The sequence below is a fragment of the Pelophylax lessonae genome (genome assembly GCF_965119305.1).
Source record: "Pelophylax lessonae genome assembly, chromosome: 7".
NCBI classification, from domain to species: domain Eukaryota; kingdom Metazoa; phylum Chordata; class Amphibia; order Anura; family Ranidae; genus Pelophylax; species Pelophylax lessonae.
In genome coordinates this window covers 98,368,922-98,501,953 of record NC_138774.1, presented here as the reverse complement: position 1 = coordinate 98,501,953, position 133,032 = coordinate 98,368,922, and the positions used below count along the sequence as shown (strand labels likewise).

The 133,032-nt window shown below is 44.8% G+C and overlaps 1 protein-coding gene across 2 annotated transcripts; it reads left to right on the top strand.

Moving 5' to 3' along the window:
• The first annotated feature begins 19,599 nt into the window (after window positions 1–19,599).
• On the top strand, window positions 19,600–127,047 carry ZC3H4 (zinc finger CCCH-type containing 4). 2 transcript variants are annotated; one of them, XM_082264361.1, is made up of 14 exons: window positions 19,600–20,041; window positions 42,526–42,736; window positions 54,262–54,372; window positions 59,266–59,479; window positions 67,183–67,325; window positions 67,499–67,592; window positions 67,678–67,787; window positions 72,356–72,457; window positions 76,077–76,188; window positions 87,009–87,118; window positions 92,452–93,248; window positions 93,329–93,567; window positions 111,144–111,374; window positions 125,477–127,047. In XM_082264361.1, exons 1-14 carry the CDS (start codon window positions 19,941–19,943, stop codon window positions 126,859–126,861), a joined length of 3,960 nt encoding a protein of 1,319 aa, XP_082120487.1. In that variant the 5' UTR covers window positions 19,600–19,940; the 3' UTR covers window positions 126,862–127,047. The 2 variants fall into 2 exon arrangements, with proteins under 2 accessions (XP_082120487.1, XP_082120488.1); XM_082264362.1 differs by lacking the exon at window positions 19,600–20,041 and adding an exon at window positions 27,988–28,496.
• The last annotated feature ends 5,985 nt before the right edge of the window (window positions 127,048–133,032 follow it).

Here is a 133,032-nt window from a genome sequence, read left to right as displayed (position 1 = left end):
CACAGGTGTCTGCCTTCCCAGGCCCATATATGCAAAAATGTGGGCACTTGCAGCGTCAGAACCCGGGACATCCATTCAGCATCATGTGCCCTGGGTGCAGCGCCGACACTAGCACACAGAAGTTGGTGGAGGAAGCGAGTTCTCTGACAGCTTCTGTGTTATGTGACAAGTGAGAGAGTACAGGGCTGCTAGAGGTTCCGGAACTCCGTTCCAGGGCTTTCTGGCAGAAAAAAAAACCCTGTGTAAAAGTACAGTATAAATATGTGTGCTATGGTACATTGTTTGCTTACTCTCCTATTATGTTATTGGCTTTACTATAGTCATTGTTAGTAATATAGTGGACTTGCTGTCAGTAACTTTACAAGTCTGTGTGAATAGGTTCCTGATGTGTCAACAGCATCCTTTTTTTTAAAAAAAAAGCTCCACCTTTTATCATTAAAAAGCCTTCAAGGGAGAAGTGCAGGAATCCTAAATAAAAACAAAAAAACATCTACACTAACCTACCAGTCTAACGCTGCAGCTGTCCCTGGCACACTCTAAGCCCGAAAACATAGCCATCACGTGACCACTGATCACTCAGTTCTTGGGTCAGCTTTGAGCACAGAATGGTGGCTGTCAGTCGGTACTCTCTGCTCTGCCCCTCCAGCACTCACTGAAGCGCCGGGCTGTGGAGGGGGTGGGAATGGCTTTCTCAGGCTCTCAGCAGTAGTCTGAAATCTGGGTGGATCTCAACATCAATGTGCAAGAAAATTCACATATGCCAGTGCGGTAGAGGAATTATCCAATGCATGCCAGAGGTCTCTCCTCCCTCCTTCTCTTGTAGAAGAGGGAAGAGAGAGAACTAGAAGGTGGGGTGGAGGGGGGGGGTTAGATATGTGCTAGGGGGATCTGGGAGGGGAGAGGACTTGTGCTAGAAGATGGGGTGTTGGAGGTTAGATATGTCCTGGGGGGGGGGTGTTTTGGGAGGTGAGAACTTGTGCTTGAAAGAGGGTGGTCAGATATATGGTGGGGGTGCTCTGAGAGGGGAGTGGTCTTGTGCCAGAAGGTGGTGGGGGGGCGGATATGTGATGAGGGGGCACTTTGGGAGGGAAGTAAACTTGTGCTAGGAGGTGGGATGGGGAAATTTCAAATTCAATCCCCCCTCCCTTCTAGCACAAGTCCTCTCCCCTCCAAAAGCACCCCCCAGCACATATCTGCTTACCACCGGCCCTGCCAAATCATTCCTCCAAGTGCACACTGTTGATATCTGCCCCCCTGCACCCCCTTTCCCGGTCACTGTGCCCCCCCCTCCTCTCATCTAAACTCATCAGCGCAGTTCATGCAGAGCGGTGTCCCTCCTCCTCCTCTCCTTGTACATGAGAATGTCAGCTCCGAGGAGGAGGCGGCGGCTTCAGTTTGCTCTGCAATGTGTTGTACAGGGAGGTGCAAATAGTGGATTGTGGTACCCCAGACACCCCGAAAGAGGTGCAGGGTAGGTTTTCCGGGTGTCCGTGCTTGCGTGCTCCGTCATGTCAGTTACTGGTCAGGCCAGTCACTGCAGCTTAGTGCCGGTACTCGTTCCGACATTGGGCTCAAGGATTCAGCACAGATTCACCCGGATTTAATTAAATCTCAGGGTGGTCCCAGTAAATCCAGGACAGTTGAGAGATATAATCTCCTGCAAGTTACAGACACTGCAAAAATTGTCTCGTTCATCCTGTACAGGTATTATTGCCCTTGTGAACTAGGCCATACAAAAAGACAATATAACAAAAAAGGGGAAACTATCCTGCGCTAAAGTGTCAATAACAGAAATCACTAAAAATGATCTCAACAAATGACAGCAGCACTCACTTTATCTACATACAATATTACAAAGAATACTACCAAAACAAATGTGCTGTGCTGCCAAATAATAAATAATGCGAACCCTCCATAAATTCAATAAAATACATAAATACATAATATACAGTAACTACCACCATAAACAAAATATAAATATAAAGTACAAATTCAAATAAAATAAAGTGTAGTAAATAAATCCATAAATGATTTGGAAATTTCATCAAAATAAATAAATATATAAATAGGTGATTGAAGAATTTCATGAAAATTCATAGATGAAAGAACAACCTAGTGCAGTACTGGATGAAACAAACGTGCTCTATTTTTTTTAATTAACTTTCTAAATCACTTTTATATTGATTGATTTATGACAATTCACTTTATATGAATTTTGTGCTTTATATTTATTTATTTTTAATAGTGGTAGTTATATTTTGTATTTATGTATTTTATTGAATTTATAGTGGGTTCACATTAGTTATTATTTGACACACACACACACAAACACACACACACACACTCTCTCCTCTTCCATTCAGTTCCCTGAATGGAAGAGGAGAGAGGTGGGCGGGGCCAGAGTAATGTTTTGCTGCCTGAGTTGAATGGCCAGTCCCCACTTCCAATCAGCAGCAGGTGGGCAAGGCTCGAAGTTTCTCCATCTGCTCTGATGTTTGCCATCCCGCATTGGTGATATCTTCTCTAGGGGCGGGCATGCCCAGGCTCCCTGTAGGAGGGGGAGGTGCAGGGGAGGTTCCCTAATGATAGGCTAGAGTGCGAGAGGTGTAGGGGAGCTTCCCTGGTGATAGGCTAGAGTGCAGGAGGCGCAGAGGAGGTTCCCTGGTTATCGGCTACAGTAAGATGCATGTATTAAAAGAGCCCAGTGTCGGACCTCATTCTGACACTTGGCTTCGGGACTCCAGCCGGATTCGCAGGACACCGGGATATACTTTGAATCCCGGGATGGCCTGGCGAATCCGGGACAGTTGGGAGGTATGCTGTTGCATTTCCTCTAGCCCCATAACATCAGGGCTGTAGCTAGACATGTGCAAAAGGAAAAAAATTGTTTTGTTTCGATTTGTTATTCAACTAATTTTGTTTAGTTAAATTAGTTATATTAGCTTTAGGAATTATTTAATTTTGCTTCATTTATTTGTATTTGAATTTGATTTGAATTTCTGAATTCGACTGAATTTCTGAACTCTGAATTCAACTGAATTCATCAGGGCTGTGCTAGACATGTGCAAAAGGAAAAAAATTGTTTTGTTTCGATTTGTTATTTAACTAATTTTGTTTAGTTAGATTAGCTTTCGGAAGTCTTTAATTTTGCTTCATTTATTTGTATTTGAATTTGATTTGAATTTCTGAATTCAACGGAATTCAAAAACATTTCAAACACTTTCGAAAACACTTCAACCGAATCTGTGTGTGACAGATGTTTTGGTGTGCGCTGGTACACACTGAGACAGATGTTGATGGGAAACTAGTCATACAGATGTTTTTGTACAGTATTAATAGTACTAGTATTTATTGTTTTTTTCTATTCTATTATTTTCTTTTCCAATCTATGCTTTTATTTTCTATATTATTCATTACTATTCCATTTCAATTTGAATTTATTCTATTTGTAATTTGAAATTCAGAAGAGGGTTATATTCTATCCTATTCTTTTCTATTCCTTTTTATTTTTCATTCTATTTTATTTTATTCTGTTCTTTTATTTTCTATTCCATTTTTTTCTGTTTTACCCTATTCTTTTTTATTTCTTTATTTTTTATTATATTCTTTTCTATTCTATTATAATTTTTTTGTATTCTATTATAATTTTTTTGCATTATATTCCTTTATTCAAAAAGTTGGGACACTGTATAAATTGTGAATAAAAACAGAATGCAATGATGTGGAAGTTTCAAATTTCAATATTTTATTCAGAATACAACATAGATGACACATCAAATGTTTAAACTGAGAAAACTTATAATTTTAAGGGAAAAATACGTTGATTTTAAATTTCATGGCATCAACACATCTCAAAAAAGTTGGGACAAGGCCATGTTTACCACTGTGTGGCCTCCTCTCTTGTTTTTATAACAGTCTGCAAACGTCTGGGGACTGAGGAGACAAGTTGCTCAAGTTTAGGAATCGGAATGTTTTCTTATTCTTGTCTAATACAGGCTTCTAGTTGCTCAACTGCCTTAGGTCTTCTTTGTCGCATCTTCCTCTTTATGATGTGCCAAATGTTTTCTATGGGTGAAAGATCTGGACTGCAGGCTGGCCATTTCAGTCCCCGGATCCTTCTTCTACGCAGCCATGATGTTGTAATGGATGTAGCCTGGCATTGTCATGTTGGAAAATGCAAGGTCTTCCCTGAAAGAAACGACGTCTGGATGGAAGCAAATGTCGTCCTAGAACTTGTATATACCTTTCTGCATTGATGGTGCCTTTCCAGATGTGTAAGCTGCCCATGCCACACGCACTCATGCAACCCCATACCATCAGAGATGCAGGCTTCTGAACTGAGCGCTGATGAGAACTTGAGTTGTCCTTGTCCTCTTTAGTCCGGATGACATGGCGTCCGGCGTTTTTTACTCACAATTTGTACAGTGTCCCAACTTTTTTAGAATTGGGCTTTTATTTATTCCAGCTATTTACTTATATGGTTCTGACATTTTTGTGCACTTAACATACTAAGACAAGTTAGGGTTTTGTAGCTCATTTGTAGTACCAAAACAGTGAGTTTACTCCATGCCAGAAGTAGTTTTCAGGGCTTTTCTTTCCCACTTTTATTTGAAAGAAAGTAAAAGTTTGCAAAATTAAGAGCCTCCCACACAGGGAATTTCCATCATCAATATAACAGAACATAACACTTTTCTGAAATGGGAATGAGGGACACCTATTAACAAGATGTAGGCATAGGACACACCCCTTGTCACGCTCCCCTTAAAGAGGAAGTAAACCCTCCTCAGGAAGTTGTACCTATAGGTAAGCCTATGATAAGGCTTACCTATAGGTACTGTAAATATCTCCTAAACATGTACGGTTTAGGAGATATTTACCTTTAATGCAGCCAGTGACGTCACTGGCGCATGCGCTCTGAAGGAACGGCTGATCGTGCCGTTTCTTCAGAGCCCCGTGCCGTGACCGTCGGCTCCTGCGCGCGTGCGCAGGAGTGACGTCACCGCGGCTCCGGCCAATCCGATGGCCGGATGCCGCGATCCCGGAAGACGGGCGACTGAACATGTCGCTCGTCATACAGGTAAGAGAGCGGCACGGCGGGGGCTCGTTCTAAGGTAAGTATTTCATAATGAGCTAGTATGCGATGCATACTAGCTCATTATGTCTTTCTCTTGAAGGTTGTAAAAGAAAAAAAAAATTTTTTAACGAGTTTACAACCTCTTTAATGGAGAGTTGTACAAAAAATATTATTGCTTAAACCAACAAGTGCTTTTTACCACTACTTTTCCTTTATATTGGCTTTTGGAACTTACGAATGCAGCAATTTAGAAATTAGATGAATGGTTCAGGACTGGGAAACACTTTTTAATGGATAAATAGTGCATTTTATATACAACTATATAGATCAGACCAAAAGGAGGGACAAATGAGGAGGAAAAAGGGACAGAGGTACTTTGTTCGAAATGAGGGACAGTCCCTCGAAATCAGGGACAGTTGGTTTTAAGTTTCACTGTGATGTGCCATAATGCATTTGTAACTCGTGTTGCAATATGTTTACTATGATCTTTTTATGTTTTTTTTTTTCCAAGGCTACATGCATAGATGTATAGAGGCCCCACATATAATCACTGTCCAAAGCTTGCCACCTCAACCTATACAACAGCTCCAAAATACAAGAGTAAGCAAAGCAATGGTCGGCACTTATGCCGACCATCCCTTTCCTTACTCTGGTATATTGGAGGTGTCAGCAGCTTCAAGTTCCGAGCACTGGGCGGAGCTTTTATGTAGGAAGGTTGTAGCGCATATACACCTGTTTGTCTCCAAAATATGCCCCTTCCTACCCAAATACACCACAAAGCTTCCAATTCACTGCTTGGTTTTCTCTCACCTCGACTACTGCAACTTCCTCCCCATTGGCTTATCTCTAAATAGTCTATCCCTCCTTCAGTTTATCATGAATGCTGCTTCCAGACTCATTCACCTTACCAACTGCTCAGTGTCCTCCACCCCTCTCTGCCAATCCCTCCACTGGCTGCAACTCACCCAACAAATTTAATTTTTAAAATACTAACAACTTACAAAGCCATCCACAGCTCTGCCCCAACAACATCACTAACCTAGTCTCAAAATACCAACTAAATTGTTCTCTTTGTTCCTCCCAAGATCTCCTGATCTCGAGTTCCCTTGTCACATGCCCGTCTCCAGGACTTCCCTGAGCCTCTCCCATTCTCTGGAACTCCCTACCCCAATCTGTCCAACTATCTCCTATATGGTTAACTTTTAGGCAATCCTTGAAAACCTGTCTCTTCAGAGAGGCCTATTCTGCCCCCACCTAAAATGTACTGTTATTTTCTCCATCAGCTCACCCACCACAGCTATTACTTTTTGCATCATTTGACCCTCCCTTCTAGATTGTAAGCTCTAAGCAGGACCCTCTGATTCCTCCTGTATTAAATTGTATTGTAACTGTACTGTCTACCCTCATGTTGTAAAGCTCTGCGCAAAATGTTGGTGCTATATAAATCCTGTATAATACTAATAATAATAATAACAATATGCCTAGCACAACATCCTGGTGTGCTTTCCTCACCCAGGGAGGTGCAAGTGGCACATACAGCTGGAACAGAGACATAAATTACTGTATGTGCTTGTACTCCGATGTACAGTACACAAAAATGAGTGCACCCCTTACATTTTTGTAAATATTTTTTCTTATATCTTTTCATGTGACAACACTGAAGAAATGACTCTTTGCTACAATGTAAAGTAGTGAGTGTACAACTTGTATAACAGTGTAAATTTGCTGAACACTCAAAATAACAACACACAGCCATTAATGTCTAAACCGCTGGCAACATAAGTTAGTACACCCCTATGTGGAAATTTCCAAATTGGCCCGGAAGTGTCAATATTTTGTAAAACCAAAGAAATGCCGCTCTAGGTGAGTGACCGACTCTCACACGTTGTGAACAGGAACCCAGGGTGCTGTACAGCTCATCTGTGAAATTCAAAGACATTCAAAAATCCAGAATATTGCTGCACTCCTTGGTAACTTTATTGAAGTATTAAAATCACATCACCTAAAGTCAGTGCTTACCGATTTGAGTCAGCGCATGTCTCTGTCAATATTTTGTGTGGTCACCATTATTTCCCAGCACTGCCTTAACCCTCATGGGCATGGAGTTGACCAGAGCTTCATAGGTTGCCACTTCAGTCCTCTTCCACTCCTCCATGACGACATCACAGAGCTGGTGGATGTTAGAGACCTTGCGCTCCTCCACCTTCCGTTTGAGGATGCCCCACAGATGCTCAATAGGGTTTTCGATCTGGAGACATGCTTGGCCAGGCCAGTTCATCACCTTTACCCTCAGCTTTTTTAGCAAGGCAGTGGTCGTCTTGGAGGTGTATTTGGGGTCGTTATCATGTTGGAATACTGCCCTGCGGCCCAGTCTCCAAAGGGAGGGGATCATGCTCTGCTTCAGTATGTCGCAGTACATGTTAGCATTCACGGTTCCCTCAATGAACTGTAGCTCCCTAGTGCTGGCAGGACTCATGCAGGCCCAGACCATGACACTTCCACCACCATGCTTGACTGTAGGCAAGACACTTGTCTTTGTACTCCTCACCTGGTTGCCACCACACACGCTTGACACCATCTGAACCAAATAAGTTTATCTTGGTCTCATCAGACCACAGGACATGGTTCCAGTAATCCATGTTCTTAGTCTTCTTGTCTTCAGCAAGCTGTTTGCAGGCTTTTGTTGTGCATCATCTTTAGAAGAGGCTTCTTTCTGGGACGACAGCCATGCAGACCAATTTGATGCAGTGTGTGGCGTATGGTCTGAGCACTGACAGGCTGATCCCCCACCCCTTCAACCTCTGCAGCAATGCTGGCAGCACTCATACGTCTATTTCCCAAAGACAACATCTGGACACGACGCTGAGCACGTGCACTCAACTCCTTTGGTCGACCATAGCGAGGCCTGTACTGAGTGGAACCTGTCCTGTTATGGTCTTGGTCACCATTCTGCAGCTCAGTTTCAGGGTCTTGGCAATCTTCTTATAGCCTAGGCCAGTGATGGCGAACCTTGGCACCCCAGATGTTTTGGAACTACATTTCCCATGATGCTCATGCACTCTGCAGTGTAGTTGAGCATTATAGGAAATGTTGTTCCAAAACATCTGGGGTGCCAAGGTTTGCCATCACTGGCCTAGGCCATCTTTATGTGGAGCAAAAATTCTTTATTTCAGATCCACAGAAAGTTCTTTGCCATGAGGTGCTATGTTGAACTTCAAGTGACCAGTATGAGAGAGTGAGAGCACACACCTGCTCCCATTCACACCTGAGATCTTGTAACACTAACGAGTTGAATGACAACGTGGAGGAGGGGATGGCTAATTGGGCCCAATTTGGACATTTTAATTTAGGGGTGTACTCACTTTTGTAACTAACGGTTTAGACATTAATGGCTGTGTGTTGAGTTATTTTGAGGGGACAGCACTGTTAATCATTTATGATTAATCGTAATGATTAAGCACACTTGCTAGTGTATGAAACGTGTATACCTGTTGTTTGCCACATTGGGATGTTCAGTTAATAATAAACCAGAATTTTGATGATACCTGGAGTAAAGCCATTTCTTCTATATTGATCCTCAATTGCTAAAGTAAACAAAGCCTTACATGGGCTGCCTGCACACTGCGCCTGGAGGCTCAAGTCGCATAAACACAAGACCCATTCCTGGACTTCTGGCCTCAGCGCCCTTGTAAATTTCACCTAACGTACCAAAAAGTGCACTTTACTATATTTTAACAAGAACAAGATACTGTAGACTCACGTGTCGGGATTTCTTGTTAAATGGCACACATTCCTGAAATGCTCAGAAACGCACTACCGTTTAGCTGATGCATGGTGATACCATTAATTCCTAAATGTCCCCCCCACCCCAAAACAGTTTGGTATGGTGCAAGTTCTCTGCACATTTCTCACACGTACCCTAGTGCATTGAAAAAAAATGGCTTGCCCTAAATTTGACTAGCAGGAACACATGTGCATGCTGTTGCACCTGCATACATTCCTCCCTACTTTCTGAGATGGGAATAAGGGACACCTATTAGCAAAAGTATGTAGGCATAGAACACTCCCCCTGAAACACACCTCTTAAAGGAGAACTGTACAAAAAAGTGAACAGTTAAACCGATAAGTGCTTTTTTTAACACTACTATTCCTTTATATTGGCTTTTGGAATCTGCAAATGCAGCAATTTAAAAATATCGATGAAAGGTTCAGCAGTGGGAAACACGTTTTAATAGATGAGTGCATTGCCCACGAGATTATTAATCACTTGAAAAACAAGATTTGTGGGGGCCCCTCCAATGCCCAGACATCTATCCCACTTAACATACCCTGTGCAAAACCACCCTCAACATTTGCTACTACCGAAGAGGTTGCTAAAATTTTCTCAGAAGCTCGCCATACCACGTTGGAAAATGTTCCCTCACAACTACTACAGTCACCCTCTTATTCTATCCTATGCTCCCTCACTCACATCTTCAATCTCTCCCTCTCTACTGGCACCTTTCCCTCCCCTCTAAAACATGTGCTGATCACCCCCCATATTTAAAAAGCCCTCACTGGACCCCACCAGCCTGAACAACTCAAGACCCATCTCTTTGCTTCGGTTTGTATCAAAACATTTAGTGTTTAGTCTACAAATGTCTGAGCTCCTACCTCACTGACAACAACCTTCTTGACCCCTTTCAGTCCGGTTTTTGCCTAATACACTCCACTGAAACTGCCCCACTAAAACTCACTAAAGATTTACTAACTGCTAAAACCAATGCCCATTACTCCATACTCCATACTCATACTACGTGACCTCTCTGCGGCCTTTGATACTGTTGACCACCCGCTCCTTCTCAAAAAACTCCACTCTCTTGGCCTTCAAGACTCTGCTCTTTCCTGGTTCTCCTTCCTATAACAGTGCTCTTTCTGTGTTACCTATAACTCTGTCTCCTCCTCTCTACTTCCTCTTTCTGTAGGGGTCCCCCAAGGTTCTGTCCTCGGACCCCACCTCTTCTCCATTTACACTTCCTCCCTTGGGCACTTGATAAACTTCCATGACTTTACAATCTCTACACTGACGACACACAAATTTCTCTCTCTACTCCTCACCTCACTACTTCAGTCTCCTCCTCATTACTAACTTACTAACTGACACATCAGCATGGATGTTACACCACTTCCTCAAACTCAATCTTTCTAAAACTGAGCTCATAATATTTCCTTTGACACATGCCCTGACTTCTCCTTTAAGATCAATAATACAAACACCAGTCTCTTGATTCATGTTAGGTGTAATCCTGGACTCTGACCTGTCCTTTCAGCCCCAACCAAATTCAATCTATGTCCAAATATAGCAGACTTCACCTCCTTAACATCTCCAAAATACGTCCCCTTTTAGCCGTTAAAACCACTAAGCAACTTCACTCCATTGTTATCTCTCGCCTTGACTATTGTAACTCTCTCCTCATTGGCCTACTTCACTACAGGCCATCCTCTCTTCAGTCTAATATGAAAGCCGCTGCCAGACTCATCCATCTTACAAACCATTCAGTGTCTGCAATCCCTCTCTGCCAATCCCTCCACTGTTTTCTTATTGCCCAACAAATAAAATTCAAAACACTAACAATACCATACAAAGCCATCTACAACTCTGCTACATCACCAATCTTATCTTCAAATATCATCCAAACCGTCCTCTCCACTCCTCTCAAGACCTCCTGCTCTCTAGCTCCCTTGTCCCTGCCTCCCATGCTAGTCTCCAGGACTTCTCAAGAGCTTCTCCCATCCTCTGGAACTCACTACCCCAATCTGTCAGACTATCTCCTACTCTGTCCACTTTTAGGCGATCCCTGAAAATCATCTCTTAAGGGGGGGCCTATTCTGCCTTCAGCTAACAAGCAAATCTTCCACTTTTCCCATCAGTTCATCGCTCCCAGTTACCACCTTTTGTTTCACCAGCCCCTCCCTAATAGATTGTAAGCTCACAGGAGCAGGGCCCTAATAACCCTCTTTTTTAAATTGTATTGTTTTGTTGAATTGTGTCCCTTTACTGTATACGTAATGTAACGCACTGAGCAAATTGTTGGCACTATAAAAATCCTGTGAAGCACACCCCTGTAGGAACTGCTGATGAACTTGGATCCCCCACTCCTGCACAGCCAGGCACTCCGAATTTTTCACAAGCACCCAGAGTCTGAGAACAGTCTGTGACTTTGTTTTTGTTATTTATTAGAGGGTTAATAATTTGGATAGGGATGAGAGATTATGGGATGCCCATTTGACTTCAGCCAAACTTCACAGATATCTTCCTATATACAGTCTATTTACAGACTCCTTTACTGGCCTCTTACACATGCTTGCTTGCTCTAGCTGAATCGCTGCAGGATAATCGGACAGGCTCCCAGTCAGATTTTAGCAAAAGCCCTTTTCAGGCAGGGACTCGAAGCCCCTTGCTGTGTAGCAAAAATGTAGTGAAACAGCTTGTCATTTCTCCTCTGTGGCCACTGCTCCAAACACCACCTCTTCACTGCCAATCCAGCTGCCCCTTTCACTAGCCCTGCAGGCTAACTTTCCACATAAGTCCTCCTGACTCACTCGTCTCCATCCCATCCAGCAGACTCTCAGGAGATCTCTCAGGGAAGGACGAAGACCTAAATGGTAACTTCACTTTCTTGGGGGGAAAAATAGCAAATAAAGAAAAAACAATATAGTGTATACATATGCAACACAAATCATATTGTGATTGAATGTTATTAAAATGACCTTTCCTTTTCAATCTGCAGCTGTTGTAATTTTCGGAAAATGCAATGCAATATGGCTACCTGGAGGTGTTCTGTACACAGAATGTATACTGACCACACCCCAGAAACATCATTTCCTGCTTGTGTGATTGGCTCACCAATTTTCCCAGAAGTCTGCCTAAGATACAAGTCAGATTTCTGGCATCCCCTGCAACAGAAATGTCATTTTTGTTCAGATACTCCCTATAGGAACATGTCTGAAGGGATGCAGACCCAGCAGCTTCCCTCATTAGAGCCCCACAGCTGCCACAGCTGATAGATAATTATGAAGCCCCTTCCATTTGACCCACTCAGCACAGAGAAACAAACAAGGATTTCTTCAGAATAACAAAAGGTAGGAATCTGCAACAAAGTTTGGTAAAATCCTTGTAATGTACAGAGATCACCCAGGGGGGGGGGGGGGGGAATGTTTTTTTCTCAACAAAATTGAAGTTACACTTTAAGCACACAGCTGTCTTCAGGGAGATTGGTTACATGTCTCCCACCTTGTCCATCACTACAAAATAAGTCGTGCTGATCTACTTATTTTGTCCTCTCTTGCTCCTGTGCCTCCAGGAAGGGCTTCCTCTTGTGTGTTATGGCAGGATCCTTCCAGCACCTAAGCCCTGGCCCAAGGCAGAACACTCTCCCCAGACTAGGGGGTTTGCCTCAAGGGCCACCGACAGCCTCCTCAGCACTGTATCTCTATCTTCCACCTGACTCTCGGCTGGCATGGCTCATGCCTGTTTAAGGAGTGGTCTCAGCCCCCTGCCAGCCTACCTCTGAGGATTGGCTGAGACTCCATACAGTTCCTCCTAACCTCACCCACTAATTCTAGAAGATTTTCCAACCTTCTAGACCAGGGGGAGCACAAGATAGCTGCCAGAATGAGTCACCAGCCCTGAACTCTAGTAAACCCTATCCCAGATTCCAAGGCTCAGGCTTCGCCCTGAGCTAAACTATAGAAACCACACACAGGTGGAAATGTCTTCAAAAATCCTCACAGTAACAGCACAGGTGCAGGGTGCAGACTCAATATGCAAGCCATATAGAACAAAAAGTGTGTCTGGACAGCCGCACTCCAATGCAAATATTTATTTGAAAAGAGGATAAAATACCACAGCATACAGAGGTACGGATCAAAGACAGCTGACACGTTTCACACTACTAACAGTGCTTAATCATAGCTATAGTGTGCATGTCTAAAAACAAGTTATATATAGATAACAAAAAGCTCCATAATGTGCATAATTGTCAATGACCAAACAATGACCAAACAATTTAACCCCTAACGGGTTCGTCATTAGGTCACATATGACTTTGCTCATTTACAAACCCGGGATTGTATAAAAACAAAAACGAAAATAAATTTGAGTGTGAAAACATGACAATAATAAAAAATGTAAACATACATACATATATAGAGATACATAATAATCAATATCATAAAACTCTGTATATATGATCATATTACAACAAAGTATCTTCCATAAACAATATCCTCATGCAACACACATATATATTAAATTAAAAAGCTTTATATTAAAAATACACAAAAAAACCTAGAGTATGTGTGGCTCCTCAAATTGACCAAATATGTAGCATAGCTACATCAAACTGGACTAAACCTCACAATAATAATGCTACTTATATGCCATGCACACACACAAGAGGGAGGGTGAGATAAAGAAAAGAAGGAATCAAACATAGCAAAAAAAAAAGGAAAAAATAAGAAAAACTGAAAAAAAGGACAAAACAACACCAGGTAACATACATGAACAGATTATACAACAGATCGAATTGGCAAATCAAGAGATATCATAGGTAAAGAAGTAACAGCGTCAGTCCAGCAGGGGGAGAAAACATAGCGTGCCTTATATCCTGCAATCAAATAGACAAGGAACTGAAGTCGTCATTAACATGAAAATAAATACAGATGTGTGCTTTGCGACCTGGTCTAAATAATTTGGTGTAGAGGGAATTATAGTGTGGGATTGTTTTTCAAGGGTTGGGCTTGGCCCCTTAGTTCCAGTGAAGGGAACTCCTAAAGTGTTAGCATACCAAGACATTTTGGACAATTTCATGCTCACAACTTTGTGGGAAAAGTTGGGGATGGCCCTTTCCTATTCCAACAAGATTTCACATCAGTGCACAAAGCAAGGTCCATAAAGACATGGATGAGCGAGTTTGGGATGGAGGAACTTGATTGGCCTGCACAGAGTGCTGACCTCAACCAGATAGAACACCTTTGGGATGAATTTGAGCAGAGACTGGGAGCCAGACCTTCTCATACAGAGCTTACAAATGTGCTTCTGGAAGAATGGTCAAGCATTGCCATAGACACACTCCTAAACCTTGTGGGTAGCCTTCCCAGAAGGGTTGAAGCTGTTATAGCTGCAAAGGTTGGGCCAACTCAATATTGAACCCTATGGACTAAAGCCCCATACACAGGCAACGATTATCGGCCGACCGATCGTCCGTCTTTTGTCCAGAGTTGTGTTTTGTTGGTTGGAATGTGCCTAGACTGCACACAAGTTTTCTCGCCCAACAAAATTCTACTTCAGAAGTGATGTCATGTGTTGGTTTGCTTTCTTTGTGCTCTTTCTTCTGCCCAGACTTGCTCATCAGATTTTTCCCTGTCGAAATCTCTACTGACTGCACGAAAATCGGTCGTTATGTTGACGGCCAACAAAAATTTTATAGTCTGCACACCAGATTTTTTTCGGCCGAAAAGTCGAAGTTGGTTGTTGGAAGCATCATACTAACAAGCCGAAAATCGGCAGATCGGTCGTCGGACGAAAATTCCCTGCCAATTTTCGACGCGTGTGTACGGGGCTTAAGACTGGGATGCCATTAAAGTTCATGTGTGTGTAAAGGCAGGCGCCAATACTTTTGACAATATAGTGTATTTTAGGATGCCACAGAGAATGGATATCAACCATAGTGTAAAGGCTCGTACACATTATAAGAAAATCTGATGAACATTTTTGTCCGAGGAACATTACATAACTTTCTACAGCTGATTCCGACCTTCTGAAAGAAAATTTCCAAAGGGACAAGCTCCAAAATTTTTCTCGTACAGGAGCAGAACTAATGATTTTCGTTGAATGTGTACCATTTGCATACAAAAAAAATCAGAAATGAAAGACTGCGCATGATCAGAAACAAATAACAACAAAAAAGGCCTTTGTCATACGAGAATTTTCATATGAATTTTCCTTCATCGGTTCTGATTTGCTTTGAAATAATGAGGAAAATCGGACAATTGTTCACCCGATTTTCTTATAGTGTGTACTCCACTTACCTGTGTGAACCCAATGTGCCTCAGAAATATTGCACGTCCTTTTTTATTTTTGCAGCGCGCAGGTGTGACGTGACACAGTGGGGTTGATTTACTAAAACCAGAGCACTCAAAATCTGGTGCAGCTGTGCACGGTAACCAATGAGCTTCAAACTTCAGCTTGTTCAAATAAGCTTTGGCAGTAAAACCTGGAAGCTGATTGGTCTGATTGGTATGCAAAGCTGCACCAGATTTTGCACTCCCCAGTTTTAGTTAATAGCCCCCCTCCAAAGGACACGTTTATTGGGTGGAATATTTTGTGTATTTCACTGCGCTCAGCATTCCAAAAATCACCTATAGTGTTCTATATTTCAGTGCTGCTACTTTGATTCCTCTCCCATCCAGTGCCACATTTGGCACCTTTCGGGGAAGGGGGGGTGGGTACCTGTTTTTGACAGGTACCCTGTCCCTACTTCCGTCAGACCTCGCTGCGGAGAGGTACATCACCAGATCGGCCCCCTCCTTAGTCTGCTGTCAGGGCAATAAGCTTTGTGCATGCACAGTAGGGAACTGGCTGTAAAGCCACAAGGTTCGATTATAAGCAATGGCGGTGGCAGCACCTGACAGCCAATGGAAACATCGGCTGGGGTGCTGACATCGCTGGATTCCAGGACAGGTAAGTGTCCTAATATTAAAAGTCAGTAATTCTTGGAGGAAGGAGGAGCGGAACTCTGCTTTAATATTAGTGTACCAACTAATAATCAATTCCCCAGTAGTACAACTACTGCTACTGAACAAGTGTCATAATAATTGAAGTCCAAAATAACAGTCATTAATAAGATTGATGATGTTGCTACTATTACAGTAGCACATGAGCCTTAAACGTAATATGCCAGGATCAACTCTGGATGCCAATGGAGGAAGTGAACTACAGGTGAACCACCACAACAGTATCCAGCTGGAAGTAAAATAGCTCAAACAGAGCCCAGAGGTGGGAATCATGGTGTAGTATGTTTATTGAGGCACATAATATAAATCGAATTAGAAAACAAACATTGTGAAGAACTTAGGCTCTGTTCACATCTAAGCGTTTTGGGGCGTTTTTGGGGAGTTTTTCTGCTCTAGGATCAGCTCTCAAAACGCCCAACAAGACAAATCCTATTCATTTCAATGGCCCCTGTTCACATCTGAGCGTTTTGACGCTGTAAGCAAAACGCCCAACGCTCAAAAAAGTACATGAGCTTCTTTTTGGGCAGATTACAGGCGTTTTCCATTGGTTTCTATTCAATCTAAAAACGCCTGCACAAAAAACGCCTGTAAAAACGCATGTAAATCACGGTAAAAATTGCGGTAAAAAGCGCGAAAACGCTACGCTCAGGTGTGAATGTAGCCTTACATAGAACGCTGCTGGCGACCCGGAATAACATAGCAGCAGGGATGTCAAATGCCAAAAGAGGGCTCTGGCGCGTTTCGTCCTAATAGACGCGGTCACAGGGTCATTTCAATTAGGATGAAACTTCATGTAATGGTAGCAACATCATCTGGTGAGTTTTCAATCTCTCTGGTGGTGACGGTGTTTCACAAGTGATCTATTGTTGCACCTTCATGGACAGATATGAAATTTATGATCGTCATTTTGGAGTTCAGTTTTTATGAGACTTGTTCATAGACATTTATTGCTGCTAGTGCGCTACACTTTTTGTTTTATATATGTTTTATGCTGGTTTGGTATACATTTGTGTTCAGCTGCATATTTTTAACACACAGCGCAGTTTATTTTATTATTATTTAAACTACTGCATAGTAGCAGTGGTTGCACTACTGTGGAACTGATTATTGGTTGGTAGACTAATACTAACTACTTAATGACCAGGCCATTTTGTGTGATTCGGCACTGCGTTACTTTAACGAAAAATTGCGCGGTAGTGCAAGCTGTACCCAAATACAATTGATGTCCTTTTTTCCCACAAATAGAGCTTTCTTTTGGTGGTATTTGATCACCTCTGCGGTTTTTTAGATTTTGCGCTATAAACAAAAAAAGAGCGACAATTTTTAAAAAAAAACACCATATTTTTTACTTTCTGCTATAAAACGTTCCCAATATAAAATTTAGAAAATCTAATTTTTTGTTATCAGTTTAGGCCAATTTGTATTCTGCTACATATTATTGGTAAAAAAATTCCCAAAAAGCGTATTTGAATTGGTTTGCGCAAAAGTTATAGCATTTACAAACTGCGAGATCGATTTTTGGACTTTTTATTTATTTATTTATTTTTATTAGTAATGGTGGTGATCAGTGATTTTTAGAGCCCATTCACACTAGCACGACTTGTGAGGCGACTTGTGTAGCCCCAGGTCGCTTGACATAACAAAAGCAATGTTAATCAATCAGTGCCGTCTTAATTGGCACTACTGAAGTTGCTCCGACTTCAGAAAAGGGTCCTGTACTACTTTGTGGCGACCTGTGATCCGACTGTCCCATATACTTCAATGGGAGTCGCCTCCTTATCTTAATTGACACGACTTGTTATCAGATTTTCCAGGAAGAAGAAAGCGATTAGCCAGGCATTCCCCACAGACAAAGTCGCCTGTCTCTTCAAAGTAGTGCACAAGTCTCTTGCAAGTCTCTAAACAAGTCTCTTCAAGTCACGGGGCGACTTTCTGGTCGTGGTAGTGTGAACCGGCTCTCAGCGGGACTGAGACATTGCAGCGGACAGATCGGACACCTAACTGAAATTTTTGACACTTTTTGGGGACCAGTGTCATTACTACAGTAATCAGTGCTAAATAATATGCACTGTTACTGTATGAATGACACTGGCAGGGAAGGGGTTAACACTGGGGGTGATCAAAGGGGTAATACATGCCTGTTGGTGCTTACTGACGGTGGGGGGGGGGGGGGGGGAAGGGTTCTGTGACAGGCACAGAGAGATCGGGGTTTCAGCTTAGCTGAGACTCCTGATTCTCTCTCTGCCTGTGTGACAGAAGAGCCGCCTGCTTTGTTTACATAAGCAGGAGGGTCTTCTGTCAGTTTCTCTGACGATTGCGGGAGACTGCATGCACAAAATCACGTAGATCTACGTGATTTTGCGCAGCCGAGCCACCCTGCCACAGTATATCACACCCCAGAAACATAATTTCCTGCTTGTGTGATTGGCTCACCAATTTTCCTGGAAGTCTGCCTAAGATACAAGTCAGATTTCTGGCATCCCCTGCAACCTAAATGTCATTGTTGGTGAGATACTCCCAATTGGAACACGTCTAAGGCCCCTTTCACACTTGTGCGACTTGTCCTATGATTTGGGACTGCAAAATCGCATGACAAGTCATTCTCCATTATTTCCAATGAGTACCATTCATATCTGTGCGACTTGAAGTCGCACTGACTTCAAAATAGTCCCTGCACTACTTTGACCTAATTTTAATGCGTTTTGAGGTCCAAAAACATGTATTCAAGCCCAGTCAAAATTGCGGCAACAAAATGGCAGTAAAATTGTGCAACTTTTAAGTCGCCGAAGTGTGAAAGGGGCCTTAAGGGGATGCAGGCCCAGCAGATTTCCTCATTAGAGCCCTGCAGCTGCACAGCTGATAGATAATTATGAAACCCCTCCCATTAGACCCACTCAGTACAGAGGAACAAACATGGATTTCTTCAGAATACCAAAAGTTAGGAATCTGCAACAAAGTTTGTTATAATCCTTGTAATGTACAGAGATCACCCAGAGGGGAATGTTTTTTTTTTTATAACAAAAGTGGAGTTACGCTTTAATGTCACAAAATGTACAGTAAACCCCCGCTCCATCGCGGTTCAGTTTTTGCGGTTGCGGTATATTGTTGTTTTTTTTTGTAATGTTATTTTACTATATTAATCATTAAAAATGAAATATTTTTGTGTTTTCCATAGCTCTTGCTGTGTCTCTTAGTATCTTTTATGTGTTTAAATGAGTTTCTATTGTTTTAAAAGTGTGTTTAAAGACCTTAAAATGCTTTTACACGTACAGTGACAGTAAAAAAAAACATGCCTACAATGCATTTTAATAGGGTTTTTCTATTTCGCGGAATTTCACTTTTCGCGGCTGGGTCCGGAACATAACCCCCGCAATAGAGAGGTGTTTACTGTATTGGATTGAATAGGTTCAGGAGCCCACCTCGTGTGTTACACCTGCCTCTCTACATGACGACACACACTTCCCAGACTACAACTACCACATTGCATTGCGACACCGCATCACTAAAACAAATCACGCCCACCGCATCCAATCCACTTTCCGCCTCTCTTGTCCCCGCCTATCTCCCGCTGTCTCATTGGCGAATCTGCCCTCTCACCTCTGGGAGCGGCTCCCCCGACCAATCACGTCCTCCCAAACCCTCGCCACCGCCCACTCTCCGGAATCTTCCTAAGGCTTCCTCCTCCCCCCCTTTCGAAAAAGCGGCGGCCTCGGTTAACCATTGTGACGTAACGAGCAGAGCCGCCTCCTCTTAGTCCTGTGCGGACGCCATTTTGAGTCTGTGTCTTCTCACTGCGCCACGATACACGGAATATCCCCGCTTCCCAGGAACTGATACCCCAAAAACCCCCCCGTCCTGCCTCCCCACCTGTGTTCCCTTCCCGCCTTATACCCACTCCACTGAGCTCCCTGCCCACCGCCACCATCTCACCACCTGAGGCGAAAGCCAGTAGAGGGGCCGCTGTGGACCCCTCCAAACCGCCCTAAAGTTCTAGCTGGGCCCCGCCGTTGTTACAGTGCAAACCACACGTTGGACTCTCATGTGATGTAGCCGCTCACACAAGTGACACTAAGTCCAGTACAGAAAGTTAATGCTTGTTATGGCCGTGGAGGGCACCAGTGTCCATGAATCCTCCTCCCCAACATCAAACCATGAAAATGAACCAAATCTCCTCTTCCTCCCCGCCGAAAGGTCGAGTAATATCCACAGTCTGTGTGTCTAGAGTCACCCTTGTGTCCACAGGTCTGGAGGGGGCTGGGCTGGGGGGCTTCCACCATCTGGGGGGTCCACTGCAAGGTAAAGCTGTGCCATCATCATGTCCTCTGTGTCTGCCAGCACACTCTATGGCCACTCTATGGATCTTATAGGATCTCTCTTGTCTTCTGTGCTAATCCTGGGTTCTATCCTGGAGACCCCCCAGCCCCTCCGCGTCTACCAGACAGAGCCATGAGAGAGAGCGAAAAAATGGCTTTGTGCGAATGTCGCTGTGTGCATGACCAATGTGTGACCAATGTGCCAATGTTCTATTCCTGCAATGCTGTTCTAACATCGCAAGTCTGTGTTTTCAGAGTCATTCTTCTGTCCGCAGGTCTTGGGGGGGCCCCTGGCGGGCGTTCTGAGGGGCCACGGCAATATGGATGGCGGTCCGGTGATAGATTGGGGCGTTGTGTGTACTTGTGGGGTGTCCGCTGTGCGCCCCTTTGATGATAGGTGATCGAATGTGATTTTCTATCCTAATGGTGGCCGGGTACCCCTAGAAGACCCCCCCAGTCGGTCAGATCATTGATGTCTATAAAGCACTGGGAGCGTAAAAATGGCCTTTTACGATTGTTGCTGTGTGTGTGATGATGTGACGAATGTGTGACTAATGTGTGACCAAAATGTCAATGTTCTATTCCTGCCATGCTGTACTAACATCGCAAGTCTGTGTTTTCAGAGTTATTTTTGTGTCTGCAGGTGTTGGGGGGCCCCCTGGTGGGTGTGCTGAGGGGCCACGGTGACATCTATGCAGATAGTAGGGGACTTTGTAGTAGCGCCCCTCTGTGATGATGATAGGTGTCCAGTTTGTGATTTTATTCGGGGCTGAAATGTAATGAAAATGGCAACTGTGAGATTTGGTATTTTGTATATCCTCATACGGGACGTTTGTGGTGTCAGAAAGTGTCTACTACAGCCAGAATTGTTTGTTTGTTTGCAGATGTAAGCAAAGGTTACAACGACAACCCCTGTCAGGTTCTACTGCTATCCAGGACTCCGTTAGAGAGATTTTGCTTCACTTCCTGTCCTGGTGACACCATTTTTGACCAGACGGGAAGCCTCCAGCAACAACACAGACAGGTGTAACAAACCCCTGTTTTTAGGGCGACGCTAGGACGCCTGTCAGATTCTTATTGTTTGTTTACCTGTTGCAGATTTTGCCCTCACATGCATCTGGTAGAACAGGAAGTGAGGGCAAGTCTCTGAATTGGAGCCACTGTTAACAGTAAAACCTGACAGAGATTCTAACTTCCCATAAGCTAGAAAACAATTTGGTTATGGATACGACTTTGACCAATCTTTACACTGCTGCGCTGCACGGGTGTATCCGTGATTTTCGCCATAGACCTTCTATTTGTGCGTTTTTGTCGCAGGTTTCTGCATGCTGCATCTTTGGTGCTCTTTCAGAAAACACGGCACAAACTCACAATCTAATAAAAAGTCTTTGCTGAAAACCGCCACGACAATCGCAAATACACCCGTGCCGCGGCCTAAGCACAGCAATGTGTCACCGGCTTTAAAAGTAATCGCGATCAGGCAAAACTTTTTTTTTTTTACATTTTGGATAGAAGGGGAAGGGTTGGACCCTCTGTCAAGTTTTTATTGCTGTCTAGGAAGAGTTACCCCTCTATTTGTATTGCTGAGCATTGCCCGTGAGGGGAGATCCAGCTATTTAGAGCCATCACGAGGTGAGGGGAATCATCCAATGGGGACACTTGTTTCAGGGATAACTGTCTACAAGGGGAATTTCCCCTAACTTCCTGTTGTATCTGTGATAAAGGAAGTGAAGGGAAATTGCCGCAATGGTGGACAGACAGCAAAAGAATAACCTGACAGGGTTTTACATTTTCCCTACTCTATCAAAAAAAAAAAAAAAAAAATTGCTGTGCAAACACTTTAATTATATATTAGCGATCTGCTATGAGATTGTGACTGGAAAGTTGGTGTGGTTTTGGCAGATCGCTGAGCTTGCTGAAAGTTTTGTGATTTTATATGTTGATGGAACTCTAGTAGTGTTGGAAATACAAATAACTTTTCATCCCTGAGACTGTTGTGGGAGCTGGAGCAAAGTTTTGAAATTTTCCTCTTGAATGTTTGTAAATATTCTAATCATTCAATGCTGCAGATAAGCACGGTGTCATTTCTATTGTGGAATAAGTGGAGGAAGTAGCACTGCATTTGTTATTGTTAATATTGTACACAGGATTCATTTAGCACTTTATAGGAAAAGGGAGACAGTACAGTTACAGGAGGGCCCTGATCCTGAGAGCTTGCTGTCTAAAAGGGAGATAATACGGTTACAGGAGGGCCCTGATCCTGAGAGCTTACAGTCTAAAAGGGAGACAATACGGTTACAGGAGGGCCCTGATCCTGAGAGCTTACAGTCTAAAAGGGAGACAATACAGTACAGGAGGGCCCTGATCCTGAGAGCTTACAGTCTAAAAGGGAGACAATACAGGAGGGCCCTGATCCTGAGAGCTTACAGTCTAAAAGGGAGACAATACGGTTACAGGAGGGCCCTGATCCTGAGAGCTTACAGTCTAAAAGGGAGACAATACAGTACAGGAGGGCCCTGATCCTGAGAGCTTACAGTCTAAAAGGGAGACAATACAGTACAGGAGGGCCCTGATCCTGAGAGCTTGCTGTCTAAAAGGGAGACAATACAGGAGGGCCCTGATCCTGAGAGCTTACAGTCTAAAAGGGAGATAATACAGTACAGGAGGGCCCTGATTCTGAGAGCTTGCTGTCTAAAAGGGAGATAATACAGGAGGGCCCTTATCCTGAGAGCTTACAGTCTAAAAGGGAGACAATACAGGAGGGCCCTGATCCTGAGAGCTTACAGTCTAAAAGGGAGACAATACAGGAGGGCCCTGATCCTGAGAGCTTACAGTCTAAAAGGGAGACAATACGGTTACAGGAGGGCCCTGATCCCGAGAGCTTACAGTCTAAAAGGGAGACAATACAGGAGGGCCCTGATCCTGAGAGCTTACAGTCTGAGGCCCTGTTCACACCTGAGTGTTTTTCAGCCCGTAAAATACTCATCTCTGAAGTCTCAAAACGCCCAACAAGCAAAATCCCATTTATTTCAATGGCTTCTGTTCACATATGAGCGTTTTTTCCCCTGAAGCTCAAAAAAAGTACATGAGCTTCTTTTATGGCAGATTTACAAAGTTGTAAATGATAAGCTGATGGAGAAAGTTAAAGAGAAGCACCAGCCCCCCCACCAAAAAAAAATAAATAAAAGTTAGCAGCTACAAATTCTGTAGCTGCTGACTTTTAATATCGGGGCACTTACCTGTCCAAGAATCCAGCGGTGTCCTCACCTGAGTTGATTATTCAATCAGCTATCGGGTGCTTGCGCTGCCATCTTGACTAAGGTAAACTAACAGTGAAGCCTTGCAGCTTCACAGCCAGTTTCCCACTGAATGGGCCCGCGGGGGAAGGTCGAACATTTGCTGTGGCAAACTGAGCTGGAAGTGGGAGCGGGTACCTGTCAAAGCCAAGCACCCGCTCCCCCCCCCCCCCCCCAAAAAGGTGCCAAATGTGGCAGGGGAGGTGAGGAGGCAGACAAGTGGAGCTTCTCATTTGGGTTGAGTTCTGCTTTAAAGAGGAGCTTTATGCTCCCCACAAAAAAATTAAAAGTTAGCAGTTACAAATACTGCAGCTGCTGACAGTTAATATTGGGGCACTTACCTGTCCAGGCGTCCAGCGATGTCCTCACCCAAGCCAATTCTTCAATCGGGTGTTGGCGCCGCCATCTTAACTTATTGAAACCATCAGTGAAGCCTTGTGGTTTCACAGCTGGTTTTCTACTGCACATGTGCGAAGCGTGCTGCACTTTATGAATGGGCCGCAGTCTACTGGCACCTGTGAAGTGTCCCAGAGGGCTGCGAGGGAAGGAGGGGGCAAACTTCTGGGTCAGTTTGCCGTGTTGATCTGAGCCGAAAAGTGGGGGCTGGTACCTGTCAAAACCAGGCACCCGCTACCCCCCCCCCCCCAAAAGGTGCGAGGAAGCAGACAAGCAAGGTTTCCGCTTTAAGTTTAGATTTTAGGTGGAGCTTCCCTGAATCCTCTCTAGTATTATAAAGTTTGGTTTGGGGATGACAGCCTGAATATGTAATACAATGAACTTGTCTGCAAATAGCACAGCCCTAGTTCAGAGTGGCCGAGATAGCAGAGCTGCTTGTGTTGGGGACTTGCTTGTTGTTACAAAGAATATAAAGGCAGAGGCCTGTGGTCTGAGGCTCATAAGCACTCCAAAATATGTTCTGGTCTATTCTTAGCATGGAAGAGGCCCTATATGGACACGTGTACGAGTCCCTTATATACAACTGGACTGGGGGACGTTCCAGAAGATTAGTCATACGGGTTTCTGCTAATTATAGCCAAAACGCAACACTGTGCAACTGACAAAGATCTGTGCTCATAGGATCAGAACCTTGACAGAAATTCCCTGTCAGTATGTTTGATAGGTTTTAGCCGTGGTCACCCTTGAGGGTTTAGCAGTTTGTGATGTAATAATTTTGCAATACTGGCAGACGCAGGCTTATAGGTTGGGTGCCTGGGATTTGCAACTAGTAATTTCTCTCAGCCACATGACTTGGAGTCACTGAAGAGGAAACCAGTTAATTCTCTTTATTTTTAACCTTTTCTCCACATTTCCACTACAGGATTAAAACCAGCTTGTTGATGTGGACTAGGCATCATTTTACAGCTTTCATTTTCCGCTCTTTGGTTAGCTTGAGAAAGAGGAATGGCTTGGGAATGGCTCTGATTTTAATCATTTGTTTTAATTGGCTTTGGAGAATAGACATTTTCCTGCTTTGGAGATCCTCCCTGGGATATGTTGCACAGTTTGAAATTGTTAGTTTATGGTCAGGTCACCGGGGTTCATAAATATTACATTGGATGTCTTGTGGAGTCGCCAGTACAGACCTGTAATTGAGCTTATTTAGGAAAAATGGAGAATAAAGCAGCAGTGGAACTGTAGCGTCTCGCAAACTTCTGTGACTTTATTTTAAAATCTGCAAATGAAAAATGACAGCTATAGGCAACACCTTCACTTTTTTTGATAATTTTGTCATTGTAAAACATAAGGTCCGGTTCACTCCTATGCAGTTTTCAGTTTTACAGAAACACACTACAGTCCATTCCACATGATTTTCCATGGGTCACGTTCATATCTGTGCGTTTTCAACCAGTGCTTTTTTTTGGAAAGGGTCAGAGACTTTTTTTTGCTGGCAACAGGTTGCGTTTTTGTTTCCAAAGGCTTCAATGGGAACGCATTAAAAACCCAGTGCTTGTGTTTTTGCTGGTTTCTTCTGCAAGACAATAGACACCTCCTAAAAACACAAAACGCATCAAAAATGTGTGTAAAAAAAAATACGCATCAACTGCAACCTGCAATGGAATAAACCAGGCCCAATAGAATGGATATACTAAAACTAGAGAGCGCAGAACTGGTGCAGCTTTGCGTGGTAGCCAATCAGCTTCTAACTTTAGCTTGTTCAATTAAAGTGGTTGTAACCCTAAAAAAAAAAAAAGAAATAAATGGATCCTGTTTTTTTTTTTTTTTTTTTTTTTTTTTTTAAAGCATGAATAACAGCACAGTGCTTGTGCTGTGTCATTTGGCCCTTTGTATCATATAAAATACCTGGCTGATCCTGCCTGGTTCTGCCCTTCTCTCTGCAAACTGCCCATGTTTATCATGGCTGCTGAGCTCTGAACCTGTCACGTGAGCACCCAGCGGCGCTATAAAATAAGGTATACAGTGGCATATTTAAAAAAAAAAAAAAAAACACATACACTGGATACATTATTTAATATAATAGAGGAGATTGTAGCAAGACTCAGTGGTTAAACAACCACTTTAAACTTTGACAAATAAACCTGGAAGCTGATTGGTTTCTATGCACAGCCGCACAAGATTTTGCACTCCCCAGTTTTAGTAAATCTCCCCCGTTGTCTATGTGTGCTTATAGACCTTTTATGGGACTTCTAGAGCTTATTTATTAACAAATTATAAAAGTCAGCAGAAACCATTCATAAATGAGCGATCGTTAGTTTGCCCAACATACACCGCTAAAAACTGATTTCAATCTTGTTACCTGGGTTCCTGCTCCTGGGAATTACTGTGCCCCTCTACTGAAGCTCTCCTCTGAATGGTCACTATACCACCATTCTGCATAAATGTCTTCTAAATAAGGAACTTTATTTGTAAAAATTCCATGAAAAGAATCAGAAACAGTTTAACCACTTAACCCCCGGAGGATTTTCCTGCTCAAAGACCAGGGCCTATTTTGCGATTCGGCACTGCGTGACTTTAACGGACAATTGCACGGTCGTGCGACGCTGTACCCAAATTAAATTGACGTCCTTTTTTCCCACAAACAGAGCTTTCTTTTAGTGGTATTTGATCACCTGTGCGATTTTTATTTTTTGCACTATAAACAAAAAAAGAGCGCCAATTTTGAAAAAATAACAATATTTTTCAAATTTTTTTATACGAAATTCCCCAAAAAAATGTAAAAATCTAAATTTTTTTAATATTTTAGGCCAATTTGTTTTCTGCTATATATTTTTGGTAAAAAAAAATTGCAATAAGCGTATTTTGATTGGTTTGCGCAAAAGTTATTGCATTTACTAACTAAGGGAAAGATTTATGTCATTTTCGTTTTTTTTTTTAACTAGTAATGGCGGTGATCTGCGATTTTTTTTTTTTTTTTGCGGGACTTCGACATTGCGGCAGACAGATCGGACCCCTGACTAACATTTTTGACACTTTTGGGGGTACCAGTGACATTACTACAGTAATCAGTGCTATAAATATGCACTGTTACTGTAAAAATTACACTGGCAGGGAAGGGGTTAACTTTATTAGTGATTAAGGGGTTATGTGTGTCCCTAGGGGCGTGATTCTAACTGTAAAGGGGCGTGGCTTGTGATGTAACCACAGAGACATACGATCCTACATAGCAGGATCGTATGATCTCTGCTGTTACACCAGAGAGAATGACAGGCGGCTTTGTTTACATCAGACGCCTGCCTTTCTCCCTCTCCAGGGGGAGATCGCGAGTGGCCGGCGGACATTGGAGCCACCGGTCACACGCGCGGGGATGGCCATGAACAAGCGGGGGCGGGAGCGCTCGCCCCCTGCAGGCTCCTGGGCGAGCGACGTAGTACTAGGTCGCTTTGCTTAGGAGGGGCTGAATGCCGCAGTAAATATACTGTGGGCGGTTGGCAAGTGGTTAAAGGAGAAATCACCCTTTAAGGCTCCATGTACACGGGATGCTGGAAATGGCCGTTTAGGAGCAGTTTTTTTCAGAAGCCCCTGAACGCAGCTCCATGTTATCTTATCTGTCCATGTACACCAGGTCGTTTACAGTCATTTGCAGGCAGTTGCGTTCAGGGACTTTTTTTAGAACGCAATTATTTGCGTTCAAACGTGTGTTTCCCGGCGTTTCAAACGCACAAACGTGTCCGAACGCGATGACCCCCGTTTAGCATTCGTGTTTTTCCATTTTAAAGGGGAATCATTTTTTTGACCTCTAGGAACAGTTCTAAACGCAAACGCCCGCTAAATGCGGGTGCAAACGCGACCTAACGGACGTTTCAAACGTCCTAAAAATTCCAGCATTCAAAGGGACTTTTAACAACGTCCCGTGTACATGGAGCCTTATAGTTGATAAGTTGAGGGCAGTGTCCATGTTTTTGGTAGTTTGTTGCAAACATAGACCTGGGACATTTCCTCGTTCAGATCAGTTCAAGGAAAACACTTAAACCTTTACTTACTCCTGAGTTTTTATTTTTTTTGTAATGTTTAGCCCGGAGTATGGTGGCGTTTCTGCTTGTTCATATTAGTAAGGGTTAACCTTGCTCTCGGCTGACTTCAGTGTTTTAAAATGGCAGCGTATGGGGGGAGGGTTTTCTGTTCATCAGAAATGGGAACGCCCCAGGTTTCTTTATGCATGAGTGTGTGGCTTTAATCTCTGTGAGCTTGGATTATTACTCTATGCAACAAAGGAATGCCAAATACTTCCCCCCCCCCCCCTAATAACCTGCTATTCTTGCAGAAGTGAAGCCTCGCCCCTGCCAACTGACCTTTGAACCAGTGTCTTGCTTCTCCTTTCTTCCTTAAACCCTCCCTCCCCTCCTTTTTATTAGCTGCAGTTTTATTTTTTCTTTTTTTAAACAAGACCCGGAAAACAAGAACTAAAATTAAAAATTCTGGAATCTTCGTCAAAGTCACTACCTAAACACCTACCTTATTTCAAGCTTAGCTACTTTACCAAACACATTGAATTCTATCCAGTTTGGTGCAATCCCATTCCTATTCCCCCATAGCAGGAAAAGCAGGAGCGTAAAAATTTAATACAGTGAAACTGAGGATGTGAGTATTATTTCCCCCAAACTAAAATGTCTTTTCTCAGCAACACGTTTGTGTGAAATAACCAATTGTGGATTACAGCGCACACACGCAGTAAGGTCTCCTCTCTCTCTCTCTCTCTCTCTCTCTCTCTCTCGCATGCCTGTATATCTGCTCTGAGAGGTTTTTCTTTCAGCTAATGCAAATGGTTGTGTTCTTCCAGCCCATGCAGGAGGACACATGAAGTAGATATAAAATTTCATACGACTTGTCCCATTATATAAGCATATATACACCACCTTTGTTCAAGAACACCTTGTAATACTTCAAAGGTGTCAACATTTATATGGTTAAGCCTCCGGCGTGTCGGGTCACTATACTGTGGTTGCGGCGTTTTTAAATATGACAAATATAATTGTTTCCTTTCTGGATGGACTAAAGTGATAAAACTAAAAAAAGACATTGTTGCTTTGATGTGTAGCTCTTGTGCTTTATCCCGCTGTAAACTGAATGATGGCGCAGTCTTTGCATCCCTATAAACATTTAGTTGAGTCACCGGCAGAAATAGACAGTCCAACATTCGCACACCTAAATAGGTTGTAGAAACAAATCTTTGTAATTGACTATTGCTGGAAACTTTGAACCTGAAACTTTTTCTTCAAATTTTTTCTTTTTGTTTATTTTTTTTGCTTGTCTCTTAAATCATATTTTATTTATTTCAGGTTCTTATATAGCGCTGTCAATTTACGCAGCGCTGTACATATACATTGTTTTTATTATTGTATACATTTCTGGTATCTGGAAGTACTATTTCAATAGTATCTGGCACCAGGAAATGTGTATTATGGAAACTCTTTTTCAGTAGCTGATCCTTTGCGTACAAAGATCTTTGGCAAGTCTGACCTGAGATGTCTTATGTCTGCTGGACAGGCTGGCATAGCTTGCAGTCATTTGGTACGATTGTCAGCAGAACAGTGCATGGTTTACACAGAGTTAAACATTTCGCTGGAATTTAAAATTCCATAAATTTAAAAATGGATAATGTTGTTTTGGGTGGATTCTTCTGGGCTGAACCTTGGCACCCCAGATGTTGCAGAACTACATTTCCCATGATGCTCAATTACACTGCAGAGTGCAGGAGCACCTGGGAAATGTAGTTCCAAAACATCTGGGGTGCCAAGGTTCGCCATCACTGCCCTAGAGCAGTGGTCCTCAACCCTGGCCCTCAGGGCCCACTAATGGCACTTTTCCACTGCAAGTACCGGCTCGGCTCTACTCGGCCCTGCTTGGCCCGGTTTGCTTTTCCACTGCTGGTACCGCATGGTATAGTGTCGGAACGGTTCGGTACGGTACGGTATAGGTTTGCTTTTCCACTAAAGTAGTACTAAAGTTAAGTGGGTGGGATAACAACGGGGTGGGTGAGATTCTCTGACCAATCAGTGGCTAGTAGTGACTGCATGCAAAGGATTGTGGGATATGATACCAGTTTGGTACCTGTTGGAACCACAATCGAGTAGGTACTGTTTTTTCAGAGCCGTACCGTACCGTACCATTCGGTTCCATGCAGTGGAAAAGCAAACCTATACCGTACCGTACCGAACCATTCCGACCCTATACCATGCGGTACCAGCAGTGGAAAAGCACAAAAGCGTGCCGAACCGGTACGGTTCCATGCAGTGGAAAAGCGCCATAACAGGCCAGGTTTGCAAGATAACTGATATACACCCCAGGTGATATCATTTGCTGCTTGCAGTACTCTAGTCTGCATCTCTCCAAGGTAATACTTAAAATCTGGCCTGTTAGTGGGCCCTAAAGACCGGAGTTGAGGACCACTGCCCTAGAGCATCTATAGTTCCCTGTACTCCCTCCCCACTACAAATAGCCCTTTACTTTTCATTTTTTTTTAGCTGTCTATGCTCCCTACCCCCAACCAATGTGTCTCTGCTCCTACGGTCTCCTGGTTTTACTACGTCATATCAGAGGCCGGCTGCCTGAGTTCGGAAGCCGACTTGATGATTGAGGACTAGGATGAGGGCGCGGGACCTGGGATGCTGCAGCTGATCAGTTGATCACAGCAGGACACTGATCCACTGGGCAGGTGAGTATTTGAATCCAGCACAATGCTGCATAACAGGTAAGTGATAAGTCAGAGCAGTGAGTGAAGTTCCTCATTAAAGGGTTAGTTCACCTTTACCAAAAGAAACTGCCTATGCAGTCTGTAGTTAAAAACAAAACTGTGCATCTCTGACTAAAGGTAAAAATGTGTCCTTGTTATAGGTGTAGACTATTTATGTACCTTCTGATGCCTGACTAGAATACTCCCAGGATGATGCTAGGACGTTGCTACGTGAGGCCTAGATATTACTGGTCACCTCCTTCCTCATGGGAGGGAGCTGTCAAAAGCTGAGCTCAGAGCTACTGCATGGGTGGGGGCGGCATGTGAGGTTAGAGAGAGAGCTCACTCCTGTGATGGTAGAGGTGAGCAGTAATAACTAGGCCTCACTTAGCGATGTTCTAGGAGTATTCCAGTCAGGCTTCAGGAGGTACATAAATGGCCTACACCTATAGCAAGGACTTATTTAATTTTAATCAGAGATGCACAGTTTGTTTTTAACTACAGACTGCCTAGGCAGTTATTTTTGGTATAGGTGACCATCATCAGACCCTAAAATACTAGTTTAGGGTTTAAACATATTTTAGGAGTAAATGAGACCAGTTTATTTCCTGCCCTGTGCATTTAGAGTCCATTCAGACTAGCGCGACTTGTCAGCCTGACAAGTCGCGCTCGGTCGCGGGCCATAGATTAGCACAGGACCCGTTCTAATAGGAGCGACACAAGTCGCTCCGACTTAGAAAAAGGGTCCTGTACTACTTTGGGGCGACCTGGGAGCGACTTGCATAGACTTCCATTATGTGAAGTCCCTGCAAGTCGCCCCTCGAAGTCGGATCGCGCCAGTCTGAATGGGCTCTTAGTGGAAAAGGGAATGATTTGTAACTGTGTTTGTTTTAAATGGTGTCCAGTGTATGTGTGATCTGAAGTGACCTTCAAGTCAAGAATTATCTGCAATATATGGGTTAATTATTTAGCGTATTTACTAGCTGTTAGCTTGTGTGTTTTTTTTACCTTTGACACACTAGGAGGCCCAAACAGAATGATTAATCCCTAGGGTAAATCAGGCTGACCCACCCATTTATAAAGTGCCTCTAAACTCAGAAACTTAATATTTTTCAGTTTAGCAGTCCTTAGATGTGATGTTTTATTTAGATTTAGATAGTGTTATTTTATTTTAAGACTTTTTTTCCTTTATTTTCAACTGGCGATCCTGCCAGCAACTCACTTCTTGTCCTAAGGTGACAATACTCATTATACTATATCCATGAAGGAGAAGCTTTATCACCCTTGCCACCTTGCAGAATATCACTGCCTCATTTTATGTCCATATCGGGGGGGGGGGGGTTCTGTAGCCCACGGAGGTGAATTTGGCAGAGTTGATAAATCTGGATAGTGTATTTCTGCCTTTGCAGTCAAATATGAGAAGCTTTATTGTGTTGTGTCCCCTGTCGCACAGCATACCTAAAAATAATTAACAAAAAATATTTCTTCCCTTTTTAGTTGTTTGAGGACATTTTCCACATTGGAAGCTTATATTGCTTTAAATAGATAACAATGTGGAGAATAAGATACATCTTTTAGGTTGAAAATCCATTACCATATAATGCACTACCAAATCCTTGAGATCCTTAAAGTAGACCTATATGCAAAATCATTTTGGATAGAGCAAGAAAGGCCCCTGTCAGAATTTTTTCTGTCATCTGTTTCCCATTGGGGAGATTTTCCTTTCACTTCCTGTCCCAGAGCCAAACAGGAAGTGAGAAAAAATCCCTGAAAATTAGGGGTATTCCCTGGGGACCCCCAGCTCACCACAACTAGTGTCCAGCATTGGAAGATTTCCCCTCTAATACTTTTCAGGGGACAACCCTAAAATTTGGGATTTTCTTTTACTTTCAATGATAATAGTAAACGGAACAAATAGCGTGCATCTCCTTAACTGGGAAGGGGCACAGACAGCAGTAATAACTGGCAGGTGTTCTGATCCCTCTGCACCCTATCCAAAACTGAAAAAAAAGTTTTGCCTTTCGTTGTACTTAACCCTTTGTGAGGGCAGACAGAGTGCCATTCCAAATAGTGCAGTAAGGGCGGCCATACATGGATCAAAATTCTGCTGGTTTAGCAGGGTTTTATTGATTGACTTGCGTATAACCAGCTTGTTTGGTTTTTCCAGAAGAATCTGTGCTGCCAACTATAGCCAGCAGCAGTCATTGTATTCTTATGGTGGGGAAGCTTCCCCACTGTCTGAACACGATAAATCAGCTAGAGTATAATGATGGTGGAATTGGATTTTTTTTTTTCAATGCTGGTTGAATGAAAAGAAATGATTAATATATGGCCTGCCTTATTCCTTTTAACTCCCCAGCCACTTTAAAGTCCAGTCCTGGGGTCTACGCCCATATGGCATGGATTATTTGTTTGTTTATGTCCAGGAGACAGTAAGAGCCCATTCACATTGAGGCGACACGACTTCGGGGGGCGACCTGTGAAGTCGCGTGCACCGCTTCGGCGCGACTTGCAGAGACTTCACTTAATGGAACTTTCCCAAGTCATCCTCCAGGACAGTCACATGAGAAATAGGCTCCTCCTCCTACAGGAAACACAAGCACAGAGAGAAGTTAAAAGCTCCCCACCCACTACTGCTCTTCAGCTCTTGTGCTTTCTGCACTTCAGCAGGCACATGCACAGCAATTCCTGTATGTTGTTTCTACCTTTTCATTTCTAGGAGGGGTCTGGAAATGCCTCTGCAGACTCACTCTGGCTTCAGCAGGCGAGGTGGTCCTGTGCCAAAAGTGGGAGAGAGGGTAGGAGAGGTTGTTGCAGGTTGCTTTAAGCTACATCCTCCCTCCCTCCCCTAATTTGTGACCTTTGGTTCTCCCTATCCCCTACCTTTTCTGCTGAAGCTGCCTGCATGGTAATAGCTTGCACAGGGGTGTGGGTAGAGATCTGTCTAAAGTGGGCAAGAACAGTGCATCCGGAATGTATTCACAGCGCTTCACTTCTTCCACATTTTGTTATGTTAAGGCCCGTACACACGTACCGATCGTCGGCATACAAACGTCGGCGGACGAAAGATCTGCCGATTGTACGCGTGTTAGTATGGTGCCTCCGACAGATGTCTGCGCACAATCCGCGGACAAAAGTCTTTCTTGCAAACATGAAAATTTTTGTCTGCGGACACCAGAACGGACGATTGTTCGCCTGTCAGTACAGAATTCGGCCGACAGACCGCAGATTTGCAAGACTGGGCATGCTCAGAAAATTAAAAACACAGGGAAAGTTAACCATTACATGACATCACTTCTGCAGTCAGCTGAAGTCTGCAGACAAAATTCTTGTGCTGTCCTTGTGCTGTCTTTGCACTTTTCAACAGACACCGACATCCCGGGGAGAAAAGACGAACATTTGTATGCCGACCATCGGTACGTGTGTACGGGGCTTTACAGCCTTAGTCCAAAATTGATTAAAGCGGAGTTCCAGCCTTTTCTGTGTTTGTTAAAAGTCAGCAGCTACAAAAAGTGTAGCTGCTGACTTTAATAATAAACACACTCACCTGTCCCACGGTCCAGCGATGCGGTGCCGAAGCCTCGATCCTCTCCCTCTGGTCTCGGTGGCTTCGGCATCACTGGTGTGGGCACCCGGCTGTGACAGCTTGCGGCTTCACAGCCGGGAAAGCAATGCGCATGCGCGAGTTGCGCTGCACATCTTGATTGACCGGCAATCTTCTGGGACCTCTGACATGTCCCAGAAGATTGCAGGGAGGGAGGGGGAGAGGAGGGGGTACCTTTCAAAACTAAATGACCCCAAAAAAAATTACATGCCAAATGTGGCATGTCAGGGGGTAAGGATTACCTAAAGCGGAAATTCCACTTTTGGGTGGAACTCCGCTTTAAATTCATTTTTTTTCTAAAATTTTTACAAACAATCCCCCATAAAGACAACATGAAAGAAGTTTTTTTGAAATCTTTGCAAATTTATAAAAAAAAAAAAAAAATCACATGTACATAAGTATTCACAGCCTTTGCTCAATACTTTGTTGAAGCACCTTTGGCACCAATTACAGCCTCAAGTCTTGTTGAGTATGATGTTACAAGCTTTCCACAACAATTTGTGGGCATTTTCTTCCATTCTTCTTTGCAAGACCTCTCAAGCTCCATCAGGTGGGATGGGAAGCGTCAGAGCACAGCCATTTTCAGATCTCTCCAGAGATGTTCAATCGTATTCAAGTCTGGGCTCTGGATGGGCCACTCAAGGACATTCACAGGTCTGTCCCTTAGTGTAGAGTTCTCGTCCTTTTGGAATATGAGCCTTCACCCTAATCCAGGCCTCGACAAAACCCGGGCGCCAGGTCGCATTTGCGACTAGAATTAGCGACCTGGCGCCTAGGGTGCCCTGCAGAAGGTGTCCTGTCATTTTTGCACGGACTTCCGCGCACGGGGAGTGCACGGACTTCCGGGCCATCCGAAAATTGAGGCCCCGGCTTTTCGGCCTACTTGAGATGAGAGGCTTCCAATGGGGAACCGGCACCCTCTTGTGGTGGCCGGGAGTAATGACTGTTGTAATTACTGTTTCCACTGCCTGTTTGTTTACAATGCATTACCATCTCCCTGTCCAGTTAGTTACCTTTGACAGGGAGTGTGGTTATTTATTATTAATTTAATTTATTTTTTAAATGTAAAAACGAAATAATATTTTTTTCTTTTTTTTTTAATTATTAAAAAAAATTAAAAAAAATATATATTTTTTTTCCAATTATTATTAAAAAAAATAATATATATATATATATATATATATATATATATATATAATATCTTTTTTTTTTTTTTTTTTTCCTCATCGCCATGCCACAGCCGAAGGCCCCTTTCACACGGGCTGTCTGATCAGGTCCGCCTGTCAGTTTTTCAGGCAGACCTGATCGGACCCTTCATTCTCCTCTATGGAGCGGTAATCTGCCGCCATCTGATCCTGTCCGCCAAAAGCAGACGGATGGTGGTTCTATTTTCTATCCATCCCGTGGATCGGATCAGATGGCATTGAATGGAAAGAGACAGACAGTCTGTTTTCATCCAATTGCGCTAGAGGACAGTGGGGTTCTAGTCGTATTTATGTGTACATTTCGTATCCGTTTTATTAAATAAAGCTTGGTTGTTAGTTTAAAAAAAGAAAAAAACTGGCTCCTAACTTTTTTAGCTGGCTCCTAGATTTCAGGAAAATTTGTCAAGCCCTGCCCTAATCTGAGGTCCAGAGCAGGTTTTCATCAAGGATGTTTCTGCAAATTGCTGCATTTATCTTTCCCTTGATCCTGACTAGTCTCCCAGTTCCTGCTGCTGAAATACATCCCCCCACCATGATACTGCCACCACCATGCTTCACTGTAGAGAGGTTATTGGCCAGGTGATGAACTGTGCTTGGTTTCCTCCAGACATGAAGCTTGCTATTCAGGTCAAAGAGTTCAATATTTGTTTCATCAGACCAGAGAATTTTGTTTCGAGAGTCCTTCAGGTGCCGTTTGTCATACCCCAGGCACACTGTCATGTGCCTTTCACTGAGGAGTGGCTTCCGTCTGGCCATTTTACCATACAGACCTGATTGGTGGAGTGCTGCAGAGATGGTTGTTCTGGAACGCTCTCCTCTCTCCACAGAGAAAAGCTGGAGCTCTCTCAGAGTGGTCACCTCCCTGACTAAGGCCCTTCTCCCCCAATCGCTCAGTTTGGCTCTAGGAAGAGTCCTGGTGGTTCCATACTTATTCCATTTACAGATGATGGAGGCCACTGTGCTCATTGGGACCATCAATGCTGCAGATATTTTTCTGTACCCTTCCCTGGATCTGTGCCTTGATACTATCCTAAAATATATATACAAAGTATATACCTCGCGCCAGTGGAAGAGTACTATAAAGGTTAATAAAAGGTGGTGGATAATTTATCATAAAAAAGAGAGCCTAAAAACAATAAATAGCAGCTGCTGCACAAAATGGGGTATGTAAGATGTCTAAGGCCTTAGATTAGACCAAATACAGCGCTTGCTTAGAAAAAACCGTGAATACCTATTTAATAACTATATCTTATTCCAATGGTATGTACCAGTGTGAAAGTTTTGCAAATTAATACAACATGTGAACGAAATAATACAGTGGGTATGTGCAAATGGTTGGTGACTAAAATTGTATAAATTATATAAATATAGGACAAATATGTATTAAAGTAAGTGAAAAAAAATTTCAATAAAATGTCCGTGAATAATCAGAAGGATTAATTATATATATATATATATATATAATATATATATATATATATATATAAAGTCCCCACAAAAATTTATAAGAGTGACTTCAGTGCTCAAGGTATGGTGAATGTCCTTGGTGATAAAATATGCGAATCTTCAATTCAAAAAGTGCACGTGCTTGCTGTGACATCAATTTCTTTGTAAAAAAATAGGCTGGGTCACTTACCAGATGAAGTGGGTTCTATATACCATATTGTATTAGAACCATTTACGCTTGAAAAAGCCCCCTGGGCTTAATAGGTATCCCCTTTAAATGGCTCCACAATGCAGATATTTCCGCTGGATTCCAGGGTATCGGTGGTGGTATATGGGAGAAAAAAAGGCTCCAAATAGTGTAATTCGGTTCAAATGAATCCTGGAAATTCTTTTGGCGGCCTGTTGGCTCTTTGTACCTCAGTGAGGAATAAAACACTTCTTTTGATCTCTCTTACTGTAGTAATGTCCCTGGTTCCCCCAAAAGTGTCAAAAAGTTCAGTTAATGGTCCCATCTGTCTGCCACAATGTTGCAGTCCCGCTAAAAAATGGCCTGGTCATTGGGGCAAATCCTTCCGGTCCAGAACTGGTTAAAAGACTCCAACATCAAATTTCTCCTATTTGCTCTCTCATTCTTTGTTTAGTATTTAGGTATAGTTAGGTTCAAAATTAAAGTAAAAATGTATATGGGTAAATATTCAGTCCCCATGCACACGGGGGGGGGGGGGGGGGGGTCTCCTCCCATTCCTTTTCGGTGGCTAGAATCTTGGAGTTACTCCAAAATGAGGTAGATCAACGCTTGGCCTTGGGTACCATCAAGGGCCATGTTTTGGCCTTGGTGATTTTCTTTCAACGCCCGTTGACTACGCACTCCTTGATTCATACTTTTATACAGGGGGTCCGCCACCTGGCTCCCCCAGTGAGTTCTCCGTTGCCTCAGTGGGGCCTCAATTTGGGGCTGTCGGCTCTTCAGAAACTGCCTTTTTAAAATATTTGTGAGATTCCTCTGCTCACTTTGACACAGAAGGTAGCTTTCTTGGTGACTATTACTTTTGCATGCAGAATGTCGGGGTTGGCTGTGTTGTCTTGTCGTTCAGCTTATCTAGTGGAGATTGCCTTACATTAACTTGGATGTGGTTCGGACAATCAGGGTGTATCTGTCAGTGAGTCCTTTAGAAAATTGGACTCGCTATTTGTCCTTACGGATGGACCTCGTAAAGGGCTGGGTGCGTCTGTTGCGGCCATCTCCAGATGGATCAGGCAGATGGCGGTGCAGGGCTATTTCATTAAGGGTCAAGATCCTCCTTTCCCCGTTAAGGTGCATTCTACAAGGGCGCATAGTGCCTCTTGGGCCTTTCGTCATCCGACATCCATGGTGCAGGTTTGTAAAGCAGCCACCTGGTCGTCTGTGCACACTTTCACAAAATTTTACAAAGTGGATGTGTTGGCATCTGCTGACGCTGCCTTTGGCCACTAGGTTTTTCAGGCCACTGTTTGAGAGGACTAGTCCTCTTTCAGGGTGTTTTTTTCAGGTGAGCTCCAATTGTTCCTGGTTGGCTAGGTTTAGCTTTTGGGAATTTCTTCTGCTGGGTTTTCCCACCCCTCATGTTTGACACTGCTTTGGGACTTCCCAATGGTCAAGAAAATTCTGGAGCTATGTCCATCAATGAACGAAAGAGAAAATTTGTTTTTTTTCTTACCGTAAAATCCTTTTCTCTGATGTTCATTGACAGACACAGCACCCACCCTTCTATTGAGTTGGGTTATATTTCTTCTGACACTGCTTGCAACAAAACTGAGTGCCTATAGCAGGAAGTTGGAGTATATCCCCTGGGACTGCCCCATAGGCATAGTAAAGTTTTTTCCTGCCTAGTGCCCTACTCCTGTAGGGGGCAGCATAACCCAATGGTCAAGAAGATTCTGGAGCTGTGTCCGTCAATAAACATCAGTAAAAAGGATTTTACGGTAAGACAAAAATCCAATTTTTATAAAGCTATATATTCTACAAACAAAATAAATTGTCCAAACTCCCTCCCATCACTATGATAGGCTTTCTCATCAGCCAATCAGAATATGTGGGAAGCACAGGCGTATGCAAGTCTTCCCCATTAATGCCATTAAAACAGGAACTTCATAGGCTGCTACAGATATGACTCTATAGATAATTTTTTGTGAATTTTAGTAGAAGAGTTACGTTAAACGAAACCATTCTCAAACCCGGGCAACACATTTCCTTCACCTGCAAAAGTGGTGGGGCTGCTTTTCACTTTAAAGGGCCAATAAAGGTGTTAAGTTGGGGGGTTGGGCTGAGATTGTCTTTTACAAAAAAAAGTAAACCTTTGAACATGACTTCAGACACCCAAATCTTTGTGTTGTCTGTTCATTTTAAAATGTAACTTTGTTGAAGGTAGTTGTTGCTTATCCAAATGTTTAATCTCATCCTTAGTTGGAATTGCCTAGGTTTATTTAAAGAGAAACACAATTTTTGTTGAGAAATAAACATTCTCCTCTGGGATGTACATTGCAAGGATTTTAACCTTTTGTCATTCTGAAAAACTAGCTGTTTGTGTCCATGTACAGAGTGAATTTGTATGAGAATTATTTTATCATTATCAATCAGCTGCTGCACCTGCAGAGCTCTGAGTAAAGCTACAAGGTCTGCATCCCTTTAGACATGATTTCCCTTTCATATCTCACGAAAAATTACATTTTTGTTGCAGGGGATGCCCAAAATCAGATTTATTTCTAAGGCTGGGTTCACACTGGTGCGATGCGGGAAACACATTGATTCCTGTGCGGGTTCCCGTACTGCATCAGAATCTCAGGCAGTTCACACTACGCTCTATGAACTGCTGCGGGTGTCAATATAAAGTAATGACACCCCCAAATCGGTTCACAGAACACAGTGCTAACTGTGGAATCGATGGAATTAAATTGAATGGGTGTTCAGGCTGATTCCAGTGCAGACAAAAATAAGGGTCTTGCACCATTTTGGCTTGAATGCGATGTGATTTCAGCCATACTAACTGTATGGCTGAATTTGCATCACACAGACATCGCATGTGAGGGTGTGAACCCAGCCTTAGTGCAGACTTCTGTAAAACCCCCTAAGCCAATCACACAAGCAGGAAATGGCATTTTGGAGGGTGTTCTGTATACCATCTGTGTACAGAACATCTTTAGGTAGCCATATTACATTGCATTTTACGAGAAATTACAAAGCTGCGACTTGTGTCGCAGTTTTTACGCTTTTTTTTTTTCCCACACAAAGTGTAGTTCCTCTTGCGCAAGTATAAAATGACCTCTTATGTTTGATGGGCAGGCTCTATTTTCTCCCCATCCCTGCTACTTATTTACAGGTATCTGTAGGATTAATATGATAATATTTTGTCAGTTTGAGAAACCTCAGTCTGCAGTCCTGTCTCAAGTGTAAAGTACATTTTCCCCAGCTCCCCATTAATACATCCCAGTAGAAATCTCTGGTTGTAATATGGCTGATTAAACATGGTGTTAATATAGTCAGGTGAGACCGAACCATTTGTGTGATTTCTCAGTAATTGAAAAGGTTTCTTCTTTATCTGCTTCCTGTTTTTGGTGTCATGTTCCATGGTGCTGTACAGAAGCTGCCAGGCTCTGTCTGTGCCCCTGTCAACAGTTTTTTTTTTTATTTTTACCAACCTCCTGCTTGGAAGCAGGCTAATAGTAATACATGATATGTTGTGTGTTGGCCTGAACTAGTAAAACATATTGATGTCCACATTGAAGAGCAGCATGCATACTTAATAATATTTCTGTATTCTGGCCACTCTTATCTGGTGAACATGAACTTGGGTATTTGCTCTGGAAATACTTTGTTGCCATGCATTTTAATATACGCATTGGCAAGATACTTTGGAATGGCTTTAAAAATGAATGGCTCAGCTGACTGCAAAAGAGATGTGCATTTTTGTGCCTTAAAGAGGTTTTGAAAGAAAGAATGCATATGAAAAACGTATCACAACTGGAGCAGACAGAATCTGAAGCAGCTGGGCATGGAACCTAAACAGCTTCTATGTTTAGCTTGTTCAGATAAGCTTTGAAAATGAGAGATAGAAGCTTGGTTGCCATGCACAGCTGTTCCGGTTTTGTACTCAGAGTTGTATAAAGTACTCGAAACCCATACTTGAGTACAAGTGCTCGATCAAAAAGTGACTTGAGTAGAAGTGGAAGTGCTCGATCAAAAAGTGACTTGAGTAGAAGTGGAAGTGCTCGATCAAAAAGTGACTTGAGTAGAAGTACTAAAGTATTCAACATTTTTTGTACTTAAGTATTGCAAGTAGTTTTTTTTTTAAATTTTGCTACTCAAGTACTGAAAGTAAAAGTACCAGTAGTTTTGAAAAAAAAATTGCTACTCAAGTACTGAAAGTAAAAGTACAAGTACTGTGTTATGTAGTTATTAAAGAAAGAAGTCAAAAGTTTGAACATCATATTGTTTTTTATTATTTCAAATGCAGCTTTTATTTATACACACAGTAGCATTTATTTTCGTATGCGCTGATAATACACGTTTTGAGCTTCATGAAACCTGCCATCTACTGTTCTGGCAGTGGTAATATTTATAATTGTAACGAGTAACTACGCAGCACAAAAAAAAAATATCGGAGTAGAAGTATTGAAATCATTGAAAAAATGTAGTGAAGTAAAAGTGGAAGTAGGAGAAAAAAATTCTACTCCAGGAAAGTACAGATACCGGCTTTCGGTACTTAAGTACAGTAGTGAAGTAGTTTTACTTAGTTACTATACATCTCTGTTTGTACTGCATATGTCTTTTTTGCGCAGACGTAAGCCTGGTACACCCCAGCAACTTTTCTCCTTCAACCCAGGGGGCGTGAAGGAAAAAAACTGAAGGGCTCAGGAGGAGACATTGTACTAACTATGTGATGTTATTACAGAGATCTCCCCCGCTGAGCTATCGTGTTCTGACAGGGGGACTTCTCTCCCGCCAGAACACACCAGTCAGTGCTCTCGGCCATTGACGCGATCGAATGTCGATTGGCAGACCTGGCTTTTTCACGCATGCCCCATCGACGGACCCGGTGCCATACGCATGATGCGATTGTCGGACGGTTTTTATTCGGCCCAAATGTACAGCCCTTTATACTTTAAGAATGCTATTGGCACCAATATTTCTCTTGGTTGCTACTGAAGTATAAAATAGCTTTTGTATCTCACACTTTCCAGTGCCATGTTTTACATCCTCCTGCTGTTTCAGAAGCATTACATTTTTTGTTTTGTTTTTTTTAAGTTACCAACGTTTTATCTTGTTCAAGAAGTCTGTTTGCAAAGTCACATCATTTCCCCCATGCACTAGCCTGCTGAAGACATTTCAAGTCTTTGTTGCTGCTGGATTCCTGATACATTTTGCACAATTCAGTTGTATACAGTATTACACCAACATTTGCTTAGTATTTTACTAAGGCTGTTGATATAGCACATTCATAACAAGGCGACAAGATAATGTACTGCTCTTTTTCTGTTGTACTAAATGCAGTATGGGACTGCATAGAACATGAGGCTTCTGATTTATGTTGCATAGGCCCAAAATAAGATGAGAATGTCTGATGTAAATTGTGAGAAAAGTTAGAATGGATGGTGTTAACAAGGATATCTATTGTATATTAAAACTCTCTTCTTATACTCGAACAGGGAGGATGGTGAGCTGGAAGAGGGTGAACTTGAAGATGATGGAGGTGAAGAGGTTAGCCATGTTGTGGCTGAGCCAGAAGCTCCACGAGAGAAAAGTGAAAAACACCACAGCGAGTCAGACGATGAAAAGTCACATCGCAAGATGAAGAGGAAACGTAAGAAGGAGAAGGACAAAAAGAGAGCTAAAAAGAAAAGAAGATCTAAGCACAAGGTATTTACAGAACCACTAAGAAAGGAGCAAAAGGACAAGATATTTTGTCTTGAGGCAAAGTGGCTCTTAGTTAATGCTGCAGTTCATATAACTTCTCCATCCACATCCCGCTGATGTTTCTCCTAGATACTTAAAGTGTCGTAGCTGTATCCCTACTTAACGTGAGAAGTTTTCCTAAGTGGCTCTTACACTGGTGGACTCAGCAGGGAATATTTCCGCTGATCCCCACTGAGCAGGTAGATGACAGGTCCGTGTCTACTTTGTTTATGCAAAGCGGACACGGACACAGACACTGCCCTCTTACTTCTATAAGCAGTTGAACGTAAACGGACCGCCTGTCATCCGATCCACCAGATGGATTGTAAACGGATCCCCCGTTTATCTCTTTTTAGCGGATCAGATGTCAGTGGGTGTAAACGGACACGTCCGTTTACATCTGCCATTCCATAGAGGGAAATGTATGGTCAAAAACTGACAAGTGGACCTGATCAGTCTGCCTGTGTGAAAGGGGCTTGAGGGTACATGATACGGATGACAACGGATGAAAAACTGATGGCAGCGGATGAAAAACTGATGGCAGTGGATGAAAAACCGATGTGAAATTGATGTTGACTGAAAAAACTGATGACAGAACTGATGATTTCAACTATGTGTGAAAGGGGCCTTATATATAAATGGTATATCTGTGCAGCACTACTTTCCTGAAACTAAAACACTAAGGGCCCTTTCACACGGGCGCTCCGTATGTCCGCAAATCATCCTATTTTTTTGCGGATGATTTATGGACATAATGTTTGTCAATGGCATTGCGGATCGCTGACATCCGATTTTCTTCCTTTCAGTTCTGTTTTCCGTTTTTTGGAACGGAACAGAACCCTATTTTTCCTCCGTTAAAAAAACGGAAAGTAAACAAAATCGGATGTCAGCGGTGTCATCCGCTGACATCCGCAATGCCCATAAACTTACATTATGTCCGTATATCATCCGCAAACGGATGGGATGATATGTGGACATACGGAGCGGATGACATCCGTGAAAAAAAAAAAAAAAGGACCGGAGCGGAGCCAAAAAACTGAACGGCCGTGTGAAAGAGCCCTAAGGCCCCTTTCACACATACGGATCGTTCGTCCATTTTTCATCCATCCGTTGACGGATGAAAAACGGACATCAATGTATCTCTATGGAAAAATGGATGTAATGGATGATCCATTTTTTTTTACAGCCGTTTTCATCCACTTCCATCAACAACCATTTCTCTAGCGCTCATCGACAGACGTAGTCCTCGGTGATACACCACCTTCGGGTTATGTTACCTCCGCAGGAGCAGGACTAGACAGGAAATTAAAAAGCTCTGGCCACACCCTAGGGGCAGTCCCAGAGGGTATATCCTCTCTCTCTCTGCCTCAGCAAATCAGTTATTTTCTGTCTAGTTAGGAGTAAGGACCTAGATACCTTGCTGGGATCTTAGGTCCTGGCAAGAATTTTTTTCTAAAAGGATTTTTAGACAGCTTTTTTTCTCCAGTGTTCCTGTGAGATCTTCAAGCAAGAAAGCTGAACTGGGCGACGGGCTGGATGTCGAGATCCGGTGGTCACCCCAGTTCAGCCTACGAGCGCGTGCAGGCCATAGCTCCGCGCTGGGTCGGCCGCGACAAAGTCCCATTAAAAGGACTGAACCCGCGAGTTAAACGTCTCGCTGAAACGCCAAAGACCATGAGTCACGGCGTCCGTATCGGTCGACAGCCCTCCCGCTCCGGTGGAGAGGGGTACTGTCAGGAGTTGGTGCCCGCCTGGTTCCGGTATGGTGAGTAGTATGTTCCCCCTTTTTCCCTGACGGGTTTTGTGGTGAACGCGGGCCCCTCTCTGTATGGTAAGAGTTCTTTCTATCCTATAACATGTCACAAATCCTCCTACTTTGAGTGTGATTTTATGTGTGCAAAAAGCCAGGAGGCTTGGTTTGGGAGCTAACAATCTATTGTATACATGTTTTAAAGATGTAATCTGTGGCATTCTGGGAATCTTATGGGTTAAGTATAAGCTACCTACCAGTCAGAAGCCATGGACATGTAGACTGCCTTCCAAATCAGATCTCCAGCTATTAGCAGGCCTCCCGAACGGCCATGCGGTCCGCCAGGGCCGGTACCGCCAACCACGCCATATCCCCATGCAGAGAGAGTGTTGTGTGCCTGCAGCACACCGCTAGTCAGCACAGGCCGCCGCCATTTTTTTTGCTGGATCGCACGAGCCGCCATTTTGGCGTAGCCTCGTGTCTCCAGCATGGGGGCGGCCATGTTTGAGGTGATTCTACACCTCGTGGAGCTTGGGGGAGGCGCCGGAAGGCGTGCAGAGGGGCGGAGCCGCCTCCCTTCTTCCTGGGCAGCCAGCCAAAAGACTTCCTGTTTGTCTAAGACAGCGCTGTAAGCTGTTGCAGTTTAACTCTGAACATCAAGTGGTGAGCCTGGGGGTCTATCTCTCTCTCTCTCGATCGATAGGGATCCCTAGCAGGTAACACTAAGGGGTTTTTTTGTGGCACTGAGGGTCAAAAAAAAAAAAAAAAAAAGTTTTTTCTTTACTTTTGAATTATATCATCCAGGAAGTAACTGGAGTTATTATGGACCCTGCCACACATATTCCCCCACCTGTTTCCCTCGAGGGGGCCTCGGGACCCGCCGGTGCACAGAGTATAGAGTCATTTACAGCAATTTTGGAGTCTATGGTGGCTCGGGTGGAGGCGGCCTGTCAGGGACGGGGGTCAAGGAAGCGACCCCCGCCTACCCCTATACTATCTGACACTTCTGACTCTGATTCAGAGATGGTCACTGCAGTTGCAGGTTCCTCTGCAAGGGCTGTTATCCCAGGTAAAGCCCCCTCAGACAGTGAGGAGGACGCTTCTTCTCCTGCTATAATTCAGGAAGAAGCATTGGTGGACGCACTAGTTGTGGCAGTGCAAGAAACCTTAAAACTTGAGGCTTTACCGGCAGAGGCAACTGAAACAGAAAGGCCTTTTGGGACTAATAAGCCCATCAAGACGGCGAAGGCTTTTCCTGTACCTAAATGTTTTGGTAATCAGATTAAAGGAGAATGGGAGCATTCTAAACGTACCTTTACTATTTCCAAGCGTATTGCTAGACGCTATCCGTTTGAGGAATCCATCATTAAGAAATGGACGGTACCACCAGTCGTGGATCCGCCTATTTCCAGGCTGAATAAAGCCACGGTTATTCCAGTGGAGGACACTTCGTCCTTTAAGGATCCGGTGGATCGAAAGATAGAAGCGGAGTCCCGCACTATCTTTTCTCTGATAGGGTCAGCATTTAGACCAGTAATTGTTATTGGTCTAGTTTCCCAGACACTTACGGAATGGGCGAAAATGGTACGCCAAGATCTTAGGGGAAAAGATATTCCCCAGGAGACATCTGATTTGATAGAACAGATCATACAAGGGCTACGGTTTATCTGTGACGCAGCCTTGGACACTACTCCCTTGTTAGGGCATGCATCTAAGTTAGCAGTGATCCTCAGACGTGTGCTGTGGTTAAAATGCTGGTCAGCTGACCTAGGTTCCAAAAAGACTTTGACCAATCTCCCTTTTCAGGGGAATCGTCTATTTGGAGCCAACCTAGATGAAATCATTAAGGATGCCACCGGGGGCAAGAGTACTTTTTTGCCACAGGCTGCAAAAGTTAAGGGACCTCGCAACAAGCGAGGACCTTTCTTTACCGCCCATAAAGGGCGCCCGGCTGGTACTCCCGGGAAAGGCAAGACTCCTCCAGGAGGGTTCAAGAAGGGATGGTCGGACAAGCAGAGGACCAACCCAGCCAAACCCGAAGTAAAGGAGTACACAGCCTGAAGGTGCGCCCCCACCCGATTTCAGGGTGGGGGGACGTTTTCACCGGTATTCAGGACATTAGATCGAGCATCTACCACTACTACCGGTGCGATTCTTCCCTTCCAACATTTAAGTACAGGAAGCGGTAGTTACCGTTCCCTGTATAGATCTTTTCCTTTACCTTTTCCTAAGATTAGTCCCGATACCTCACAGGAATCGGATCTGATTGATCAGATAGGCCAAGTAGCCTCTAGTCGGGTGACTTCGGTCCCTGAGGTTCAACCAGAAAAGATCACCTTTCCTGATAACTATCAGGTATCTGATAAATGTGTGGGAACAGAAAACGACCAGACTTTCTCGGATGGTCGGGGCCAGATAGCTCTAGGGACGCCTGGTTCAGATCCTATCAGCGCCAGTGGTCCTAGAAATTCTAGGCTGGCCTCTTCAAGCCGGCCTGGCCGACTTGGACATGTTAGTCGCAGACGTTCCGTGGGAACTTCGTCTCAGGGAGTGTCTGTAGTCTCTAGGACCTATTTACCTTCGTGCTTTACAGTCGCTGGTTTTAATGGCCTGGCCATTGAGACCCAAGTACTGAAGGACAGAGGTTTGTCTACTTCAGTCATTCCTACCCTTATTAAAGCAAGGAAAGCGACTTCCAGCAAAGTCTATTATCACACATGGAAGACTTACATTGCGTGGTGCGAATCTTTAGGATTTCCTCCACGTACCTATTCGGTGTCTCGAATATTGGCCTTTTTGCAACAAGGGGTTGAGCAGAAGCTAGCCTTGAGCACCATCAAGGGTCAAGTTTCAGCATTAGCAATCTTCTTTCAGAAACCTTTAGCTACCAAATCCTTGGTGCGGAATTTCATCCAGGGGGTGCGGCACCTGGCTCCTCCAGTCCGCGCGCCCTTACCGCCCTGGGATCTTAATTTGGTTTTGTCGGTTCTACAGAAACCTCCCTTTGAAAACATCAGGGAGATTCCCTTGCTTACTTTATCCCAGAAGGTGGCCTTCTTGGTGGCTATTACTTCTGCTCGCAGGGTGTCAGAACTGGCTGCATTATCATGCCAGTCCCCATACCTAGTGATTCATAGGGATAAGGTAGTACTTCATCCTAAGCCATCTTTTCTTCCTAAGGTGGTTTCAGATTTTCATCTGAATGAAGATATTGTACTACCTTCCTTGTGTCCTCAGCCCAAGCATCATCGGGAACATGCGTTGCATTCCTTGGATGTGGTTCGGGCAATCAGGGTATACCTGAAAGCTACGGAATCATTCCGTAAGACGGATTCACTTTTTGTGATCACGGATGGCCCCAGAAAGGGTTTGCCTGCATCTGCCGCGACCATTGCCAAATGGATTAGACAAACGGTGGTACAGGCTTATTCTATTAAGGGTCAGAGTCCTCCGTTCCCTGTTAGGGCGCACTCCACTCGAGCGCTCAGTACTTCCTGGGCCTTTCGCCATCAGGCGTCAGTGGTCCAGGTATGTAAGGCGGCCACTTGGTCGTCGGTACATACCTTTACTAAATTCTATAAAATTGATGTGACGGCATCGGCGGATGCCTCATTTGGCCGCAAGGTTTTGCAGGCCGCAATTTGAGGAGACCGGTGGTCTACCTCGAGGGTTTTTTTCTGTTTGAAAATTGTTTTGTTGAGTCTCATCATTAAGGATGAGCATTGTAAACTTCTAGTTGGCACCGGTTGGGCCTTCTAGATTGGGATTTGATTTCCATTTTCCCACCCCTCAGTTGTGATACTGCTCTGGGACGTCCCGAAGGTGGTGTATCACCGAGGACTACGTCTGTCGATGAGCGCTAGAGAAAAATGGATTTTTGTAAAATCTTACCGTAAAATCCTTTTCTCTTAGCTCATCGACAGACGTAGTCCCCGCCCCTCTGTTTTGGAGTTGGGTTGGGTTAAATTCTCTAAGCACTGCTTTTTCACATAACTGATTTGCTGAGGCAGAGAGAGAGAGGATATACCCTCTGGGACTGCCCCTAGGGTGTGGCCAGAGCTTTTTAATTTCCTGTCTAGTCCTGCTCCTGCGGAGGTAACATAACCTGAAGGTGGTGTATCACCGAGGACTACGTCTGTCGATGAGCTAAGAGAAAAGGATTTTACGGTAAGATTTTACAAAAATCCATTTTTTTTTGAATGGATGAAAGCCCTATTGTTCATCTGTTAAAAAAACGGACAAAAAAAAGATGAAAAACTGATGACAAACAAACGTTACTGAACTGATGAAATGAACGGTCTGTATGTGTAAAAGGGGCCTTAGGCTTCACATGGGCTTTTCGATCATGTCAACCTGTCAGTTTTTCAGGCTGACCTGATCAGACACTCCATGGACCCCTTTGGAGTGGCAGATATCAGCGGTGACATGTCCGCTGACACCTGCTGCTATCCGATCCGGTCCGTGAAATCGAGACAGATGGTAACCCTATTTTCCATCCGTCTGGAGGATCGGAAAGGATCAGATGGAAGTGGACAGGTGGTCCATTTTCATCCGATCTCCCTTAGAGGAGAGCAGGGCTCTGACAGGTCTGTCTCTGCATAGTGAGCAGAAACGGACCTGTCATCCACCTGCTCAGCGGGGATCGATCCCCCGCTGAGCAAAACGGAGTCCGCCAGGCGGAAAGCCTGTGTGATAGGACCCTTACTTTGTTATGTTAATGTGTCAGACTTTTCACTTCTCCTGTGCTTATGAAAATTATTATATAGAAATAGAAATCAAACTTTTAATTATCACTAAATCATTTAACATCTAAATTGTGTCCAACATGCTGGAAAATAAGTGCAGCACTAATTCACATATAACTTGCATCAATATTAGACCCTGCTCCAGGAGAGAGGATTGTGATGCATCATGTAGGGCGGAGCGGGGTGATGTCACTGCGCAAACCAGCAAGTAATCTGGCACAGGATTCTATATAATATTTTGTATAAGCACAGAAAAGTGAAAAGTATGACACAGCAATGTTAAGGAGTAAGTGTTTTGGTTTTGGAAAAGTAGCATGGCACTAAATTAACATCTTATATAGAAACATAGAATGTGTCGGCAGATAAGAACCATTTGGCCCATCTAGTCTGCCCAATATATCTGAATCCTATGAATAGTCCCTGGCCCTATCTTATATGAAGGATAGCCTTATGCCTATCCCATGCATGCTTAAACTCCTTCACTGTATTTGCAGCTACCACTTCTGCAGGAAGGTTATTCCATGCATCCACTACTCTCTCAGTAAAGTAATACTTCCTCATATTACTTTTAAACCTTTGCCCCTCTAGTTTAAAACTGTGTCCTCTTGTGGTAGTTTTTCTTCTTTTAAATATGCTCTCCTCCTTTACCGAGTTGATTCCCTTTATGTATTTAAAAGTTTCTATCATATCCCCTCTGTCTCTTCTTTCTTCCAAGCTATACATGTTAAGGTCCTTTAACCTTTCCTGGTAAGTTTTTTCCTGCAATCCATGTACTAGTTTAGTAGCTCTTCTCTGAACTCTCTCTAGAGTATCTATATCCTTCTGGAGATATGGCCTCCAGTACTGCGCACAATACTCCAAGTGAGGTCTCACCAGTGTTCTGTACAGCGGCATAAGCACTTCTCTCTTTCTACTGCTTATACCTCTCCCTATACATCCAAGCATTCTGCTGGCATTTCGTGCTGCTCTATTACATTGTCTTCCCACCTTTAAGTCTTCTGAAATAATTACTCCTAAATCCCTTTCCTCAGATACTGAGGTCAGGACTGTCAAATATTCTATATTCTGCCCTTGGGTTTTTACGCCCCAGGTGCATTATCTTGCACTTATCCACATTAAATTTCAGTTGCCAGAGTTCTGACCATTCTTCTAGTTTTCCTAAATCCTTTTCCATTTGGCGTTTCCCTCCAGGAACATCAACCCTGTTACATATATTTGTGTCATCAGCAAAAAGACAAAACTTACCATCGAGGCCTTTTGCAATATCACTTGCAAAAGATATGAAGATATTAAACAAAATTGGTCCCAGTACAGATCCCTGAGGTACCCCACTGGTAACATGACCTTGTTCTGAATGTTCTCCATTGACTACAACCCTCTGTTGTCTGTCACTCAGCCACTGCCTAATCCACTCAACAATATGGGAGTCCATGCTCAATGACTGCAGTTTATTGATAAGTCTTCTATGTGGGACAGTGTCAAAAGCCTTACTAAAATCTAGATATGCAATGTCTACTGCACCTCCACCGTCTATTATTTTAGTCACCCAGTCAAAAAAATCTATAAGATTTGTTTGACATGATCTCCCTGAAGTAAACCCATGTTGTTTTTCATCTTGCAATCCATGGGATTTAAGATGTTCCACAATTCTATCCTTTAATAGCTAATTTCTATTTTTTGTTGCCTTTCATTCTGGCAGCTGTACCATTCACAGGAGAGGTTGTGTGTGGCCACTGGCAAGAATTGCTCTAGCAACAACTAAGGTCCACCTGTCAGTTTTTCAGGTGATCCTGATCAGACCTTGCAGTCTCCCCTATGGAGCTGCGGATGTCAGTGGACACATGTCCGTTGACATCCACCGCTATCCAATCCAAATCTAGACGGATGGCGGTCCTATTTTCCATCTGTCTGGATCAAAACGGACAGGCGGTCTGTTTTCACCCGATTTCACCATAGAGGAGAGCGGGACTCTGTCCATGTCTGCTCTGCAGAGCGGAGTGGACAGGACCTGTCATCTGCCTGCTCAGGGGGGATCATTAGCGGAGCAATTCCCTGCTGAGCAAGTGGATTCCGTTAAGCGGAGACGCCCTTGTGAAAGGGGCCTAAAGTTTGGGGAAAACTAGCCCAACTGAGCCCTGAACTGCAGTAGAAAGCTGAAAGGTTCTTATCCTTCCCCTCTTTTCCGAACTAAAAAAGGAGAAGATATGGAGTTAAACTTTAAGGCTCAATACCAGGTTGCACAAAGAATAAAACATTTCTGTCCTTGGCAGGTGCTGCCTAGCTCAGCTGGTCCCTCCTATTCTGGGTTGAATGATGCCCAGCATTATGCAACCCTCTTCCTGTAAGCTCTGGTTGCCTGCCCTAGACTCCACAAAATGCTGCATAGAGGAGCATCATGTCATTAAATACACCTTGTTTAAATATCAAGCTGTACTTCACATCCACAGAAAGAACAGTAACTAATACTCAAGGACTCATACCTTTTCAGGTGGTTTAGTAAAAGTTTTAAGGGCAAATAAATACAAACAACTGAAAAAGTACAGATCTATTAAAGCGGTAGTATACTCTAAAAAAAAAAAAATCGCATACTAAAATTGTAACACCCATCATTTTATTCTGTAGGGCCTTCTGCTATAAAATATATATGTTTGGGGTTCTAAGTAATTTTCTAGGAAAAAAAAGTAGGTTTTTACATGTAGGAGCGAAGTGTAATAATTTGGTCCGGATGCAAAGCGGGGGGGGGGGGGGGGGGGATTGGGAATTTAAATGAGACACCTAGTCCGAGCTGACCGGTATATCCATCCCTGTAAGTCAAATGACAAAAAAACAAAAGAGGGGGGGTTGGGACTTTAAATGAGGCAAGAGTTAGCAGCTGATAAAATGTTTATTGAATCATCTGATAAAGGACAGGAGAACCATGGCATTTTACAGAAAAGAAAATTTATGTTAAAAAGGATAAGTCAGTATATATAAAAATACATAGACAGAAAGTAAATGCAATGCATCATTCAAAAATGGCAACATAACATATATCATACATGGAAACAATATACATCAGGTAATGGTAATAGGGCTGCATCAAAAGTCACTTGACGCGTTTCATGCGTAAGTCGCATTTCCTCAGGAGTGGATGCAGGACATAGGTCTGCAAAAAAATGTATGTATGAGTATCCATGAAACTTATCCCACAACTCGGAAAAAGCAAGAAAAAGAAAAAATGTAATGTCATGACTTACGGATAAGCTTAGAGTTGGAATCTATTGAGGGTGGTAGGTGGCTGAGAAACGTACTGTCTGACCCGGGAGCATGACCAGCGGCAAACCTCAGCACAACCAAGGCCCGCTCCAGGGATGGAAGGTCCCCAGCAAAGAGAGTAAAAAATCTATGTATTTACAGGCAGCAGAAAAGCAGTATGTCTGTAAAAAGAAAAAAATAAATGGTATATACCGAATATCAAAAAAATACTGCTTTCATATGAATGTAAATATCTGAAAAAAGTGGGGAGACCTAATCCAACCTTCAGAAAAGTGGTAAAGTGGAAATCGGGACAAGAAGTGAACAACCCAAGGGAAAGGGGTGAAAAGTGAAAAGGAAGAGTGAAAAAGAAAAAAACATGAAATACCCAACAGGTATCGGATAAAGCCAAAGGAAAAATCCATTGAAATTGTAGAACCAATGTGCCCAATGTGCAGGCCATAGGTTGGTAATAAAAGTAGTGGCTTAGTATGTGAATAAGAAATGCATGAGTCGAATAAAAAGATGTGATGAGAATTTGTGAAGGTGACGAGAGACAGAAAAATTCAAAGTGCAAATTAATTGCAGTTATGAATAAAAAGAACTGAGATATATGAATAACTATAGGCTTGAAACAAGTGCAGAGACAGAGAAGAGAAAATGGATGTAAAGAGAGAAATTAGGTGTCGAAGCAAACACAAAATGATTACCCAGTGAGTCCTAAGAGGGTGGTGGAACTGGAAAGATGGTAGTCCGTGTCCCTTAGAGAGAGGGTATAGTAGGCTGGATAACCCCAGAGTGCCGAGTATGTGCCGGATATGCCCGCCGGGTGCTCCCAGCGTCACGCTTGCGTGGTGTATGAGAGAGGCGTCCGCGTGGAGAGCATGTGTGCTTGCCAGCTGGTTATATCAGACTCATCACCTGTGAAACATGGATGATGTCAGGGGCATGGCGCCGATGCGCAACGGAATGGCCTACCCCGCCACTCAATTGTGCGGGAGGAAGGGGAGGTCCCCGGAGCGCATCGCAGCTCCCGGGTGTAGGAAACTTTAAACAGCTCCATAAAATTGGCCCGTGTAGGACATAATAAATAAAAATATAAAATATAAAATAAAGTGTAAATAACCGCGCTGAGCAATAACAAATGTAAGCAGCAGCTGTAGTGAGAAACACTATAAATAGAGATGTCAAATGGAAAGCTGCGCTGAAAATTGATACACTAGTAAATATAAAATGAACAATGATTCATAAATTCTTTAAATTCATACAAATAGTCCAAACAGATAGCATAAGTTATGTCTATGAGATCAAATGGGATAGAAATAAAAATATGTAAAGCGATGTAGGGTAAAAATACAGTTTGTCCCATCAGCAATGTAGTCCTAAAACTGCAGACCAACGTAAATTGGTCTGCCTCATCAGTGACATCAGTGAGACTGGGTCTGTCCACTGATGTCACTTGATGCATCAGCTGCAATCCCACGCCTCCATCCCTATACATCATGCAAAGAGAGGGGAATTGGGACTTTAAATTGGACACCTAGTCCGAGCTGACTGGTGTCTCCATCCCTGTAAGTCAAATGACAAAGAAAAAGGGGGGGGGGGGGGGCTTGGGACTTCGCGCGGATGGCAAGGTGTTAAACTTGTAAACAAACGTGCCAGAAAAGTGACCAAAGATCAGGCTAACAGTGTGCTGTCTCTTTTAGATGGTTCAAATTGTTTTGGGGATCCTTTGTTCACATCTCCTTTTTATAATTTAGAGACATGCATCATCCAGTGAAGACTATTCTGACTATAGTGATGACTCAGATTTCAGTCCCAGTGAGAAGAGTCACCGAAAATACAGAGAGTACAGCCCACCATACCCTCCGGTAAGTGACAAAAATGTGTGCACTGTCTACTAATTGCCTAGACCCTTCCTCTAACATTCTAATATAGTACTTCATGTAATCTATTTTAAAGAACCTCTTTTTTTAACTATTGGAGCATTGTAGAATTTACAACTGTGTTCAATTTAGTTTTATTGCATAGTCTGCACATAAAAGAGCATCTTTACCCAAAATAGATTTCTCTGCTTTTTGTGGCGAGGTGCAAGGTTTACCTTCTACCATGTGTTAACCACTTCTGAGCCGGAAGGTTTCCTTCTTAATGACCAGGCCAATTTTTGAGATACGGCACTGCATTACTTTAACTGACAATTGCGCGGTCGGTCGTGCGACGTTGTTCCCAAATAAAATAATGTCCTTTTTTCCCACAAATGGAGCTTTCTTTTGGTGGTATTTGATCACCTGTGTGATTTTTTTTTTTTGCGCTATAAACAAAAATTCTGAGAAAAAACAATGTTGTTTACTTCTATATAACATTCCCAAAAAAGGAAATTTAAAAATCTAATTTTTTCATCATCATAGGCCAATTTGTATTCTGCTACAAATTTTCGGTAAAAAAAAATCCCATTTACTGTATATTGATTGGTTTGCGCAAAAGTTATCACGTTTACAAACTAGGGGAAAAATTTGTTATTTTTATTTTATATTTTTTCACTAGTAATGGCGGCGATCAGCGATTTTTAGCAGGGCTGCGACATTGTGGCGGACAGATCTGACATTTTTGACACTTTTGGTGGACCAGTGGTATTACTACAGTAATCAGTGCTAAAAATATGCACTGTTACTGTACTAATGACACTGGCAGAGAAGGGGTTAACACCAGGGGTGATTAAAGGGTTAAATTTGTCCATAGGGGGTGCTTTCTAACTGTGTGGGGGATGGTCTTATGGAATGAACACAGGGACCTGTGTTCCTAAGTAGGAGGAACACAGGAGCCCTGTGTTCATTGCTGACAGAACAGCGACTGCCGTGTTTATAATGGCAGATCGCCGTTCTGTCTTCACGGAGAATGATTGCGGGTGCCCGTCGGCAATCGAGGCCGCAAGACCCGCAGATCAGCTTTCCCTGTGGCGAATGGGCATGCGCCCTACTCGCGGACCTGCGAAGCGACGCACAGGCACGTCGTTTCGTGGGAACAAGCCGACCTGTTGCCGTATATGTACGCCTGCTGGTTGGCAAGTGGTTGAATACTGTCCAAGATCCCATTAAGTTGGTCAGGCATCACCTCCAGAATGATAGTGATTTGAGTTTCAAGGTAAAAGTGAACCTGTGTCTAGGCTATGGAAAGTCAAGTATTCTTACATTAACAAACAGTAAATTATATTTATAGCAAGCCCTTAGTGGCCTCAGTAGTTGTAGGTACTATGATGTAATTTATCCTCAAAGTTCGCAAAAGAAGCAGTCGCTGCACATTGCTCTATTACTCTACCTTTGCAGCTGTTCTGTGTTTACATTAGATAAAAAAAGCCACCAGAAGGCGGAGCAGGATGACCCAAGTTAGTAAAAGTACTTTTGCTATGATCTTTGAGGATGAATTGCTCCACTCCAGTTCCTGCAGCTACAGAGGTTCAGTAAGGGCTTGTTATAAAGCTCATTCACTTACTGCTTGTTGAGAATGCGTAAGTACTTAAATGTCTATAGCCTAACAACAGTTGCACTTCAAGCAAGTAATGCATAATTTCTTTGTGCTGCCTCCCTAGGGGCTTTTTTTATTGCAATTTAATGTTGATTCAGTGTTGGAATTGGGGGGATTTGGACAGCAGTAGAGCTGATGCCATCCACCTAATTGAAGATTTTAAATTTTAGGTAGATTTTGATGTTTTACTCCAAATTAAACTAAATCTACAGCTGCGGTCACTAAAAGCATAAAGTGCCAAAAAACAAAACTTGTGACTGTGCTATTTCTATAAATGTAATATTGTACAAGGTTTATGTAGCGCCAACAGTTTGCTCAGCGCTTTACAGTTTAAAGGGAGACAATACAGCAGAAACACAATTTAATGCAAGAGGGTTAAAAGGTCCCTGCTCCTGCAAGCTTAAAATTTAATGGGGAGGGGCTGGTGAAATAAAAGATAGTAACTGTGAGGGATGAACTGATGGGAGAAGTAGAATATTTAGTTGTTAGCTGAAGGCAGGATAGGCTCCCTGAGTTTTCAGGGATCACCTAAAAGTGAACAAGTAAAAGTGAGTAGGAGACAGCTGGACAGATTGGGCTATTGAGTTCCAGAGGATGGGAGAGGCTCTGGAGAAGTCCTGAAGAGGAGCATGGGAGGAGGAGACAAGGGAGCTAAAGAGCAGGAGGTCTTGGGAAGAGCAGAGAGGACGTTTTGGGTGATAGATAGAGACAAAATTGGTGATGTAGCTTGGGGCATAGTTGTAAATGGCTTTATATGTTATTGTTAGTGTTTTGAATTTTATTTGTTGGGCAATGGGAAGCCAGTGGAGGGATTGGCAGAGAGGGGTGGCAGACACTGAATGGTTGGTAAGGTAGATGAGTCTGAGAGCAGCTTTCATAATAGACTGAAGAAGGGGATAGCCTGCAGAGTGGTAGGCCAATGAGGAGGTAATTACAATAGTCAAGACGAGAGATAACAAGGGAATGAGTAAGTTGCTTAATGGTTTTAACGGTTAAAAAGGGGAATATTTTGGATTTGTTACAGAGGTGAAGTCCGCAAAATTTGGGGCTGAAAGGAAAGTTCAGAGTCCAGGATTACACCTAGCACCCTGGCATGAAGGGAGGGACTCATGGTAATATTATTGATCGTGATGGATAAGTCAGGGAAGGAGGTACAGGCCGGAGGAAATATTATGAGCTCAATTTGAGGAAGTGGTGTGACATCCATGCTGATATATTAGTTAGTAACTGGAGAAGAGACTGAAGAAGAAGTGAGGTAAGAAGTAGAGAGATAGATTTGTGTGTCAGCTTGGGGAAATGGTACTGGAAGCCATGGGATTTTATCAAGTAATCAAGGGAGGAGGTGTAAATGGAGAAGAGCAGGGGTCAGAGGACAGAACCTTGGGGGACCCCTACAGAAAGAGAAAGTAGAGAGGAGGGGACAGAGTTATAGGTAACACTGAAGGAGCTCTGCGATTGGTAGGAGGAGAACCAGGAGAGAGTAGAGTCTTGAAGGCCAAGAAAGTGGGGTTTTTGAGGTGGAGGGGATGGTTAACAGTATCTCAGGCTGCAGAGAGGTCTAGTAGTAGGAGTATGGAGTAGTGGCCTTTGGTTTTAGCAGTTAGTAGATCATTAGCGAGTTTCAGTAGGGCAGTTTCGTGGGGTGTAGTAAGCGAAAGATGGACTGTAAGGGGTCAAGAAGGTTGTTGTCAGTGAGGCAGGAGCTCAGACAGTTGCAGACTAAGCGTTCTAAAGGTTTTGTTGTTCAGGCTGGTGGGGTTCAGTGAGGACTTTTTAAGTATGGGGGTAATCAACGCATATACAGTATATACACTTCATCACTAAAAATGACTAGAAATGCATCTGTATGTCATGTGTAATACCCATAAATCTAAAACCAGAAATTTCATCAAAAATGTTTTTTTACAAAATACAGCTCAAAAATTCATAAATATAATTCATGCTGTAAAAAAAGCTCTAGTTCATCATCAATAAATAGTGTCCTGTAGAAAAAAAGTAGGAAAGTGAAACAGTGTTGCGAGTCCACAATAGAAGTGCCGCTGTGCTTTTTGCAAAATATTGTCTTCTCAGTGACTCTTCGACACCACGTGTCCCTTCACCTTTGCACGCTAAGTACTCACCAATAACCCCTTCAGGCTCTAGTCATATAAACTGCCAACAGTTTCCAGCCAAATTTATATGAAGTTCTACCCAGTTCTATACCTCCAGCTCATTAAAGGATCAGTTTCCCTTTACATAACAATAATAAATGTACATTTTTTTGTAGGTTAAAAAATATACGTTTGTTATTATTATTATTATTATTATTTTTTTTCTTTAGGGACCTGTAAAGTATTGCACCCACAATCAGCAGATCGTTGGTGTAATGCCTCGGACCTGCAGACTGTCTTTCTGTTGGCCCATGCCTCCAATATGGGCAGGCAGTTTCACTGTGACGGGAAGCTCAATGAACTACCACATCGTTCAACAGTGCCATAGTAGTTCATTGAGAACTACAAGCCGAAAGCCGCACATTGTGCAGAACACTGAGGGTATGACGCAGTCGGGGGGGCCTTTTAGATTGTGACAGCTAGTGTGGGGAGAAGATCCCCTGCTAGCTGCCAAAACAGGGGATTGGGAGCGGGGGCCAGTGCTTATGTGACATGTAACACCCTCCCTGAATATAAGTGTAACATGTTACAAAAGGTGAACTTACCCTTTAACACTGAATTCCTCGAATTAGCCCCCGGGTAAACTCCAGAACACAAAGGGATGAATCTGTAAACTTATCTCTCCCCTCTGAGACCATGTATAAAATATAAAAGGCATCATAGGATTAAATCCCCCTTATTCCAAGTGATTAAAAAAAAAAAAAAAAAAAAACAGCACACTTTTATTAGGACGTGTCTACCCGACAATAAGGATAACCTACTTAAGCATATATAAAGTACTGTCAACTCCAGCGGCAAGCCCAGGCCTAGGCTTTTTTGAACAGGGCACTTTATTGATGATACATTTTAAACTTTTTTTTACATCATGAATCTCTTATATTTATGAATTTTTGCACTGTTTTGGGAAAATATTTTTGATGAAATTGATGGTTTTAGGTTTCTGGGTATTACATTTGAAGTACAGATGAATTTTTAGTTGTAGTGATGAAGTGTATATATTTATAAAAATAGCGGAGTCACAATTTTTGTTTTTGATGTTTAAAATAAGTTGTATATATATTTGTAGTGCCTATTTTTCCTTTTTAATTCTAGCCTCATTCACAGTACCCTCCTCCACCACCTCCTTCTAAGAAGGGCTACCCCAAAATGGATAGCAAAAACTATGGCATGTACGAGGATTATGAAAACGATCAGTATGATTACGAAGGTGATGAAGGAGATGAGATGGCTGCAGAGGATTATGATGACTTTGCCAAGGAATTGAACCAATACCGAAGGGCCAAAGAGGGTAGCCATCGTGGTAGAGGTATGGATTCATTGTAACCAGTCTCTCTGCCGTTGAATATTTTGTAATGCTAACCTTTGATTAATGGACCATTTTAGGGTTCTTTAGGGTTAAATTGAGTGGGAAATGTGGAACAAAAATGCAGCAGGTGCTATTTTATTCTTATAGAATTCATTTGCAAGCAGTATTACTTTTTTAATTTTATATTACTTGCATTTTCAGTCTCTGAAAATGCAAGAAAAGGCAAACTAGGATTAGAGATTATCATTTTGATATTTTATGGCATCCCTATAGTGCATGGTGTGTGATAAGTCTCTTTAACTTATTTATTATTGGGTATAAATGTGTTTTTCTGTTTTTCACTGTGCATGGAAAGGAGCCAGTTTGTTTTTATTGTTATCTGGCAATAAGCTATTAATCAGGTAATGAACTTGCTTGCCTTATGTCAGCAGTTATTGTGAAAAGTAGCGCCTTTTCTGCTATTAACATGAAAACTTTCTGCTTTGTGGACCCTAACCTTCTGCCACTGCCTAACCCTAAACTCTGACTTTGCCCTAGTCTGATCCTAATCCTGCCACCTAACACTAATCTACCCTCAGCTTTAAACCTAATCTGACCTGTTGCTAAATGTAATCCTATCATTAACGTGTTCTTTGGTCTTAGCACTTGTTTTACGATTGGATGTCTCCCTAATGTCTTGTCCATGTGACGTTAGTGGAATGTTGAAATTCTCAGGTTGGCTAGGTAGCTATTATTATTATTATTATAGCTACTAGTGCCATCTAACCTTTCTGAATTATTTCTTTTGTGATCAATGAACATATTTTCATTGGTTCAAAGAAATAACTTTTTGCCCATGTTTTCTACTTCTATGAACTGGGCAGATAGAAGACCAGTCATCCTACAAGGATAGAGAACAGCAGCTACTAGCCTTTCTTACAGGAAACTTCTACAAAAAGGAAAAGTACAGGACTTGCTCTGTGCTGGATTATTACACAGATATGAAAAAATACACAAAAGATACCCAAGCGCCAAAAAAAAAAAAAAAAATTCCCAGGGCTCTTGTATTTAGACAATATTTGTATTGCATTGATTTTAGCTTTAATAACAGACCTTGATATGGACATGTGGACAGCCAAAGCGGTTTCTTATACCTAGCATTTTTCAGTGTATTTAAAAGTCAACACAACCTTAAAATGATTATTAGTTAGATTTGAGTGGCTACTGGATGATCGTATTTATTGGCTTTATATATCTGGTGATAATATCCCAAAGTCATAACTGTCCTCCTTCTTCCACAAGGCTAATATTGTAAGTGTATAACGGAAAAAACCCTGCGCTTTTGGTGTGTCTAGATAAATTATTAAATAGAATTATAGACTGTGAATAAATATATAAAAAATGCTAAAATCAAAATATGAGTACAAAATATATCATAAGCTGCTTACATAAGCTGCAGACGTCATCTGCGACATGAGGGGACGGGGCCTCCCGATGAAGTCATCGGGGGCCACGCCCACAATGGCTATATAACAAGCTGCAGAGACCGGAGACCGGCATAATCACCGGAGACATCGTCGGAGGAGGACCGGAGGAAGAAGAAGAGAAGAGCCGAGGGCAAAAAAGAACAGAAGAGCGGACAGCAAAAGAGCAGAAGAGCGGACAGCAAAGGAGCAGAAGACCAGAGCAGAGAAGAACAGATGAAGATTTTTAATAAACGTTCCAAAACGTCTCCTGTCGTTATTTCCATACACTGCCTTTTATGGGGTGAATTGGTAGGGGTACAGTGTACCCCATACCAATTCACATAGGGAGGGGGTCCGGGATCTGGGGGGCCCCCTTGTTAAAGGGGGCTTCCAGATTCCGATGAGCCCCCTGCCCGCAGACCCCCACAACCACCGGCCAGGGTTGTGGGGATGAGGCCCTTGTCCTCATCAACATGGGGGCAAGGTGCTTTGGGGTGGGGGGGTGCAGAGCTCCCCCTGCCCCAAAGCACCAATACCTCCCCCATGTTGAGGGCATGTGGCCTGGTATGGTCCAGGGGAGGGTGGGGCCGCTCGCTCGTCCCCTCCCCTCCCCCTTCCTGCCCTACCGGGCTGCATGCTCGGATAAGGGTCTGGTATGGATTTTGGGGGGGACCCCACACCGTTTTTTCGGCGTGGGGCTACCCTCAAATTCCATATCAGACCCGAAGGGCCTGGTTTGGAACCTCGGGGGGACCCCCACACAGTTTTTTCCCCATTTTTTTGGCGTGGAGTTCCCCCTCAAGATTCTCACAGCGCAAGTCGTGCCGCAAGTCGGATCATCCTGATCCGACTTGCGGTGCGACTTCTATTCAAATCAATAGGCTCCCATAGGGAACCATTGATTTTGAATGGAAGAAAAAAACTTATAACGTGGCTGAACGTACGTTCATCACGTTTGGTCACATTCGGCCGCGTTTCTGCGTTTGAAACGCCGGGAAACACACGTTCGAACGCAAATAATTGCGTTCCAAAAAACGTCCCTGAACTCAACTGCCTGCAAATGACTGTAAACGACCTGGTGTACATGGACAGATAAGATAAAATGTAGATGGGTTCAGGGGCTTCTGAAAAAAACGCCCAACTGCTCCTAAACGGCCATTTACAACGTCCCGTGTACATGGAGCCTAATATATCAGAGAAATCTCTTTGCCTTTGCTGTCCCAGAAAGTTGCCTTTCTGGTGGCTATCACCTCTGCTCGCAGGGTGTCTGAGTTGGACGCTCTGTCTTGCCGTTCGCTTTCTTTGGTCGTTCATAGTGTTAAGGTTGTTCTGCAACCCAACCGATCTTTTCCCCCTACAGTGGTGTCTGCCTTCCACCTCATTGACGGTATTGTTTTGCTTCGCTTTGTGCGAAGCCCAAGCATCCCAAGGAATTTGCTTTGCATTCGCTGGATGTGGTTCGGGCGATCAGGGTTTACCTGTCGGCAATGGAATCTTTTCCCCTTTCCCGCCTATTTTGACGGCATCGTCGCGAGTCATTGGGGTTCCCCTAAATGCACTTTCGGGGCACCTAAACATTTCGCTAGAAGGTGTCCTTTTGAAGAGTTCCTGTTAAAGAAACTTGCAGTACCAACTGTGGTAGACTCTCAGGCTTCCAGGTTGAATAAAGCCACCCTTCTCCTGGTGGAGGACTCTTCGTCTATTAAGGACCCTTTTGACAAGAGAGCTGAGTCTCTGGTCCGATAATTTTTTTTTTTTTACCATGGCTGGTTCCATTCTGCAGCCGATGTTTGCCATAACCTTGGTTTCCCAGACCTTAACGGAATGGGCTAAGCTCCTGCGCCAGGATTTGGAAGGGGGACAACCTCCTCCTGACCTGGCAGGGCTGGCGCACCAGTTGGTCCAGATGTTGCAGTATATCTGTGATGCCTCTCTGGATGCGGCACCTTAGCTTGCAGGGTGTCCGTGACACCGGTGACCCTTCGCCACATGATATGGCTGAAATGCTGGTCTGCGGACCAGGCTTCCAAGAAGATACTGCCTGATCTCTCCTTTGTAGGAGACCACCTGTTCGGAGATTACATGGGAGAGATCATTAAGGGTCTTGCAGGGGGTAAGAGTACTCTGCTTCCACAGGCTATCAGGAGCAAAGAGTCTTGTCGCAAACGTGGCCCTTTTTTCTCGGCCCATAAGCGGTCCCTTCATCCCTCGGGATCTAAGGACCAGGGGTCAAAATCCGCCCGTAACCCCGCAGGGGGTTCCAAGAGGCCCTGGCCTGGTAAGCCGAGAGCGGGATCCTCCAGCACCGCAGACAAGCCCACTTCTGCCTGAAGGGGCGCTCTTACCCATATCTGGGGTGGGGGGATGTCTTTGCTTCTTTCCGGATCTGTGGACCACCTTGATTCAAGACAAATGGGTCCACGAGTTGATTCGGTCCGATTACAAGATCGAGTTTCAGTCCTTGCCTCCGGCAAGCTTCTTCCCTTCCAACCTGCGCTTGTCCCCAGATCGCCTACGAGGTCTCCTTGGGGGCGGTACAAGGTCTGCTCTTACAAGGGGTCATTGTACCGGTTCCAGAATCGGAACCCTTTCAGGGGTTTTATTCAAAACTATTTACTGTTCCCTGGAAGGGAAGGCAAACTCCGTCCAATCCTGGACCTCAAGGCCTTGGACTGCTTTGTGCGAGTTCAGAAATTTCGGATGAAGTCTATTCGCATGGTAGTGGCATCCCTTCATCAAGGGAATTTTCTGGCCTCTATCGACATCAAGGACGCTTACCTTCATATCCCAATATATGTCGGGCATCAGTGTTTGCTTCACTTTGCCAATTAATGGCGTTACCCTTTGGTCTCGCTTCAGCTCCTCGGGTGTTCACAAAAGTTTTGGCCCCGGTGTTAGCACTGCTAGAGCAGAAGGGGATTGAGGTACTGGGGTACCTAGACGACCTCCTCCTGCGAGCAGAGTCTCCAAATATATTACAAGACAATCTGGACATTTCGGTGAGAACTTTGCAAGAGTTCGGGTGGAAACTGAATTTCCAAACATCTGCTCTGGTCCCGTCCACCAAACTGGACTACATGGGCCTGACCCTGGAGTCAGCCTCAACCCGGATGTTTCTTCTGGAGGAGAAACTCCAGAAGTTGTAGGATGCGATTCGGCTCTTGTTGTCCAACCAACGGTAATCTCTCAGGACCTGCATGCAAGTGCGCTGGGCCTGATGGTCTGCACCTTCAAGGATCTCTTCAAAAGGAGTATCCTGCCAAATGGAAAAGAATCCATAGTCTCTAGACAGTCTGATCCTGTTGAGCTGGGGGTACTAGAGGATCCCTGATCTGATGGCTCTGCTCTCCGGTGCTTCAACAGGGAAAATCCTTTCTCCCCCTGTACTGGATGGATGGTGGTCACCACGGATGCCAGCCTGTCCGGGTAGGGAGGTGTAATCAAAGAGAAAGTTTGACCGCACTCAGGAGAAGATGAAAATGGAAGTGTTTAATTCCCCATAGAACTTGAATACATACAGTGCATCATACAGGCATGGGACAGGTTGACGCGTTTCACAATTCTTTAGATCGCATACTCCTAACCAACCGGGTGGGGAGGTGTCTTGGGCATGGATTGTGCTCAGGGGGTTGGGACTCTGAAGGAGTCCAGCCTACCGATCAATATCCTGGAAATTCAGGTGATCAGGCTTTGCCTGAGCCAATGGACAGATCATCTGCAGGGGTGCCCTGTAAGGATTTAACCGGACAATGCCACGGCTGTGGCATATGTAAATCATCAAGGGGGCACCAAAAGTGCCCTAGCAGCCCGGGAAGTAGCAGACATTCTAAGGTGGGCAGAACGCTTTGTTCCAGCCAGCCATCTCTGCTGTGCATATTCCAGGGGTGGAAAATTGGCAGACATTGGATCAGGGAGAATGGTCTCCACCCAGAGGTAATTCATCAACTGTGTGCCCAGTGGGGGACTCTTGATGTGGACCTGTTGGCCTCTCGTCTCAACAGGAAGGTGAAGAGGTTTGGAGCAACTAGGTCCCAGGATCCTCTGGTGGCCCTTTTGGGGCCAGTATCGTCTGGTATACGCATTTCCACCAATAACTCTTCAGCGAAGAATCGAGGCACAAGGAATTCTGGTCATCCTAGTGGCCCCAGACTGGCCTCGCAGTTCTTGGTACGCATACCTATCACGGCTGGTCGCCGATGTTCCTTGGAGACTCCCTCTCAGAGAAGATCTTTTAGCTCAAGGGCCGATCTTCCATCCTGCTTTACAGCCGCTGGCTTTAACGGCTTGGCTATAGAAAGCCAGGTGCTGAAGAATAGAGGGGTGTCTGAATCTGTGATTCCTACGCTGTTAAAAGGTAGAAAATCTACTCCAGGAAGATTTATCATCGAGTCTGGAAGACCTACATTGCGTCTTGTGAGTCTCGGGGGGGTTTCCCCCCGTTCTTTTTTGGTGTCTCGTGTCTTAGAGTTTCTCCAGAGAGGTGTGGATCAGCGTTTGGCCTTGGGTACCATCAAAGGCCAGATTTTGGTCCTGGCGATTTTCTTTCAGCACGCATTGGCCACACCTTTGTTCAGGGATCTGCCACCTTGCTCCACTGGTGAGGTCTCCGCCTTATGAAAATATTTGTGAAGCTTCATCTGCTTACTTTTTTACAGAAGGTAGCCTTCTTGGTGGCTATTACTTCTGCACGTAGGGTGTTTGAGTTGGCTGCGTTGTCTTGTCATTCACCTTACCTGGTGGTTCACAGAGACAAAGTGGTGCTTCGTCCCTGCCAGTCGTTCCTTCCTAATGTCGCCTCTGGTTTCCATTTAAATTAAGACATTGTGTTGCCGCCTTTGTGTCCTAGGCCTAAGTACCCTTGCATGCTTTGGATGTGGTTTGGGCGATCAGGGTGTACCTGGCGGGTACAGAGTCGTTCCGGAAATCAGATTCCCTATTTGTCCTTATGGGTGGACCCCGTAAGGGGCTGGCTGCGTCTGCTGTGACCGTTTCCAGATGGATCAGGCAGACGGTGGGGCAGGCCTAGTCCATTAACCACTTTCCGACTGCCGCACGAATATTTACGTCGGCAGTCAGCCCCTCACAGGCAGAGCGACGTAGGGATACGTCGCTAGCCTGTAAGGGTGTGGGGAGCGAGTGCACGCCGCCGGAGGCGCGCTCCCGCTCGGTCACAGACCCCCCCGTGCGTGTGCCCGGCGGACCTGATGTCCGCCAGGCACTCGCGATCGTCCGTGACAGCGGAAGAAAGGCAGGCGGCTAGTGTAAACAAAGCCGCCTGTCAGTTCTCCCTGTGTAAGAATGATGATCAAACGGTTCTACTAAAGATGTAAACCTAAGATGTTTTTTTTTTTTTTTTTTGTATCACCTGTCATAATGGGGTTAAAAAAAAAAAAAAATTAGCCCTTTATAGTACAAAAAGAGCAGATAACCACTTCTATAGGGGTTTTATTTATACTGTGACACAGTGAAAGTAATAATATATATGATGTCATATATATAATAATACACCCAGAAGTAGGATATATGGGCATTTTAACTAGGAGTCAGATATAATTCTATATGAAGGGTGAAACGGAGATATACATCTTTTATATTAAAGTAGTACCAAAAGCTGAGACTTTCTTTTCATAAATATTATCATTTTAATACTGGTAAAATTCTTGTAATTGTAATGCCTTATATTACCTCCAATCTATCAGCCTCTACCTTCTCTAAATCTTTAAAGTGATTTTTTTTTTTTTTAAACAACAAACATGTTATACTTACCTGCTCTGTGCATTGCTTTTGCACAGAACAGCCCTGATTCTTCTCTTCTGGTGTCCCCCACCAACACTTCTGACTCCTTCTGCTTTCAGAGTGCCCCAATAGCAAGCTGCAAAGTATAGTATAGATTGCCCCTATAGCAAGGTAAAAAAACTTCTGCCTTTAGAACCATTTACTTCCTGCCTAGGACTGCATGTCCCATGAGGCATTGCTCCTTACACATTCACAAGTTCTCAGGCATTTACTGACATGTATGGACGGTGTATTGAGCTGTATGTGTGCTGCACTGTGTCTTCTGAAATGTATGGATGGTGTACTGAGCTGTATGTGTGCTGCACTGCTTTTCCTTATATGTGAACAAATAATGCATTCTGTATGCAGACCAACTAATCGATGATGAAAATAGTTGGTAACTATATAATCGATTAGTTGTCGATTTAATAATTTCAATGTTTCAGCCCTAATGAAGTGTAATGACTCGTTTTCCCCTCTCAGGAATGCGAGGACGGGGTAGATTATTACGAGGGCGTGGAAGAGGAATGATGAGGGGAAGGGGAATTTATAGGGGAAGAGGTAGAGGAAGAGGATTCTCTGGTGAAGAGCAAGAGGACGATGAGCCGTATGAAGAAGAGATGGAGGTACTCATTGAGTTTGTGTGTATTTGGGTAAAGACCCACTTGTTTCACTGAGTGCTTGAAATACATCTTTTACGTGCACGAGCTTCTGTTTTGGATAATTAGTTGTATTAGGTTTTAGATATATTATTCTTTTTAACATATTCACGTTCATTGCTTTTCTTTATATTATGCAGTATGGAGATGAGGAAGTGATGGGAGATGAAGAATATGATGATTACTCCAAAGAGCTGAATCAATATCGCAAGTCTAAGGAAGGCAGAGGTAGAGGTAAGTTTATTCTTCAATAAAGGAGGGTTAATAACAAGTTTTGAAGAATGTGGATTTAAACTCGCTTGTCTTTCTTCCTTTTAAGTGTTTCATAGGGGCCGTGGCCGAGGTCTCCGTGGCAGGGGCTTTAAACCTATGGGTCGAGGGCGAGGCAGAGGAAAAAATGAAGATGACGATTACTATGAGGAAGATGGAGTAAGTTTCCACATATTTCTAATCCCTAGTATACTGAGCTTTACTGTGCACCTGGATAAAATGAAGTTTGAGGTGAAAGATGTCATATTTTGATGGTGGAAGGAACACCACCAACTTTCTTAAAAGCAAGTGTAGTTTATTTTTCAGTGAACATATACTTTGTTATTATTGTGGAGTTTAAAGTTATTATACTTTTTTGGCGGCTTTCACGTTTTTACATACTTGCTCTCTTTTTATATTTTTGTATAATGTGTACAATTGTAGATTAGCAACTAGAATCAGAGTAAATATGCTACTACAAGAACTTTGCCTAAGTGCTTACCAAATGTTGAGAGGAAATAACAGTCGCACATGCATTTTGGTGCATGAAAATGCATATTAAGTAGAAGTACCAATCTTTACTGTGTGGTCTGTTCATATCTATGCTTTGCACTGTGAATGTCAAAGGGAAACTCTATGAACCCATTCACACCTACATGTGTGCATAATTATACATGCTGTACTCACAAGGAACAGTTTAAATCAAGCCCCACAGTTATTGATCAGATTATTTACATCAAGCTAAGAAAACTATAGTTTCTCTTTCGTTCATTGACGGACACAGCTCCAGAATCTTCTTGACCATTGGGTTATGCTGCCCCTTACATGAGTAGGACACTAGGCAGGAAAAGCTTTACCATGCCTATGGGGCAGTCCCAGGGGGTATACTCCCACTTCCTGCCATACTCCCATTTTCTGCCTAGTCAGGGGTAAGGTCCCAGTTCCTTGCTGGGATGTCTGGACCTAACATTTTTTCCTTTTTAAACTGATTTTTTCTTTTATTGTTTTCTGTTCCTGTGAGAACTACAATTAACTGCTGGACTGGGTGACGGACTGGATATTGTAAATCCTTATGGTCTCCCCAGTCTGGCCAGCAACCGCGTGCAGGCCTCAACTTCGCGCTAGGTTGGCCGTGACATCGTTTTGGCCCCGGTGTTGACATTGTAGCGGCATCGGGGGTTTGCGGTACTGGGTACCTGGACTATCATTTTCTGCAAGCAGAGAGTCCGACTGCTCTAAAGGACAACCTGGACATTATTGTGCAGGCTCTGTAGGAGTTTGGTGGAACTTGAACTTCCAAAAATCTGCTCTGGTTCTGTCCACCAAGTTGGACTATCTGGGGATGACTCTGGATTGGCTTCCGCTAGGGTGTTTTTTCCAGGGGAAAAAAAAACATCCTGTTGTTCAGCAGTCGGTTTTCTTTCTGGACTTGTGTGCGGGCGCTGCGCCTGATGGTGTCTACATTCGAGGTGGTTCCGTTTGCACAGTTCCACTTGAGCCTCTGCAAAGGGAGATTCTTGCTAAATGGGACAAGGATCCACAGTCTCTAGATAATTCTTCCTTCCCCTGTACTGGACAGTGGTCCCCACGGTTGTCAGCCTGTCCGGGTGGGGAGGCGTTTTGGGCACAGATACGCTCAAGGGGTCTAGACTCTGGGGTAGTCAAGACTACCGATCAGTATACTGGAACTTGGGGCGATAAGATTTGTCTGGCTCTTTAGACAAATCTCCTTGAGGAGTGCCTGTTAAGGATCTATCGGACAATGCCACGGCCGTGGCGTATGTCTATCACCAACGCAGCACAATAAGTGTCCTGGCGGCACGGGAGGTAGCCGGGAAATTCTAAGGTTTAGCTGTGTCTCTGGTGTGAAACTCCCATGGTGGCCTTTCGTCTCAACAGGAAGGTACAGAGAATTATGGCAAGGTCTCGGGATCCTCTGGCCGACTTTACAGACATACGCTTTTTCCCCGCTAAAACTTCTGCTAAGTCTTCTGCGAAGGATCGAGGCAGAAGGGGCCTGGTCATCATAGTGGCTCCAGATTGGCCTCGCCGGACTTGGTACGCCGATCGAGTATGGCTGGTCATCGATGCCCCTTGGAGACTTTCTCTAAGAGAAAATGTATTGGCTTAGGGGCCAATCTTCCATCCTGCTTGAAGGCCAGGTGTTGCAGGATAGGGGGTTGTCTGAATCGGTGATACCCACGTTATAAAAGACTAAAAATATCTACCTCTAGGAAGGTTTTGCCATTGCTCTGGAAGGTGTACATTGCATCATGCAATGAGTCTCTTGGGGTTCATCCTTGTTCCATTTTGGTGGCTCAGATTTTGGAATTCCTCCAACGAGGTGTTGAGCAGCGACTGGACTTGGGTACCGTCAAGGGCCAGGTTTTCAGCCTTGGCGGTCTTCTTTTACCGCCCTTTGGCTATACATTCTTTGGCTTGCACCTTTATTCAGGGGGTTCGCTACTTGGCTCCCCAGTACGGTCTTCGTTGCCTCCGTGGGATCTCAGTTTGTTGCTGTTGGTTCTCCAGTACCCGCCTTTCGGAAATATTTGCGAGGTTCCTCTACTTACCTTGTCCCAGAAGGTAGGCTTCTTGGTGGCTATTTCTTCTGTACGCAGGATGTCGGAGCTGGCGCCATTGTCTTGTTCACCATACCTGGTGGTTCACAAAGATAAGGTGGTGCTTCACCCTTGTCAGTCATTCCTTCCTAAGGTTGTTTGTGGTTTCCATCTGAATGACTTTGTGTTGCCTTCCCTGTGTTCTAAGCCTGAACATCTTAAGGAGATTGCCTTGCACTCTCTGGATGTGGGTCGGGCGATCAGGGTGTACCTTGGGGCAACCAAGTAGTTTAGGAAATCAGCCTTATTGTTTGTCCTTACAGATGGACCTCGCAAAGGGTTGGTCGCGTCTGCCGCAACCATTTCCAGATGGACAAGATGGGTGGTGGTGCAGGCCTGTTCCATCAGGGGTCGGGTTCTTCCATTCCCTGTTAAGATGCTCTCTACGTGGGCGCTTAGAGCCTTTTGGGCCTTCCGCCATCAGGCGTCAGTGGTGCAGGTTGGCAAGGCGGCCGCCTGGTCGTCTGTGCACACTTTCACAAAATTTGATACAATAGATGTGCTGGCATCTGCTGATGCTGCTTTTGGCCACAACGTTTAGCAGGCTGCTATTTGAGAGGATTAGTCCTCTTTGAGGGTGTATGTTTTTTTTCAGGTGAGCTCCAGTTGTTCCTGGTTGAGCTCCATGTTACTTGGTTGGCTAGGTTTAGCCTTTTGGGATTTGTTTTCTGCTGTATTTTTTCCCCATCCCTCATGTTTGACATTGCTTTGGGACATCCCAATGGTCAAGAAGATTCTGAAGCTGTGTTTGTCAATGAACGAAAGAGAAAATTGTATTTTTGTCATACTGTAAAATTCTTTTCTCTGATGTTCATTGATGGACAAAGCTCCCACCCCTCTATTGAGTTGGGTTATTTTTTCTTCTGACACTGCTTGCAACTAAACTGAGTGCCTATAGAAGGAAATGGGAGTACACCCCCTGGGACTGCCCCATAGGAATGGTAAAGCTTTTTCCTGCCTAGTGTTCTACTCCTGTAGGGGGGCAGCATAACCCAATGGTCAAGAAGATTCTGGAGCTGTGTCCGTCAATGAACATCAGAGAAAAAGATTTGACGGTAAAACAAAAATCTAATTTTTTTATTATCCTCAGTTTATTAAAGCAGACCTACTGTATGAGTAACTTTACAAATATGCATGAATACAATTCTGTTATTGCATGGAATTTTATTATTGAAAAGCAGTTGTTGAACTCCAGTCAGGTGATCATGCCTAAGCCTGATAGGTACATCCTTGGATAATTATGTAATCACCCTATGCAACCAGCAGGAAGCATTAATTTATTCCACTGTCCTTCAGCGGGACTTTATATAGGAGGCAGTATCAGGGATTTGTGCTGTATAAGCACAGCCAAGAACATAAGGGCAAAGGCATTGTGATTTTCATGAGTGCGTAGTCTGTGGTCAGTGGTTGGCTTCCATGCAATGTGCTTGTTCAAGAATAGCAGTTTACAAGGTAGTGAATCCAGGATTGTGATGACAGTCCTAGTGCCTGTAACTTTAGAAAACAAGCAGCACTAATATTTATGTCCTCACAAAACTCCTTAAAAGCAAAAGCCAATAAAAGTTTATGCTTAGTATCTGTTGAGAGGAACGTATTTGATTCTCTTATCATGGACATTACAGTAATTTTACAAGCCTGCATAAATAAGTTCCCGATAGGTCACAATACACAGTTACAGTATAATTTTTCTAAATAAAAAATGGTTCCATATATCACTAGAAAGCTTTGGTTAAGTGATTGCCTAGCTTAAGACGATTTCACCAGCCTGCTGCTGGCAGAAGAGAGTTTCCTCTTTCTCCTTTTCTTCAGCGATCAACTTGCAATTTTGCAGCAACTGACTACAAATACTTGTTCATCAATATCTTTACTACTTCATTGAATAATACCAAAATCTCTAAATAAAAAAAAGTCTATACCTGCTTTGGGTTCACATCCTAAAAAAAGTAAATGGTAGCATTACATTTAAAAATGCACTTCAACAGCTGTTACAATATCAAATGTAGAGAAACCTCAGTTCACTGACATGATATATGGAACTAATGGTCAATTGGTAGAACAAAGGGGGTGAAGTGCAAGTTGACAGAGTAACATCCTTTCACATTAATGTATTCTGATGTTTTTGCTCAGGATGGAGGAACGTACCGAAATGAGTATGAGAAGCCTTACCGTCGAGCAGACAAGAAAGGGAAAGTCATCTGCAGATATTTTGTGGAGGGTCGTTGTACTTGGGTAAGCATAATTTATCTGTTTAAATCCTTGTTAGTCCACCTTTAGGTTTGTCTGATTTTTTTTTTTTTTTTTTTTAAAAGCTTTTTATGCTGTAGACTGAAAAGTTAAAAGGGTAGCTTACTTTATTAAAGTAAAATAAGTCCACAATAGTGATAGTAAATATTTCCTTAACCCATGAAGCACAAAGGTATATTTTTTGTCACATCTTTCTAATTGGGTTTAGGTCATGCCTTTAGATTACTTGCAACATTAAAAATATATAGCAAATGTATTGAGATATGAGGAATGTCCACTGCCTGTTACTGCAGTGTCCCTAAGGCCCCTTTCACGCTTGTGGACCGTTCAGATCCGCCTGTCAGTTTTTCAGTTTTATAGGGCATCGGATGTCAGCGGTCCGTTCTCATCTGATTCCCCCATAGAGAAGAGTGGGGACCTGACACCTCTGTCTCCGCACACAGCGAGGAGACAGAGCTGCCATCCGCCTGCTCAGCGGGGGATCGGCGGATCAATCCCCCGCTGAGATAAACGGAGTCCGCCGACGGAGCGGCAAGTGTGAAAGGGACCTAAATCTTCTTGCCAACTCTCAAGTAATTGTGACTAAAAGCTTGGTCTGCTATATAAGCTTGTAAGAAACATCATCTATGCATGCTCTTTGATGCTGAACTTTTCTCTGGGGAATCCCTTGACAAATCTATCAAGGAAATTAGTTGGGCAAAGGAACTCCTATCCCCCCAAAAAAAAAAAGCCTAAGGCCCCTTTCACACAGGCGGGACCGTTCAGATGCGCCTGTCCGTTTTTTGGCGGATCTGAACGGATACCCCATACATCTCTGACATGTCTCTGCTGACATCTGATCCAATCCATCAAATCTGGACGGATGGAAACCCTATTTTCCATCTGTCCAGCGGATGGGATCGGATGAGAACGGACAGACGGTCCAATCTCATCTGATTCCCCCCATAGAGAACAGCGGGGACCTGACAGCTCTGTCTCCGCACACAGCGCGGAGGCAGAGCTGCCATCCGCCTGCTCAGCGGGGGATCGGCAGGTCGATCCCCTGCCGAGATAAACAGAGTCCGCCGACTGAGCAGCAAGTGTGAAAGGGACCTAAATCTTCTTGCCAACTCTCAAGTAATTTTTTTATGTCCTTGAGCAGAACGTAATAATACTAACCAGTTCAGTCCTTGCACCTACTGTGTATGTGTGTGTGTATATATATATATATATATATATATATATATATATATATATATATATATATATATATATATATAATCTTGTGGACCAGATCAGTCCTTATAGGCAATAATATGTTACACAAATAAGAAATGCACCTCTTTTGTACTCACTTTTTGTAATGTCATTAAAAATTATATTTCTTGTACAAAGCATGGCACAGTTGTTACCATGTATTACACATTTTTTTTCAACTTTATCCATTTTTGAGTAAGCATTAATAAGGGTTAGAACAGGAATATTGTTTTTTTTTCCTTGTAAGGTTGCTTTAACACCTTCAGTACCAAGCCCGTATTACCCCCTTTATTGTCAGCCCATTTTTCAGTTTCCATTACTGTGATAGTTTTGACTGACTATTACTCTGTCATGCAATACTATATCCTTTTATGTTATACTGTATTATGTTTTAGGAGATTTATTTTGGTGGTGTTTAATAACCATTGAGGGTTTAATTTTGCAGGCCTCAAGCACACTTCTGCTACTAAACTGACATTTATGGTGCTTTTGTTTTTTTTTTTGTTATACTGTATAATTTAAGGGTTTTCTTTTGGGGGTATTTCACTGTGATTGAACACAGCGGGAGCCAAGCAGCTGGTTCGGCGGCCGCTATGGCTGCCGGGACCCGCATATTTTTAAGAGAAGAGGCAGAATGGCAGTCTGCCTATGTAAACAAGGCAGATCGCCATTCTGTGAGGGAGGAAAATGGAGATCTTGTGTTTCTGCTAAGCAGAAACACAGATCTCTGTTTTCCTCCAGTCATAGCATTCCACCCACAGTTAGAAAGCACTCCCTAGGAGCACCCTTAACCCTTTGATCACCCCTGATGTTACCCCCTTTCCTGCCAGTGTCATTTATACAGTGACAGTGCATTTTTTTTGTAGCACTGATCACTGTATTGGTGTCAATGTTCCCCAAAAAGTGTCACTTAGTGTCGGAATTGTCCCCCGCAATGTCGCAGTCCCACTAAAAATCGATAATCGCCGCCATTACTAGTAAAAAACAATAAACAAAATAAAAGCCCATAGTTTGTAGATGCTATAACTTTTGTGCAAACCGATCAATATACGCTTTTTGGGATTTATTTTACCAAAAATATGTAGCAGAATACATATTGGCCTAAATTGATAAAGAAATTAGATTTTTTTAAAAAAAATTTTATTGGATATGTTTTATAGCAGAAAGTAAAAAATATTGTTTTTTTTTTTTTTTTTTCAAAAACCTTTACTGTAAGTAATTTTTTGTTTATAGCGCAAAAAATAAAAACCGCAGAGGTGATCAAGGGTACAGGAAGGGGGTAAAACCTTCTGGGGCTGAAGTGGTTAAGGACGTATGGCGGCAGTGAAGTAGTTAACTGATGTCATATGCAGATCAAAATTCACCCCTTTTATATGCATGCAAAAAGCAACTGTATAATGTTGTTCCATAGTAGCTTTCAATTAGGGCTCATTCACACCAAGCCAGTCTGTTTGCAGTGCATTTACTGAGCAATTGTGTCAAGGCAGCCTATTGTTAAATAGACTTTTCAATGCTCCACTACAGACTGAAAATTTGACATGCACCATTTCTATGTGTTACTGTGCATTGCGGTGCGCTGCAAGGTAGCATAGGTGTGAATGGGCACTACACACTACCTGGAAGTGTAATTTTACCCGGGAGCTACTGCAGCTGCTGCTGTGATACGAAGCAAGTCATGGCTGTCATTTTTGGAGTATTAAGACAGAGGAGGCAGACCATGACCTAGGAGACAACCCTCAGAACTTAGAACAAGTACTTTAGGGTGTGTCTCCTACATTCAAGGTCCGGAGCTAAGCACTTAGGATGAGCTTAGACAGGAGCAGGTTTTTGTTCCTAAGGCCGTCCATACGCTGTTCAAATCTCGGCCCAGTTAAGCAGGAACCGGCTGAGATTCGAACCATGAATGGGCAGGCTGAATGTACTAAGTTGATCGATAACTTCGGTACAACCAGCCTGCTGGATTTTCTTCTAATTATCGCAAGTGGCTGCTATAGCTGCTAGCGATAATCACTGTCTTCTTCTGGCGGGGATGGCTTACCCCGCTGAGTGGAGACAATGTCTTGGCAGGAGGGATTCCCCTGTCAGTGCTGTCTGTGCTGTTTATGGGAATCATGCAAATTTCTTTCCTGTAACCCGTGGCTGCAGCAAAGACATTTGCACTGTCTATGGCCAGCCTTATTGTAAGTATTTTGGATGGAATTTCATCATTGGTCGGGTATATGGCAACCTGTGGCACAGCTGTACCATGCTAAGCTTCGCTGAATTAATTTTCACTTTTGTCACCAGCTTATATGAATTTTCCATATGTTTTCTCGATTGCTTTCTTCGTATTTATGTATTGCAACAAGTCTGTCATTTTTTTTTTCAGGGGGAGCATTGTAATTTCAGCCATGACGTGGAAGTTCCAAGACGCCGTGGACTGTGCAAGTTCTATGTCACTGGTTATTGCGCTAGAGGTGACAATTGCCCTTACATGCACAATATCCTTTTTAGTGGTTTTATTGAGATTTTTCTTTTTCATACCTGAGGAATATTTTTAAAGGTTTTTTTTTTTTTGGCTTATACTGCCCTCTACAGGGGTAGGACACTAGGTAGAAAAAAAACTTGACTACACCTGTGGGCAGTCCCAGGCGGTATACTCCCCCCCCCCCCCTCTGTACTATAGGTACTCCATTTTCTTCTGCCTAGTCAGCAAGTAAGGACCTAGCTCCTTGTTGGAATCTCTGGTCCTGGCCATTTTTTTCTTTTTAAATGTTTTTTTTTTTTTTTCTTTTTAAGTGGCTTTTTTCTTTATCGTACATCACGGGACACAGAGCAGCCATAATAATTACTATGTGGGTTATGCGCCATCTATAGGTGAATAGACACTGGGAGATCAATCAAACAGGAAGTCCTCCCCTATATAACCTCTCCTAAACAGGAAGTACCTCAGTTTCTGTAAGGTCGTGGTCACTGATGTGATACATGTGCTTACTTAAAGGTCTGGACAGTTCTGTTAAGAATCAGGGACTTCAATTGTATCCATTCGAAAAAGCGGTCAGCCAAAATGGATGGTTCCTGAACCTCATTGAATAGGAGAGAAGATTCCTTGAGGTTTACCTGTAATGCAGCCTTACGGCGCTGGACCCTGCGTAATGGATCCCTGAGCAGTGTTTGTTTTGACCAAGGTGTTTTCCTGCAGGGTGCAATACAGGTACAGGGGAGTGGACCCCAGATTAAAGGGGACCCAGTCCCTGAAAATCTTTATGACTGAGCCCGCCGTGATGGGTTAAGATTGGACTGTTAGCTCAGGATCCTGCAGCAGGGAGGGAAGGGCCCCGTACACACGTACCGATTGTCGGCCGCAAATATTCGGCCACCGACCGATCGGCTGATTGTAGGCTTGTTAGTATGATGCTTCCGACAGCCGACAGCGCATTTTCGGCCGAACAGAATCTGTTGTGCAGACTTTAAAATATTTGTTGGCCGTCACCAGAACGGACGATTGTTCGCCAGTCAGTACAGAATTCGGCCGACAATCAGCAGATTTGCAAGACTGGGCATGATCAGAGAAGAAAAAACACACGGAAAGTTAACCATCACATGACATCACTTCTGCAGTCGGCTGTTGTTGGCCGACAAAATTCGTGTGCAGTCTTTTGCAGTTTTCAACCGACAGGACAGCCCTAAACAAAAGACGGCCGATCGTTCGGCCGACGATCGCTACGTGTGTAGTCTGCATTTTGCAGTTTCTCTTTAAAAAAAAAAAAAAAAGAGCTCTATCGGTCTGGTCTTTCTTCCAGTGGCCACTGGGGGGGAGGGGCAGTGTACTGTTCATGCCCTGTGTACTTCTCAGAAGTATTGGGCTGCTGTGTGTCCTCTAGCCACTAGAGGATGCAGGCTCACTCAGTATGACCTACTCCTGTATAGACAGGAAGTAGAAGGGCGGCCATTTTTGGTGGACCATAGGGGCTGAAGGATCAACAAGGCCTCTGAGACGGAATGTAGCCCATGGCTACATAATGACATTTGGGTACTTTCTATGGGAGAGCTAGGTGACCAGCTAAGTGACCAGCATGTTTATAATACTGCATAAAGGTATACTTGTATACTTACTGCTTAACCTTAAACTGTCTGTTGATACACCCCTGTATGGGTATCAGTGCACTTTAAGGAGTTGTGTCTCCAGAATAGCGTGCATTTGGTCTGAAGGAACCTATTTTTAGGATGTTTTTAAAGCAGCATTGAGGCTGCATTGGAGTCTATGTGCTTGGCTAATTCCTGCAAAATTAGTTGGGGCCAAGTGCAGTTGAGCTGGGGCAGCATAGAAAACATGTTTGCATAAACACGTGCTTGCATGGGCAAGTCTTTGATTGGGCGCGTGCATCGGCGCGTGTTGCATAAATGCATGTTTTTCATAAACACAGGTTGAATAAGTGCATGCTTACTTACATGTTTACATAAACTCATATTGCATAAATGCATGGACATGTGTTCATGTTTGCGTGAATGCATATTTTCATAAGTGCATGTTTGCACAAACGCATATTTGCATAAACGCAAGTTTGCATAGAGGAATGTTGCATAAACACATGCTTGCTTATTGCGTGGATGCGTGTTTGCGTGGGTATGCGTTGCATAGGCACGTATTTTCATGTTTGCTTTAACACATGTTTGCATAAATGCATGTTTGCTTGCTTCTATAAACGCATATTGCATAAACGCACATTTTCATTTGTACTGCATACATATATGCTTATTTGCCTTGAACTGTATGCATGCATGCTTTTTTGCCTTGAACTGCATGCATACATGCTTTTTTGCCTTGAACTGCATGCATACATGCTTATTTGCCTTGAGCTGCATGCATGCGTGCTCTTTTGCCTTTAACTGCATGCATATGTGCATGAACGGCAAGATTACTTATATACCTGCATATTGGCATACCTGGGTACTTGCATACTTACTTACCCTCTGGGTTGCATAGCGGTAGACCAACGTTGTTTTGTGCCTGCATCCTTGGGCGACTGCGTATTATTAGGTGTTAACTAATATAAGTTGCTACATGTTGTATCTGTTATACCAGCTAAAATGGCTCCAGAAGGGAGAGGGAGCCGGTAGAGGCAGGTGCACTGCTCTCAGGTTCAGTGATCTGGCGGTGTCCACATCTCCCGATGTCCAGTGGTTTCAGATACATCTGAGCCACTGTGGTGTTTAGCATTGCTGTGTTTTCTGACTAATTTTTCGCCAGATAAACTGCGGCCGCATCACCCTGAACATGCCTGATCGCCGTTGATTGGAGCCTAAGCAGGATCAAGCCTGGTTAGTACTTGGATGGGACTGCCTGGGATACCAGGTGCTGTAAGCTTTCTCCTCCTGAGTGAGGGAGCCTTCTGGGGCTGCTGTGGTTTGAGAGTATCTTGAGCCAGAGGGTCAGACTCTGAGGTGGGTCGGTCTGTCTGTAGCTGGCAGAAATCCGCTAGGTTAGGTACACCTCTTGGAACCTTCTGGATCTGCTACAGAGTCGCCAGTCTTTTGCATTGCATTAGCTCTTAGAGCAGAAGCTATTGGCTCAATATTGTAAAACACTTGAATAGTAGCAGTTCCAAAACCAAATGGGAACATGAGGTCTATCTTAAGCTCTCAAGCTGCTGGGCATCCTTCTATTTCAGATAGGCGCGGTCTGTTCAGTGATTTCCTCTCTGCAAGAGGTAGATTTCGGGGTCCATAGTCCTCAATAACGCATATCTTCATGGTCCGTTTTTTTTCCAGGCTCATCAAAGGTTTCTGCAATTGCAGTAGAAAGTCATCTTTTTTCAATTGTGACTCGGCCCTTCGAGCTAGCCACAGCTCTCGGGGGTTCGCAAAGCTGGGGGGGGGGGGGGTGTCAGTCTCAGTATACCCTAATAATCTTTGCTCAGGAAGCAGCGGTTTCAGGTTTTCTTTCGATACAATTTTCTCCTGCAGAAGTGTATCTAGGTTAGAGCATGTTTCCTAAGGACAGTCCTACTCCAAGTTTTTTTGTAGAGAATTATTCCCTCTGTCTGGAACATGAAGATCCAGTCATTGGATTGCCAGAGAGCTCTGTTCCCGGGATGTTGCAGAGCTAAAATTGGGGGTTGATGGTTGGGAATCTAGATAGGGTGAAATTCTTCCTTTTAGGGGTTTGGAAGTTAATAACCACTGAGGCAAGTCGCTCCAGTTAGTTTGAAGGTGGCTACAGTTCTGTGGACTTGGATTCCACAGGAGAGAATATTGCCCATCGATATCTTGAAACTTTTGGCCAGTAAACCTTTCTCTAGCAGTGGCGGCCCGTGCATAGCGGGCGCCAGGGCGCCGCCCCCCCTACCCCTAAAAAAAAAAAAAAAAGACAGCGAACAAATAAAGTTGGGGTTACGTCCCAGAAGAGGCGCCGATCGGCAGCCTTCTGGGGGCGTAACCCGATCGCAAGTCCTTGCGATTGGACACCCCCACTTTCGGATATCCTGGCTGTGATTGGTCCAGTCTCCAGCCTGGACCAATCATCATCCAGGACATCCGATCCCTGACGTCACAATGGGGGCGGTGCCGGTGCGTGAGTCATTCACTCACCGTCACCGCCGCTCGGAGGACGAGGGAGAAGCCGCTCTCCTTCCCGCCGCCGCCGCAGAGAGGATCGAGGAGGGAAGAACCCGCCGCCGCCGCCAGGTAAGTGCATTAAATTGAAGGGAGCACGCACGCTGCACTCTGCATTGATTGGGGTACATTGCTGTGGGCACTCTGCATTTATTGGGGTACATTGCTGTGGCACTCTGCATTTATTGGGGTACATTGCTGTGGCACTCTGCATTGATTGGGGGACAATGCTGTGGGCACTCTGCATTGATTGGGGGACAATGCAGTGGGCACTCTGCATTTATTGGGGTACAATGCTGTGGGCACTCTGCATTTATTGGGGTACAATGCTGTGGGCACTCTGCATTTATTGGGGTACAATGCTGTGGCACTCTGCAATCATTGGGGTACAATGCTGTGGGCACTCTGCATTTATTGGGGTACAATGCTGTGGTGCTCTGCAATCATTGGGGTACAATGCTGTGGCACTCTGCAATCATTGGGGTACAATTCTGTGGCACTCTGCAATCATTGGGGTACAATGCTGAGGCGCTCTGTATTTATTGGGGTACAATGCTGTGGCGATCTGCATTTATTGGGGTACAATTCTGTGGCGCTCTGCATTTATTGGGGTACAATGCTGAGGCGCTCTGTATTTATTGGGGTACAATGCTGTGGCGCTCTGCATTTATTGGGGTACAATGCTGTGGCACTCTGCAATCATTGGGGTACAATTCTGTGGCACTCTGCAATCATTGGGGTACAATGCTGTGGCACTCTGCAATCATTGGGGTACAATTCTGTGGCACTCTGCAATCATTGGGGTACAATGCTGTGGCACTCTGCAATCATTGGGGTATAATGCTGTGGCACTCTGCAATCATTGGGGTACAATTCTGTGGCACTCTGTAATCATTGGGGTACAATTCTGTTGCACTCTGCAATCATTGGGGTACAATGCTGAGGGCACTCTGCAATCATTGGGGTACAATGCTGTGGGCACTCTGCATTTATTGGGGTACAATGCTGTGGGCACTCTGCAATCATTGGGGTACAATTCTGTGGCACTCTGCAATCATTGGGGTACAATGCTGTGGCACTCTGCAATCATTGGGGGACAATGCTGTGGGCACTCTGCAATCATTGGGGACAATGCTGTGGCGCTCTGCAGTGATTGGGGACAATGCTGTGGCGCTCTGAATTGAAGGGGGCATGCACGCTGAACTCTGCATTGTGGGGGCACAGCACAGTGTTTATTGCATTGAAGGGGGCACAGCACAGTGTTTATTGCATTGAAGAGGGCACAGCACAGTGTTCATTGCATTGAAGGGGGCACAGCACAGTGTTCATTGCATTGAAGGGGGCACAGCTTCAAAGTCACGCAATTTTTTTACTGCGTTTTTTGGCGCGAAGCAATACCTATTACATTTTTCTTTTTGCGCCCCCCCAAAAATTTTGAGCACCAGCCGCCACTGTTCTCTAGATTATTGGATGAACCAGTTGTAGGTTCAACCCGGCAAAGCCTCTACAGTGGCATATAATCAACCACTAGGGCGGCACCCAGAGTCGTGCAACTCTGGAAGGGAACCACATTCTGTCTGGGGCAGAGCAATAGGTGCTGTCTCTGTCGCCAGTACATATTCTTCCAGGTATTGAAAAATTACGGGGGGTTTTCCAGTCATCAGCAACTAATGCGGGGACCATGCAGTCCCTGCTTCCTGAGATGTTTCTTGCAATCTGCCAATGTTGGGGAACTAAGCGGATGGATCTACTGGATTCCAAGTTCTACAACAAGTTGGACAGGTCATGTCTGGGGCGAGAGTCCCAGTAGAAATAGGTTTAGATGCACTGGTAATACTTTAGGGACTTGTTCTCCCTAATTGACGCTTTCCCTCTGTGTCGACTACTACCGCATCTTTTGCAAAAAATTTGTGAGGTGATAACACTGATAATAGTGCTAGCCGAATTTAGCCAAGGAGGGCTTGGTACTCTGACATAGCCTTGGACACTTCCAGTCCAGCTGGACCTAATGGTCATAAGTCCTGTTATCTCTGCTCTGTTGAGCGCCTTGAAGCCGGCTTCAGGGAGCATCAATTACAGGACTTGTAAATATTTTTTGCCTGGTGTGAAACCAGGAAGTGGCACCTGCACATATGTGAGTGAGAGTTTTTTTTTTCCTTTCTCCAATCGGAAAGGGAAGTGAGATTGGCTTTAAATACCATTTAAAGATCAGATTTGTCCCCATCCATTTTTTTCTAGATGCCGTTGTTTCTCACTCATTGATTCATAGTTCATACTGGGTGTAACGCAGACAGTTCCGCCTGTCAGGTCACCCTTGTGTCCTTGGCTTGAATTTGCTCCTGACTGTCCTTGCAGAGGCCACCTTTTGAACCATCTTGAGAAACGGTTATTCCTTTGACTCAGAAGTTGGCTTCTTTGGTTGCTATCACTTCCGCATGTGGAGTCTCTGAGCTGACAGCTCTTTCATACAAGGAGCTATTCTTGGTCTAACATCATGATAAGGTGATGTTGCATCCTCCTCAATCTTTTTTGCTTAGAGTGGTTTCTAGTTTTCACCTAGTTTCTTGCCTTTCTTTTCTAATCCTCAGTTGGCAGGAGTAAGATCGCTGCATACTTTGGAGGTAGTTCAGGCAGTCAGGATTTACTTGAATTGTCAACGCAGGTCAGGAATCCTGGTTTGTGCTGCCAGCAGTGCCCAGGAAGAGCAGGATGCATCCAAATTACCTATTTTTTTCATTGGATCCGCCAGTTAATTATTCAAGCCTATGACTTAAAAGGGCAAGGTCCCCACCCCTTTTTGGTGAGCGCGCTCGCTACCAGGTGTGTGGGGGCATCTTGGGCCATTCGCCATCAGGTGTCAGTGGCTCAGGTGTTTAAGGCCACTACATGGTCTTCCGTTCATACATTCACAGGATTTTGCCAGATGGAGGAAACTAGAAAGAGTGATTCAAAATGGACTTTTTTGGCACGACATATATATATATATATATATATATATATATATATATATATATATATATATATATGCCTGCACATAATCGCATATCGGTATGTGGCACACCATAGCACCCAGTACTGATATCAGACAGGGCGTCCACGACCCATTGGGTCAACAGACACTACGCCGGCAGCATGCCTGTCGCAGGGCACATACAACATAAGCAGTTGGCATCACACAGTCAGTGAGTGACACAAAACGAGAGAGAAAAAATAGCAGAAATGGGAAAAAACAGAGAGGGGGGACAGTAGGGAAAAAAAAGGAGAGGGAAACGTACCTGCTGCCATCCGGAGCACACCTATCTCCACCACATGTCCCAGTTACCACACTCCAGCTGCTGACGGCACGCAGCACCCAGCTGTAACCTAAGAGGAGGGGGGGTCTGGACCCAGGGGCTGGGCTAGGGGCGAGGGGCCAGCCAAGTCCGCTAAGGTCGGGTCGGAAAGCACCAATAGGGCTCTATCTAGGCTGGAGGGTACAAGGGCAGGGTCACCAGACTATTATTTTTAACAATGTTTTGTACATTTTTGCATCACAAATTTGTTTTTTTGAATGAAAATACAGAAATTTTATGTCATTGTGTCCTGTTGTCGTGCCAACAAAGTCCATTTTGAATCACTCTTTCTAGTTTCCTCTATATGAATAGGACGAGGCACAGGTATATTTGAGTGTCCACAGTGTCATCCTGTGGTGACACGTTAAAACTCTGATTTTGCCAGATGGATATCAAAGCCACTGACGATACTACTTTGGCCACAATATGTTATGGCTGCAGAATATGTCTTTCTCAGGTGGCAGTTTTTGTAATTGTGTCTCCCTCCCCTCAAGGGCATTGCTTTAGGACATCCCACGTAGTAATTATTATGGCTGCTCTGTGTCCCGTGATGTTCTATAAAGAAAATTGGATTTTTCCTACAGTTTACCTGTAAAATCCTTTTCTTGGAGTACAACATGGGACACAGGGGCCCCTCCTCTTATTTTTCGGATATTCATTGCTTTGCTAAAAAAAACTGAGGTACTTACTGTGTAGGAGGGGTTTTATAGGGGAGGACTTCCTGTTTGATTGATCTGCCAGTGTCTATTCACCTATAGGTGGCGCATAACCCACATAGTAATTTTAATGCCTGCTCTGTGTCCCGTAATGTACTCCAATGTACTCCAATTTCTCTTTTGTTCATTGACAGACACAGCTCCTGATTCTTCTTAACCATTGTGTTATACTGCCCCCTACAGGAGTGGGACACTAGGCAGGAAAAAGCTTGACTACGCCTATGGGCAGTCCCAGGGGGTGTACATCCACTCTCAGCTATAGGCACTCAGTTTTGTTACAAGCATTGTCAGAAGAAAGCCATCCAATAAGGATGCTTATTTGCACATTCCTATATGTGACCTGTACCAGCACTTCCTCCGCTTTGCTGTAGGAGAGGAGCATTATTAGTTTGTGGCGTTATCCTTTGGTCTCGCCTCCGCTCCTCGGGTCTTCACAAACCTGGGTCTCAATCTGGACTCAACTCTAGCCAGAGTGTTCCTTCCTCTGGACAAACTCCAGAAGTTGCATGCTGCGATTCATATCCTGCTGTCTAGCAGATGGTCATCCCTCTGGACTTGCATGCTGGTGCTGGGCCTGATGGTATCTACCTTCCAGGCAGTCAGGTTTGCACAGTTCCATATGAGGTCCCTGCAAAGGGAGATCTTGGTCAAATGGGACAAGTGTCCGAAGTCTCTGGACAATCAGATCTGGCTGAGCCGAAAAACCAAAAGGTCTCTGGTCTGGTGGCTTTGCTCTCTGGCTCTTCTATAGGGAAAATCTTTCTCCCCTTGTATTGGACAGTGGTCACCACGGATGCCAGTCTGTCCAGGTGGGGAGGTGTCCTGGGTCAGGGCTCTGCTAAGGGTGTTTGGGCACTGGAAGAGTCCAGACTACCAATAAATGTTCTAGAACTCCGGGCGATCAGGCTGTGCCTGGATCACTGAACGGTTTGTCTTCAGGGGTTTCCAGTGAAGATTCAGTCGGACAACACCACGACAGTGGCTTATGTCAATCACCAGGGTGGAACAAGAAGTGTGTTGGCAGCTCTGGAGGTAGCTGGCATTCTAAGGTGGGCAGAACGCTTCGTTCCGGCCCTGTCCGCCATGCACATTCCAGGAGCGGAAAACTGGCAGGCGGATTATCTCAGCCAGCAGGCGTTGGACCATGGGGAGGGGTCCCTTCACCCGGACATGTTTCATAAGATATGTCTCCAGTGGGGCACCCCCAGGTGGATATGTTGGCTCAACAGAAAAGTTCAGAGGTTTGTGGCACATTCACGGGATCCTCTGGCAGTACGCCGACTTGGTGCGGCTGGTCGTAGACGTCCGTTGGAGACTGCCTCTCAGGAAGGATCTGTTGTCCCAAGGGCCAATCTTCCATCCTGCTTTACAGTCGCTAGCTTTGACGGCTTGGGTGTTGAAAGCCAGTTGCTGAAGGATAGAGGTTTGCCTGGGTTGGTGATTCCGACACTCCTGAAAGCTAGGAAGTCTACTTCTAGGAAGATTTACCATCGTACGTGGAAAGCGTACATTTAATGGTGTGAGTCGATTTGTGTTCACCCTCGCTCTTTTTCGGAAGCTCGGGTCTTGTCCTTCCTTCAAAGGGAGGGTTGAGCAGAAATTGGCCTTTAGTACCAACAAGGGCCAGGTGTCGGCCTTGGAGGCCTTTTTTCAACGACCCATGAGCACACTCTCCCTGGTGCCTACCTTTATTAAAGGGATTTGACATCTGACTCCACCAGTGCGGTCTGCTGTGGGACGTCCCAAAGGTCAAGAATCCTAAGGAGCTGTATCTGTCAATGAACGAAAGAGAAAATTGGATTTTCGACTTACCCTAAAATCTATTTCTCTGCGTTCGTTGACGGACACAGCACCCTCCCCTCTATGGTGTTGTAATACTTCTGACACTGCTTGAAACAAAACTGAGTACCTATAGCAGAGAGGGGGAGAATACCCCTGGGACTGCCCATAGGCGTAGTCAAGTTCTTTTTCTGCCTACTGTCCTACTCCTGTAGAGGGCAGTATAACCCAATGGTCAAGAATCCTAAGGAGCTGTGTCTCTCAATGAACGCAGAGAAATGGAATTTACGGTAACTGAAAAATACAATTTTTCCTTTCCTGTGATATGAGGTGAGCTAATAAGAGCGAATTGGGAGGAGGTTTACTTAGAGTGCCAATTGTATTCACTTATAACAGTTCAATCCCCAAAATGTGAACTTCAGGGTCCAGCTCCTGAAGCTCTTGCCTCCTACTCTGGGATAGAGACTCTTATTTGTAAAGAGTTTTGTTAGTCTCCAGAACAGCATGACATTTGTAGAGGATAAAATGTTATCAAACACATTGGGTTTGATTTACTAAAACTGGAGAGTGCAAAATCTGGTTGTCAATGCTTAATTGAACAAGTTGAAGTTAGATGCTGATTGGTTACCATGCACAGCTGCACCTAATTTTACACTCTCCAGTTTTAGTAAATCAACTACATGGTGTAGGTACCTCAGATGCTTTTTAGAGGCAGGGGATTGAAGATGTACATCTGTGGCTGTAGGGCACAGAAACAAGCATTATAACCTATATACAGAATAATTACCTTTTACTCCTAACTGTAAAGAATCAAGTTGTTTATAGTCATGTACTGGCATCAGACTACACTGAGTTGTTTTTTTCCTTAATAATTTTCACGTGATTTCCCTTGTAAGCTGTATCACACAACAGGCAGCTGCGTTAATGGTGAAGAGTGCATGTTCTCTCATGAGCCACTAACAGAAGAGACACAAGAGTTGCTTGATAAGGTACAAAGTACATTGTTGTTTTTTTAACAGTTGCTTTTATGACAATTATGTGCAATCTCTCCACCACTCTATAACCACTTTGCCATAGACTTATGATTGTGATTGTTTATATCATTAGGCAAAAAACACATTCCTTCTATTGGCAAAACAAAAGCTTGATAGGTATCTTTGCAACATTATGGCCCTGCGTTTACTCCAGCCAAGGACAATTTATAGGCGCCCAGTACACACGGGCCAAATGTCGGCCAGCTCAATAGAAAACGGCTGGCATTCAGCCCGTGTGTATGGCATCCGGTTCGACACAAGCCGGTCGAACGTCCAAGTTCTGTCGATGGGGCATGACCGAAAAAGGCTGAACCAATGGTTGAGCTCGCTGATTGGAGTGTTCTGGGAAGGGCGGGCCTTTCTCATCCGAATATAATAGCACAGCACTGGAGATCGCTGTATTAACATTGGATTGTTAGTACAGCGGCACCGACCTGAACCTGTCAGGTTTTTTTTTTTTTTTTGGTTCAACCCAGCGGTTGAAGGAAGTTTTCAACCACTAAAACTAGTGGTGTGTAAGAGGCTTAAGACTGCAGATTTCCTCTGTTGCTTCCAGTAGAGAGGTTTGAATATTTCTTCCTTATTTTGGCCACACCTCCTCTTCAGCATCTCCCACTTCAGTGTATTTGAACAGAAAAAAATGAATCTTAGCTGTGCAAGCTTTTTGCTTTGTTTTGTAAGCTGAACGGTCTGTTATCATAATGTAGTAGAGGCTTGTGGGGCATCGGCTCAAATCACATCTATCATATTTTAACCCCTTGGAGCCTAAGCCTTTTTCTTACATATGCTGCTTACAAGTTAAAATCAGTATTTCTATCTCGTTCCTTGATGGACACAGCTAGTGTTCTTCTTAAGCTTTGGGTTATACAGCCCCCTACAGGAGAAGAACACCAGGCAGAAAAAAATTCTGGCTATGCCTATGGGCTGTCCCAGGGGGTACACCAGGCGATTGACCGGACGTGGGTCATCCTGCTGAGCCTGCGACCACGCGCCCTGAATCCACAGATAGTGAGGATGTTTCCTCCACTTTTTTCACTGGTGAATGCACTAATTGTATCTGTGTGTGAGACCTTAAAGGTGAAGGAAGCAGCTGCAATGGAGGTGCAGGTTCCATTTGGCACTCAAAAGACATCCAAAGCGGCAAAGGTGTTTCTTTTCCCCGCCTATTTTGACAGAATTGTCACTAAAGATTGGGGACGATCAAAGCGTCCCCTTGGGGTCCCTAAGCAATTTGCTAGATGATACCCCTATGAGAAGTCCTTTCTTAAGGAGTGAACTGCTCCACCAGTGGTTGACCCTCCGGTTTCCAGATTAAACAAGGCAACTATGATTGCAGTTGAAGAGTCCCCGGCGTTTAAGGACCCGGCTGACAGGAAGGCGGAGGCTGTGGCCCGCAATATGTACACCCTGGTTGGTTCGGCACTGAGGCCGATATTCACCATTGCCCTGGTGTAGCAGACTCTGACCGAATGAGCTAAGCTTTTGTACTGTGCCCTGGAGGGGGAGTAGCTCCCTGCCTTTGCTGAGCTGGCGGACCAACTGGTCTAGGGACTGCAGTTTATCTGTGATGCCTCTTTAGATGTGGCTCCCCTAATGGCTCGGCTCTGTGTTTCTGCAGTGGTCCTTCGGCGTATCTTTTGGCTCAAATGGTGGTCTGCGGAACAGACTTCTAAAAAGGCCTTGACTGATCTTGCATTTCAAGGAGATTGCCTGTTTGGTGTTACCCTGGATGACATCATTAAACGTCTCACAGGGGGGGAAGAGTACCTTTCTTCCACAGGCTACTGAGGGCAATGACCCTTAGTAGACGTGGGCCCTCCTCTGCTCATAAGACTTTTTTTGTCCTCCAGGGTCGACTGACAAGGAATCGAAGCCCTTCGGGGCCTCCTCTGCAGGGTCCAAGGGAATTTGGTCTGGCAAGTCAAGAGCGGGCTTCTCCAGACCTCAGACAAGACCCCTTCAGCATGAAGGTGCATCCTTACCCATATCTGGAGTGGGGAGATGTCTTCGCTGGTTCCCGGACCCATGGACTGTCCTGGTACAGGACAAATGGGTCCACGAGATCGTTCTTACCCTCCGGTAAGGTTCTTCCTTCCAACGTGCGACTGTTCACGGTCCGCTTATAGACTCTTTTTGGGGAGGTGCAAGACTTTTTACATCAAAGGGTGATTGTCCCAGTTCCAACTTCAGAAAGTTTTCAGGGGTTTTACTCAAACCCTGTTTACAGTCCCCCAGGAAGGAAGGCAAGGTGCATCCAATTCTGGACCTCAAGGCAAATTTTCTTACCTCCATCAACATCAAGGACTCTTACCTTCACATTCCAATATGTGTCGGTCACTAGTGCTTTCTCTGCATTGCCGTGGGAGAGGAGCATTATCAGTTAGTGGCGTTACCCTTTGGTCTCGCCTTTGCTCCTCGGGTCTTCAAAAAAATGTTGGCCCCAGTGCTACCATTGTTATGTCAGCGGGGGATCGCGGTCCTGAGCTACTTGGACAACCTTCTGCAAGCAGAGTCTCCTACTGCGCTGGTGGAAAACCTGGAAATCACCATACGGACCCTGAAGGAGTTCGGCTGGATTCTGAATCTACAGAAGTCTGCCTTGGTTATAAACATCCCTTGTGACAGTAATAGGCAGTGACAGGTACTCTTTATGGAGGATTATAGGATCTAAAAGACCCCAAATCCCTCCTTTGCACTTAAAAGGATTCAAAATGCCAAGTTTGGCTGTTTTGAATGTTGTAATTTTTTTTTTTTTAAATCTTGCGCCTTTAAGGCTCTTGTACCTGGAAGTGATATCATGACATTGCTTCCGGGTTTGTACATTGGAGACCCGATCAGAGCCGCTTTTTCCGTTTACAGCCAGCCGGCAGATAGGACGGGAGACCCGGGCAACCCCGTGGGGGGAGGGGGGGGGGCTTCCCCTTCCCCTCCCACTCCCACTCCCTGTAATGACAATCAAGCAGCTACTCATGCGCATCGGTTGTCATTACAAGAAAGACAATTGTCGGCACTAAACGGTATTGGGGTGATGCCTCTAGCTGCAGGCATCACGCCTGTACAACCCCCTGAAGCCGAGGCAGCCTTTTTGCGTTCCATCGGCGTCAAGGGGTTAAATAGTGGTACTGTACCTTGCTTTTCATTCTGCCAATGGTAGACATCTGGCTGTCGTACTGACCCTGTTCCTTTGAAACTATGGGGATGATTTACTAAAGGCAAATCCACTGTGCAATGCAAGTGCAGTCGCTGTAGATTTGAGGGGAAGCTCTGCTGATTTCTATCATCCAATCATGTGCAAGCAAAAATGCTGTTTTTTTTTTCCTTGCATGTCCCCCTCGGATCTATAGCAATTGCACTTCCAAGTGCACTTGTAGGTGAACAGCGCATTTGCCTTTAGTAAATAAACCCCATTCTGTACCTAACACAGAACAAGTATACAGATAGCATAACTTTTACAGTCTGAATGCTTGTTCATGGTCATTGAAGTATTAAAGCCAGGGGGTTAGTTCAAAGTAATTCTAAAGGCAGATTTTTTTCTTTTTTAACAAACATATCATACTTACCTTCTCTGTGCAATCATTTTGCACAAAGCAGCCCCATCCCTCCTCTTTTGGGGTCCCCCACCAGTGCTTCAGGCCCCACCCCACTGCTGAGAGCCCCTACTGTACGCCACATGCTTTGGGGGCACTCGTGTGTGCTTGTTTCCAAGCCAGCTTTGGGTGTACATTGACACACAGAGCATGGCTCAGCCCCGCGCTCTGCTCACTGACTGTGATTGACAGCAGCGGAAGCCAATGGGTCCCCCTGCTGCCTATCTGTCAAATGAGGCGAGAGAGCAGCTGCTCTCATGCACATTGCTGGATCAAGATTAGGCTCAGGTAAGTATAAGGGGGGCTGGGGAGGGAGCTGCATGCAGAAGGTTTTTACCTTATTGCAGAGAATGCGTTAAGGTAAAATACATTCTGCCTTCAGGGCAAATTGCACTTTCAAAATGAGATCAGCAATAGCAAAAGCCATAATTATCTCAGAAAAGCTTTAATTAAAGCTATTCATAAAGCTTCTTGTTTAACCACTTCTGGACCGGAAGGATTTGCCCCCTTAATGACCAGGCCATTTTTTGCGATTCGGCACTGCGTTACTTTAATTGACATCTGCGCGGTTGTGCAACGCTGTACCCAAATAATACTGACGTCCTTTTTTTCCCCACCAACGGGGGTTTTTTTTGGTGGTATTTGATCACCTCTGGGTTTTTTGATTATATAACAAAAAAAGAGCGACCATTTTGAAAAAAAAAAAAAAAAAAAGCATTTTTTTCACTTTTTGCTAGATAACAATCCCAAAAAAAAAAAAATCAAATTTTTTCATCATTTTTGGCCAATTTGTATTTTGCCACATATTTTTTGGTAAAAAAAAATCCCAATAAGTGTATTTTGATTGGTTTGCACGAAAGTTATCGCGTCTACAAACTAAGGGAAAGATTTATGTCTTTTTTTTTATTTTTTACTAGTAATGGCGGCGATCTGCGATTTTTGCGGCGGAACGTTTGGACCCCTTACTGACATTTTTGATACTTTTGGGAGGACCAGTGACATTATTACAGTAATCGGTGCTAAAAATATGCACTGTTCCTGTAAAAATGACACTGGCAGGGAAGGGGTTAACACTAGGGGCGATCAAAGCGTTAAATGTGTTCCTAGGGGGTGATTCTAACTGTGTGGGGAAAAGACTTGGTGGATGGAAACAGGGCTCCTGTGTTCCGAAATAACAGGAACAGAGAAGCCCTGTTTCAATCAGTGACAGATGAGCGGTGTGCCGGGTTTACAACGGCACACTGCCTTCTGTCAGTCCCTGCAGCGATCGCCGGGTTCCTGGCGGCCATCACGGTAGCCAGACCGGTTGCTTAGCTGCAGGGCTATAGAGCAGGCGCGCGATCATGCCGGCAGCGCGCACGCCTGAGACGCGCTTCCGCGAGCCGAAGTACCCATACGTCGGTTTGCGCAGGAGAGCTAGCCTGCCGCAGTATGTCTGCTGCAGCTGGTCTTTAAGTGGTTAATAAATCCATACACTTATTTTTAGCTAGGCTGCAGTTCCTTAAATATTGTCTATCTGGCTCGCAGTAAGCCAGGTAGTCTCAGAATTTGACAAATTTAGGATTTATGAGCTCATCGCCTGTATGAAAAAACACAAAAGCTACCAAGCTAAAAACAGTTCCTAGATTGTAACCGTATTTGTCATGTGGTAAATTTACTTTGGTTTTGAGGGAGCTGAATTTATACTTTTTCTTTATTCAGTTATTAGCGGAGGATGCAGAAGCTGGGGCTGAGGATGAAAAGGATGTAGAAGAACTGAAAAAACAAGGCATAAACCCCTTGCCCAAACCACCGCCTGGAGTGGGGCTTCTGCCTACACCTTCAGCACCATCAGGGCCTTCTAATACTGCAGGTCCATGTGATCCAGAGTCCCCACCACCTGCTGTACCAGTAACATCATCGGATTCATCAGTTCCTGTTCCTCAACTTCCTGGAGGTCCGGTTCTAAGTGGGCAATTGCCAGGTTCAGACATGCATGGACCTGGAAGTCCTCCAGAAGAAGAAATCATGACCAGAGGTCCTGGGTTAGTGCCTGAAGGTCCTGTGATGGGTGGACCGATTCATGGTGGCCACCTATTGCCAGGAGGCCATATGTCAGGAGGACAAATGCATGGAGATCAATTGCATGGAGAGCCAATGCCCGGTATTCCAGTTCCTGGGGGCCCAATGCCTGGTGGCCCAATGCACCCAATGCTTGCTGGGCCTGGAGAGCAAATACTACCAGAAGGACCATTGCATCCATATCAAGGAGGCCCTATGCATCCATGTGAGGGAGGTCCAATGCCTCCAATGCATAGTGGACCTGGAGGTCCACTTCCTCCAATGCAAGATGAAGGACCAATGCTTGGAAGTCCACCAGGGGGTCCTCCAATGGAAACAATGCAAGGCAGTCCTGGATCTGGGCCTATGGATCCACAAATGTGCCAGCGAAAAATACCATCCCTTTTTGAAATTGTTGTGCGGCCCACTGCCCATTTGGCTCATAAATTGGGTGTCAGGTAAGATGTTTGGCATGTGTACTGTTTTTAATTTGTTTTCTTGGTTCTGATTGACTGAACTGTTTGTCTTTGTTGTTTAGGCCACCTGGTCAACCAGGAGGTCCCCCTGGGCCACCTCCACCAAGGTTTCCTGGACCTATGGGCCCTCAAGGCCCAATGCACCATGATATGGATATGGAGGAAGGTCCACCTATGATGCCCTATGGCCCCGATGATGGACCTGATATGATGGTTGATGGTCCACCAGGCCCAGACTTCTATGGTGAATATTATCCAGACCCGAACATGGAGATGAGACCTGATATGATGGGAGATGGAGGTATTTTTCACTTTTTTTTTTTCCTTGTTACTTTAGCTCTGGTTTTGTGCGTCGTTTGTTTCTCCACTTAAGCTGACCATGCATGGATCAAAATTTGGCCAGTTTAGCATGGACTGGCTGAATTTTGATCCATGTGTGGGTAGGCTGGTTATACAGAAGTAGATTTACCGATCAACTTCTGTACAACCAGCCTATTGGGTTTTTCCCAATTGATCAGTGCCACCAGCTATAACGGGCAGCACCGATCAGTGTATTCTAATGACGAGGAGGTTTCCCTGCTGTCAGAATACCATAACTCAGCTGGAAGGATTCCCCCATCCACATATAATGTGTGGATGGGGTACCAGGTCATTTTTTTTTATTAAACCTGCTGGTAGAATGAAAAAAAAATAAATAAAGTATGTATAAGCTGTCTTAGTTTGGGTTCTGCCCACAGCTCTGCTTTCTGTACCGGCTATGTGCAGCACAGTGATGGTGTCCCCCTTTTTTTTTTAACCAGGTTGTGTAAACAAAGTGGATTTTTATTGTTTTTGTCCTTTGAAAAATAAATGTAAATGAAATTTTTTATTCCTGGAGTTCAGCTTTTTAGGTACAAAGTATTCCTCTGTAGCAAAAGCTAATGCTTATTAGTAGAGTAAAACCTTTCTACGGCCGATTTTTTTTTCTCAGTTCTTTGTAAATTTAAATGGCAGTGTGAACTGCTTTATATCTGGAAATCTTGACTCCAGTGAAATGTTGGGAACAAAACAAACCTGTTTCATGAAAAATGAAATGGTTCTAGCATATCCATGTCCCTAGGCACCCAGTTAGAAAAAATATCACGTCTTCTGCTTGTAGGTGTGTGGGCTGAATAGGTGTGAACTAATAGAAAAGTCTTAGCATCCAGAGCAATCAAATCTTTCTGCTTCTGCGTGAGCTGTGGTGCTCAGACTAATATCCTAGTGGAAGGGAGCACAGCACAGATGATGTTGGGTCCTCTGAAGTAAACTTACCACCATATTCATATTGGTACAAAATGGTCTGCTGATGATTTTTTTTTTGTTTGCTTCTTTAACAGTCCACTGCACAGTTATAACTACACCCAATTGGCAGGAAGCATGAGCTTCTCTGATTGGAGAAAATATGTGACTGTGCAAGCGGTGGGTGGGATTGCTGCAGATAGACCACTGCTTTCACTCAGGGGACAGCAGTCCTTCTCCAAATACTGTTTCAGGGATTCTCACTCTTGAGCTGGCACTTGAGTGCTATTAACCACTTAAGCCACGGAAGATTTTACCCCCTTCCTGACCAGGGGGTATTTTGCGATTCGGCACTGCGTGACTTTAACGGACGATTGCACGGTCCTGCAACGCTGTACCTAAACGAATTTGACGTCCTTTTTTTCCCCACAAACAGAGCTTTCTTTTAGTGGTATTTGATCACCTGTGCAATTTTTTGATCATGCGCTATAAACAAAAATAGAGCGTCAATTTTGCAAAAATAACAATATTTGTCTGTCGCTCATTGACAGACGCAGTCCTCTTTGATTAATATCAAATTGGGTTATACTGCCCTCTACAGGAGTAGGACACTAGGCAGAAGAAAACGTTCTGGCCACACCTTAGGGGCAGTCCCAGAGGGTATATCCTCTCTCTCTCTGCTACAGGATGTCAGTTTTTTTCTGTCTAGTCAGGAGTAAGGACCTAAGTTCCTTGCTGGGATCTTTGGTCCTGGCAAGATTTATTAGATAAATTCTTTTTAGTTAGCTTTTTTTCTCCAGTTGTTCCTGTGAGATCTTCAAGCAAAGATGCCGGATCTAGGCGACGGGCTGGATATTGAGGTCCAGTGGTCACCCCAGCCGGCCTACAAGCGCGTGCAGATTCCAGCTTCGCGCTGGATCGGCCGCGACACATGTTAACAATTATGCTGGAGCTGGGCGACGGGCTGGATGTTGAGATCCAGTGGTCACCCCAGTCAGCTTACGAGCGTGTGCAGGCCCTAGCTCCGCGCTGGGTCGGCCTGCGACATAGTCCCGCTGGACGGGGACTGGCCCTGCGAGTTAAACGTCTGGCCAGGACGCCTACGACCAGTCGGAAACTGAGTCATGGCGTCCGTATTTGTCGACAGCCCCCCCACCTCGGTGGAGAGGGGTTCTGTTAGGAGTGGGTGCCCGCCGGTTCCGGTATGGTGAGTAGAATGTTCCCCCTCCCCCCCTGTCGGGTTTTGGGATGGATACAGGCCCCTCTGTGGATGGTCGGACCCTCTTGATCCTAGGGTTCCCCTTCTATCCTATGACATGTTTCACAGATCTCCCTCTTGATAGTGTGATTTGGTGAATAAGAGATACACTCCAGGAGGCTTGGTTTGGGAGCTGACTATCTGATAGTCACTGTAAAGAAAAGGCGCTGTAAGAGGAGGAAGCCATGACTGGGGTCAAGGATGGAGAGAGGGGCTGACGTTACTAGTTGAAATAGTCATGTAAAAGGGTGATATAATCAAGCACCTACCCAATGCATAGTGATGCAGCTACATGGACTACCGCCATCCTCCCGCAGGCCGCACGATTCAGCAGGCCACCGCCATCCTTCCGCAGGCCGTCCGCAGGCCGCCATCCTCCCGCAGGCTGCACAAGATCCACAGGCTGCCGCCCTCCTGCCGCAGGCCGCACGGATCCCGCAGGCCGCCGCCATCCTCCCGCAAGCCACACGAGATCCGCAGGCCGCCGCCCTCCTTCCGCAGGCCGCACGGATCCCGCAGGCCGCTACCATCCTCCCGCAGGCCGCATGAGTTAGCCGCCATCTTTCCACAGGCCGCGCAGGCCGCCATTTTGGCGTAGCCTGGTGTCTCCTGCATGGGGCGGCCATGTTTGATATGCCCAGCTACCTCGAGGAGTAGCAGTGGGAGCGCCGGAAGGCGTGTAAAGGGGCGGAGCCGCCTCCTTTACCCGGGAAAACTATTCACAAGACTTCCTGTTCTGCAAAGGACAGCGCTGAGAGCAGTTTGGTAGAAGCTTCTCTGCATTAGGTGGTGAGCCCTTGGGGTCTCTCTCTCTCTCTCTCTGTGGGGGTCCAAAGCAGGTAACGCTGAGGGGCGCTGTTGCGCTGGGGGATTACACATAAAAAAAAAAAAAAGTTTTTTTTTTTTTTTGCAATCTTTGTTTGCTGGCAAGTGTCCCTGGATTAGTCATGGACCCTGCCACACATATATCCCCACCTGATCCCCTCGAGGTGGCCGCAGGACCCTCCAGTTCCCCACTTACTATTGATGCATTGTCAGCGGTTTTGGAGTCTTTTGTATCCCGGGTGGAGGTGGCCTGTCAGGGACGGGGCGCAAAGAAGCGACCCCCGCCTACCCCGATTTCATCTGACACTTCAGATACAGATTCTGAGCCTGTAACTAGAGCTGCAGGTCCCTCTTCTGGGGCTTGTGTCTCGGGTACGGTCTCCTCAGACAGTGAGGAGGACGTTTCTGCCTCCGCCATAGCACAAGAAGAAGCGTTGGTGGATGCACTAGTTGTGTCTGTCCGGGAAACCTTAAGTCTTGAGGTTACACCGGCAGAGATAGCTGATACTGAAATTCCTTTTGGTACTACCAAGCCTACCAAGATGGCGAGGGTGTTTCCCTTGCCCAAATGTTTTGGTAATATAATTAAAGAGGAATGGGGTCGTCCAAAACGAACCCCTGGTATTTCCAAACGCATTGCTAGGCGTTATCTGTTTGAGGAATCCCTCCTTAAAAAATGGACAGTACCACCATTGGTGGATTCACCAATTTCCAGACTAAATAAAGCTACGGTTATCCCATTGGAGGACGCCCCGTCCTTTAGGGATCCGGTGGATCGTAAGGTGGAAGCCGTGTCCCGCTCCATCTTTTCCCTGATCGGGTCAGCCTTTAGGCCAGTGATTGCAATTGGTTTGGTTTCACAAACATTGACAGAATGGAAAGTTGTTACGCCGGGATTTGGAGGGGAGAAGCATCCCCCCGGCAGTATCAGACTTGCTGGAGCAGATGATACAAGGGCTACAGTTTGTCTGTGACGCCGCTCTGGATGCCACTCCATTGTTGGGGCGTGCATCGATTTCAGCAGTGGTCCTCAGGCGTGTGCTGTGGTTAAAGTGCTGGTCGGCGGATCAAGGTTCCAAAAAAGCTTTGGCTAATCTCCCCTTTCAGGGGAATCGCCTATTTGGGGCCACCTTGGATGAGATTATCAAGGATCTTACTGGGGGCAAGAGCACTTTTTTGCCACAGAATACTAAGGGTAAAGGACCTCGTCATAGACGGGGGCCTTCCTTTTCCGCTCATAAAAAGTTTTTCCGCTCCGCTGGGGCTGGCGAAAAGGCAAAGCCTTCCAAAGCCCCTCCAGGAGGATTCAAGGGGCGCTGGTCGGGTAAACAGAAGTCCGGCTCTTCCAGAGCTGAAGATAAGACTACTAAAGCCTGAAGGTGCGCCCCCACCCATATCTGGGGTGGGGGGACGTCTTCACCGGTTTCCGGATCCATGGCTTTCCAGAATCCCGGACAAATGGGTTCGCGAAGTCATACGGTCGGGATACAAGATCGAGTTTCGATCACTTCCACCGGTGCGATTCTTCCCTTCCAATATCCGACTATCCCCGGATCGCTTAGAAGCTTTGCGGGGGGCAGTAACGGATTTGATGCAACAAGGAGTGGTGGTCCACGTTTCTTGGACAGAGCGTTTTCAGGGGTTCTATTCGAACCTATTCACAATACCCAGAAAAGAGGGCAAGGTGCGTCCAATTCTGGACTTAAGAGCACTCAATCTTTTTGTCAGGGTACAAAAATTCAAAATGGAGTCCATTCGCACAGTAGCGGCCTCCCTACATCAGGGGGATTTTCTGGTGTCCATAGACATCAAAGATGCCTATCTTCACATTCCCATTTATGCAGGACATCAGCGTTTCCTGCGATTTTCCGTAGAAGAGAACCATTATCAGGTTGCGGCGTTACCCTTTGGTCTCGCCTCGGCTCCCCGGGTCTTCACAAAGGTGTTGGCCCCAGTTTTGGCGCTGTTGCGACAGCGAGGCATATCGATTCTAGGTTACCTAGACGATCTTCTGCTCCGTGCGGAATCTCCGCAGACTCTGTTGCTAAACTTGGAGATCACCATGATCTCTTTGCAAGAGTTCGGGTGGCTGGTGAACCTGCAGAAGTCATATCTGGTTCCCACCAGGAGGCTAGAGTATCTGGGTCTAATTTTAGACACATCCATGGCAAAAGTGTTTCTCCCTGCGGAGAAACTCCGGAAGATTCAATCAACGATTCAGTTGTTACTATCCGTCAACTGGCCTTCCCTTCGGACTTGCATGAGGGTCCTGGGTCTGATGGTGGCTTCCTTCGAGGCAGTACCATTTGCCCAGTTCCATACCCGAATCCTTCAAAAGGATATTCTTCTCAAATGGAACCGGAATCCTGATTCCCTGGACAATCGGATCCGACTGAGCGAGCGGACCAGGGAGTCTCTGGTCTGGTGGCTTCGATCTCCAATGCTCAGCCAGGGGAAGTCATTTCTTCCAATATACTGGACGATTGTCACCACGGATGCCAGTCTATCCGGGTGGGGAGGAATTCTCGGCAAATTATCTGCTCAAGGGCTCTGGTCCCTGGAAGAGTCCAGGTTACCGATTAAATGTACTGGAACTGAGAGCGATCAGACTTTGTCTGTTTCATTGGACCGAGCAGCTCCGGGGTAGCCCGGTGCGGATCCAGTCGGAAAATGCCACAGCGGTGGCTTACGTCAATCACCAGGGGGGCACCAAGAGTGTCCTGGCGGCCATAGAAGTGGCCAGCATTCTTCGTTGGGCGAAACGATTTGTTCCAGCTCTCTCCGCGGTATTCATTCCGGGGGTGGAGAATTGGCAGGCAGATTATCTCAGCCGTCAGATTCTGGATCAAGGGGAATGGTCTCTTCATCCAGAGGTATTCCACCAACTGTGCCTTCGTTGGGGCACCCCGAATGTGGATCTGTTGGCATCTCAGCTCAACAGGAAAGTGCAGAGGTTTGTAGCTCGCTCCCGCGATCCTCTAGCAGACGCGCTGGTCGCCCCCTGGGGGCAGTATCAGCTACTGTATGCCTTCCCTCCTCTCAAGTTGCTGCCGAAATTTCTTCGCAGGATAGAGGTGGAGGGAATCCCAGTTATCCTGGTAGCTCCGGACTGGCCTCGTCAGGCCTGGTACGCCGACCTGATCAGGCTGATCGCAGACGTTCCTTGGCGACTTCCTTTCAGGGAGGATCTGCTGTCGCAGGGACCGGTCTTCCATCTTGCTTTACGATCGCTGGCTTTAACGGCCTGGCTATTGAGACCCAGGTGCTGAAGGACAAAGGATTGTCAGCTTCAGTTATTCCTACTCTAATTAAAGCAAGGAAAGCGACTTCCAGAAAAGTCTATCATCGCACATGAAAGTCTTGTATCGCGTGGTGTGAATCCCTTGGGTTCCCTCCACGTTCTTACTCGGTGGCCCGAATATTGGCCTTTCTGCAAAAGGGGGTTGAGCAAAAACTGTGCTTGAGCACCATCAAGGGTCAGGTTTCAGCGTTAGCAATCTTCTTTCAGAAGCCTCTTGCTACTCATTCCTTGATGCGGAGTTTCATCCAGGGAGTGCGGCACCTGGCTCCGCCGGTGCGTGCACCCTTGCCTCCCTGGGATCTTAATTTGGTGTTGTCGGTTCTTCAGAAACCTCCCTTTGAAAATATCAGGGAGATTCCCTTGCTTACTTTATCCCAGAAGGTGGCCTTCTTGGTGGCTATCACTTCTGCACGCAGGGTGTCAGAACTGGCCGCATTATCCTGTCGTTCCCCATATCTGGTGGTTCATAGGGACAAGGTTGTTCTTCGTCCGAATCCATCCTTCCTTCCTAAGGTGGTTTCAGAGTTTCATTTGAATGAGGACATTGTATTGCCTTCCCTGTGTCCTAAGCCCACTCATCCTCGGGAATTCGCGTTGCATTTCTTGGATGTGGTTCGGGCGATCAGGGTATACTTGAATACTACAGATTCATTTTGTAAGACGGATTCACTTTTTGTGATCACGGATGGCTCTAAGAAGGGGTTGCCTGCATCTGCCGCGACTATCTCCAAATGGATCAGACAGACGGTGGTACAGGCTTATTCTATTAAGGGTCGGGAGCCTCCGTTCCCTGTTAAGGCGCACTCCACTCGGGCGCTTAGTGCTTCCTGGGCTTTTCGCCACCAGGCGTCAGTGCTTCAGGTTTGCAAGGCGGCTACATGGTCATCGGTGCATACCTTTGCAAAATTTTATAAAGTTGATGTGATGGCATCGGCGGATGCCTCTTTTGGCCGCAAGGTTCTTCAGGCCGCTATTTGAGGAGACCGGTGGTCTACCTCGAGGGTTTTTTTCTGTTGGGTTTTCAGTTGAGTCTCATCCTTTTGTCTGATGAGCCTTTAAGACTTCTAGTTGGCACCGGTTGGGCCTTCTGGATTGGATTTTTATTTCCGTTATCCCACCCCTCATTTGTGGCACTGCTTTGGCACGTCCCAATTTGACATTAATCAAAGAGGACTGCGTCTGTCAATGAGCGACAGAGAAAAATGGATTTTTGTAAGAACTTACCGTAAAATCCTTTTCTCTTAAGCTCATTGACAGACGCAGTACCCGCCCCTCTATTTTTGAGTTGGGTTGGGTTAAAGTCTCTGACACTGCTTTGTGACATAACTGACATCCTGTAGCAGAGAGAGAGAGGATATACCCTCTGGGACTGCCCCTAAGGTGTGGCCAGAACGTTTTCCTCTTGCCTAGTGTCCTACTCTTGTAGAGGGCAGTATAACCCAATTTGATATTAATCAAAGAGGACTGCGTCTGTCAATGAGCTTAAGAGAAAAGGATTTTACGGTAAGTTCTTACAAAAATCAATTTTTTTTAAATTTTTTATATGAAATTCCCCCCCCAAAAAAATGTAAAAATCTAAATGTTTTAATATTTTAGGCCAATTTGTTTTATGCTACATATTTTTGGTAAAAAAAAATATTGCAAAAAGCGTATTTTGATTGGTTTGCGCAAAAGTTATTGCGTTTACTAACTAAGGGAAAGATTTTTGTAATTTTTGTTGGTTTTTTGTTTTTTAACGCGTAATGGCGGCGATCTGCGATTTTTTTTTGTGGGACTGCGACATTGCGGCGTACAGATCGGACCCTTGACTGACATTTTTGACACTTTTGGGGTTACCAGTGACATTAATACAGTAATCAGTGCTATACATATGCACTGTTACTGTAAAATGACACTGGTAGTGAAGGGGTTAACTTTTTTTGAGAGGGAGGGGTGGTGTGTGTCCCTAGGGGCGTGATTCTTACTGTGATTGGCTGTGGCTTGTGGTGTAGGAACGGTGAACAACGGTCCTACATAGTAGAACCGTATGTTCACTGTTCTTACACAGGGGAGAATGACAGATGGCTTGTTTACATCAGCCGCCTGCCTTTCTCCCGCTGTCACGGACGATCGCGAGTGCCCGGCGGACATCGGGTCCGCCGGGCACGCGCGCGCGCGCGGGGGGGGGGTCCTTGGCCGAGCGGGAGCGCGCTCGCTCCCCAGAGCCTCACAGGCTAGTGACGTACCCATACGTCACTTTGCCTGTGAGGGGCTGACCGCCGCAGTATATGTACTTGTGGCGGTCGGCAAGTGGTTAAAGAAAAGTTAAAATGATTAGTTTAAAATAAGTTATCTTAAAGCGGAGTTCCGGCCTCGGGGGGTGAAATTTAGCTAAAAATACCCCCGGGACAGTCAGGGCTAGTACATTCCACAATGGATAGCCTCTGTACTGTCCCGGGTCGCACTTACCTTTTAGAAGAAATACTTTCCTTGAAAATTTCTTCTCCAGCGCTGCCATCTCGGATTCCCCTCTGTCCCATTTGTTATGCTACAGGGGGCTGTATCTGGATAACAGGCCGCAAATGGGGGTGGGGTGTGCCGCCGGCAACTGATGGACGTTGTGCGGGGGGGTCCTACCTGCCTTCCCAGGGCCCATCTGCCATTCTCTCCTCTGTCTGCCTGGGGGGGGGCCCGGGGGTCCCCTTTACCGCCGCGGCCCGTGCGGGCTGCCATTTTCTTGTAGCCTTGTAGCCTCTTGTGTGCTCTGCATGGAGGTGGCCATCTTGGTACACCCGGCTCGCATTTCAGTGCATCGCATCAATGTGTGGGGGTCCTGGAGGAACCAGGAACCTCCTAAGAACCAGGCACTCCGCTCTGCAGGCTTTCTTTTGAGAGGAAGATCGCTGCTGACACGTGCTGCTGGGATACTCTGGGCCTTCTGGTGCATCTTGCTGTGGGTTGGTGAGCCTTGGGGGGGTCTCTCTCTCTCTGCTGGGGGTCTCTCGGCACGCTGTTTGACCACTTGGGGGCGATGTTGCAGGCGAGACATTTTCCAAAAAAAAAAAACACTTATTTTAAATTTTGCTAAAGGGTTCCCCTGGTGGAACATGGACCCTGCTGTACATGTGTCCCTACCTGATCCCCTCGAAGGCCGCTGCAAGGCCCTCAGGTTCCCAGCTGACTAGATGCGCTTTTGGCGGTCCTGGATTTGTTTGTGTCCCAGGTGGAGGTGGTCTTTCAGAGGTGAGGTGCTAGAAAACGCGCTCCACCTACCCCTGCCTCGTCTGATGCCTCAGACTCTGAGTCTGAATCGGTCGCTGCTGACACATGTCTTCCTTCCGGGTCTACTGCCTCGCGCCCTGTCTCCTCTGATAGTGAGGATGACCTTTCTGCCTCCGCTGCCGCGCAAGACAAGGCGCTGGTGGATGCACTGATTGTGTCTGTACGTGATACCCTAAAGATGGAGGACGCAGCTGCGACTGATGCGCAGGTTGCTTTTGGCACTCGCAAACCCTCCAGTGTGACACAGATTTTTCCTTTTCCCGCATGCTTTGGCGATATACTTAAGAATGGGACCGTCTGAAATGCTCCCCTGGGATGCCTAAGCGGATTGCTAGGGGCTACCTTTTTGAAGAGTCCCTCATTAAAAAGTGGACGGTGCCGTCTACGGTGGATCCGCCGGTCTCCAGACTGAATAAAGCTACTGTGATCCCGGTGGAGAATTCCTTATCCTTTAGGAATCCGGTGGAGTGTAGGGCGGAGTCTGTGTCCCGCACTATGTTCTCCCTAGCGGGGTCTGCCTTAAGACCGCTGTTTACCATTGCCCTGGTTTCGCAAACATTAACGGAATGGGTTAGGTTGCTACGTTGTGACCTGGAGGGGAGACACCTTCCCCCTGTCGTTTCGGAACTGCTGGACCAAATGGTGCAAGGGCTGCAACTTGTTTGCAATGCCGCACTGGATACTGCTCCAATGCTGGGGCATTTGTCGTTTTCGGCAGTGGTGCTCCGGCGCATGCTGTGGCTGAAGTGCTCGTCTACGGATCAGGCTTCAAAGAAAGCCTTAACTGATCTCCCCTTTCAGGGGGATCGCCTGTTTGGAGCTACCTTGGATGATATTATCAAAGGTCTCACTGGGGGGCAAGAGCACCTTTCTCCCGCAAGCTACCAAGGGTAAGGACCCCCGTCGCAGATGGGGACCCTCCTTTTCAGCACACAAGAAGTTTTTTCGTCCCTCTGGATCAGTCGACAAGGCGAAGCCCTTCAAGGCCCCCTCGGGGGGGTCCAAGCGACCCTGGTTTGGAAAACAAAAATCTAGATCCTCCAGACCTGAGGACAAGGCCACTTCAGCCTGAAGGTGCGCCCCCACCCATATCAGGAGTGGGGGGACGTCTTTGCCAGTTCCCAGACCCGTGGCTCTCCCGGATTCAAGACAAATGGGTTCACGAGGTCATACGGTCGGGGTACAAGATCGAGTTTTGATCAGTTCCACCGGTAAAGTTCTTCCCTTCCAATGTGAGACTGTCCCCGGATCGCTTACGGGCTCTGTTGGGGGCAGTACAGGACTTGGTACAACAGGGAGTAATAGTTCCGGTTCCGTGTGCGGAACTTTTTTGGGGTTTTTACTCAAATCTGTTCACAGTGCCCAGGAAGGAGGGCAAGGTACGTCCAATCCTGGACTTGAAGGCACTGAATTGTTTCGTACAGGTGCAAAAATTCAAGATGGAATTCATTCGCACGGTGGTGGCCTCCCTGCATCAGGGGGATTTTCTGGCCTCCATAGACATCAAAGATGCCTACCTTCACATTCCCATTTACGCAGGACACCAAAGTTTTCTGCGCTTTGCAGTGGGAGAGGACCATTATCAGTTTGTGGCATTACCCTTTGGTCTCGCCTCAGCTCCGTGGGTCCTCACAAAGGTTTTGGCTCCGGTCCTGGCGCTGTTGCGACAACGGGGAATATCGGTCCTGGGCTACCTTGACGACCTCCTTCTCCGTGCGGAGTCTCCACAGGCTCTGATGACAAATTTGGAGATCACCATGAAATCTTTGGAAGAGTTCAGGTGGATTGTGAACCTGAAGAAGTCGTCCCTGGTTCCCTCCAGGAGACTGGACTATCTGGGCCTGACTTTGGATTCGTCCTTAGCCAAGGTGTTTCTCCCTTCGGAAAAACTCCACAAACTCTAGACAGCGACTCAGCTGTTGCTTTCCAGCCAATGGTCGTCCCTTAGGACTTGTATGAGAGTTCTGGGACTGATGGTGGCGTCCTTGGAGGCGGTACCTTTCACTCAGTTTCATACGAGGACCCTCCAGAAGCAGATTCTTCTCAGGAATCCTGTTTCTCAGGAATCCTGTTTCCCTGGACAATCAGATCCGGCTGAGCGGAGTCCCTGATATGGTGGCTTCGGTCTCCAATGCTCATTCAAGGAAAATCCTTTCTTCGGATCTATTGGACGATTGTCACCACGGATGCCAGTCTATCCAGGTGGGGAGGGGTTCTCGGCAGGTTTTCTGCTCAGGGAATCTGGTTCCTGGAAGAATCCAGGTTGCCGATAAATGTATTGGAACTGAGAGCATTCAGGCTTTGCCTGGTTCACTGGACCGAGAATCTTCAGGGTTGTCCAGTGCGCATTCAATCGGACAATGCCATGGCTGTGGCTTATGTCAATCACCAAGGGGGCACCAAAAGTGTCCTTACGGCCTTGGAAGTGGCCGGCATCCTCCGATGGGCGAAACGTTTTGTTCCAGCTCTCTCCGCTGTTCACATTCCAGACGTGGAAAATTGGCAGGCGGATTTCCTCAGCCGACAGACCTTGGATCAAGGGGAATGGTCTCTCCATACGGAGGTGTTTCACCAGCTGTGCCTTCGGTGGGGCACCCCAGATGTGGATCTGTTGGCGTCCCAGATAAACAGGAAAGTGCAGAGGTTTGTAGCCCGCTCCCGGGATCCTCTGGCAGACGCCACAGACACGCTGGTGGCCCTGTGGGGGCAGTATCAGCTGCTGTATGCCTTTCCTCCTCTCAAGTTGCTACCGAGACTTCTTTGCAGGATAGAGGCGGAAGGAATTCCAGTCATTCTTGTGGCTCTGGACTGGCCTCGTCGGGCCTGGTACGCCGACTTGGTCAGGCTAGTTGCAGACGCTCCATGGCGACTTCCTCTCAGGGAGGATCTACTGTCTCAGGGGCCAATCTTCCATCCTGCTTTGACGGCTTGGCTGTTGAAAGCCAGGTGCTGAAGGACAGGGGATTGTCTGCTTCAGTTATTCCTACTCTGCTTAAAGCGAGGAAAGCGACTTCTAGGAAGATCTATCATTGTACGTGGAAGTCGTATATTGCGTGGTGTGAGTTCCTTGGTGTTCCTCCACATTCTTACTCGGTGGCTCGGATCTTGGCCTTCCTTCAACGGGGAGTTGAGCAGAAGCTGGCTTTAAGTACTATCAAGGGTCAGGTCTTGGCCTTGGCAATTTTCTTCCAGAGGCCACTGGCCACTCATTCCCTGGTGCGAAATTTCATCCAGGGGGTGCGGCACCTGGTACCTCCGTTGTGCCCTTCATTGCCACCCTGGGACCTTAATTTGGTGCTGTCGGTTCTCCAGAAACCTCCCTTTGAAAATATTAGTGAAATTCCCCTGCTTACCTTATCCCAGAAGGTGGCCTTCTTGGTGGCTATTACTTCTGCGCGCAGGGTGTCAGAACTGGCTGCGTTGTCCTGTCATTCCCCCTATCTGGTGGTTCATAGGGATAAAGTGGTTCTTCGTCCAGATCCGTCCTTCCTTCCGAAGGTGGTTTCCAGTTTTCACTTTAATGAAGATATCGTGTTGCCTTCCTTGTGTCCTAAGCCAATCCATCCTAAGGAATTTGCACTGCACACTTTGGATGTGGTTCGGGCAATCAGGGTGTACCTGGCAACTACTGACTCTTTTCGTAAGTCAGAATCGCTCTTTGTGATCACGGCTGGCCCTAGAAAAGGCCTGCCTGCATCTGCTGCGACTATTTCCAGATGGATCAGGCAGACGGTGGTGCAGGCTTATCCGATTAAGGCTCAGGTTCCTCATTTCCCTGTTAAGGCGCACTCTACTCGGGCACTTAGTGCTTCCTGGGCTTTTTGCCATCAGGCATCTGTACTTCAGGTTTGCAAGGCGGCTACCTGGTCGTCTGTTCATACCTTTACAAAGTTTTATAAGGTTGATGTGCTGGCATCTGCGGATGCCTCTTTTGGCTGCTTGAGGGCACCCTTGGCTTACCTTGGGGGTTCTGTTTGTTTTCAGGTGGGTATAATCTTCTTGTTCCGATGAGTCCTATGTTTCCTGGTTGACTATGTTTTAGCCTTGTGGACTGTTTTTTTCTGCTGTCCCACCCCTCAATTATGGCTCTGCTTTGGGACGTCCCTACTGATATCAAGATATGAGTCCTGCGTCTGTCAATGAGTGACAGAGAAAACTGGATTTTTGACTTACCGTAAAATTATTTTCTCTTAAGCTCATTGACAGACGCAGTACCCCCCCTCTATTTTTGAGTTGGGTTGGTGTGGTTTCTCTGACTCTGCTTTGTTACATAACTGACATCCTATAGCAGGAAGAGAGAGGGTATACCCCCTGGGACTGCCCATAGGTGTAGCCAGAACTTTTTTTCTGCCTAGTGTCCTACTCCTGTAGGGGCAGCAATACCCTACGCACGGGTGTCCAAACTACGGCCCTCCAGCTGTTAAGGAACTACAATTCCCATGAGGCATTGTAAATCTCTGACATTCACAGAAAAAACTAGGCATGATGGGAATTGTAGTTCCTGAACAGCTGGAGGGCAAGAGTTTGGACATAGCTGCGGGATATCAAGATATGAGTCCTGCGTCTGTCAATGAGCTTAAGAGAAAAGGGTTTTACGGTAAGTCAAAAATCCAGTTTTTTCCTTTTGTCCGCGTTAAATGGTTTGTCTCAACCCTCTAACTGCCTCTTTTGTTTAATAGCTTGGTCACAGGCGATTGAAAAACAACCACAGTATCAACAAGTAAAAAACAGGGGATGTAGAAAAACAAAGACTGCTTTGTTAATGCTAGTGACAGATTACACCACTTTGGTTTTTCCTTTAGTATCACATTAAGGAAAAGTTTCCTCCCTTTCCCATTAGAACCCATTTAAGCAGAACTGTTGGTGAATTTTTGACTTTTCAGCATCAAACATCTGTATTCCAGATTTGTAAGGGTGCCCCCTGGTCCTCTGTTCACATGTTTTCTGTTTTCCAGGTTCTATCAGGTGGGTGTTAAGACCTCAGCAGATGCGAGCTTCAACAGAAAACTGTTATATCAGTATCTGTTCGGGTTACTTAACCCTTGTTTTTCTTGCGTGCCTGTTGGCAGTTCTAAGTTGCTGTGTTGCCCACCCCTTCGTTTTATTGCCTGGGTGTGTCTCATAGTCTATGAACACAACTCCTGTACTGTTAAAATAATAGGAATTTTGACTTCTAATTTCCTTATGTTGGAGAACAGCACAGGATACCGGTCGTTTCCCTGTGTGTCTTGGTCACCACTCATTGCTTGCTAAAAAAACTGGAGTCTCATGCAGTTGGCAGGGTTATATGGTTACACTTTAGGGGCGGCCCTAGCAAAAGGTTTATTAGTCAGTGTCCATTCATTTGAAGGTAGCAGCATATAATCCATGGTGTATGAATACCAGTCCTTTGTCTTATACTGTACTCCAAGAAAAGGAGTTTACAGTTAAGTCAGAGTTCCTATTTTAGGTATCCTGGTTTTATTCACTCAGTTTTTCAGGTAAAATTGGCCATTAAATGCATTAAGAATTTCAACTAAGAGGGGAGACATGGGAGGGAATTATATTAGGCTGTGTGGCATATGGTTGCCTTTTTGCCTGGAATATTAGAAACAATTTCTGGGGACAGAAGTATAAGAGCTGCTATTGCTTAAATTTGTATGCGTTTTAGAAGAAGCTCATTTCATTTTCTTTCAATTAGAAATTTTATTCTGCATTTTTTTTTTTATACAGGCTATACCGCCTTAGTTTATTTTAGCAATTATATCTGACACGCTTTAAAACTGACTATAGTTAACCTCCCTGGCGGTATGATTATGTCAGGAATTACATACCAAAAGCGGTACAATTCTTTTCATGGAAATTTGGCGTTATGTATTAGGCCTACAATTCTTAGTAATTACTGACTTAAACCTGACCAAAACAAGAGTCTAGTAGACATCCCAGATGTGATAAATTTGAAACACAAACACGTGAATTATAATCGAATCAATAATATAATTTTATTATTTAATATATAATATATATAATAAAATTATATTATTGATTAGATTATAATTCATGTGTTATATATATATATATATGTGTATATATATATATATATATATATATATATATATATATATAATATATAACGCATGAATTATAATTGAATCAATAATATAATTTTATATATATATGTGTGTGTGTGCATATATATATATATATATATATATATATATAAAATATATACAGTGTGTGTGTGTATATATATATATATATATATATATATATATATATATAATATAAAATGTGTTTTGTGCAACGTTTTTTTTTTTTTTTTTTTTGAATTTCCCTCCCTAGTTCCGCTCCCATGCAGCATTGCTGCTGCAGGGAACGGAACTAGGAAGTGATCAGACCGACGGAGGGACGGAGGAGCGGCGGGACTCTCGGCTGGCGATCTCAGCAATGAGAGATCATCGCTGGATCGCCAGGATAAGGTAAGAGAACACCGCTGCGCTCTCTGCAATCCACCCCGAGCGTGACTCGGGGTTACCGTTCCTGATATGAAAAATCAACCCCGAGTCACGCTCGGGATTACCGCCAAGGAGGTTAACTACAGCAGCTGGTGACGAGAACATATATACATGTTTTCAGTAATAAAAGCTGGCCAGTAGTGCTAAAGCTGGCCATAAACAGATCGAAATTTGGCCCGTTCAAAAAAGGACCAGCCAGATTTTGATCGGTGTGGAAGTCCCACTCAACAGAAGTTGATTATTTATTTGACTTCTGTTGAAGGGAAACTTAGCGTCTCAGCGGCTGCAGCCAAGTGACTAATCCTGCTGTCAGGATACAATGTCCTGGGGGGGGGTCCTCTATCCCCCTCATTTTTGTAAATCGAAGGATGTCTTACTTTTTTTCATTCAGCTCGCTGGCTGAGTGAAGGAAACTTAACAGTGCATGGCCAGCTTAACAACACGTTTCTATTAAAACAGATGTTCAACTGCAAATGTGGAAGTGTATTTGAGCCATGCATATCTGACATTTTTATTCCTAATAATGAATTCCATCGTAAGCTGGCAATGTACTTTTTTTGTACTGTACTTTTTATTTTTTATTCAGGCAGTAGGATGATCAGAAAAAATGAACCGATTGCTACTAACAGACGAGCTGGTTGGAGAAATCCCTCCCACCTAGACATTGTATTCTGACTCCAGCACGCGCATTAGCAGTTACCGTCAGTAATCTAGAAAATTTTGCCAACATGTCCCTTCAACTAAAGTTGATGAAACGATCGACTTCTGTTAAGTGGGGATAGCCACACACTGAAAATCAGCCAGTCCCTACTGAACTAGCCAACGTTTGATCAGTGTATAGACCAGCTTTTAGGCTGGTTTTTACACCTGGTCATTTTGAAATTGCTGCTATTCTGCCCATGATTTCAAAACGCTCTGGTAAAATGAGGAATCGCTCAATGCGAATTTCAGATGCCATTTATTTTAATTGCACCTAAAAACATGGTGCAATTCTGCCGCGATTGTTGCACGATAAATCGTAGCCAACTGCATCGCGCAAAGATTGTTGCCCAAAAGTAGCTTCTGAACTTTTTTTTGGGTGACAAGCTTCACGTGATGTCTTGATTGCAGCACCATTCATCACACAACGATCGCAGCAAAACCGCACCATATTTTTGGGTGCCATTAAAATGAATAGCATTCTGAAACTCATTGTGCACTTTTTCATTTTATCAAAGCATTTTGAAATCTGCCCACGATTAAAAATGCTCAAGTGTGATTGCAGTCTTAGTATTCATAAAATAGTTAACATTAGAAGCGTAGACTTTGTACCTCATCCATAGTTTTTTGTCCTTAGGCATTATAATGTGTATTTACTACTAACAGTTAGATGTGAAATATGTCCCCCTCAACCCTATTTTGCTAATGGTGTTATTCTCTCAGCAGTAAGTGGAACGCAGAATTTCTATATATATATATATATATTTTTTTTTTACTAGATGCCTATAACAACTATGGGGGCATACCAGAAGACGATCCCCACCAATATCATGAGCACTCTACTGAAGAGGACCCCGAAAATATGGACACACAGCCATCTTTTAACAAAGATTTCTTACCCTCTGCACAGCGGGCTCTGTACATGCGTATTCAGCAGAAGCAGCAAGAAGAAGAAGAGCGTGCAAGGAGGATGGCTGGAGGAACCCAGCAGGACAGAGATAATGAAGAAGGTGATTTAACTTTATACACAAGTGAACTCATCCCAATGGGCTCTATGTATATAGACAGCAGAAGGAAACAGAATTCTGCTCCTAACAACAAATATAATCACCTGCCACCAGTTAGGGTATGACAGCTGGCATCTGGTTGCACAAAGAGTAAGGGGCCAATATGTTATTTAGCTTGTCAGCATTCATACTAGTGATCGACCGATATCGATTTTTTTTATTGCCGATATTTTGATCATCGCATATCGGTATCGGCTGATATTGGCCGATATTTTCGTACATTAAAAAAAAAAAAAGATATATTATTTTTCTTTTATTTATTTATTTTTTTTTTTTACAGGTACTCTCGTGGAGGGATCTGGGGATCTAAAAGACCCTAAACCCCTCCTCTGCACTTAAAAGCATTCAAAACGCCAAGTTTGGCTGTTTTGAATGCTGTAATTTTTTGAATTTGGCGCAGAGTACCCGGAAGTGATGTCATGACATCACTTCCAGGTTTTTACATGGAGACCCGATCAGAGCTGAATGCGGCTTTGATCGGGTCTTCTCTTCGGCGGCTGTGCAGGCTGGTTGCCCGGGTCTCCTGGTGGGATGGGAGACCTGGGCGAGCCGCGGCTTGTAATGACAGCCAAGCGGCTTCTCAGCCGCATCGTTGTCATTATAAGACAGGCTATGGACGCCGGTACCGGGGTGATGCCTCTAGCTGTAGGCATCACTCCCTTACAAGCACTTTCCAGAAATATCGGCAATATTGTTGGTAACCTCAGGGGCTGTTTTTGATATACCGGGGAAAGTGCAAATCGGCCCCCGATATATCAGCTTTGCCGATAATCGGTCGATCCCTAATTCATACATAATCAAATTGATTGTCATTTTTAAAGGATAATTTCACCTTACCAAATTAACGGTGTAACTTGTTAAGAAGGGACCGGTCCCCGCACCCCCCCTGATCTGACAGATAGTGGGAATCTTCTCTCCCTTGCTAGCTGTCATAATTTAAAAGAACATGCCACTCATTCACAGCGTGTCACTCATTCACAGTTTTCTGTGAATGAAAAACAAGCTGTCGGCTTGTGGTTTTCAATGAACTACCACGGCGGTGTGAAGCACTGTGGTAGTTCATTCTCTCTTCCTGTCAGATTGTATCTGTTTGCCCGTACAGGATGTACGGGCACACACATACACTGACAAATCTGCATGAGACCTGCATGGCACCAGTTATCTGCTAATCGCTGGTGCAATGCTGTAGAGGCTCCAGAAACAAAAAATAATAAAACAAAATAATAAATACACATTCTCTTTTGTTCATTGACAGACATAGCTCCTGATATTCTTAACCATTGGGTTATATTGCCCCCTACAGGAGTATGACACTAGGCAGAAAAAAAAGTCTGGCTATGCCTATGGGCAGTCCCAGGAGGTATACTCCCTCTCTCTGCTGTAGGTACTCAGTTTTTTCTGCCTAGTCAGGAGTAAGGACCTAGTCCCTTGCTGGGATCTCTGGTCCTGGCAATTTTTTCTTTGGATAGAATTTTTTCTTCTCCTGGATTTTTTACTGTGAGATCTACAATCAACTGCCGTACTGGGCGACAGGCTGGATAGTCTAGATCCAGTGGTCACCCCAGTCTGGCCAGTGAGCGCACGCGCAGACCTTAGCTCCGCACTTGGTAGACGGTGACATATCCCTCCTGCAAGTTAAATGACTCGCGAGGTCGCATACGACCAGGTCTCGACAGACCAACAGCCCCCCCCCCCCCATTTATATAAAGAGGAGGTTCTGTCTGAAGTGGTGCCCACCTGGTTCCTGTTATTATAAGTAACTGTCTCCCCCTGGAGGGTTTTGGGGTGAACGTGGGCCTCTCCATGGGATGGTTGGACCCCTGTGTTCCCCTCTTCCCATTAGGCATCCCCCTCGTCGGTCTTGTGGTCCCTGTGGGCCATCTCACCCCCCATCCGACCCCCCCTCCTTCACTGACGATGGGGCTGTGGGGTGGCCTGGTCCATCTCCTAGGGTGGGGGGGGGGTGCGCTGCTGGCAACCGGGGAGCCCTTCGGGGCCTCCTCTGGAGGATCCAAGTAAACTTGGTCTGGCAAGTCAAGAGCAGGCTTCTCCAGACCCACGGACAAGGCCCCTTCAGCATGAAGGTGCGTCCTCACCTGTATCTGGGGTGGGGGGGATGTCTTCGCTGGTTCCCGGACCCGTGGACTCCCCTGATACAAGTCAGATGGGTCGACAAGGTCATTCGGTCTGGCTACAAGACCGAGTTTCGTTCTTACCCTCCGGTAAGGTTCTCCCTTCCAACATGCGACTGTCCCCAGTCCGCTTAAAGGCTCTTTTTGGGACAGTGCAAGACCTTTTACTTTAACCACTTTACCACTAGAGGATTTTGCTGTCTTACGTCTGGGCCACTTTTTGCGATTCGGCGCTGTGCGACTTTAATGGACAATTGCGCGGTCGTGCGACGCCTTACCCAAACAAAATTTACGTCCTTTTTTTCCCACAAACAGAGCTTTCTTTTGGTGGTATTTGATCACCTGTGCGATTTTTACTTTTTGCGCTATAAACAAAAAAAGAGCTTTTATTTTGAAAAAATAACAATATTTTTAACATTTTTTTATATGAAATTCCCCCCCAAAAAATGTAAAAATCAAAATTATTTTTAAATTTTTGGCCAATTTGTTTTCTGCTACCTATGTTTGGTAAAGAAAAATCACAATAAGTGTATTTTGATTGGTTTGCGCAAAAGTTATTGCGTTTACTAACTAAGGGAAAGATTTTTGTTGTTTTTTTTTTTAACGAGTAATGGCGGCGATCTGCGTTTTTTTTTTTTTGCGGGACTGCGACATTGCGGCAGACAGATCGGACCCTTGACTGATATTTTTGACACTTTTGGGGGTACCAGTGACATTACTGCAGTAATCAGTGCTATATATATGCACTGTTACTGTAAAAATGACACTGGCAGGGAAGGGGTTAATTTTATTGGAGAGGGAGGGGTTAATGTATGCCTGGTGCTTACTGACGTGTGTGGGGGGAGGTGACTGAGTGAGTCAGGGACAGATCGGATGTTCAGCTATGCTGAACACTGCGATCTGTCACTCCCTGTCACTTAGGAGATCCGCCCGCTCTGTTTACACAGGTGGGCGGATCTCCAAACTAGAATCCTCGACGATCGGGGAAGAGCAGCGACGATCGCCGCCGCTCCTCCCCTGGCCCGACTCCCGCTGTGACTGAAAACAGCGGGAGCCGATAACGAGCCACGTTGCTGCTGTAGCAGCAACGTGAGCAGACGGCAAGTGGTTAAAGAGTGATGGTCGCTTCTGCTCCTCGGGTCTTCACAAAAGGGTTGGCCCAGTGCTAGCCTTCTTAAGCCAATGGGGATCACAGTACTGGGCTACTTGGACAACCTCCTTCTGCGAGCAGAGTCTCCTACTGCTCTGGTGGAGAACCTGGAAATCACCATACAAGCTTTAGGGTGTTTGGCTGGATTCTGAATTTTCAGAAATCTGTTCTGATTCCGTCCACAAAGCTGAACTGTTTGGGTCTTACTCTGGACCCGGCCTTAGCCAGAGTTATCCTTCCTTTGGACAAACTCCAGAAACTGCAGGCTGTAATTCATTTCCTGCTGTCCAGCAGATGGTAATCCCTCCGGACTTGCATGCATGTGCTGGGCTTGACTGTGCCTACCTTCGAGGCGGTTCCGTTTGCATAGTTCCATACGAGGTCCCTGCAAGGGAGATTCTGGCCAAATAGGACAAGAGTCCGCAGTCTCTGGACAATCAGATCCGGGTGAGCTGGGGAATGAAAGAGTACCTGATATGGTGGCTTTGTGCTGCAGCTGGACAAATCCTTCCTTCCCATGTATTGAACAGCGATCCCCACGGATGCCAGCCTGTCCGGCTGGGAAGGTGTCCTCTGCAAAATTTCTGCTCAAGGGGTCTGGACACTGGAAGAGTTCAGACTACCGATCAATGTCTTGGTACTCTGAGCGATCAGACTGTCCCTGGAACATTGGACAAGTTCGCCTTCAGGGATGTCCAGTGCGCATTCAGTCGGACAATGCCACGGCTGGGGCTTATGTCAATCACAGGCGGGGCACAAGAAGTAGTGTGACTGGTCGCCGACGTTCCTTGGAAGCTTCCTCTCAGGGAGGATCTGCTGTACTAAGGCCAATCTTGCATCCTGCTTTACAGTCGCTGGCTGGGAGGCTTGGCTGTTGAACCCCATGTGCTGATGAATAGAAGTTTCTAGAGTCAGTGATTCCAACTCTGTTCAAAATCTAGCTAGAAAATCGACTTCTAGGAAGATCTACCATCGTACGTGGAAGACACATTGTGTGGTGTAAGTCTCTTGGGGTTCATCCTCGCTCTTTTTTTCCATGGCTCGGATCTTGACCTTTCCTCAATAGGGGGGTTTAGCAGAAACTGGCCTTGAGTACTATCAAGGGTCAGTTGTCGGCATTAGTGGTCTTCTTTCAACGGCCCTTGGTGCATACTTTTCTTCAGGGAGTTGGGCAATTTACCCCTCCAGTGCGGTCTCTGTTGCCGCCTTGGGACCTCAATTTGCTGATCTAAGTCCTCCAGAAGCCTCCTTTTGAGAATCTTTGGGAGATTCCCCTGCTTATCCTGTCCCAGAAGTTGGCCTTTTTGGGGACTTTCACCTCTGCACGCAGGGTGTCTTACTTGGTGGTTCACAGTGATAAGGTGGTTTGTCGTCTCTGAATTTCTTTGAAAGAAGACATTGTGTTGCCTTCCCTGTGTCCCAGGCTAAAACACCCGAAGGAAATTGCTTTGCATGCCTTGGGTGTGGCCTGGACGATTAGGGTGTACCTGGCAGCTTTGGAGTCTTTTAGGAAATCAGACTCACTATTGGGGTTACAACTTGGAAAGGGTTGTCCGCTTCCTCTGCCACCATTTCCAGGTGGATGAGACCGAAGGTGATTCAAGCCTATTCCATCAAGGGTCGGGTTCCTCCTTTCCCTGTCAAGGCGCACTCTACTCAGGCGTCAGTGATGCAGATTTGCAAGGCGACCACCTGGTCGGTGCACACTTTCACAAAGTTCTATAAAGTGGATGTGTTGGCATCTGCGGATGCTCCTTTGGCCACAAGGTTTTGCAGGCTGTTGTTTAGAGGACCTGGTCCTCTTTGAAGGGTTTATTTTTTTTTTTTTTTCAGGTGAGCTCTAGTTGTTTTGGTTGAACTCCTGTTTACCTGGTTGGCTATAGTTAGCCTTGGGAATTTATTTTTCACTGTTCCCACCCCTCATGTTTAACACTGCTTTGGAACGTTTGGTTTGGAATGGTTAAGAAGATCAGGCGCTGTGTTCGTCAATGAATAAAAGAGAAAATGGGAACAGCTCCCCCCTGCCTTTGCCGAGCTGGTGGACTAGCTGGTCCAGGGGCTGCAGTTTATCTGTGATGCCTCTTTGGATGCAGGTCCCCTGATGGCTTGCCTCTCTGTTTTGGCAGTGGTCCTTCGGCGTGTTTTTTGGCTCAAATGCTGGCCTGCGAATCTGACTTTTTCTTCCTTTTCAAGGAAATTGCCTGTTTGGAGCTACCTTTATGACATCATTAAAGGTCTCACAGGGGGGAAGGTCGACTGACAAGGGCTCGAAGCCTTTCAGGGCCTCTTCTGGAGGATCCAAACAAACCTGGTCTGGCAAGCCAAGATCGGGCTTCTCCAGATCCGGGGACAAGACTCCTTCTGCATGAAGGTGTGCCCTCACTCGTATCAGGGATTGGGGGACGTCTTCGATGGTTTTCGGACCCTTGGACTTCCCGGGTGCAAGACAAGTGGGTCCACAAAGTCATTCAGTCCAGCTACAAGATCGAGTTTCGCTCTTGTCCCCTGGCAAGGTTTTTTCTTTCCAATTTGCGCCTGTCCCCAGACCGCTTACAGGGCATGTTTGGGGCAGTACAATACCTGTTTCTTCAAGGGGTGATTGTCCCAGTGTGGACTTCAGGATGGTTTTCAGGGTTTTTTTTTTTTTTTTTAAACCAGTGAGTTTATTGGACAAAAAAGTAGGATAAACATAGGTTTACAGAAATTAATACATTAAGACGAGTGTCAACTAGGTCCGTGCATGCAGACAAAATCAAGGCAGTATGTGTCATCGGAACATAACAATTTACATTTCAAGTACATAACACAGAAAGGGAGTGCTGCCACCCAAGGGAACTCCAACCTCTGGCATAGAGTGTCTTAACACCCAGTATCAGGACTCTGGATCCATCTATCCCAAATCTTGGTGAATTTAGCCGGATTTCCCCTGTTTTTGTACATAAATTTATGGTACGGTATAACATTATTGACTTCGGCCTTCCACGCCCCAAACGTGGGCGGAGAATCCCGCATCCACTTTCTGGCAATTAGCTTCCGAGCTATAAACAGAGTGGTCTTTAGGAAGGTAAGTAGGCTTTTGTCCATTTCCTTATCTGGTTATATACCCAGTAGGCATTGCCTGGGAACCAGCTGTACCGGGGAGCCCATTTTGTCGTGAAGGAATGTGACAATCTGTTTCCAATACCCCTGGAGCTGGAAAAAAGTGCCCACAGCCATCCGGCACATTGGGCAGTTAGGTGACAGTTCAGGTCGGTAGCGCTGAAGGCCAAGGGGAGTCAGATAGGCTCGGTGGAGGAGGAATATCTGGGTGAGCCTATCGGATAGCCTAGGGGACACAGTTCTGCACGTCCCCAAGGCGTCATCCCATTCATCATCCTCTATAGCGCCCACGTCCGCCTCCCAGGGGGTCTTAGCAGCGTAGGCAATGACTGTGGAGCTGGGGGTGTGGAGCTCTGCGTAGAGAATAGAAATCCTGTGTTGGGGATCGGTACTCTTGAGGAAGTCAATCATGGAGGGGGTCTCCAGTGGAGGAGGAAGGGTCGGGAACTGGGCCCTAAATGCGTGTCTGACCTGATAGTAGCGGAAGAGCATGGAAGCCGGGAGAGAATTAGTGGAGCTCAAATCCATGAACGAGCGTAGGGTCACCCCTTGGAGTAAATGTGAAAGAAAATAAATTCCCTTACCACTCCAGAGCTCAGAGTCCGGCATGGACCTGAACTCCGCCAGGGTCACGTTATGCCACAGGGGGGTATGTAGAGCTGGGTGCTGCATTTTAGTCATAACAACCTCCCAAATCCTACGGTTTTCAGGGTTTTTACTCAAACCTGTTCACGGTTCCCAGGAAGGAAGGCAAAGTGCGTCCAATCCTGGACCTCAAGGCATTAAAATGCTTTGTGCGGGTACAGCGTCAGGGGGATTTCCTCGCCTCGATATCAAGGATGCCTACCTTCACATTCCAATACAGTCAGGTCCATAAATATTGGGACATCGACACAATTCTAATCTTTGTGGCTCTATACACCACCACAATAGATTTGAAAGGCTACAAACAAGATGTGCTTTAACTGCAGACTTTCATCTTCAATTTGAGGGTATTTACATCCAAATCAGGTTAATGGTGTAGGAATTACAACAGTTTGTATATGTGCCTCCCACTTTTAAGAGACCAAAAGTAATGGGACAGATTAACAATCATAAATCAAACTTTCACTTTTTAATACTTGGTTGCAAATCCTTTGCAGACAATTACAGCCTGACGTCTGGAACGCATAGACATCACCAAACACTGGGTTTCATCCCTGATGATGCTCTGCCAGGCCTCTACTGCAACTGTCTTCAGTTCCTGCTTGTTCTTGGGGCATTTTACCTTCAGTTTTGTCTTCAGCAAGTGAAATGTATGCTCAATCGGATTCAGGTCAGGTGATTGACTTGGCCATTGCATAACATTCCACTTCTTTCCCTTAAAAAACTCTTTGGTTGCTTTCGCAGTATGCTTCAGGTCATTGTCCATCTGCACTGTGAAGCGCCGTGCAATGAGTTCTGAAGCATTTGGCTGAGTATGAGCAGATAATATTGCCCAAAACACTTCAGAATTCATCCTACTGCTTTTGTCAGCAGTCACATCATCAATAAATACAAGAGAACCAGTTCCATTGGCAGCCATACATGCCCACGCCATGACATTACCACCCCCATGCTTCACTGATGAGGTGGTATGCTTTGGATCATGAGCAGTTCCTTTCCTTCTCCATACTCTTCTCTTCCTATCACTCTGGTTCAAGATGATCTTGATCTCATCTGTCCATAGGATGTTGTTCCAGAACTGTGAAGGCTTTTTTAGATGTTGTTTGGCAAACTCTAATCTGGCCTTCCTGTTTTTGTGGCTCACCAATGGTTTACATCTTGTGGTGAACCCTCTGTTTTTACTCTGGTGAAGTCTTCTCTTGATTGTTGACTTTGACACACACACGCCTACTTCCTGGAGAGTGTTCTTGATCTGGCCAACTGTTGTGAAGGGTATTTTCTTGACCAGGGAAAGAATTCTTCGGTCATCCACCACAGTTGTTTTCCGTGGTCTTCCGGTGTTGCTGAGCTCCCGGTGCGTTCTTTCTTTTTAAGGATGTTCCAAACAGTTGATTTGGCCACACCTAATGTTTTTTCTATATCTCTGATGGGTTTGTTTTGTTTTTTCAGCCTAATGATGGCTTGCTTCACTGATAGGGACAGCTCTTTGGATCTCATGTTGAGAGTTGACAGCAACAGATTCCAAATGCAAATAGCACACTTGAAATTAACTCTGGACCTTTTATCTGCTCCTTGTAAATGGGATAATGAGTAAATAACACACACCTGGCCATGGAACAGCTGAGCAGCCAATTGTCCCATTACTTTTGGTTCCTTAAAAAGTGGGAGGCACATATACAAACTTGTAATTCCTACACCTTTCACCTGATTTGGATGTAAATACCCTCAAATTAAAGCTGAAAGTCTGCAGTTAAAGCACATCTTGTTTGTTTCATTTCAAATCTATTATAGAGCCAAAAAGATTAGAATTGTGTCGATGTCCCAATATTTATGGACCTGACTGTATGTTCCAGTCACCAGCATTTTCTCTGCTTTGCTGTGGGAGAGGAGCATTACCAGTTTGTGGCGTTACCCTTTGGTCTGACATCTGCTCCTCGGGTCTTCAAAAAAGTGTTAGCCCCGGTGTTAGCTTTCCTATGCTAATGGAGGATCACAGTATTGGGCTAATTGGACGATCTCCTTCTGCGAGCAGAGTCTCCCTCTCTGGTGGAGAACCTGGACATCACAATATGAACTCTGCGAGAGTTCAGCTGGATTCTAAATTTTCAGAAGTCTGCTCTGGTTCAGTCCACAAAGCTGGACTATCTGGACCTGACTCTGGACTCGGCCTTAGCCAGAGTGCTCCTTGCTCTGGACAAACTGCAGAAATTACAGACTGTAATTTGCCTCCTGCTGTCCAACAGATGATCAACCCTCCGGACTTGCATGCGCGTGCTGGGCCTGATAGTGTCTACCTTTTGAGGCGGTTCCGTTTGCACCGTTACATACTAGGTCCCTGCAAAGGAAAATTCTTACCAAATGGGACAAGACTCCACACTCTCTGGACAATAATATGCGGCTAAGTTGGGTCACGAAGTAGTCCCTGATATGGTGGCGTCATTCTCCAGCGCTTCGGCTTGGAAATTTCTTCCTCTCCTTTTATTGGACAGTGGTCACCACGGATGCCAGCCTGTCCCGCAGGGGAGGCATCCTCGACAAGCATTCTGCTCAGGGGATCTGGATGCTGGAAGAGTCCAGACTCTCGATCAATGTCTTGGAACTCCGAGCGATCAGACTGTGTCTGGCTCATTGGACGGATCATCTTCAGGGTTGTACAGTGCGCATTCTATCGGGTAATGCCACAGATGTGAAGTGTCCTGGCGGGTCTTGGGGTTGCCGGCATTCTAAGGTGGGCAGAACAGTTCATTCCAGCCCTCTCCGCCGTACACTTTCCCTGGGTGGAAAATTGGCATGCTGATTACCTTAGTTGGCAGGCGTTGGACCAAGAGGAGTGGTCCCTTCATCCGGAGGTGTTTCATTAGCTGTCTCACCGATGGGGCACCCCCCGAGGTTGATCTATTTGCGTCTCAGCTTAACTGAACAGTGCAGAGGTTTGTGGCTTGGTCAAGGGATCCTCTGGCGGACGCCACAGATGCGCTGGTGGTCCCGTGGGGTTAGTATTGGCTGATTTACGCCTTCCCTCGTCTCAAACTTTTGCCCAGACTTCTACACAGGATCGAGGCAGAAGGGATTCCCGTCATCTTAGTGGCTCCGGACTGGCCTCGTCAGGCTTGGTACGCCAATCTGGTGCAGCTGGTCACCAACGTTCCTTGGAAGCTTCCTCGCAGGAAGGATCTGCTGTCCCAAGGACTGATCTTCCATCCTGCTTTACAGTTTCTGGCTTTTGATTGCCAGGTGCTGAAGGGTAGGGGTTTATCTGAATTGGTGAATCCTACACTGTTGAAAGCTAGGAAATCTACTTCTAGGAAGATCTACTATCGTATGTGGAAGATGTACATTGCGTGATGTGATTCGCTCGGGGTTCATCCTCGCTCCTCCTCGGTGGCTCGGATCTTAACCTTCCTTCTACGGGAGGTTGAGCAGAAGTTGGCCTTGAGTACCATCAAGGGCCATGTGTTGGCTTTGGCGGTCTTCTTCCAACAACTTTTGGCCGCACACTCCCAGGTGCGTACTTTTCTTCAGGGTGTCTGACATTAAGTCCCTCCAGTGCGGGCTCGGTTGCCGCCTTAGGATCTCAATTTGGTGCTTTCAGCTCTACAGAAGCCTCCCTTTGAAAATATTCGGGAGATTCCCCTGCTTACGCTGTCCCAGAAGGTTGCCTCTTTGGTGGCTATTACCTCTGTACGCAGGGTGTCGGAACTGGCGATGTTATCCTATCATTCACCTTATCAGGTGGTTCACTCGGATAAGGTGGTTCTTCGCCCCTGTCCATCGCTCCTTTCAAAGGTTTTCTCTGATTTTCATTTGAATGAAGACATTGTGTTGCCTTCCCTGTATCCAAGGCCTAAACATCTGAAGGAAATTGCCTTGCATGCCTTGGATGTGGTCCGGGCAATTAGGGTGTACCTGATGGGTACGGAGTCTTTCAGGAAGCCAGACTCTTTTTGTGCTCATGTACGGACCTTCTAAAGGGTTGTCTGCTTCGTCTACTACCATTTCCAGATAGATCAGACAGACAGTGGTTCAGGCCTATTCCATCAGGGGTCAGGTTCCTTTCCCTGTCAAGATGCACTCTACTAGGGCGCTTAGTGCCTCCTGGGCCTTCCCTCATCAGGTGTCAGTGACGCAGATTTGCAAGGCATCCATCTGGTCATCGTTGCACACTTTTACAAAGTGGATGTGTTGGCATCTGCAGATGCTTCCTTTGGCCGCAAGGTTTTGCAGGCTGCTGTTTAAGAGGACCTTACCTTTTTGAGGGTGTATTGTTTTTTTCAGGTGGGCTCCAGTTGTTTGGTTGAGCGCATGTTGCCTGCTTGGTTTAGCCTTGGGAATTTTTTGGTTGTTCCCACCACTCATGTTTAACACTGCTTTGGGACGTCCCAATGGTTATGAATACCAGGAGCTGTGTCTATCAATGAACAAAAGAGAAAATTAAATTTTTGACTTACCGTAAAATCCATGTCTCTGATGTTCATTGACGGACACAGCACCCACCCTCTGTGGAGGTATTATTCTCCTGACACTGCTTGTAACAAAGCTGAGTGGCTATAGCAGAGAGAGGGAATATACCCCCTGGGACTGCCCATGGGTGTAGCCAGAATTCTTTTCTGCCTAGTGTCCTACTTCTGTAGGGGGTAGTATAACCTAATAGTTATGAATATCAGGAGCTTTGTCCGTCAATGAACATTAGAGAAATGGATTTTATGGTAAGACAAAAATCCCATTTTTTTTTTACCTGCAAAAAAATGTGCATTTATTATTTTTTTGTTAAAAGGTTATCGTTTAAGTACAGCACTGTAGTTTTTCTTTTACTATTAAAAACTCAAGTTTGCTGATAAATTTATGAATTAGCTCACTTTACAATACATCTTCTACATCCCAGAAATTCTATTTTCTTTATACATTTTTGGCCAGCTTGGCTTAATGCAGTAATAAACCCAAAAAACAAAAATGTAATATATTGCAGTCTACCAATCATTAGATGTGGTGGTTGCATTAGTTTTATTTTTAAGCTTTTTTCACCTGGTGATCTAGCCAGTACCACACCTTCTGTTTGAGTGCTTCCACTCTAGATGAAGGAGCACAGGGAGGAACCTTTGAAATGTAGCACTGTTAATCTGGGGAGAGGGAGTGTTAGACATACTAGCAGATTTAGGTACACTAACAAATTGATTTCAAACCCCAGGTCTCACTTTTTAAGCCGTTAAAGCAACAGTTTTTTTTTGTCCTTTTGGGATAAATCATTGATCATTGTAAGCACCCTGTCAGTGATAAACGATTGGTCTCATCCCTCCAAATGTTATATCTGTAAGAGAGCTGGTTCTTTTGAAAAACAACAGACTTATTGGCCAGATCACCCAATGGTTATGAATACCAGGAGCTGTGTCTGTCAATGAACAAAAGAAAAAATTAAATTTTTGACTTACCTTAAAATCCATTTCTCTGATGTTCATTGACGGACACAGCACCCACCCCTCTGTGGAGGTATTATTCTCCTGACCTGGTAAAAAAAAAAAAAAAAAGAGAAAGAAAGCCTACAAAAGAAAACTCTCATCTAAGAATATGTAAGCTGCACAATAATAAATGTTTGTTGTTGGGTTTAATACCACTTTAAATCAATTATGCAGAAGCCGCCTCCAAATGGCCTATGGTGAATCTGTAATTTAACATTGTACGCTATGCTACATATAGGAATTGACATCCTCTTCTGAAGGGTGCAACAGTGGCTTCCCCTTGGTGTACTAAATGGAGACCATCACTTTCAATGAATACAAGGCTTCCTCTAATTGGCTAAGGCAGAGATTATGATGTCTTCTCTTCACTGAGACCAGGGGAAGCCTTGTATTCCATGAAAAATGAATGGGCTGCCTTAGCAAGCAGATAGGTGTTAATGGGCCCTAAATGCTTTAAAAGCTTTAAGATCTGTATGTAATTGTCATGACATGGGATCTTCTATATTTACTACATATGCAGGCTCTAGATCAGGATTTCTCAACCAGGGTTCTGTGGAACCCTAGGGTTCCTCCTGAGGTTGCTAGGGGTTTCTTGGGCAATTTCTGCCTCTTAGATAAGTTTACAATGACACCATTGTTCCTTTTATCTATCTGTAAGGTGGTAATTCTTCCTAATGATGACAAGAGTAAGGAGCATTCTTCACACTAATGTGTCATGAGTTGTAGATTTTTCATTTTTAGCAGGGGTTCCCCGAGACCTGAAATTTATTTAAAGCGTTCTCCTGTGTTGAAAAGGTTGAGAAAGGCTTCTCTAGATGATACGTAATAGTGCTGTGCTGCATTTGTGCCTTGCTGAAGTTCTTAGAGAAATTTTCCAGGCTATGCAGAATGGCCAGAAGAGAATGATCAGAATTTACAAATCTTTCAATCCTTCTGAGGATAAAATTAACATATATAGCAATCAGCCGTACCATTATGAGCACTGACATGTAAAATGAATAACATTGATTGTCTTGTTGCCGCAGTATTGGAAGTTGGGTGGGATATATTAGGCAGCATGGGAACATGTTATCCCTGGGGTTGATGTATTGAAAGCAGAAAAATTGGTCAAGCGTAAGAGGGCCAAATTGTAATGGCTAGATGACTGGGTCAGGGCAACTTCAAAACTGCATCTCTTGTGGGAGGTTCCCGGTCTGCAGTGATCAGGACCTACCAAAAATGATCCATGAAAGGAAAACCGGTGGCAGGGTCATAGGCAGTCAAAGCCTATTGACGTGCATGGGGGAGAAGGCTGGATCATGTAGTCTGATCCAGTAGAAGAGCTACTGTAGCCTAAAATGCTGAAAATGTTAATGCTAGTTCCTAATTTCATGACTGATCGGTGTATGTAAATCTGTTGATGGGAATTTTTACCTTAACTTGCATAAGATATATTTTACTTGCCCCATATAATAATACAAATTAGTCTATAAATTCCTTAACTACTTTGTTGTGTGTACATTTGAACTTTTCTGTACCAAGTGCTTCTGTGAGCTATAAATTAATGATCATTTTTAACATTTTCAGGTGATCCTGGCAACTGGTACTCCAGTGATGAAGAAGAAGGAGGAAGCAGCGTGACTTCAATACTCAAGACATTACGACAGCAGTCATCCAACCGCCCTGCTCCACAGGCCCCTTCCCGAGACACCAGTACAGGGGGACAGGTTGACCCACGTCTGCAAAAAAATCCAGCTGCACCACCCAGCCGCCCTACTGATCCCCGTCTCTCTCGTGATCCACGACTTTCTCGAACCACGGACAACTCTGCTTCAGCTGACAAAGGGCCAAGTGACCCTAGACTGGCCAGACATGCAGCCCAGTCTTCAAAACAAGACTCCCCAGTAAATAAAATAGCTGGAGATGAAGAAGAAGGTGAAAGGATCCTACGGGATAAGCCTGTCAACATCCCTCTTGATCCTCTCCCTGGACATACATTAAGAGACCCAAGGAGTCAGCTTCAGCAGTTCAGCCACATCAAAAAAGATATAAGTTTGAACAAACCAAACTTTGCGAGGACTGTTTTATGGAGTCCTGAAGACCTTATCCCACTGCCCATTCCTAAACAGGACTTCATCCCAATGCCTCCTGCACTACAGTCTATGCAAGGCCTTGATTCCAGACTTAACCGTCCATCCACCTCAGTATCGCATGACCCACGTCAGCGGGCAGCTGCTCCTGATGCAACAGCATCAAATTCTAGCCTGCCTGATTTTGAACTGCTGTCTAGGATTCTGAAGACTGTCAATGCTGCCTCCAGCACTTCGACACCAGCTGAAAAACCCACTGATCCTCGAACACGGAAGGCTCCTGCTGACCCACGTCTTCAAAAACCCACAGAACCTGTGCTGACTGTACGGCCACCAGAACCCACACAGCCCCTTCCCATAATACCTCCTGTTGAGAGCACAACAACCATTGCGCCCTATGACCCGCGGTTGCTAACTGTAGGGGGACTGAGCAAACCCAGCGGCCAAAGTAACGTTCTCAGCAACATTAGTTTGTATGATCCTCGGACAGGGAACAAGACTTCAGCTGAGGTCACTTCTAACGAGACAACCTCTAAGGGTTCAGACAGCAAAACTGCCAGTAAAGCAAAAGAGCCCCTTTTTGTGCGCAAGTCTGCCTTGGACCAACCAGAAGCAGACAAATCGAATTCAGATACTGCCACTGACCGCTACAACAGTTACAACCGGCCACGTGCTAAAACTGCAGCTATTTCAGATAGCAGCCAGGCCGCTGTTCACAACTTGCCAGTGCCATCTGTCTATGGTTTGGTCAAGCAAACCAAAACTGGCAGTGAAAGCCCTTTTGCTGGAAACAGCCCAACACAGGAGTCTGAACAGGACGCTGGCTCCCTTAAGGATGTTTTTAAAGGATTTGACCCCACGGCATCTCCATTCTGCCAGTGATACCCATATACAGTGTTCATAATAACATGCCTATATATATATATATTTTTTTTTTTTTATTTTTATTTTTTTTTTTAACATCTGATACCATCCTAGGTTATGTCAATCCTTCATGTATATAAACCGAAGAAAAAAATGTAACAGCTCCACAATCTGTTTTTAAAGAATAATCATCTTGCGTAGTGATTTATGCTGTCTATTTGTATATTATTTTACCATTTTCTTTACAGGCATACATCCCGCTGTATGTGTTTGTTATATATATATATATATATATATATATATATATATATTGTGTATTTCAAAGGGCAGCAAAGTTGTGGTGGATCTGTCTAGAAGTAAAATTCCTAGTGGAGGAATCTTAAATGAGCGATTTTACTCCCAAGCAGCATATTAATTTTGAGGCAGTGAAGACGACAGGACTGGTACTAACTGCTTATGTTGTCACTGCCCTGGTTACATGCAACTCAGGAGTTAAAAGTTACAGCTTCAATCTGAGGCTTCTCACACCTGTGATTTTCTGTGTGATGAATTCCCTTTAAAGATGGATTCCTAATATGATGAAATTCTTTGTATTTATTGCATATGTAAGTAGAGAGCACACAGGCGGCAGGCTTGTTCAGCGAGGTGGTAAAAAGTGCAGTAACCCATATCTTCTAATCAAATTTCAGTTTATTGTAGTCCAGACATGGTGTGGTTTGCTACATTATCACTTGCACTGTTGCACTGAGTAAGCTCAGTGGTGTGAAGAGGCAGCTAGTTCGTTCGTTACTGTACAGAGAGTCAGTTGGATCCTTGTGTCAAACTCTAAATTTATCTGTGTGTCTGAATTTCCCGAGAGCCTTGGATGGGCGTGGACAGACACACCACCTTGTACATATATATATATTTATATATAAATATGATTTTATACCACATTTATGTATGTGCTATATTATGCAAAGAGCAGCAAGTTCACAAAACCAAAAGAAAGTATAAGTATTTATAGCTGAAATCTCAAAGTTTGCCACTTGAGTATTGTAAAGAGTTTATTTAAAGCAAATCCTTATTCCCCTTCGTCTACTGCTTTCCCTATTTGTTATGTGTCCTAAAAAAAAAAAAAAAGAGTTGGTCCGTTTCCAAATCACAGGATAAATGAAGTAAATAATTCTTAACATTGTTTAGAAGCATGACTACATTTAATAAACCATCGTTTGTACTGTGATCCATGAAGAAATACTGTCAGAGCATATGGCATCTGTCACAGCCGAGGTTTTCCATGCAGCACTGAAGGTTGCCATTGCTGTTTCAGACAGCAGAGTTCTCCTTGTGGAACATCCTGCGCAGTGATATGGTAATTCTAGAACTAGGAAAGCTTCCAGTACTGGAGGGAGAGTCTTGCCTCTCAGTTAAGGGTCCATTCACCCCACCAGCATTGTGGTTAAGTGTTTTGGTGTGCTGCAGTGCTATTCATTTTGAACAAATGCACCTCCGCTATGCACATGCATTGCAGCAGACCCCCAAGGCACTGTATCTGGTGGAAATTAAGCCAGTGCTATATTTTTTGTGCTGAGGTACATTGCAGGCCATTCATTTTCAGTTAGCTGCCTAATGCAGCACTCCTCAACACAGGAAAATGCATACTTGGTTCTGATGTGAATGGGCCCTAAACCGGGCGTTTTTTACCACTTAAGGATAAATTTGACTTGTAAAAACAGTCAAATTATGGGCTGTATATGTTATCTTTTTTGTCTTTAGTTTGTGCAGTAAATTAATACTATTTTCTAAGAGAAATTTTCAAACTTTCCTCCCCAATAAAAAATAGTTCTTGCTTGAGTTAAATACAGAATGCTTCTATAGACACAGAACTGCATGTGTATTCATGCCCCCCATAAGGGACTTGTCTATGGCAAACCAAAATAGAGCATTTCTCACTTTGCATAATGGATACTTGAATCAAAAGCATTGTGGAACAATATAGGTTATATGTACTATTTAAAAAAGTAGATTTCACTGCTCGGTCTTAAAAAATCATATTTAGTGGTAATCTTTAAATATGATTTTCTTTAAGGATAAGTTTACCTTTTGTAACATATTCTATGTGACACTCATATTCAGGGTGTAACATGTAACAAGATGCACCGGCCCCCAAACAGCCCCCAAATATCTGTTTTGACAGCAAGTGGGGGATCTACTCATCTGCCCACTGTCACAATTTAAAAAAAAAAAAAAAACACGACACTCTGGGGCTCCGCCCGTCTGGCCGGTTATTCATTCACAATGTTTTGTGAATGTGGAAACTACAAGTACCAACAACCTTTGCGGCTGTCAGCTTGTATTTTCAATGAACACCCGTGACGCTGTTGAGCACTCCAGGTAGTTTCTTAAGCTTCCTGTCAGAGTGTTACTACCTGCCCGTATCAGAGGTACAGGCGACAGCTACACTGACAGTCTGCAGGACTGTGGCATTGCACCCACCATCTGCTGATCCTTAGTGTAATTCTTTACATGCTTCTAAAAAAAAAAAAAATAAATGCTTTTTTTTGTTTTGCCTGCAAAACAAAATGTGCATTTATTATTTTTTGTAAAGCTGAACTTATCCTTTAAAGGAAACCTGTAAGGAGGGAAATAAGGGGATTACAATTGTTCATCTCTTTGTCTGGCTGTCATGCTGACCCAGAGGCTTCAATATTTTCTGAACCTTGGATCTAAAAGTAGTATGCAGGTTGGGAATTTCAACTCACTGCCTACTTGTACAAGGGTCAGGGACTAGGAAAACAATAAAATCAAAATCCGCTAGGAAACTAGCTTGATCAAAGTGAAGTCATTAACGAAAGCCCTTGTATTTTTTTTTCCAGTAAGGATTCTTTTCTTCCAGTTCCTTCAAGCTCTGTTTCTTTCCTGCACGTGTATGTGGCTTATCTTTTTTATTTTAAACATTTCTGTTTCGAGAATATTATGAAATGTGACTTTCATCTGTCAGTCCCCGTTCACACTAAGGCGACCTTTGAGGCGACCTGGTCGCCTCACAGGTCGCCGTAGGTCGCCTTCCATAGGGAAGCTGCGGACTCGTTCTAATAGGACTTAGACTTAGAAAATGGGTCCGGAGCTTCTTTGGGGCGACCCGGAGGCGACCGCCATAGACTTCAATGTTATGAAGTCCGTGTCAGCCGCTCCAAGGTCGCGGTGCGCTGCTCGCACCGCGACCTCGGAGGTCGCCCCCCCCCCAAGTCGGATCGCGGCAATGTGAACGGGGCCTAAAGCAACTTTATGTTGTATCCAAATGCAGCAGGTATAAACACAATTGCCAGTTACCATGTTCCACAGCAAAACAGTCAGACAGTCGCTGCATGTAGAAGGCCAAAACATACATCAAACAGTTTGAAATATTTTTCTGCCTGCATTAAAGCGCATCAAAACCCAACAACAAAAATGTAATATATTGCAGCTTATGAGTCCTTAGATGTGGTGGCTGCATTTGTTTTCTTTTTTTAGGCTAAGGACATTGTATGCAATTACATAACATGTTGATCTTGCAATTATTACAGTGTGCTTGTTTATTTCTTGGGAATTAAAAAGAAAGCACAACCTTTTTTGTGTAAACTTCTTATCCCATAAATCAACAATGTAATAAACCGCTGCCCCTGCCGCTCTCAGAATGCACTGATCAATGCCTGCAGCAGCTGATCAAGAAAAAATTTCCAACTTCTTACTTTATCAATTAATCAATATTAAATAAACAATCGACTTCTGTCAAATGGGGACCCCGCCACACACTGATCAAAATTCATTTGGTCCTCACTGAACTGGCCAAGTTACGAACAGTGTATGGACAGTTTTAGTGTGGCTATTAAGGGATATGAAGTGTGCTATCTGCAGGAATGAAAAAAACGCACACGAAGGAAAAAAAAATGAATGCAGCCACCTTATTTCGGAATTGGTGAACTTTAATAGGTTAAATGTTTGTTTTTGGGTACAGATATATTTTAAAGTGAACCTGTGTCCAGGAATGAGAAGAGAATCTCTTACTGGGTAGAGAGCAGCTCCAAGTTACTGCCTACATGCTGGATTGCTTTTCCTTTAGCTCAGGGGTCTCAAACTGGTGGCCCTCCCTGTATTGGCTGCTACATAGGACAGGGCTGGAATTTCAGGTCCTTTCCACCACTGACTCCAACATTTTATAGGAAACTGGTGAATTATTTGGCATGCTAGCATTTACTCAAAACTGAGCCGTCTGTTTACAGTGGTCAAACCTGCTAAGGTGATATTAAAGGCAATTTTTTTTTAAATTAAATTAAATAACAAACATGTAACACTTACCTGCTCTGTGCAGCGTTTTTTTTTTTTTTCTACAGAGCAGCCCCGATCCTCCTCTTCACGGATCTCCTGCAGGCGCACCTGCCCCCCCCCCCCCTTCCCTCCTGCCGAGTGCTCCCAGAGCAAGCAGGTTACTATGGGGGCAACCAAGCAGGCTTGCTTCTGAGCCACTGCTCTGTGTCTCTATTTACCCACAGAGCTGCAGCTCGGCCCGCCCCCCTCTCCTCATTGGTTCACTAGCTGTCTCAGCCAATGAGGAGGGGACAGTCCTTCTCACAGAGTTCCACCTCACTGGATTGCGATGGGGCTCAGGTAAGTATCGGGGGGCTTCTGCACACAGAATGTTTTTAACTTCATGGAGAAGGAAATTTCCTTGAAATTTCCTTGAATTACCAGAGCAAGAAATTCTGTTAGGACTGTTTCACGTGGGCTCCAGCCTTGTATAAGAGCAGTGTGAACAGCAAGCTTTGCCAAAGCATTTGCAGAGCTTTTAGTAAGCTTTGTTGCAGCATTTAAAGTACCGCGCAGCTCCCGTTTGTAAATATTGAACACAGATCCTAATGAGCGTGCTGATTGCCAGTTTAAGCAAGCTGCTAGCAGGCTTTCAACAAGCTCAAGAAGTGCTGAAGCCTGCTAGTAGCTTGTTTTATGTGACAGTCAGCACTTCCATTAGATTACTGAAAACTCTGCATATATTTTGCCAAAGCTTGCTGTTGACACTGCTCTTATACAAGCTGAAGCCTTTGTGAAACAGGCCTTAGGCCTGGTTCACACCTATTCGTTTTTCAGTGCAGTTTTTCAGAAAAGCACTACAATCCATTTAACATGGTTTTCTATGGGTCAGGGACTTTTTTCCCTGCAGCAGGCTGTGGACTTCAATAGAAACGCATCAAAAACGCAGTGTTTGGTTTTTTGATGGTTTCTCCTGCAAGACAACAGACACCTCCCTAAAACTCAAAATGCATCAAAAATGCTTGTAAAATAAAAACACCCCGGAAAATGCCTCAACTACAACCTGTATAGGTGTGAACCAGGCCTTACACAAATTCGTGGGGAGGGGGGGGGGGGAGGTTAAAGCAGAACTCTAGCCAACTCCTGTTTTTTTTTTTTTAATAAAAAGTGGTAAAGGTTGAGCTTTTCATCTGTCTTTCTGTTTTCAATCCCTGGAGACAAAAATATATACAGGACCAGCTCTGTTTTCGTCTTGGTGTTTTCAGTTGTTTTAGTGGTGTCATACTGCTTGCACCAGGTACCACAGTAAGTAAACTATTTTTCTCTTGGAATATTCTATTTCTTCCACTCTTTCCCCAGGTTACTGAATCTCATCTACAGCCCAGCACCTACATAAAAATAACTTAAGTATTAGGGACAAAATGGTTCATGTATTATTAGGCAATGATGACTTGTCTGTGTGTAAATATCAGTGAATGGCTGGATGCAGAGAATAAATTGTTTTTGTTTTCATAACTATTCTCCTATTGTCAGTCCTTACGTGCCCAAATGTATGTTGTATATGTAAAATGCTTCGTGCTAATAGGAGGTCTAAACAGCAATGTATCAAACCCCCCATGTGTAACTACTGAAGGGAAATTTCACCCAAACTGAGATTTCAGAATGCTTGTTGAAATAACCTTGTCACTAAAATAGATGCTGGAAATACCGTCCTCCTTACAATGAATACTCACCCTCTCCTGCTGCCTGTGCTGTCAATCTGCACTGTAGTTAAGAGATGCTACTGACTAAAGAATCTTCAGGAACCAACACTTCCAGGAGTGCTGATTTCCAGGTCCCAATACCACGCCAATTGGTTCCTTCTATCGGCCCCTACATCACTACAGGACAGAGTAGGGTCCCAGCAACAAGAGAAGTGCGTAT

Coding starts and splice junctions, on each gene's coding strand:
- ZC3H4 (XM_082264361.1), top strand. CDS start 19,941: ATGCTTGTTATGGCCGTGGAGGGCACCAGTGTCCATGAATCCTCCTCC. Junction 76,189..87,008: donor CAATTGCCCTTACATGCACA/ATATCCTTTTTA, acceptor AATAATTTTCAC/GTGATTTCCCTTGTAAGCTG. Junction 93,568..111,143: donor TGATATGATGGGAGATGGAG/GTATTTTTCACT, acceptor TTTTTTTACTAG/ATGCCTATAACAACTATGGG.